Source organism: Leucoraja erinacea, chromosome 6, assembly GCF_028641065.1.
Source record: "Leucoraja erinacea ecotype New England chromosome 6, Leri_hhj_1, whole genome shotgun sequence".
In the NCBI taxonomy this organism is placed as follows: Eukaryota; Metazoa; Chordata; class Chondrichthyes; order Rajiformes; family Rajidae; genus Leucoraja; species Leucoraja erinaceus.
The window spans coordinates 67,873,451-68,015,285 of record NC_073382.1 but is presented as its reverse complement, the minus strand read 5'-3'; the positions used below and the strand labels follow the sequence as shown (position 1 = coordinate 68,015,285).

Here is a 141,835-nt window from a genome sequence, read left to right as displayed (position 1 = left end):
CATTTAATGAGAACTTTTAAAGGTGATAGAAATGTGTTGATCTGTTGTGTAAACGTGTTTCCTTCAACTGTCTAATTACATTAGTCATGCCTTTTGAAATCTTGAGACTATGATGAAGTCCTCCAAGTTAATTTTGATTCCTCTGACCTTTTTTTCCATATACAGTTATGCCAGAATAATTAAATATCGCACAACTGTGTGTCTGCAGTTTTCACTCTTAATTTGCAAGACTTCTAGAGGATAAGATAAAGTGAATTCTATGCTTTGATAATCCCTGTGGATGTTATTTTTTTGAAGAAATGTATTACAGGTGCACAACCTTTTATCCGAAAGCCTTGGGACCAGACACCTTTCGTAATTCAGAATTTGTCGGTCTTCGGAATGGAAATTTTTTTGCGTAGATTTTAATGGCTGGCTCAGTGGTAGAGTGCTCGGCTCATATCCGCAACGTCGCGAGTTTGCGCCTTGATCCCGGCAGAAGAAGTTGAAGCGGGGCTGGGCTGGGCTGCTGCTGGCTGTGGGTCTCTGGGATCTCTGTGCTTGCGGTGGGCCTGGTGGTCGACGTCCAATTGGTCCTGACGTCTCCGGTGACTGCACTGAACCTGCAGCCATCGCCGTCGTGAAGACAGTACAAAGCCCCCACGCCGGTGCAATGAGCAGGGAGCTGGAGAGGGGAGGGAAGGGGTCACACACATGGCCGGGAAGCAGAGGGGTGTAGGTGGGGTGAAATTGAAGGGAGCGACAATCTGCTGCTGCCTGCACGCTGAGTTTAAAAGTTCCCACGCAAGACTCACGATACACTGTGTATCGTGTCTACCGTGGGAACTTTTTAACTCAGCAGGCAGGTAGCAGCAGATTGTCAATTATTAACCCCCCGCGCAATATACTCTCACCTTCTCTTTTATGAATGGGGATTTAGTTCCCCTTTTTTCGAGGACCGACCCGAGGTTCCGCTGTCACCTCTGCGGGCCGCCCTCGGTGAACGTCCTGTCTCCCTGTCCCTGGGATAGTAGGGGGCGATCAAACAGCACAATACCCCCCTCCCCCTCCAACTCCAGAGGAATCCGCTCCCCGATGGGCCGCTACGGCCACAAGTGGCAGTTCGCCCACAGCCCGAGCTGCGCGACCCCAAGAACAAGAAGTACCTTCCACACTATCAGCTTCTGCCCATACACTGCGTGTTCCTCTGAAGTTGGAACGGGGCTGGGCTGGAGTTGCTGATCTGGGATCTCCGTGCTTGCAGTGGGCCTGGGGGTCGGTGTCCCGATGAGAGGGCGCAGCTCGGGCTGTGGGCGAACTGCCACTTGTCGCCGTAGCGGCCCATCGGGGAGCGGCTTCTGGTGGTCCTGACGTCTCCGGCCAGTTTGCAGTTTTCCTCTGGAGTTGGAACGGGGCTGGGCTGCTGCTGGCTGTGGGTCTCTGGGATCTCCGTGCTTGCGGTGGGCCTGGGGGTCGGTGTTCCGTTGGTCCTGACGTCTCCGGTGACTGCACTGCGCTGCTAGAATCACCGACGTGAAGACAGTGCAAAGCCCCCGCGCCGGTGCAATGAGCGGGGAGCTGGAGGGGGGATGGAAGGGGTCACACACATGGCCGGGAAGCAGAGGGGTGTAGGTGGGGTGAAACTGAAGGGAGCGCCAATTTGCTGCTGCCTGCCCGCTGAGTTAAAAAGTTCCCACGCAAGACCCACGATACACTGTGTATCGTGCCTACCGTGGGAACTTTTGAACTCAGCGGGCAGGTAGCAGCATATTGTCAATTATTAACCCTCCCGCGCAATATACCTTCACCTCTTTTATGAATGGGGATTTAGTTCCCCTTTCTTCGAGGACCGACCGGAGGTTCCGCTGTCACCTCTGCGGGCCGCCCTCAGTGAACGTTTTCAAGGACCTTTCTTCAAGGACCGAAAAAATGGCCGCTATTCGGAGGTTTTCGTTATTTGGATCGTCGGATAAAAGGTTGTGCACCTGTATAATATAGGAGTCTATTCAAGACCCTTCTGCGAGTTATTTTCTCTCGCATATGTCTTATCAACTGTCTCTTGATCCTTTTTGACATTACTTAACACTAACCACTATTGTACCTAACTAATCTCCCTTTGAAAAGTGGGAGCAAACTGGTGCACTGAGTGGCAAACCTTGGTTGCAGAGCACTCCAAACAGGCTCAAAACCAGGACCTTACAGCTGTAACAAGGATACTGAAATGTATTCTTGTATTGGTTTCCTTGCAAGGCGCAACGGTTAATTTCTACACTTCCAACGGAATATATACATAGTTGTGAGGAACTGCAGATGCTAGGTGATGAAAAAGACACAAAATACTGGAGTAACTCAGCAGGTCAGACTGCATTTCTGGAAAACATGTCCAGGTGACGTTTTGGGCCGGGACCACCTTCAGATTGACAAGTAAGGGAGAGAGCTGGAAGAGAGGTGTGGGTGGAACAAAGCCTTTGTGATAGATAAGTACAGGGGAAAGGTTTTTTTGATTGGTAGGTGTTTGGACAAAGACCAGAGGTAAAAGGGCAAAGTGAGAGATGAGCATAGAAGAGACATGAAATATGAAGTCAGAGGAAGGAATATAGGTGGAAGAGGAAGGATAGAATGGGTACATATCCAGGTTGGGCACAGGGAAAGGAGGGGTGGGGGTGTTACCTAAAATTGGAGACCTTCACCACATCCCCGGCCACTCACAGGCAGGGCCTACCAACGCAGACCCTTACTGCATCATAGGCCAGGCCCGCTGAAGCCACTGACAACTCTCACAGCTTCCTTTGCCGCTCGCAGGCTGAGCCCACCGATGCTACCGCCAACCTGTCTATGCACCCTGGCCGTGAATGAATAAATGAATACGTTTGTAAATAAGTTTATTGGACGAATATTCACATACAAGGAATTTGCCTTGGTGCTCCGCGCGCAAGTGACAGCATGACATATAGTGACAGTTAGGAATGATACATAAACATTAATAATAAAACATTATTGGTTAAACATGTGAATTAAATAATATACCCGAGCAAAAGGAGGCTACAAATATTTGGTTATTGAGTAGAGCTACTACTCGTGGGGAAAAAAAGCTATTTTTGTGTCTGGCTGTGGCAGCTTTGACAGTCCGAGTCGCCTTCCAGAGGGAAGTGATTTAAAGAGTTTGTGGCCATGGTGAGAGGGGTCAGAGATGATCTTACCCGCTCGCTTCCTGGCCCTTGCAGTGTACAGTTCGTCAATGAAAGGAAGGTTGCAGCCAATAACCTTCTCAGCTGATCGGATGATTCGCTGCAGCCTCCGGATGTCGTGCTTGGTGGCTGAGCCAAACCAGACAATGGTGGAGAAGGTGAGGACAGACTCTACGATGACCGTATAGAATTAGATCATCATTGCCTGTGGCAGGTTACACAAAAAAGCTGGAGAAACTCAGCGGGTGCAGCAGCATCTATGGAGCGAAGGAAATAGGCAACGTTTCGGGCCATAAACCCTTCTTCAGACAATTGCCTGTGGCAGATTGTGTTTCCTCAGCTGCCGCAGGAAGTGCATTCTCTGTTGTGCCTTTTTGACTGTGGAGTCGATGGTAGCTCTCCACTTAAGGTCCTTGGAGATGATGGTTCCCAGGAACTTAAAAGACCGCAGATGTGGTGTTGTTGGTGGTGAGTGGGGTGAGGGGAGGGGGAGCTCTCCTAAAGTCTACTATCAATTCCACTGTCTTAAGAGCATTCAGATCCAGGTTGTTGCGATGGCACCAAAACGTCAGCTGTGCCACTTCCTGTCTGTAGGCAGATTCTTCCCCATCCTGGATCAGTCCAATCGGGGTTGTGTCGTCCACAAACTTGAAGCTTGACAGAGGTGTCAGTGGAGGTGCAGTAATTTGTGTAGAGTGGAGGAGAGGGGAGAGTACGCAGCCTTGAGGTGCTCCTATGCTGAGGATTTGTGGGTCCGAGATGTGCTTTCTCAGCCTCACATGCTGCGTCCTGTCTGTCAGGAAGTTGCTGATCCACCGACAGAGGCATTCCGGCACAGTCAACTCGGAAAGTTTGGAGTGCAGTAGTTCTGGCACAATGGTGTTGAATGCAGAGCTAAAATCAACAAACAAAATCCTCGCATTGTCCTACCCCCTCCCCTGACATCAGTCTGAAGTAAGGTCCCGACCCGAAACATCGCCAATTCCTTCTTTCCATAGATACTGCCTCACCTGCTGAGTTTCTCCAGCGTTTTGTGTTTACCTTTGATTTTACCAGCATCTGCAGTTCTTTCTTAAACATGCTGCCTGACCTGCTGAGTAACTTCACCATTTTTGTGTCTATCATCAGTGTAAACCAGCATCTGTAGTTCCTTCTTACACACTGTGGTTCTATGTTCTATATTTAAAATATAATTTGTATTTTATGATTCATCTTGGAGGAGGGATAAGAGAGCAGGCATAACATAATCTTGATTGGTTTTCTTCAATTTGTATCGGAATGTGCATTGTTTGACTTCATAATTCAGATTTGTTTAATTGTTTATATTCCCAGCTTCTATGGTGGATTTAAACTTGTGCCAAAATCAATAGTTTTCACCTCTGGATACCAGTACATTACCTTAACTACTTTGCCTCCATACACAAGATATATAGTAACCATTATGAACGGTTACCAGTATTCAGTTTATCTTTGATACGTTGCGCAACAGCGGTAATTTTCCGGATTCAGAAAAATAAATTCCCATTTAACAACATTATTGTCAAATTAAAAAGTGCATCTTTAAAATGTGTAATCATTTGTTTTGTAGGACATAAGGAAGCACATTCAAGAAGGACGTTACAAGAGAAGAACCAAGACAATCAACACAGTTGCGAGTTATTTGCACTGTACTTTGCAATTCTTGATTATCACTTTACAACATTAAAAAATGAGGCAGCTGAAAGGAAAACCAAAAAAGGAGACTTCGAAAGACAAAAAAGAACGACGGCAAGCCATGCAAGAAGCTCGAAGTCAAATCACCACCATCGTGTTTCCCACATTAGCTGTGGTTGTGCTGTTGATTGTTCTGTTTGTTTACGTGGCCACACGACCAACCACTGCATGAGAGAAAAATTACAGAGCATTTTATGAAGAATTTTCATCTTGGCTACAATGGATTTAAAATGGATTTAAAACTCCAGCTAGAAACATTTATGTCCAATTGCAGTTCCATTCTTCTTGGTCTTGACACGTGTTTAAAGAGTATTGTTGCCCAATCGTACAGTATATATAATATATATGCTAATTTCTCTCGTGTGCCTTTGAAATTTTCACTAAAGAGTATTTTTGCCCCTTTAAATTATCTGGAAACAATTCCAGCATCTTGTGCAGAAGTTGAGAGCAAACCTTAATTCAAAAGATATGTCAGAGGCCAATTTGTTGCATTGTCTATACTGTAATAGTGTTTTAAACAAAATTCTACTATGAATTTCACCACTCTTGCCAAAGGACAATCCATTCTTGTATTGGAAACGTATCACTTAAAATGCAATGAATATAAATTGTAAATGTTTATTTTTAGAATAAAATCAATGTTCAGAATTTTTTCAAATATATATTTTGCAGTGTCAAGGAACATGGAGAAGTCTCTTTTACCAGTAGTTTTAATGTATGCCAAGAACATTTTAGACTTGCTGTGGGCAGCCAGCTGATACCAATTGCTGAAGGCAACCGCTTGGCCGACCCTCTCCCTGAATGAATCTACCTCCGTCAGTGCTCAGATGCAATAGTGTATGGTGATTTTGCCCTGATAGTGTTTTTTGCAGGGAGAATGAGATTATTGGATCCTGGGAGTTGGAAGGGAATAATTTCACCAACTTGACCACTTGAAGTTGGACCTGTATTACACACATTTATGGTCAAAGAAAAGTTCTGCCTTTACAGGATTCTGTGAATGTCTTGGAATTGGATAGCAAGGACAGTGTTAATTGTGGCAGCATATTTATATTCTACTGCACGAGTCCATACAATGCTCCAAATCTGTTCTTGATATATTGGTTTATGTAGATTTACTATGTTAAAAAAGACTTATTCTATACCATTTGCAATAAAACAAAAACATCTCAGCAATCTGAGATGAATCTACAGAGAGGCAGAATGTTGGTTGAATTTGTTTTATATCTAAGGCCTTACCATCCATATGAAACCTATATTACGTGCAGATCCTTTTGGTCCTGGAACCATTGATTGTGACACCTATTTTGGAATGTTTGCAAATTTATGCTTTACTACCTCTAATCCTAATTTAGCTGGCGGTAAATTGCAAAAGTATAATGTAGGGTGACTCTCTTTTTCAAATAGGATAAGAGAATGTTCGGAGGTTACAATGTTTGCCGTGAGTTTATTCACTGAGGGAAATGATCCACATTGTAAAAATATATAGAAAGTGCTTGGGCTCTAGTTTGATGCATTTTGCTTGAAATAAGCTAAAATAATGTAAATAATTGAAGAAATAAGTGCATTCTGCATTCAGCACATGGCGAGTTTCTGCAATCCAACAATCCTGTTTCAGGTATTGACCCAAAACATTGACTATCCCTTTGCTTTCCCAAATGCTGCCTGACTGGCTGAGTTCCTCCAGCAGTTTGTTTTATTCCAGATTATAGCAACTGCAATCTCTTGTGTCTTTATTTTCTTACAATTTTCAGTAGTTTAATGAATAGGCTAACTGACCCTGCTTATAAAGGTGGCCATATTGAGGGATTGAATTACCATTGCAAGCTAGTGCCAAATTCCTCCCATTTAAGAGCCCATTTGCAATTCTTTGAACTATAAAGACAAATGGGTGTATTTTAAAATATTTTAATTATTTTATTTTAACACTAAGAAATTGACTAAGTATTGTACACCAGTTTAGTTTGTAAATTGTTTTATCTTCTCTTCTTGTTATAGTGGAGGGCTAAACGCTGATTGCAAAATCTTATTTTCAACCACAATAAACTGTACTACGTTGCTGCACTTAAATATATCAAGGAATATTACTTAATGCAAATTTCTCAATTGCCTTTGCCAAAAATACTGCCAGTTTGCATTGGTTCAAAGTATATTTTATGTCTGGGTTTAGCTAGTGAAAAATCTTTGTTGGGGAGGGGGTGAGGTGGTGCTGGAAAGTCTCACCTGAAATCTCTCTCAACTTGAACCTGGATCACTGATGACACAAACGGAGGATAGTTTAGCCCTTGTAGTTGATGACAGTGGGATGAGCTGGCTCTCAAAATGTTTTTTTCAATCAACCCAATCTCATTTAAAGTTCGAATGAAAATGATCCCATGTTTCAGTTGGCAGATTTTCAATGGGAGATATTTTCTTTTTCTGTTTGTATCTCAGTCTGTCAAAGAGCTGATTGCCTCAGCAGCTATGTTGAATTGAAAGTATGAGAGCTGCTTCTAAAGAATCTAAAGGTTCAAGCTTCCTTGGATTGTAAACGTTCAACAGGGGGGCTATCCTGTTACGTTATGTACAAAACAACCAGCTCTGTTTCACTGAGATCTGGGAAGGTAGAAAATTAAGTTCTAGATCAAGGAGATGATGTAATATTACTTTCAATCTTGTATCTAGTGCCTACATGGTATTTATTGAAGATGTTCGAAAGTGTTTTGGTTGTGCATTTTTGGTCACCATATGAGTGCATTTTTCTTAAAAGTGGAGACTTGTGGAAAAGGAAAACCACTCAAAATTGGAGTAATTTTTACTTGGATTGCCGGTTGTGCCTGAAGTGGAAACTCTTGGCCTATAATTTGCTTAACTGGACATGATCATACACTTTTAGCCAGCTATTAACTGGTTATTGCCTATATTCACTGCATTCCTAACTGGATTCACTGTGCAGGCTACTTCTGCAAGCTTCTTAGCAAAGCTTCATTTTGTGTTGATGCTGCTTGCTTGCTGCACGACATTTCGAGCTCTTTGCTAGCCTCCTTCATCACCTCAGAACCAAGCTGTTTTTATTAATTCTGAACTTTGTCAAACAAGTTTGGGAAGCTACCCAGCTGAGAATTGCACATGCATATGCATGCAGTGTTCATCTTTGTTTCAAGTGGGAAAAAAACAGCTTAGTTTTCTGATGGTCTATAGAAAAAAAGAGTTAGGAGAGTATACATTATGAATTCTCAGGAGTATAATTATGTCATGAATGAAGTATACCTGATAATTTACAGTGGAGCACTTAGATGCCATATCACTTGAGCTTTTCGTTGGTCTCATCCCTAATTAGGAATGAAATTGCAAAGTAAAAATGTATTCTATGATGATCTATATTCCTCTGATTTAACCCTGATGCAGCAAAGTACTAATTAATATGGGATGCTGCAAGGTCTGTTTGAAATATTTAAAGCTTGCAGATTTTGTGGATGTTGATGTATTGGATTGGATTTTTGCAGGATAATGACTGAAGCTGTCGGGTTTGCCTGTGTCAAACAGGACCACCAGTATTTAGCCAATTAAAGAGCGGAAAGTTCAAGACTTGAACACGTAATGTCAAGAGCAAATGTCCTGGACCCTCAATAGATTTGGAGTGTTAGATCTGTCGGTTTGCTGTGCCTGTGAATTCCACATAGAATCCAGCGGTGGAGCCCGATCTTGAGATTCTCTGACAACATGTTAAGCGATGCTGTGCCAGGTCAGACGTGATCCAGGATCTGAGACCCTTTTGATTTTACTGAAGATTTGGAGGCGAAAGACTGTGGAAAAGTTGCTGAAAGTGTTTCACTTGTGCATCTTAGTTTGATGTTTCTATTTACATGATTCCTAGTAACAATGTTTTATATTTTAATTATTAGTTATTTAATGGGATTTTCAAGGTATTTGAATGCCAGTGACATTTAGAAATTATGACAGATCATTATCACTTTTTATGGCTGGCAAGAGTCAGGTCATCTTTCCTACACGGGGGTTATCTTTGCTGATTTTCAGAGCTTCCAGGCAGTGCATCAGGCATTCCAGCGTCTGATGCAGTGCCAGATGCATTGCCGCTGTCTCAGACATGTCACGTGACTCGGATGTGGGTGGCTGCCAAGATTAACCACCTTCATCCAAACCTGCAAAATTGGGAGACAACAAGCAACATTTCTGGGCTGGGCTACTGGAACAGAAATATCAGGTTTATTCTTAGCTTGATGCATTGTTTAGGCCGCTTCTGGGGACATTTCAACCATGAATCAATTTTGATGGCAGCGCCTGCTCAGTGATGCCTCAATCATTGCTTCCTTTACTTGTTCGGCTTGTGTCCTATTAGTCCATCATTTACCTTCCAGCAACTTCTCACTCGGGGATGTGAACAAGGTACCGTATTTCCCGGCAATTAAGACGCACCCCCATTTTTAGTTGCTACATTTTGAAAAAAAAATGCTGGCGAGACAGGATCGCGGGTTTGGTTTAGTCAGTAGAAAGGAGTTTCACAAGGAGACAATGAGGACTGGGGAGCCTCCATCTTCGCCTGTCCCACAATGCGCTGTGCGGTTCAGGTCTGAGGGACGGGGACTTCCTGGCTCAGGGAGATTACATTATGGGGAGAAAGAGGAGAGAGCCCGGGACAGAGCAGCCAGCCTTCCGCCCAGTAGTGACCCGCTAACCACTACCCCCACCTCCACTGGTTGCGCCTGTGCCGAAGGACTCCGTGGCTGGCGGCCTGGCAGAAGGCGTTGAGGTGGCGGCCGGTTCCACTGTCCGGTCCCGGTGGCCGCTCACAGCCAGCCGAGCTACTTCCCTCCCCAGCCACAATGCGGTGGGTCCGCACCCGGAGCGCCACGGCAGCGGTGAGCGAGTGAGTTGCGGGCATGACCCCCTCCTTCTCAACGCTACTGCCCTCCCCGCAACCTTACCCCTGGCGGCCCAGCCAAGTTGACTACTTTGTGCAGCCCAGGCCATGCTGACCCAAGCCAGACTCCCCGCATGCTGTGAAAGGAAACTTACACCCACCCCCCCCCCCCCCCCCCCCCCCCCCCCCAACGGCGCTGTACTTTTACAGCCGCTTCCCACTTTACAACCCATCAGCTGCCAGCAATGAGGGAAAGTATAGTATAGCTATACTATGTCGTTCTTGATGTTGCTGTACTGAGGGATAGCCAAGTCTATCTTCCTTGGTCAAAGGCATGTTCTCTGATTGGAGATGGAAGAGACTGCAGATACTGGAATCTTGAGTAAAAACTAAACTGATGCAGGAACTCAACAGGTCAGGCAGTATAAGTGGAAGGAAATGGACAGATGATCTTTTGGATTGGGACCCTCCTTTAGACATTCTACACTTGAATTGAATAAAGGCTATGGCCTCAAAAGCCTGAGGTTTATGTTTAGTCCTTTTTCCCTTCAAATCTTTGGCAGACTGTTTTCTGCCATTTCACATGCTCTGTGCTAAGTCTGTATTTTTGAACTGAGATTGAACCATAAACTGCAGTTCACCCCAATGTACCTGACCAATTTAATAGAATGTGGATTGCGTTGATTTACGCAATTAACTATGAAGAAATTGTTGAGAAGACCAATTAACCCATTGAAATATATTCATCCTGTTTAAATTCTGAGAAGACATCAGGAGCTATTTCCTTAATCAGTAGTTTGCATACAAACCCACCAAAAGATCTTGGTTCTGGATAATTGGAGAAGTAAGCAACATGAAAATAGAAGAGTATCAGGGGAATCACATAGAAAATAGATGCAGAGAAGTTGAAAGAAAATACTAGAAAGAAAAATTGGGTGATTTCATCTGGAAAAAGGAACCTTTTCTAAGTTAAACTGAAAATGGAAGATTAGACTTGAAGATATGAAAATATGTGGTGAATAAAATATGAATGACATGTTACGCAATAAAGTTTAAGAGGTATTTTAATTTGTTTTTCAGTGGATGAATTTGACCAAACGTTATTTTAAAGTATAATAGATAAAGTAAACCTAAAGACAAAATAAATAAAAATGTATTTCATGAGAATTTTAAGGTATTATACAATATTCAAAATACTAAAAATAAATATAAAATGACCATAGGTTATTTTAAACGCATCAATATAGGTGAAAAGGTAGCTCTAATTAATGATGATGTGACAATCTTATAATGGAGGATTAAAGAATGACAATAATGTGTAATAGGTTGTTTCAGTTAGATGAAGGAGGTAGGAATATGCTATAAGGTAAATATTTTAAACAAAACAGCTGTGATTGCCATATCTCATTTGGATCTGATTAAGAGCCTTTCAAATCTTCTGTGAAATGTAAAAATCAGGTCAGGTTGAAAATTATACATTTTGGATGATTTCATCCAATTTACAGCACTTGGCGAAGTCCCAGGATATCCCAAGGCACTCCATAACAATGAAGCACTGGAGTCAACTAAGACACAGATCAACCACGTGGTGCACAGTATCTAACAAAAAGCATTGATATAAATAGCTACATGTATTTAAGAACAAAACAGAAATGCATAATTACCCAGCAGATCAGGGAGCATCTATGCAAGTGGAGAGAGAGAGAAACAGCTAAGGTTTCTCGTTAATGACCCTTCATGTATGAGTGTTTAGTCAAGGAAAATAAACAGGTTGGACTGATGGAACAATTTCACTTAATCATCTTTGAATGGTATTGAGGGATATTTTATTTTCATTATAGAGGGAAAACTAGGCTGTAGTTTAATATTAATTAGAAAGATGGATCATACAGCGATGCAGCACTACTTTGATACTGCACTGAAATTTCAGCACAGATTTTGTGTAAATCTATGTAACTATTATCGTGACTGCGGCAAAAGTGGTGTCACTAAACAAAGGCTGACTCCATTAATGGGTGTTGAAAGGGGAAGATTAAAGTGAAGAATATATGGAAAAATGCAGGCAGTTTTCAGGGATGAGATCTGCTCAAATCCCCCTCTGTTCTGTCAGTTCGTTTTACCATTATTTTCAGTCTTATAACATTGCTTGGATCCACAGGGAGATGCACATTTCATTTTATCTTAATTCTATTGATATCCTGGGAAACTGCAGATGTCATAATGCCTAACTGTGAAGGATCATTTTCATTTCCCAAGAGTTACCTAGCTTTTCAGTTTCAAATAATGATGGCACCATGGACTACAGTGAAATTAAGGTGTGTTACAACTGACAAAGAGGAGAATATTTACTTACACTATGCAACGCTATTCATTGCTTGGCTGAGCAGTGAGTAGAATTTATCGACTATGTACTGGAGCATACATGCACACACGGCTGTAATCAACATGATTTTTTTGTTGTTGTATATTTACAAAATACAATTGGACCAGTGGAAATTAGTCAACTTTGGATGAGATCTGAGAATTAATTCCACACTTATTTTCCAATGAAGCATTCCAATTGAAACTCAAAACTACAAATGGCACATTGTAGAATTCCAGATTTCATTGGCAGAGTTATTATTAACAATACTCTTTACTAATGGAAGCATGAATACTTAACCCTGGCTTGTTAGTGAAGAAGTGGAATTAAGTGATGGGAAAAGTGTTCCGACAAGTTGTGAGTTGGCTTCTCCAATGTACCACGTCATGAGCATAGAATTGGTACATTAAATTGGAGGGACTGATGAATCAGTGCCCCACTTGAATGTTGGGCTCCATACAAAATGCTGAGAGGGTGGGGTGTGTGGGGGCAGAGTTGTGCCTTGTGTATTGAAGATGTCAGAATCATAGAGATTCCATCAAACATAAATCATCCAGGAATCCAAAAGCTTTCAAGTAAAGCAATATTTGTACTTCTAATTCATTGCCCCAATATTAAGTGCCCACAATCTGGTTTCCTCCACATTGGAGAAATCGATTGTTGTTTTGTGATAATGTGGTAGAAATCCCTTCAATGAACAAGGGTGACACAGAACTTCCTATAGTTTTCCATTTGAATTCTGTCTTTGGACTCTGAGAGAGAGGAGTGGCAAAGGATTCAGCAAGAGTAGAGACAGAGGAGTGGGAATTTGGGAGACTGAGAGACATCCCCATGAGTACTGAGGGGGGGGGGGGGGGGGGGGGGTTGGGAGGCACAGGGCCCTAACACAACCAATTTCAGATCCAATTTGCCCTGTATCCCACATTCATACCAAACTCCCACTCTTCACTCTTTGGGACTGTCATCATGTGTGACTTGTCAAAGGCCTTGGGTTAGGCAGAGGTTCACCTGCACCTCCTCCAACCTCATATATTGCATCCGCTGCTCTAGGTGTCAACTGCTCGACCTCGGTGAGACCAAGCGCAGGCTTGGTGATCGCTTCGCCCAACACCTTCTCTCAGTTTGCATTAACCAACCGGATCACCCGGTGGCTCAGCACTTCAACTCCCCCTCCCATTCCAAATCCGACCTTTCTGTCCTGGGCCTCCTCCATGGCCAGAGTGAGTCCCACCGCAAATTGGAGGAGCAGCACCTAATATTTTGCTTGGGTAGTTTACACCCCAGCGGTATGAACATTGACTTCTCCAATTTCAGGTAATCCTTGCTTTCTCCCTCCTTCCCCTCCCCTTCCCAGCTCTCCCACAGCCTACTGTCTCTGCCTCTTCCTTTCTTCTTACTGCCCCCACCACATCAGTCTGAAGAAGGGTCTTGACCCGAAATGTCACCTATTGCATCGCTCCATAGATGCTGCCTCACCCGCTGAGTTTCTCCAGCATTTTTGTCTACCTTTGTGGAAGTCCATGTTAACTCCACCTTGCCCTCATAAAGATGTTTGGGAACCCCTATTAGGGCCTCCTTGAAAATTTCAATCAAATTCATTAGACAGGGCATCACCTTAAAGCCATACTGTGTTCGGTTAATCCCTGCCTTTTCAAACTCAGATTAAACCTGGCCCTCAGAATTCATAGACTAGTGAATCCAACAATTGATTCACTGGTCTGTAATTACCTGACATCCTTGCTGTCTTCTTGAAGGTATAACATTTGCAAGCCTCCAATCAACTGGCACCTCTACTGTCAGATCCAAAACAATTTCCCCCCTTATCCCCTATAGTAGCCTGGGTACATCCTATTAAATTCTGAGGATGTATCCACATTTAAGCCTGCTATAACACCTAATTAGTTTAATGGTAGGAAACTGAGGGCAAAAGACTGACTCGTGATGTGCCATAAGTACTGGGCCCATTGCTGTTGGTGACAAATATAAATGATTTGAAGAGAATACAAGGCACGATTAGTAACTTTACAGATGACATTGAAATAAATGGTATTATGGACAATGAAAATGGGTTTCAAGAATTATAGCGGGATTTAATCGTCTGGGCCAAGGAACAGCAAATAGAGTTTGATTCGGATAAAAGTGAGGTGATGCTTTTTAGGAAGTCGAACCAGAGCACAATCTTCAAAATGAACATTAATGTTCTGTGGAATGTTATAGAGCAGAGGAGTACAAGTTTACAGTTCCCTGAAAGTGACATTACCTGTGGATAGGGTGGTGAAGAAGACATTTGGCGTACTGGCACTTTAATTAGAATTGAGTATAGAAGGGATGTTATGTTACAGTCTTCGGTGAAGTTGCATTTGGAGTATTGTATTAAAACTTGGTCACCCTGGTGTAGAAAAGCTGCCATATGCTGGAAATGGTGCAGAGAAGATTTACAGGCATATTTCTGGCACTCGAGGGCCTGAGCTATAGGGAGAGGTTGAGTGGGCTTTATTCTGTGGAATGCAGGAGGATTCATTAGAGATATACTGTACAACATCGTGAGGGGGAATAGATTGTGATGCACAGTCTTTATCCCAGGGTCGGAGTATCAAGAACCAGGGGGCATATGTTTAAGGTGAGAAGAGAAAGGTTTAATAGGAACCTGAGCCACACAGAAGGTGGTGGCTATATGGAATGAGCTGTCGGAGGAAGTAGTTGAGGCAGGTACTTTAACCACATTCAAGACATTTGGAGAGGGGCATGGATAAGAAATATTTAAAGGGATAGTCAGAATGTAGGGAAATGGGGCATCTTGGTGGGTGAGTTGGGCTAGTTTTGTGTTGTGTAACTGACTCCTGAGACCACAGATGCATAGAATGCTTGTTTGGATCCTAATACGACTCACTCTTCTTGATTACCCATTTCTCTACAATAATATATACAGCAGGACCTTGATCAGTTGGGCAAGTAGACCGAGGAATGGTTAATAGAGTTTAATGCAAACAAGTGTGAGGTGTTGCATTTTGGCAAATCAAACCTGGGCAGGGCCTTCACAGTGAATGGCAGGGTTCAGGGGAGTGTCGTGCATCAGCGGGATCTTGGAGTGCAGGTATATTTCTTTGAAAGTGGTGTCACATGTAGATAGAGTGGTCAAGAAGATTTTCAATACATTGACCTTCATTGGAGTATTGAGTAGAGAGGCTGGATGTTATGTTAGAATTGTACAAGATGCTGCTGAAGCTACATTCGGAATATTGTGTTCAGTTTTGGTCACCCTGCTATAGCAACAATGTTAGGCTGGAATGACTACGGAAAAAATTTAAGAGGATATTACCAGGACTGGAGGGCCTGAGCTACAGTGAAAGGCTGGCAGGCGAGGACTTTATTCCTTGGACTGTGGGAGGCTGATAGGTAATCATATAGATGTATATATGGTCAAGAGGGGAATAAATAGGGTAGATGCACAGAATCTTTTACCCAGAGCAGAGGAATTGTGTTCTGCATGGGCAAGTTGGGCCGAAGGGCCGCTGGCCTGTGCTGTATGACTCCATATACTCACATTATGCTTCAATATCTTTCTCAATTTTTGCCTGTCAATGCTACTTACCCCTCTTTGCTTTCCTACATAATGTTTTAATACCAGCTCTGCTCCCTTTCTAAATTCCTCCAAGGATTCTTCTCATTTCAGTTCCAAGTATCTATCAACTACCTTTATTTCTTTGTCTATCCTGCTAAATTCTTTGAAATCCAAAGACTTATTTGTGAAGTCAGTAGCATTATCTTTTATCCTTATGGGAGATATGTAACAAAGTTGATGAGCTTATAACGCAGTTAGGAAGTGGTAAGTACGATGTTGTGAGTATCAAGGAGACATGGCCGAAGGGGTATCGGAGTGGGGAGCTCAATATCCAAGGTTACACATCCTATTGAAAAGATAGACATGTGGACAGAGGGGATGGGATAACTCTGCTGGTAAGGAATGAAATTTAGTCCTTAGCAAGGGATGACATTGGAGCAGATGTAGAATCCTTGTGGGTAGAACTAAGAAACTGCAAGGATTAAAAAAAACCCTGATGGGGAGTTATATACAGGCCTCTGAACAGGAACCAGGATTTAATAAATAAATTACATTAGGAGATACAATTGCCATGTAATAAAGGCAAGTGGTCATGGGAGATTTCAATATACAGTGTTCTGGGGTTGTCCCCGTGAGTTTTAAGCATGCGGTAGTGCAACCACTGCTTAAGAAACCTGGCCTGGATCAATCTGTTCTGGCCAATTTTAGACCCATCTCGAAATTGCCTTTTATTTCTAAATTACTGGAGAGAGTTGTTTATGCTCAGCTAAAACTATTCCTGGAGGAGCATGATATTCGGGAGATCTTCCAGTCTGGATTTAAAACCATGCACAGCACGGAGTCAGCATTGCTAAGGGTTTTTAACGATATCCTCCTGGCTAATGATTCTGGGGATTGTGTGGTTCTTGTCCTGCTGGACTTGTCTGCGGCCTTTGATACGGTGGACCATAATATCTTATTATCTCGGCTACAGCAGTTAGTGGGCATCTGCGACAGTGCCCTGGGATGGTTCAGGTCCTATCTGGCAGACAGAACCATGTGTGTTAGCCTTGCTGGGTTTGAATCCTCTTCCGCTCCCCTGTCATATGGGGTTCCACAGGGTTCGATTCTGGGGCCCCTGCTTTTCTCGCTGTACATACTTCCTCTGGGTTCCATCCTTAGAAAGCATGGCATCTCCTTCCACTGTTATGCAGATGATACCCAGCTTTATTTGCCGCTGAGGGGGGAAGATGCCTTTTCTGTAAAATCGCTTCTGTCTTGTTTTGATGACATTAAGTCCTGGTTGGCCCTAAACTTTCTTGGATTTAATGAAAAGAAGACAGAGGTGATTTTATTTGATCCCAATGGCTGCCGTGAACCTCCATTTGTTGATTTAGGTCCATTGTCAAGGTACGTGAAGCCAACAGTTGTGAACCTGGGTTTTAGGATGGACAGTGACTTTAAATTAGATCGCCAAATATGCGCGGTGGTTAAGTCCAGCTTCTTTCACCTAAGGAAGCTGGCGAAGGTGAAGCCCATTCTCGAGCGGCAGCATTTTGAGACAGTAATCCATGCCTTTATTACATCTAGGCTGGATTACTGTAACGCGCTCTATTTTGGTGTTGCTCGTTCTTCACTGGCTCGTCTCCAGTTGGTTCAGAATGCTGCTGCTCGCCTTTTAACAGGGACTCGAAAGAGGGAGCACATATCGCCAATTCTGGCCTCCCTACACTGGCTCCCGGTGCACTTTCGGGTTCATTTTAAGTTACTGTTATTTGTTTTTAAATCTCTGAATGGGCTCGCCCCGCCTTACCTCTCTGAGCTGCTCCACCCATACACTCCTGCCCGGTCCCTCAGGTCAGCTGGTCAGCTGCTCCTGGAGGTACCGAGGTCTAGTCGGAGGCTCAGAGGGGATAGAGCCTTCTCTGTTGCTGCTCCGGCACTCTGGAACACCCTGCCGCTGCACATCAGACAGGCCCCCTCACTGTCCATCTTCAAATCCAGTGTTAAAACGCATTTGTACTCCCTGGCTTTTGACCATGCCTGAGGCTTTGCTTCTGTTTGTGGTGTTTTTGATGTTTCTTTATTTTAAATGTCTTTTCCTACTATTTCTTTTGATTGTTATTTTTGGTGTGTATTAATTTTTTGTCAATGATTAGTGATGTACAGCACTTTGTTGCAGCTATGTTTGTTTTTAAAGTGCTCTATAAATAAAATTATTATTATTATTATTATTATTATACAGGTAGACTTGGAAAGTCAAAGAAGCCATTATGAGACTGAGAAACAAGAATAAAACTGTTAGAGACATCAGCCAAACCTTAGGCTTACCAAAATCAACTGTTTGGAACATCATTAAGAAGAAAGAGAGCACTGGTGAGCCTACTAATCGCAAAGGAACTGGCAGGCCAAGGAAGACCTCCAAGCTGATGACAGAAGAATTCTCTCTGTAATAAAGAAAAATTCCCAAGCACCTGTTCGACAGATCAGAAACACTCTTCAGGAGTCAGGTGTGGATTTGTCAATGACCACTGTCCGCTGAAGACTTCATGAACAGAAATACAGAGGCTACACTGCAAGATGTAAACCACCGGTTAGCTGCAAAAATAGGATGGCCAGGTTACAGTTTCAAGAGTTTTGTCATGTGTCCCAGATAGGACAATGAAATTCTTACTTGCCAAGTACTTAAAAGAGCAACCACAGTTCAGGAAAAAGGTCTTGTGGACAGATGAGATGAAGATTAACTTATATCAGAGTGATGGCAAGAGCAAAGTATGGAGAGAAGGAACTGCCAAAGATCCAAAGCATACCACCGTGAAACACAGTGGCGGGTGTGTTATGGCCTGGGCATGTATGGCTGCTGAAGGTACTGGCTCACTTACCTTCATTGATGATACAACTGCTGATGGTAGTAGCGTAATGAATTCTGAGGTGTATAGACACATCCTATCAGCTCAAATTCAAACAAATGCCTCAAAACTCATTGGGCGGCAGTTCATTCTACAGCAAGACAATGATCACAAACATACTGCTAAAGCAACAAAGGAGTTTTTCCAAAGCTAAAAAATTGTCAATTCTTGAGTGGCCAAGTCATTCACCCAATCTGAACCCAATTGAGCATGCCTTTTATATGCTGAAGGGAAAACTGAAGGGGACTAGCCCCCAAAACAAGCATAAGCTAAAGATGCCTGGCAGAGCATCACCAGAAAAGACACCTAGCGACTGGTGATGTCCATGAATCACAGACTTCATGCAGTCATTGCATGCAAAGGATATGCAACAAAATTCTAAACAAGACTACTTTCATTTACATGGCATTGCTGTCCCAAACATTATGGTGCCCTGAAATGGGGGGGGGGGGGGGGGGGGGGGGGGGGGGACACTATGTAGAAACACTGCTGTAATTTCTACATGGTGAAACCAAAATGTATACAAATGGCCTTTATTAAAATCTGACAATATGCACTTTAACCACATGTGATTTTTTAAAATTATAAATCTCAAATTGTGGGATGCAGAGGCAAATAAATAAATATTGGGTCCCAAACATTGCTGTGTCCCAAACATTATGGAGGACACTGTATATGTTGGCTTACTAAACAGCAAGCTAAACAGACAAATAGATTTGACTCATCTGCATTAGGCAGCAGCAGCTCTGATGGAGGTCTCTGGTGTTCAGCCATTTGTACCCAAGTTGCTGATTTAAAATATAAGATAGGAATTAGCTATCAACTAAAAGACATGTGCATCTATAAGATTCCAAGTGGAATTGATTACCCATGTTTACATTGGTGAATTGCTTCTTTCAGTCAAAGATCAGATCAAAAACATCCAGAGGCAGAATTTTAACACTGCTCCACTTGCACAAGAATAGAAGAAATGGAAGCAGGACAATGGTCTGTCATCCCCCCCCATATCAGTTTGGTCTTTGAATAACATCATGGTTGATCTTCCATTTCAGTACTTTGATGGACTAACCCCATGTCCTGTGATTCCCTTAATAACTAAAAATCACCAGACGCCTGGCTGCGTGGGCCAGTGAGGCTGGCACCTGTACGTCAGCCCTAAATAAGGGAGTGACCATGGGTGGGAGGCAGGGTCTATGAAAATTCAGTCTTTATCGTATTGAAGAATCTCCTTGATAAAAAGAATAAATGTTGCAAAGAATGTTATTAGAAGAAAATGAAAATGAGTAAATGAAAAAATGTAGATGAATTAAATTTAGCTAATTTATATGTAAGAGCTACTACAATTGAATACTATATTTAATTTAACACTTATAATAGTGATTATACGGGAAGATTTTATGTACCTATAAATGTTTCTGAAAAGGAAATGTTATGTTAAAGATAATAGGTTGCAATGCATTGTTAATGAAACTGTGCATCATGTTCCTTACTATGCTATACTTTTTTATAACCATATAACATATAACAATTACAGCACGGAAACAGGCCATCTCGACCCTTCTAGTCCGTGCCGAGCACGTATTCTCCCCTAGTCCCATATACCTGCGCTCAGACCATTCCTTTCTCTCCATATAACTATCCAATTTAGTTTTAAATGATAAAAACGAACCTGCCTCCACCACCTTCACTGGAAGCTCATTCCACACAGCCACCACTCTCTGAGTGAAATTTTTGTGAAATTATTTTGTGAAATTATTTCCCAATATTCTTTTGTAAGCCATTTTGGAAACTACTAAACAAAAATCTGAGATTCTCACAATCACTGAAATTGCGTTCAGAAATTGATGGCACTGCTTATTTCTTATCAAATTAAAAATATTTATTTTCAAATGAGATCTTAAAAGTTACCTATTTCAGATGAACTCCCTTTTATCTTTCTATGTCCATTAACATTTGTACTTTACAGATATTCCCAGAGGACCAGAGATAGGCTTGACATTTCTTTATTCTATACACTATGTGATCTGAATTTGGACTATGTTGTATATACAATTTTCCAAATACTTTGGCATTATTAAGCCAGTAGCACAGACCGTGTTTTTTCTACTTTGTGCAATTTGTTCAGACATACAGTATGAGTTTTTTTGAATGGATGTCCTATCATTTTATTCTTCCTCTGGTCCATCAGTTGCAGGAATTTCTGGCCACTGTATCTTATTCGTTTTAAAAAGCTGAATTTGGTAAAACAATTCTTATGAGGGAAAATAATTGCAAAGTGGGAGCGATGATAGGACGAAGAAAGGAAGAAGATAGGCTTTCTCTCATGGGATGTGTAGAGTGGATGATGGATTAATAAAGGATGATTGGAATGGGGAGGTTCAGTGATTGAGCAGAGTGTTCAGTGAGGGACAGATAGTGGACTTAATAATGAAAAGTGACTGGTGCTAAGATTGAACGAGAGCAGTGGGAAACAACATTAGGAGTGAAGACCGTGGCATTAGAAAGATGAAACATGAGGAACAGAATCAGTAAATGTAGGACTTAAAGGATAAGAAAATACAACAGAAAAACAATTGTAAGCTCTTGGGCTAAATCATGCTGGCTAATGGTGATATTGAATAATTGAGTTGCTGGTGACAAGCCATTTAAACAGTGGTAAGTCAGGGATTTTGTGTATATGCTATCAAATGGAGAAGTCTTATGACAAATTTGGGATGCTTAATATTAAGGTATCATAACTCGGGGCCCTATTCCGGGTTAGGCCCAACACAAATTTATGAAACCCTCAAACTACATTGGTTTCAGTTGGGTTTGAAGGGCAAAGGGTCAGGAAGCAAAAAAGATATTTTGTTACTACTTAAATTGTTTTGCTTTAATTTAATATTTAAAATGTGCTTTTAGGCATTGGTCGTTAATTATTTTTAGTTTAGAATTTTAAATGCATCTCAATTTTAATTGTTTTAAAAATGTATCAGCATGTTAACCTGGTGATGGGGTTTTGCTAGCTGTCAAAACTATCAGAAGCAATTTGGAGGTAGAAGCTCACCTAACTTTGTCAGCACCTTAGATGGCCGCTATTTGTATACATTGCGTACGCAATCAAAGAATGTCACTCTGCCTTGTCACACGTGACAAAGTATTCCATTCCATCCTACTGCAAACTCCAAATTATACCTGGGTGAAGATATAGGTGTAGGAAAGAACTGCAGATGCTGGTTTAAATCGAAGGTAGATATAAAATGCTGGAATAATCGGTCTGAAGGGTCTCGACCCAAAACGTCACACATTCCTTCTCTCCAGAGATGCTGCCTGTCCCACTGTGTTACTCCAGCATTTTGTGTCTATCTTGGAAGATATAGGATGTTTGAGGTTTTAACGATATACTGAATTTCAGGGAGCCCAAAAGTTTCATTATTGTCCTGTGAACCCTTGTGATTTAGCCAAATGGATTGATTTTTCAATTCAAGAATGACAATGAAATATAAAGAACATTAATAGTTAAATGTAAAATTAATTTCAAATTAGCTGGGAATGCTTTCATGACATACCCAAATATTATTACCATAAGAAAATTTACTTTTGGAAACTCAGAACTAATGAAATAATGGATTATGTAAAACAAAATGTGCATTGTTTTCAGTATTTGCATACAGGCACAAACCACAACAAATGTTGCACTTCAATTAATTTACTTTGTACTGCATATATAAATCCAGGAGAAAAACACAATTTCAGATATCTTGGCATGTGCACTGACACCATGAAGCTCTGGAATCTGGTATATCCATTTTGGTTCCTGCATATATCTGAAGTGTATGCTTTGAATCCGCCTGTAGTTCATTAATGTGGGAATTAAGCAATTTCTCCAGGACTCGGGCCCGTTCTTCTTCCTCTTCAAGGAAATGTTCTGTTACTGAAGAGGTGTCTGATATCTCTGTGGGCGTCTAAATGGCATAAACATAGTAAATAGTTTCAATGGCATAAACAATAGTTCACTTGGAAATGTAATAACATTCACATTTCAGCAGATACATTTAACCTTGTTGAAAATCGCACTGAATAATTGTTCTGCCTTCATTATTTTGAAATTTATTTCATTATAGATACAGAAATAATCATTTGTAACCTATTTACATAATTTATATTCTTAAAGGAGATGTAATATCTATTCAATGCTATTTTAGATAATAGATTTAGAGAATGTAGTAAAATTAGTAGGCTAAATTGTCATTATCACAAACCATTATCACAAACCATTATCACAAACCGGTAGGCGGCGCGGCTCTGGCCAGCAGTGGCCTCTGCAGCCTGTCCGCGTTTTTGTTATTTTTTGTCTGTGTTTCTGTGTAGTTTTTGTTATTTTATGTTGGGGTGTGTGTGTGTGGGGGGATGGGGGTGGGGTGGGAAACTTTTGAATCTCTCCCCGCACTGGAGACCCGACCTTTTCTCGTCGGGTCTCAGGTGTCGTTGAGGCCGCAACGAGGAGCGGCCTCCAACAGGAAGAAGCCGGGGACTCAGGTGCCGACTCACCGTTGCCGTCGCGGAGCTGGCCGAGTCCGGAGCGGGTGGAGCGGTGGAGGAGTGCTGCTGCTGCTGCTGCCGATGCTGCTGCTGCTGCTGAGTCGGAGGCTGCTGCCGCGGGTCTGCGGACGCCGGCACCGGGAGCCCGCGGATCCCTGGAGGGAGACCGCTTTTCGGGGCTCCTGCAACGGCGAATTCTCCCGCCCGTGTTGCGGGGTCGAAGAGCTCCTGGAGCGGGGCCTAACACCATTTACCCCGTGCGGCTGGAACGGCCACGGGACTTTGCGAGCACACACCGGGGGCTCCAACACCAAGACCCGGTGTGCGACCTCGCACCACCCGGCGTGGCTTCAATGGCCGCGGGACAATCGCCATCGCCAGCCGGGGGCTTTGACTTTGACTCTGACATCGGGGGGGGGGGGGGAGAGTGCAGTGGAGAGATAAGTTTTTTTGGCCTTCCATCACAGTTATGTGATGGATGTTTATGTTAAATGTAATTATGTTGTGTCTGGGGTCTATTTGTGTGTAATGTATGGCTGCAGAAACGGCATTTCGTTTGGACCTCCAGGGGTCCAAATGACAATTAAATTGACTCTCTTGACTTGAAATATGGTCGTGCAGATCTCCAGAGGAGATGCATGATGGCTTTTCGATGAAATAAAATGGGTTTTACTCAGATTTCTCAGATTATTGGACAAACAGGAGAATCTAAATCTACCCCTGGAAATCCTCCTGCTCTTCAGCACATGACCTGTTCTATGTCCCAATATGCACTCAGCATATTGATCATGCAATTTCTATTTCTTGGCTTACCTATGAAATGGACGTTCGGCAGCTGTAGCATGGCCTGCATGCCATCATTTCCTACAAGTTGCAGCTCAAGTGACACTGAGGCATCACTCCTGGAGGAGCTCATTGCCTTCTACACATGCTTCAATAGGGAGAACACTGATGTGCCTTCTTGGGGCCCCCAGAGCCTGTGATGATATTGCATTCTTAGTCACTGAGGCCAATGTCAGAAGATCCTTCAGGAGGGTAAACCATGAGAAAGCGTCTGAACCTGATGTTCAACCTGCTTGCATTTTAAAAACTGCATGAACCAACTGGATGGAGTTTTTGTGGACATCTTTACTTCTCAATATTGAAGTCTGAGTTTCCCAGTTGCTTTAAAAGGGCAATAAATAATACCAGTGCCCCCCCAAAAAAAGGTGACATGCCTCAATAACTACCAACCGGCGGCATTAACATACTTGGTGATGAAATACTTTAAGAGGTTGGTATGGTGCATATCAACTCTAGTTCCTACCTTAACAAGAACCTGGACCCACCACAATTTGCCTATCGCCACAATAGAACAATGAGGGATGTGATCTTGCCAGCTCTCCCCACTGCACTATCTCACGTAGACAATAATAAACTTACGTATGACTTTTGTTCATAGGCTACAGCTTGGCATTCAACACCATCATCCCCTCAAACCAGTTACCAAGCTCAGGGATACACAGAAAAGCTGGAGAAACTCAGCGGGTGCAGCAGCATCTATGGAGCGAAGGAAATAGGCAACGTTTCGGGCCGAAACCCTTCTTCAGGGATCCCTTCCCTGAAGAAGGGTTTCGGCCCGAAACGTTGCCTATTTCCTTCGCTCCATAGATGCTGCTGCACCCGCTGAGTTTCTCCAGCTTTTCTGTGTAACCTTCGATTCTCCAGCATCTGCAGTTCCCTCTTAAACACCAAGCTCAGGGAGTTGAGTCTCTGCGTATCCCTTTACAACTGAATCCTGGACTTCCTCATCCATAGACCACAATATGTACGAATTGGCAAAAACACTTCCCCCTTGATAACAGAAGGTAGACAAAAATGCTGGCGCGAAGAAGAAAGGAAGAAGCGGAGACAGTGGGCTGAGGGAGAGCTGAGAAGAGGAGGAAAAAACAGGGACTACCTAAAATTAGCGAAGTCAATGTTCATACCGCTGGGGTACAAACTGCCCAAGTGAAATATGAGGTGCTGCTGCTCCAATTTACAGTGATTTTTCCAGTCAGTATATACTGTAGATTGAAATCCCCAATGTTTTTTCCTATATCTTTCTGACAAGCTCCCATTATTTATTCCTTTATGCTCTGTTACCATGTAGTTAGTTAAGAGGCCTAGATACCCCTCCAACAAATTATTTCTTGCCTTTATTATTTTTTATTCCTGACCAACTGGCTGTTTTTATTCCTGACCAAATCCTGTTCCCTGAACGTTGGTTATATGGTGCCAGCACAATAACCTGGCCCTCAACACTAGCAAAACTAAGGAACTAATTGTGGACTTTGGAAGGAGTAGGATGGGGTAACACAGTCCTGTTTATATCAAGGGTCGATGGTTGAAAGGGTCAAGAGCTTCAAATTCCTGGGCGTGCACATCTCTGAAGATCTTTCCTGGTCCGAGAACACTGATGCTATTATTAAGAAAGCACATCAGCACCTCTACTTCCTGAGAAGATTACGGAGAGTCGGTTTGTCAAGGAGGACTCTCTCTAACTTCTACAGGTGCACAGTAGAGAGCATGCTGACCGGTTGCATCGTGGCTTGGTTCGGCAACTTGAGCACCCTGGAGAGGAAAATACTACAAAAAGCAGTAAACACTGCCCAGTCCATCATCGGCTCTGACCTTCCTTCCATCGAGGGGATCTACCGCAGTCGCTGCCTCAAAAAGGCTGGCAGCATCATTAAGGACCCACACCATCCTGGCCACACACTCATCACCCCGCTACCTTCAGGTAGAAGGTACAGGAGCCTGAAGACTGCAACAACCAGGTTCAGGAATAGCTACTTCCCCACAGCCGTCAGGTTATTAAACTTGGCTCGGACAAAACTCTGAACATTAATAGCCCATTATCTGTTATTTGCACTTTATCAGTTTATTTATTCATGTGTGTATATATTTATACAATGGTATATGGACACACTTATCTGTTCTGTAGTCAATGCCTACTATATTCTGTTGTACTGAAGCAAAGCAAGAATTTCATTGTCCTATCAGGGACACATGACAATAAACTCTCTTGAATCTCTTGATTCATCGCTCTCTATTTGTCCACCACTTTAACCAAGCATTTGGCCATCCCTCCTATTAATCCCATTTTAGCCTCTGAAAAGCATAGAGACATTTTGCCACATGCACATATAACCCGGTTTTAGTAATAATCAATATATTTATTTATTGGTGTGTAAATTGTTCAGTTTAAGGAGCTTCCCCCCCATCCGCCCTCATGATGTTATGGAAATAATGTATAAGAGAATAATTTTTCTGATTGATAAATAGTGTAGGCATCACAAAGAAATAAAATTCTGTAAGCTTAAACTAGAGCAGCGGTCGGTAACCTACAGCCCACGGGCCAGATCCGGCCTGCAACCCAAAATCATCCAGCCGGCAGGAGTGTATTTTTTCACTTCGTTTTCGCAACCTGGGAACTGCAGCTAGTGCCGGAGACGTGAGGGATCTGGGAACTGCAGCTAGTCCCCCGGAGACGCGCCAGTCCCGGGGCAAGCGAGGGATCTGGGATCTGCAGAAAACTAATTGAAAAACACGTGAAAACTAATGCGAAAAACAACATCAAGTGTCACACTAGTCAGTATGTATTAATATGTATTATTACTAATTTATGTATTATTAGTATGTATGATTACTAATTGAGTTAGTATGCATTATTATTATTACCTCTATTTATTAACTATGGTGATAGATGTGGCCCGCCATCCGCTCACAGACATGGGTCCTGGCCCCAAAAAGAACAAGATTACGGACCCCTGATCCAGAGGGTTATTGGAGATGAAGCACAAAATAAACAAATGAGGACTTGGCACAGTCAGAAACTGAGATTGTGGTGGTGATTTCCACTACTGATGAGCAGAAACATTAGGTATCAATTCCTTGATCTAGATCCAGCAGACATGGATTTTAAGAGCTGGCTATAAAAGATCTTTTTTTGGAATTGAGTGAAGTCCAACATCAGCAGTGTGGCATCAAAGGAGGATTCTCTTTTTTGACATCGTCCTGCTCGATTTGTATTGTATTGACAAAGTATTTGTTTTTCTCCTTAAAACGACATTAAATCAATTAAGGTTAAGTGAACAGTCACCAGCTTCATAATTCAACTTTGATACCAATATTTTCCATTTGCCATATTTTTTTAGAAACTAAAATTCAAATTCTCAAGATGTAGCAGTGATATTTCAACTGAGATTATTTTCTAGGCTCTAGAAACATTGTTTAATGCCATAGCCATTAAACTATAAATTTTCATGACTGTTATAAATTACATTGGAAACATCACTGGAAATATGTTACTTAATGCATACTTTAGAATGCCAATTGTGACCCTGGAGTTTCCCCATCTTTAAGGCAAATTCTATACAAATTCTGGCCCTTATGATGCCTCCTTTGTAATAATAATGGTTCTATGAAATGGTGGAATGAAACATAGATAAACAGGTGGTCCTGGCTTGTGGGACATTAACTTTGAAATGTTGTAGATGTGAAAGATGACCAAAACCTGATTGTATACTGTTTCAAGTCCCTTGAGTACCTTATCCATCCATCCATCCATCTTTCCATCTTTACTTCCTTCCTTCCCTAAAACTCTTTTTGTCTTCTTCCGGTTTGCGTTGTTTTTAAATTTGCGCAAAAACAGTACCCGATAACGCTAAGATTTTTCATCAACTTCCTCTCCATTCTCCTGTGCTGCAAGTGCGCCAACTTTTGTTCCAATCGGTGAAATATTGCAAAAGGTATTGGTCTTCTCTCCTGTCAAGGCCCTGGATGGTGACACCCCTTCTGGCACCTGCTGCCAATCATCAGCGGCGAGGAGAATAAAGCTGTAGGAGCGGAGTGAGCAGAGTGCGGGGGGGGGGCCATGTTTCTCAGGCGGGGGGGGGGGTCGTTTCGCAGGCGGGGGGCCGTGTCCGCAGGCAGGGGGCCGTGTTCTGCGACCACCACTACGACGAGCCGGGAAACACTGAGTGCGAGAGGAGCCGGGGCCTGAATATGCTGACTGAGGTCTGGGCCGGGAGCCGCAGAGCGAGGCTGGAGCCGGTTAGTGTGGTCGGAGCTGGAGCCAGTGAGTGCGGTCGGAGCTGGTGAGTGTTGTCAGAACCGGGGCCGGGAGCCGCTGAGAGCCCCCCCCCCCCCCCCACACACCCCTCCCCCCCATCACACCCCTCACCCCCACACACCCCCCCCACCCCACACACACCCCCCTCACCCAGTCCGACCCCCCCACCCCCCCCCACACACACACCCCATCCCCTCCCCTATCCCCACAACTCCCCTCCCAATCACCTCCCCCTACTCATCCCCCGCCCATAAATCCCCCTCCCCCCACATGCTTCCCGCCCCACACACCCATCCCCTCCCCACCACAACCCCCTCCCCCCAACACATCCTTCCCCTCCACCCCACCTCGCACCCCCATTCCCGCCCACCTTACACACACCCCTCCCTACATACACCCCCCTCCCCCTACCCCCTCCCTTACCCCAACAACCCCTTCTCCCCCACCCCCCCCCCCATACACACACACTCCCCTACCCTTCACCCCCCCCCCCCCCCCCCGCCACACAGCGGTAGGCCTTGGCAGCGGAAGGCCACGCCTGAAGTCTAGTTTTATATTGAAATTATGATCCCCGTGTCCCAGGCTCCTCAATAAGGGGAAACATCCTCCCTTCAATTAGGCCGCCGAGCCCTTTAAGAATTTTGTGAGTTTTGTTGTGATTTTCCCCATTCTCCCTATCTACTCCCCTGGAACCAGTCAAGTGATTTATTGGCTGCATTCTCTCAATGAGAAAATCTTTTCATGGAATCATACTGCATGGAAACAGGCCCTTGAGCTATCTTGACCATGACAATCAAGTTTTATAACCGTTAGTCCTCTTTGTCTGCATTTGGCCCATAACCCTCCGAAGTATCTTTCAAGCGTCACAATTGTAATTGCCACAACAACTAGCTGCTCATTCCATAAATGCACTACCCTCTGCTTGAAGAAATTGCCCTTCAAATCTCTAAAAACTTTCCCGCTCACCTTGAATCCATACCCTCTGGCACTGGACTGGTCCACCCTGGGAAAAAATACGGTGACCATTTATTTTATCTATGCCTCTGATGATTTTGTATAATTTACATCTATAAGTTCACCCCTCAGCCTTCTGCATACCAGGGGTAAAAATCTTAGCCTTGCCTTATAACTCAAGGCTCCGAGTCCTGGTAACATCGTGGTGAACCTTTTCTGCGCCCTATCCAGCTTGATGATATCATTCTTATAGCAGGCCAACCAGAACTGCACATAATATTTCTCACCAAAAACTTGTACAACTGTAGTGTGATGTCCCCAATCCTGTACTCAATACCCTTCTGCAGGGCGAGTTGCTGCCTTACAGCGCCAGATACCCTTACACTAGTTCTATGTTATCCCACTTTCGCATTCTACACACCAAAGGCAATTTACAGAAGCTAATTAAGCCACAAACCTGCACGTCTTTGAAATGTAGGAGAAAACCAGAGCAATTGGAGAAGACCCACGTGGTCACAGGGAGACCAGTATCAAACCTCTGCATAGAGAGCACCTGTAGTCAGGATCAAACCTGGGTCTTTGGCATTGAGAGACAGCAGGTCTACTACTGCACGACTGTGCTGTCTTTTTTAATTTTAATAACCCAAGACAACTCTGGAAAGTGGGTTTAGGGTGGCATCTGAAGGGATGCATCCTGCTGTTTGGGTAATTTTGCAAAATAGAGCAGGCATACCATACATTCTTCTCCTGCTACATTTCCTATATGCAAATGACATAGAGTAAAGTTTGGAGGCTACATTGATGTATTGCTTAGTTTTCCAAAGAAGAATGTCTCAGTGGATGCAGAAATTGTAAACGAGGAGAGTAGATGTATATAATGCAATTAAAAAAATCATTGAAATCAAATGATAGATCGAAAGCTCTGTTAGCTCAACCAAAATTCAGCATTTTGTCTTTAAAAAGTTCCCAATGATCACCTGGCCTTGGGAAGAACTTGTGCAAATGGGGAAAATGGAAAAGAAAACCCAAGATAGCATCTTTTCACAGCAGAATTGCCCAAGCAACATGTTACATCACTTTCCTTTCTTTGGTTGAGGAATAAATGTTAAATAGGATACTATGAATTCTTTAAACTTTTCTAAATATATTATGGCATCCACTTTAACGAACTGATAGGACACTGATAACATTTTTTCCAAATTAGTAGTTCTGATGATGTGGCATTTCTCCAATACACTACCAAAATGTCAACCTGGATTTGTGAATCTTTTCACTTTAGGACTAACAGTCCTGCTATCAACCCATATTAGAAACATTGGGGGAAGAATTTTGAGAATTAATCATAAATTCTTATAGACGAACACTTACCAGTGGCAGGGAGCTCTCTTGGGTAAGGACGGTGCATAGAGAACAATCAGATTCATTTTTATCTGCACACGGTTCATTCTTAACATTATTGCAATGGAAAAAAGAGTTATCTGCTATATTTGTGGGTGCAAGGTTTCTTTCCAATGAATATTCTCTACTTTCTGTACTCCTGAAGCATGGTGCAGAAATATTAAAGCTGTTCTTCTGAAGGTTTTTAATTTTTTCTTCATAATGTTGTATCGTTTCTTCAAGTTTGCTTTCCACGGTGCTCATTTGCTTCTCATTTTCCTGTTGCAATTTCTTAACTCTCCTACAACTCACAAAACAAAAATAGTCAATTCAACAACTTAACAGAATGTCTAATTGAGCTAACCTAGCTGGACACACTATGCAGTAGAACTTGGTTATCTTTTCATGTCATTAGAGCATCAGGTAACAAATAAAAGCATCTTAATAATTTGGCTTTGATAGATGATTCTAAACGCTTTCTTTAAATTTACAAGGCTTTTCCTTGTGGATATTCAATCATATAAGAAGGGATCAACTCATCCAAGCCCTAAACCTCCGTTATGAGGTCCAGACAGGTTCATCACAGGACAATGAAGAAGTAACTTGCATTTAAATACCACTCCCAAGTTTGTAAAACGTTGCAAGTTCATCGAAAACTGAAATCACATGCTGGCCCACTCTAATCACTAACGAAACACAGTGGGCTTAAATTCTGTTAACTTGTTTTCATACATGTTTAACATTAAATTACCAAATGATAGTTAATAATAGACAGGAATACTTTTTATGATATCATACATTATTGGAATAATTTTTAAGTAGCCTCTACCTCTTGAAGAACAGGTACAATGTGAAGGCAATCAAGTTCATATTATGCTCAACTTTTCAAAATGCCCCTTTGAAAATGATGGTAGAGGGGGAGGGGTGTATTTGACCTTCGCAACATATATAGTTATCTTTTCCATATCGATACAGAACGTGTTAGCAACAGAAATATTGTTTCTGCGAACTGCAGGTAATGAATACATTACTCAATGTCCTAAACAGAATTTCTGAGATAAAACTCTAAACTTACATTGATCATTGATTTCAACTTAGTTGTGCAGTAGTTATTGATTCACAATCCCCCTGCCCATCACTCCATTCACTGCAACATCGCGTTTAAGAAGGAACTGCAAATGCTGGAAAATCAAAGGTAGACAAAAATGCTGGAGAAACTCAGCGGGTGAGGCAGCATCTATGGAGCGAAAGAAATAGGCAACGTTTCGGGTCGAAGAAGGGTTTTGACACGAAACTTAACCTATTTCCTTTGCTCCATTGATGCTGCCTCACCCACTGAGTTTCTCCAGCATTTGTCTACCACTGTAACATCTCACCTGCTTCAGTGGCTCTGAAGAATTTCTGCATCTTTCACTTTATTCACGTCCATGCCAATACAATACCATCCTACACTATCCAAAACTAGCAAGAATATCACCAGAACACCTCACAAGAGTAACACTAAAATACTATCTTAGTTTGTACATTTGAAGTTGGTTCCAAGATACACATGCTTGGCAACAACACATGCTCTTTAGAAGGCACTATCATGGATAATATGGGCAAGGGACAGATCAAGATTGTGTCCTCTGGAAAGACTGTGGAATCTGTCTCAGGGAGAACCACATCTTCCTCTTATTCATTTAATCTTAAGCACCAATATGATGATTGAGACAATATCAACGTGAAAATGAAGTACCAAAAAGATGATTAGTCAAAATATAGTACATGAGAAGTTAGTGAGCAAAGAAGCTGACACATTCCATAGACTCAATGATCAGAGTTTTGAGAGAAGTGGTTACAAAGATAGTATGTGTTTTGATTATCATCTCCTTTTACATAATGGTTATCCTTAGGGCATCATTTACATAATCTATTTTCATAGGATACAGTGCATTTAACGATGACTTTCTTCAAAACATTTCAATCTAATTTGTTACAGCGGAACATTATATTTCTGATGGTGAAAAGATCGGACATTGAAAATGAAGAGGCCTGAATATTTGGGAAAGGTTGGAGTGGGTGGGCATGAAACAGGTAAGCTACCAATGCTCCATAATTCAGTCTGAAATAATGCATTGGCCTTGATAGACTTTATCAGAAGTTGACTTACATACTTAAAGAGCACCCTGCAAGCTTGGAGTGAGTGATCTTGGAACTTGCAATTCAAAACTGTGGTTAGCCTGGTCAGACTAGGCAAGTTCCCAACTCCAATTTATCTACCTTTTCTCACCACATCCATCTAACCAAAAATCATGGCAAGATTAAAAGTAAAGATATAAAATTAAGGATTCTGTCACTACAGTGTGTGGAACATTAATCTTTACGAGAGTTACGAGACTTCATGGATCCCCACAGTGCATGAACGATAACTAATTTGCACCTTTGAGTGTATTTGGGTGATGAATGATCAAATGAGTGGTGGCACAGAATATTTCGTAATGATTAAATTGAATTTTCAAGCGTGGTTGTCAACAAGATCATCAATAAAATACTGTCAATAATTAACTGTGTAAAACATCTCTATTGGCTAATGCTGCAAAGATGAATATTGATACTTTAAGAAATCAAGTCATTATTAAAATTGAACACCATTAAAAATAATATTGTGATTATATTGTTAGTGACCCTTGATATCACTGTAAAAAAAACCTCACAACAAGTAAGATCAGTGTCAGGATTCGACAAAATAGGTCAGATTTGAAAGCCAAAAATCAAACAGGATTCAAATAAATTTAAAGTTTGGCATGATAAAGAAACATGAAAGGCAGTAAGGAAGGCAAATTAACGAATAAAGTGAATTAAAAATTATTCAACACCATGAAATATATACCGTTTTTTTTAATGCCGAGGGAAGTGTTATTATTTTCCACACAAGACCCAAGGCAGCTTGCACATCTGGATTTTACACCATTGGTTTTCAAGATCTCACCTATTTTGTGAATGGAAGAGTTAACAAGGCAATGGAGGGAGGGTAGGTGTGTGTGAATTAGAGAATATTATGATGGAAAGGAAGAGAGGATGGATTGAGATAATTTTTGAGGGCGAGATAAATTTAGTTGAAATCACCATTGAAAATATTTAAAAGTAGAGCTTCACGAGAACAAGATGGATGCTCAGACACCTGATGCTAAGAAAACAAAGCTGCCTTTAACATCACAGATGTCTCCAATGTTTTGGTTAAAGCGTACCTCGGCGTTCTAGCATTTTATGCACAGTTTATAGACATGATATCAACACACGAGCTTCTCACTTTTTATATCAATACATAAATCCAGCAGCCATTGCAAGATTAAGAACAAAAAATCCCAAGTTGTGGTTATGGATACACTTAAAACCCAATTGTAGCAATGTTACAAAATTTTGAGATTTTAAAAATCAAGTCTGCAATTTATCCCATCAGATAAACCATAACAATAAGTTTAATTTGACACCAAATTCACTTTCATATCTCAAGTATTAAAAAAGTTATGGCCATTTTCATACTCGGAAATTAGCATCTTGTTCCCTATTGATTTTCAATGGACATTACAAAAAAGCTGTGATCTTGGATAGTCAAAAGCCCATTTCTTAAGGAAAGATTAACATTTTTAAATAGCCTAAGTGTCCAAAGATTATTCACAAATAATTCACAATATAACATGATTTTTATATCTAATTTACATTAATTTATAGGGCAAATGGAAGGAATTTAGTGTTCAATTGCTGTAAATAAATGCCCATTTAAATCGGCTTTCTAGTGGGTTTCTGTGAACGCGCTGGTTTAGAACGTTGACATCGCGCTGGATTAGTGCCCTCAAATGCCGAGAAAAATACTGCGGGATATAAAAAGCCCAAAATAAACTACTCGCTATAGATAACTTGATATATAGGGTTATATATATGCCCCATTTAATGTAAAAATAAGGTACATACCTTTAATTGTTTGCTTTATAAAACCCTGGGGCTGTGAGAGGTTGCGGAATGAGACAGTAATTTTAAAACTATTATAACTATATTATCGAGGCCTATAAAACTAATAATACCTTTTGCGAACGGGTCTTGCAGCGATTTTTCGTTAATGATTTACTAGGCTGAACATCTGCGATTAGTACAGCCTAGTAAAAATCGCGTTTTAAACCCGCCCCCTCCAAACAGCGCCAAAATCGCGGACCTGGCTGTGGGCAGATTCCCAATGGCGATTCAGGTAGGTTTTGTAACATACCTACCAATTGCAAATGAAATTCTACAGCCTAGTGCACTATAATCATTGCCCTGTGAGATAGACATTATAGGCCGATATCTTTCACCATTTCTGAATGCCCATTGAAAATAAATTACTTTTGAAATGTGGACAATGTTGCAACATGAAAAACAAAATTTGTGAAATACAAGCACATATAGCAATGTGACTGGATAACCTGTCTAAAACTATCTAATATTGCTGGGCAGTGATATTGTTGCAGCTTCTGTAAATATCGAGGCAGTTTATTGAAAACCAAACAATTAAAATATATTATTTCAAAGTTAACAATTCTGAAATTCAGTCATACCAGAGAAAGGAGATGAGGAAAAAGACGAAAAGATGACTGCTCTGAGAAAAATCTTTAGAGCAAATGCAAATATGGAAACAAGCAAAGAAAAATTAAGTTAAATAGGTACATTTTTGCCTGGGCACATCTCAAAAAAATAATTTAGCAGAAAGCATCAACTTCAATGAAAGAAAAATTAGGTAGACTATTATACCCAGATTTGTTATGTCCTTACAAACAACATCTTTATAAACTTCATTAATATCAAAGCATTAGATGATTGTCACTTATTACAAACAAATTAAATATTACCATTAGCCATCCTATTGCTTCCTCAGATAATACTTGGGTTTATAAAGGTCGCTGTCATTTTCTACTGACACTTGGATCTGTTTTCTCATTGATCAGTAACATAGTTTGTCTAATGACAGGGATTAGATTGTAACAGCTATGGCTAATAATGGTCTGTGCACTGAAAGTTGGTGCATTGGATTCTGCTTCATCGATTCGTGGCTGCGGTCTATCCGTCTGAAGTGGAGGTGCTGTTCCAAAGAGATTAGCATGCACGCAATGGATCCTTACAAGATAAAGGATTCCTTATTAATGCAATGAATAATCATAAAATGGAATATGGGAGTTTAAAATTCTGCATCTAACTGCCATTAATACACTTGACAGCATATATTTGGAAGTGCCACCTCAATGAGCAGGAAACAAACTGCCTGAGGAACTCAGTGAGTCAGACAAAATCTGTGGGGATAATGGTTAAGTCAGCGTTTTGGACGAGACTCTGCATCAGGATTCTGGCGCAGAAAGTTGGTGATCAGTTTAATTTTTGCTCTAGATGAGTGCATCTGCAGTCTGGTTGTCTTCCATGCCATTGAGACAGCATTGGGAGAGGTTAATAGTGTGTCAGCTGATCTCCATTAAAAAAAAAATAGGGACACTGACTTGTCTGATAGCTTGTTGTGGGATGACAGATGGCGCAATGGGCTAAGTGTTCGGCTGGCGACCTGAAGGTAGCCGGTTCGAATCCCGCTTGGAGTGCATGCTGTCGTTGTGTCCTTGGGGCAAGACACTTCACCCACCTTTGCCTGTGTGTAAATGTAATGTAATTATGTGAAGCACTTTGGGGTCAATGCAAGTTGACTAAAAATGTGCTATATAAATAAGATTTATTATTATATTATTATTGTTTGCAAGGGGAATTGAACATTTTCAGGCACTTGTCTGCATGTTAGTGGCAATGCTGATGGCAACGAGAAGTCAATGCCACGACTTTCCTTCGATACAGAGTTCTCAACAGATTTTGTTGAGTCATCCTCAAATGTGCAAGCTTCGGTTATTTTATCCATTTGATGTGAAAATATCTCAGCATTTCTCAAATAATATCACCAATACAGACTGTATTGAGCTCCATTCCACATAGCTACAAGCAGATTTGACATATGGTTAAAATAGGTAAACCTTGATGTAAAAAGGATATTGGGTTTCCAAAATTAAACATTCTGGCCTAGAAAATGGATCAATCTGCACAATTTTTTTTCATATGCAAATTGGTTTAACCAGGTAGTTTGCACCAGTGCTAATTTTCAGATAATATCATAATAATTGATAAACTAGTATGTGCTCTTCCATATGCAATTCATCTTAACTCAGCCCACAATTTTCTGACATCAGTTATGCACCAAATGAATGTTGTTCAAGCATGTGGCAACGCACATTGCAAAATCTGAATGCAGTGTGGAAGATTAATTATGCAGCCTTAACATTAAAGGGTTTGTGTTGGTTGGTTCCTCTGAACAGTAATTAGTCTGTTTTTTTTTTCTAAATGTTGCTCCCAAAACTCCAATTTATTTCTGAAATAGATTGCTCTTTCTTATTGATGTAAATTGGAGGTCTTGATGCAACAAGCAATCATCATTGAATATTCACACAAAAAAACATATGCAGGTTTACACTATTATATAATACTGTTCCTTTGCTTACAGCATCTGCCAGCCTAACATTTCAATACTCAAGGAAGTGATAGAATTGGCCAATTCCTTCACTATTGCACACTTTTTATTCAATGGATAGCTATGCTGAATGCTGTAATCTTTAGATGTGAGCTTAGCTTGCACCTCACAGTGGAGTGATCCCATTCACAGCACAGAAGTCAATTAGGCCAGACAATCACGAGGAATTGTCCAGTCACCTAGGAGGGTGTGTTGCATCCTCTCCCTCCCGTTAATTCCCTTATCGCCTTTGTAATCTTTTATATAGTTGTACTGTGGATGTCACAGGGACAGTGCTTGAAGCAATCAGCATGACTGTGACACGGCAGCCATAACATCTTACGTTCAGCTTCTGATGGGAACAACTTTGTGAAAAATATCACAGCACTGCTTCTAATGCACTGTTGCCCCGATTCATTAGTTTTTTGCAGGATATTCAATTGGGCATTAGTGTTGATGCAATATATATTTAAGATGCCAAAAGAGGGGGAAATCCAGTTTCTAGGCATGTGCTTAATAATAGTTGAAACAAAATCATGCAAACATCCACATTACCTGCTTTCATGTTCTTTCATCTCTGTAACAGCATGTTGTGTATGGCGGAGAGCTGCTTCATACTTTTCCTGGCTAGTCCTGGTAGACATTTCTAGTTCTGCCTTTAATTTCACCAAGTCCTTCTGTAACAGTTTATTGTCATAACCCAGTTTATGGATAGAGGCTGCATAAGTATTCTGAAGTTCCTTCAATTGATTATTTTCTATCTGCAATGGGATAATAAATACACTGAAACAGTATCAATCTTTTGTTGGATGATTGGTTAATCAATATAGGGCAAACAGTGCTTTATTGATCTTTTCTCTGTAAACTTCTAAATTACTTTTTTCATAAAATGGGAAGGTAAGAAAAAACATAGTTATGTCAAGCATATTACTAAAACAATCCACAAATTGGTGTATTCATAAATCAATGGCTTGAATTTAGACAATAGATGTTATGAACCAAAAGAGCTATAAGTCAACAGGTACTATGCCACTGAAAAATGAGTCAAACCAGGACAAAACCAACACAGTGAATGACAGGGCTCTGGGGGGGAGGTTGTAGAGCAGAGGGATCTAGGACTGCAGGTACATCGTTTCTTGAAAGTAGTATCACAAGTAAATAGAGTGGTCAAGAAGGCTTTCATTGGCCTTCATCAGTCAGTGTATTCAGTTTAGAAATTAGGAGGACATGTTATAGTTGTACAAGACGCAAGGCCACTTTTAGAGTATTGTGTTCAGTTTTGGTCACTATGTTGCAGAAAAGATCGTGTTAAGTGGAAAGGGCGCTGAAAAGATTTACGAGGGCTTGAGCTATAGGGAGAAGTTGAGCAGGCTAGGACTTTATTCATTGGAACACAGGAGGAACAGGCATATAAGATCATGACAGAAATTGATAGGGTAAATGCACAGAGTCTTTTACCCAGAGATGGTGAATTGAGAATCAGAGAGCATATGCTTAAGGTGATAGGGAGAAAGTTTTAATATGAACGCAAGGAGCAACTTTTTTTAAACAAAGGATGTTAGGTATAGGAAACGAGCTGCTGAAGGACGTAGTTAAGGCAGGTATTATCACAACGTTTAAGAAACATTTAGACAGGTACATAGATAGGATAGGTTGAGGGATATGGGCCAAACTCAGGCATGTTGGCTGGCTGGGAAAGTTGGGCCGAAGGGTCCGTTTCCAAGCTGATTCCATGACTCTGCAAATGGGGGTGCCATTCGCACATCAGTTCTCCATGGTACAAAGCCAAGGGCTGTATGTTAAGTGTATTCAGGTGATCTATTTTTGAGTCATAGCTCTCACAGATTCAATGGTGAGTCCAGAAATGGAGTGGACAGCCAGCTATGCCAGCTCCTGACATTTAGGATATCTTAAACAGCCAGGTATGACCATGCCAAGTATGATACCCTGCCATTCCCTTTGGAATCAGTGCATAGCAATATTGTAAACAGTCTGATGTGGTGATATGTGAAAAGCTATATGCCAAATCAAATATAACCTCCTAATGCATTTTTGTAGTCATACACATTTATAATAATGACATTTATATCCACTTATTCTTCCTTTTAGCTGAATAGCATTGCAGAGTGCTCATCAGAAAGCAAAATGCATAATAAAATCACAGAGAATTTTGATTCATGCTCATTGGCAAGCAATGTCTACTTGTTATTAAAAAGTGTTTTTAAAAATGTACAATCTTCCACAACAAAACAATCTCATTTTTGATGTTTCCTCTCCATTTACCATAGCTCTTTGACCTTCCAAAGTTTGCAACATTTCCTTTAAGTGTTTATTCTCTGCTTTAAGAGATTCAAGCTGGTCCATGGCCACCTAGAATTCAGATACAACTATGAGTTGCACAGTTCACAACAAAGACTTCATTTAATTTGATTTTAAAATTGTGTTCATACACATGACGAATGGTTAATTTGCATATTCTTACAAACATTGGGAGAGCATTAAAAAGAATGATGGCTACCACAAATGCAGGCTGCCATGCATATTTATCAAGCCAAATATTATTATGCATTTAAGTTAAAGACACCTTCACATCATAATCCAAGATTAAAATGGATCTTGCTAATTCATGTATCTGTTTTAGCATATGTTGTCTGTTTCTAGCATGTAACAGATAGCATGTAAACTGCTCTTTTCCAAGTTTAAAAACAAACAATCTCATTGTTCTCAACTCCAAGCTTCTCATAGATAGGAGCAATTTTAAAGAATACTTTTAAGCAACCATTGAAGAGACTTTAAATTGAAATGTATAATTTCTTCTGCAGTTGTATAGGGCTCTGGTGAGACCACATCTGGAGAACTCTCATATGAGGAAAGATTTAAAAGACTAGGTTTGTATTCTCTGGAGTTTAGAAGGATGAGGGGGGATCTTATAGAAACATATAAAATTATAAAAGGACTGGACAAGCTAGATGCAGGAAAAATGTTCCCAATGTTGAGTGAGTCCAGAACCAGGGGCCACAGTCTTAGAATAAAGGTGATGCCATTTAAGACTGAAGTGAGAAATAAACTTTTTAACCCAGAGAGCTGTGAATTTGTGGAATTCCCTGCCACAGAAGGCAGTGGAGGCCAAGTCACTGGATGGATTTAAGAGAGAGTTAGAGCTCTAGGGGCTAGTGGAATCAAGGGATATGGGGAGAATGCAGGTACGGGTTATTGATTGGGGACGATCAGCCATGATCACAATAATAATAATAATACATTTTATTTATGGGCGCCTTTCAAGAGTCTCAAGGACACCTTACAAAAATTTAGCAAGTAGAGGAAAAACATGTTAGCGGAATGAAATAAATAGTAGAGACATGACTAGTACACAAATTAAAGACAGAATTCAATTGAAAACACAATACGAGGCAATTCAAGCAGATGAAAAGGGAGGGGGACGTGGGGCTAAGGATAGGCAGAGGTGAAGAGATGGGTCTTGAGGCGGGACTGGAAGATGATGAGGGACATGGAATTGCGGATCAGTTGGGGGAGGGAGTTCCAGAGCCTGGGAGCTGCCTTGGAGAAGGCTCTGTCCCCAAAACTGTGGAGGTTGGATTTGTGGATGGAGAGGAGACCGGCTGATGTGGATCTGAGGGACCGTGAGGTGTTGGTAGGGGGAGAGGAGGTCAGTGAGATATGGGGGGGGCCAGATGGTGGAGGGCTTTGTAGGTGAGGATCAGGATTTTGTAGGTGATCCGGTGGGAGATGGGAAGCCAGTGAAGTTGTTTGAGGACTGGAGTGATGTGATGCCTGGATTTGGAGTGGGTGATGAGTCGGGCGGCTGCGTTCTGGACCAGTTGGAGTCGGTTGATGTACGTGGAGCTGATGCCAAGGAGAAGTGAGTTGCAGTAGTCCAGTCGGGAGGAGATGAAGGCATTGATGAGTCTTTCAGCAGCGGGAGGTGTGAGAGAGGGTCTGATTTTGGCGATGTTGCGGAGGTGAAAGAAGGAGGTTTTAATGACATTGCGGATGTGAGGCTCAAGGGAGAGGGTGGAATACGAGAGAATTTATTTCTGATACGAGAGAATTTATTTTTCAAACTGTATGTATACATAATTTAACAGAAAACACGGACTACACCATCATTTTTTTGGCACAACATTTTTGAAAAGTTAATTAACTACAGAAAAGTTTACCATGATCATCAAAAGCTGCAAGAGCCCACTTATGTCAAGAATTAATTCTGATTCACCATTAATCTATCCATTAAAGTATTACATGAATATACAGTTTTACTGACCCAATATTCAGCTGATATATGATCTCTGTTTTCCTGTTCAGTTTTGAGTTGCTTTTCCAGATGAGCGGTTTTCTCTGTTACAGTTGCTATGGTTATTTCTTTTTGATCAAGCACTGTAGAGAGGTTAGAGACCTCCGTTCTAATTCCCACCATCTCAGAGCTATGTGACTGCTCCTTCTCACCAAGACAATTCCTCAACTACAATAGAATATTAAAAAACTGTTCAGAATATTTTTCAGATCACATGTTTAAATCTATAATGTACTGCTAAACACTTAAAGCACCTACATTTTGAAGGAATATAACAGCACAGAAGATGCTACATTCATACAACACAATTTAATAATTAGAAGGTGGAAGAGAACATTATCTTTTACTTCTGATATTCTTGTTTAAATCTACAAGGTAATAAAGATGGTTTATAATACAGTTAAAAGATTCTTATATCTGAAATGGTGGTCGCTATCACCACACAATTATCTGAAATTCTGAACAAAAACAAAGTAGCAATTGCAAAATAGAGGGTATATGGAAAGTCATGCAATTTTACAGAGTTTTCTTCGAAATGAAATTGTTTGAATGGAATTCTAAATATTATTAATGGATCAACTTATGGAAGAAAATTATTAAACAGTAAAATTACATCTGCTCTTTCTTCTTTAATATGTACTTCATGTTGGCAGGTGCCAAAACTGCTGCTTGTTTAACTTTACTTTGTCCTGGAGTGGTGACCATGTCATAAGGTCATAAGGAATAGTAGAATTGCGCCATTCGGCCCATCAAGTCTACTCCGCCATTCAATCATGGCTGATCTTTCTCTCCCTCCTAACCCCATTCTCCTGCCTTCTCTCCATAACCTCTGACACCTGTACTAATCAAGAATCTATCTACCTCTGCCTTAAAAATATCCTCTGATGGCCTCCGCAGCCTTCTGTGGCAAAGAATTCCACAGATTCACTACCCTCTGACTAAAGAACATTTTCTTCATCACTCTAAAAGAACGTTCTTTAATTCTGAGGCTATTCTGGGACCTCTAGTCCCATACTCTCCCATTAGTGGAAACATCCTCTCCACCATCCAAGCCTTTCACTATTCTGTACGTTTCAATGAGGTCCCACCTCATTCTTCTAAACTGCAACGCGTACGTGTCCTGTGCCGCAAACACTCATCACAGGTTAACCTACTACACTTTGTTTAATGACGTTTGTATGTCTTTTACTTCACAAAAGTTCTATTTTGTATAATTTGTGTTTTAATACTATATTTTAAAATAATGCAGTTAAATATCACAAACAGCAATGCTGTAAATTAAGTTTACAAATACTGCAACTATTAAAACTATCAATTCTTTTCAATCTCTGAATTTTGAGTCATTGTATAATTTGTGTTTGCTGAAAACTTCTTGTCATTAATGTATGTCAGCAAAGGAAAACAAATCTCAAGAGGTTACTTTGTTGTTTGTGTTTCTTATGCAGATCAGCTTTCAAGAAAGTGATATAGATCAAATACCATTAAATTGTAATTTTTCAAGGCCATGTGATATCGCAAACTGAATAACATATGTAAAATGTCTAACTTACCTTATTGATTTCCTTGTTCCCTTCCATGTACTCATTCTGCAATATTTGCAACTCTTCGTCTTTTCTGCTGAGCTCATTCTTCTGCTGATCGCAATACGTATGTGTTAAATCAAGCCTATGACAAAACAATGCATACTTTCATTTTCATGTGATCTTAAATCAAAACTATTTACTTTTCATGCAACTTGGCGAGAATTTGATGCTAACAAATATTTAGGAATGTGAACCTAGCAATATTTGAATTAAAAAATAATCCCTCAGTCCAAATCAATGTTGTGAATGAACAAATTTGATAAAGAGAAAACAAAGAACTGCAGGTGCTGGAATCTTGAGAAAAATACAAGGTACTGGAGTAACTCAGTGTATCAGTGTGGATCTGTGGCGGGAATGGATGGGTGACGTTTCAGGTCAGAACCCTTCGTCAGACTCAATGTATATTATAACTTTTGGTAATTTTTCTCAATGCTTAAATTCTGATTGCAAATTTTAAAGGAAATAATGTTATTAATTACAATTAATTTTTGTGCTGGTTACAAAATTTGTATTAAAATTGTGGAAGTTTGCCAAAAAATTATAGACCATCCATGGGATCAGTCAGTACTCGTTTACCAAGGTCTGGAAGAAGCATCATGTTGTGTAATACATTGGTTGTACAAAGACCAGCAGAATGCCTGCATTGTAAAAAATACCATCACATTGCCAGTGTGGGGTGTGGCATGCATGAGATTAATATAAAGGGTTCACAGATTAATACATTTTATTGTGTCAAGGAACTAGCCCATTGTAAAATCCATAATAATTTCAGTAAATGTATCAACATAAACTTTAGGAGAGAAAACTGTAGCAAATAAATACCAAACAGTGAAAAAGTAATAATGGGAAAATAATATAATGAAATATGATGATAAATGTATTTTGAAGAACAAAGTCAAAATTAATCATTACATTTTGCGGATTGAGAGGATTTTAAGTTCAGATACAAGTGTTACGGGGGAGAGGGGGGCGGTGGCCCCATCCTAGAGAACAGTTTGTGTTGTGATTTACTTTAATCCAAAGCTGCGTTATTGAGTCAAGAAATGAGAATTGATAAATAATACATTTTGTGTCTATTTATTTGCTTTTTTCCACACAAGTTCTGTGTGAGCAAATTTTATTGTGTATCTCAATTATTCAGATAGTAATGTGTGAATTCTGTGAGGGCATATTTACATTACTTGAAACGATGTTACATGGCGGTTGCAAGTACATGCACATCCATACAGTAGGATATAAATAAGTTACTTTATGTCACAATTAACAATTCCCGGGAAGTCAAATTATTTAGGTATTTCTGAGCTTGATTCAGTTGTTGAGCTATATTCAGATAATGATACATCAATCTGACTAGTCATCAATGAGGCTTTCTCGAACAAATCTCCAGTCATTCAAGGCTGGACAGGATAACCGAAAGACAAGATCACAGATTGTTCACCTTTTTATAAGAATATTGTTCCTTGTGTTTCATATTTATCTTAGTTCCATTTCCTTGGAACTATACTGTATCACATCGCTATTCGACTTTCCTCTGGATTCTGAATATCCAGAAACTTTGTGCCTATCTTTATCCAAGCACTCTGCGGTCTTTCAGCACATCGATTTCCTCCGTTCCTGGAGAACATGGATAGGTGATGCTTTGGATCGGGATACTTCTTCACACTGATTGGGGAGAATGTTGAAATAGAGGCAGGTGCGGGTCAATCCTGCTGAATCTATTGGTTGCTAACCATTGTAACTCTCCTTTCCATTCCTATACTGACTTTTCAATTCCTGGGCATCCTCCATTGCTAGGGTGAGGCCACACACAAACTGAGGGAACAGTACCCCATGTTCTAATTGGGTAGCAATGGTATGAAGATTGAATTCTCCAATTTTAGGTAACTAACCTGCAAACACACGACCTTCTCTTCCCGCCCCCTCCCCCATCTTCGCTGTGGCCCACCTGGATGTGCACCCATTTCTCCTATTCCCCCTACCCTCCCTCCCCCTCCATTTCTAACTCTGTCTAACCTTATCTTCTTTCTTCATCTCATACGTTTTATCTTTTCATCTCTTTTGAGCAATCATGTGCCAATCAACCACCCATCATCCGTATCCACTTATCACTTGCCAAACTTTATCATGCTCCCACCTCTCCCAGCTTTCTCCCACCACCATCTGATGAATGATACCGACCCAAAAAGTCCTCCATAAATGTTCTCCAGAGATGCTGCCTTTTCTTGGTAAACCAGCATTTCCATTTCCTTGTATCTATATTTCCTCCATTCATCTCCCACCCACTATTTTACTCTTAATTTTGTTGGAAACCTGTATTAAATCCTAGCACCAATATATTATAATTTGTCAGCTCATAAGTTGCGACCACCCCGTATATTCCTGCATCAAGAGTCAACCAACACTAAAACAACCAATTTATTGTTACCCTTTGTTTTTTGCCCCTCAATCAATCCTCTATCGACTCCAGTGTTACCTTTAACTTTGTGAGCCCATACGTTGTATAAAATACTTTTCTATGGTACCTTTTGAAAAAAAATCCGTTACCCAAGAAGTTTAATAGGATTTAATAGGAAAATATTTACCTCAAAAACAATGTCCATGTTATCATTTTTGCCTAATCATGTTATGGTTTTATTTTTTAAATGTGATATTACCAATTCTGCAAGACAATTCCAATATTTTCTCTCCGTTTTTATACATGTCATTGCTCTAGTTATTATCTTGCAGTCTGCTCTGACTGCTTCGGAATCAGGGGAAGTTTGGAAGATTATCTCTAATGCATCTTCAAAGTGAAAAATTACCTCCTATAGAGCCTTGAAACACAGTGTATCTAGTTCTGGGAACATATCCAGCAATTTCTCTTTTCTGTTATTTTATTACTAGAGGTTTCATTCTGTAAATTAGAAAACTCAGTTTCCCAGCTACATTTGCTGAGTTTTTGTAGTGAAGACGTAAAATTATTAAGGCCTCAACATTTCTTTGTTCCCCATTATATGTTTCCTATCATTGTTTCTGCGGAATCCAATTTCATTTTTGCTGATCTCTCTTTGCAGAGTTGAAAAGGGTCTTTTTTTTTAAAAAATACAGCAAACCCTCATGATTACGGAGCTCTTTATAATGGATTTCAGTTATAGTGGACAGACCATTACTACTAGGCCAAGTTGCCAACACCACCCATGGCTCGCGCAACCTCCCCAGCCACTTCCAGGCTGGGCTGCCAATGCCACACCCCGGCCCACAACGCCACCCCCGGCTGCTTCCAGGCCGCACCTACCAACGTTCACTACCAGGCTGGGCTGCCAATGCCGGTCCGCATCACCACCCTGCCTGCTTCCAGGCCAGGCCGGTCACCACCGCCAGCCCGCATCTTCCTCGGCCGCTTCCAGGCCACGCCTGCCACTGTCAACCCTTACCTGCACTCCAGCCGCCGCAGGACACGACCGATGGCTACACCGCACCTCGCCTCTCCCCCAGCCGGCAGCAGGCCAGAGCCGTCAATGCACCTGAATTTCAGGCCCAGTTCCAGACCAAGAGTCTGAAGAAGGGTTTCGATCCGAAACATCACCTATCCATGTTCTATCGAGACGCTGGCAGATCCACTGTGTTAATCCAGCACTTAGTTTCCTTTTCGTGATTAACTAACGTCTGCAGTTCTTTGTTTCTACTAATACAACAAAACTATATTACTGGGTAATCATTAATTTGGTTTTAATGGACACCATTCCCGCCCCATGGTCAGTTATAACAAGGACTTACTGTATTTTCCCTTCTAATTTATCATCTTCTCTCAAATTTTTGATCATTAAATGCTACTTCTTAAAAATCACCCAATCGTCAGACTTTGTGGCATCATTAAAACATTCCTTTTATTTGCTATTATTCTTAACATGAGTTAGCAAGGTTTAATTACTTTTTCCATGGAGTTTTTTTACTTATCAATAAAATATATATTTTGATAATTTTAGGATGCTTGTCGTCATTTATCAAGAGCTAAACATTTTAGCCTAATTAAGACACAAAGTACAGGAGAAACTCAGCGGGTCAGGCAGTATTTCTGGAGGACATGGATAGGTGATCATTTTATGTCAGGACCCTTCAGACTGATTGTAGTGGAGGTAAGGGTGGGGGAGGGTAAGAAAGCTGGAAGAGAGGTGGAGAATGGGACAAAGTCTGGCAAGTGATATAGGTGGATACAGGTGAGAGGGGTTAACAATTGGCAGATGGTTGGACAAAAACAAGAGCTAAATAGACAATGTGTGAGATAAGGATAGAAGAGGCAAGAAATGTGAAAATAGGAAGGAAGATAGGAGGGAAATAAGAGGGAATGGGGGGGGGGGAGAAGTGGGTGTATCCAGGTGGGGAACTGGGAAGAGGGGAGAAAAAAGGGGGGGGGGGGGGGGGGGGGGGATTCAGGACCAATTTCTTCCCAACTGTTATCAGGCAACTGAACCATCCTCTCACCAGCAAGATGATCTCCCATCTACCGCATTGGAGACATGTGAACAATATTTTATTGGACTTTATCTTGTACTAAATGTATTTTATCAGACTTTATCTTGCATTAAATGTTGTATCCTTTATCTGTACACTGTGGATGACTTGATTTTAATCATGTATGGTCATTTCATTGACTGGATAGAGTGCAACAAAAGCTATTCACTGTACCTCAGTACACATGACAATAAACTAAACTAAATTATTTTTTACACACTGTTCAATTCACCACACCTCCATTGCTTCCCAGCTCAAGAATCATGATTCAAACTCCAAGAATCATAAGCTTCAATTTGCCTGCAAACTCCTAAGAATTGTTACAGAACAGACCCATTTCTCAAACCTGACACACAATGCCAACTATTCGAGTATTCCTGCCATATCAAACAGACAAATTGCACAATACTCGAAAGACACACATCTCTTAGGTTACGCGATGGAAGCAAATTATCTTCAATCTGGAGGGACAGTCTAAAAAAAAATAAAAATACATTTTTTGTTGGCAGGAACAAATGTTGTGAGAAATAATGTTCTCTGCTCATTGAAGTAAAGTGCCAGCCAATATGGAAAAGGCCACTTGCAGAGGCTAGGCCCCTGGTAGAACTAAAGTCATCGACAATGAGAATATCCACATACCTAATTCATCTCCTTTTAACCCATTTTACTCATTCCACAATCTGCTCTAACAGAGAAGCTATTCATGATGTTTAATTTCTTCTCTACTCTCAACATCAGCCTTGCATTGTTTATTTTCTCTTCCACGTAATAACGAGGTGCAATCTGCCCAGTATGTGGAGTTTAAAACACTACGTTTATGAAAGTGAAAACATACCACAACTTGATTTGCAGAAATTGGCTCTGATACCAACAGTGTGTAATTTAGCAATGGAGGTGGGTTCTACACTTGTTGAGACACCTGGTACAAGTGGCCTGCATGCAAGAAAGGAGAAAGCATTACACAGATGCTTCTTTGCCAGATTGGGAGTTTGTATGCAACTTCAGTTGCATAGGATCCAGATATTGATTGCAATATGCTAGGCAAGAAGGCAGTTGATGGAGTGCTCACCAAAATCTGCCTACAACAGGAACCAGGACAGAAAGCCAATGGTTCAATATTGTCACATGTACCCAAGCCCAGTGAAATTCGCTTTTTTTTTGCGTACAGTTCAGTATCAATCCTGCTATACATTAGGCACAATCTTACTAAGCATAAGACTGTAAGATAGTAGATCTCATCGAGTCTGTACTACACAAAGGCTTTACTCAGTGTCAAAGAAATTGGAGGAATCCAGCATCAATTTGACTCTACTCCTAATCAGTTTCTGCAATCCATCCTTTCCAATATAATTTTGTGACAGCAGGACATTAGCGACTGGTGGCTGATGCTTCAGCTTCTGCTGCACCACATGCAGGCTTCATTCAGAGTGTGAATGTTGTGTTTGGAAACTCGGACTGTTGCCATTGTGAGTATGGGTTAGTGTGTGCAAACTAGCGTTCAGGATGACACAGCACTCCAGTAGTGTTCTCCACAGATCTGCTTGATGTTTAAGAAGGAACTGCAGATGCTGGAAAATCGAAGGTACACAAAAATGCTGGAGAAACTTAGCGGGTGCAGCAGCATCTATGGAGCAAAGGAAATAGGCAACGTTTCGGGTCGAAACCCTTCTTCAGACTGAAGAAGGCTTGATGCCTCCTGCTCGGAACCCTCCTCACCATCTTCTCATTTCAACAGCTGTGCGGCCTCTGCTCATTCTCCTCAATGCCAAGGGCAAGGTTTTCTGGTTCACCTATTTCTGAAAGCAACTGGCCTGTACAAAAACTTCCAAGCCAGCAAGTAATCTTTATGTAGCTCATAATCCCTTTAAGCAGCTCTGATGTGAAATTCATGATGCTATTTTACACATATTGTGCTGTATGAGGTTAAGCACGTGTACAAGCTGGACAATGGAGCTCCAAAATGACACAATTTTCCAGCTAATGTAATAATCAATCTCTTCTGCATGCCACTAACTGAAATGTTATAATGGCACTAATAATGCTGCCATTATCATTTGGCAACTTCCAAGAAACAATGAAACCTTATCTACCTCCACCCCTTTCCCCTTCCCCGAAACAACCAGTATCCTCTTGGCCAATGTACAGTCCCGAAACAATAGGACTCAATGGCAAAATTGCTTTACTCAAGGGACATGCGAGTTTGTGCACATTCACAGTCACACCAGTACACCTGTCAGAGCACTGTGGAGTTTTAAAGAAGCTTTGCATTGTTCAAAAATGAGCATCACTTAGCCCAATTTCATCAATAGTGTTTTGACTCTAAAGACCATGTCAAATGTCATTGCTACTATTTTCTAATTCTTTTATCCTATACAAAACATATATTGTACTATATTTATGAAGGGCTCTTGGCATTTTCGTTCGAATGAGATGATTCGGTTCTGAGATAATGTTCATACATTTTATAAACTAGTCCCCAAGTTATTCTAAAAGCTCTGCTCATTTCCTTTCAGGCACCTCCATTCTTCCTGTGATCAGGACTGCATATAATAAGCTGCAGCCATACTGGCACACCTTACAATGAAGGATAATTTTCTTTATTTAATTCCACTTTCTCATGAAAGTACAAAAGGTAGAACAGAAGCATCTGAAATAACTTCAGGCAGAATGACTAGTGGGTGTCAATTTTTTGGTTTGGCAAATGGCAAATGCTCTGGGCTTCAATAACATTCCATGCAGAGGATTTATGCTCTTTCTACAATGCCCTTAGTTAAGTATTCTAGTACAGATACAATTCAGGTTAAATACCCATCAATGTCATGCCCTCAATAAATAATGGAAGGAGTAAAAAAATCTTGGCCTAAAGATACAGCATGGAAACAGGCCCTTTGGCCTACCGATTCACACTGACTATCAACTACAGTATGCTGACTATTTACCACCCAGTTTCATTGATAATATATTAATGCCATTCTCCCTATATTCTATCAATTCCCTAGATTCTAGCATTTAACTACATACTAGGTACAAATTGCCATGGTCAATACATCTATTTACTTGCACATCGTTTGTATCTCCAGATGCCCAGAATGCCATCCCAGGCATTCAGGTCTCAAGATACAGAGGTCTACAAGAAGTCATGATAACACCTTGGAAAGGCCATCAAAAAGGCCAAAAGGGATTTCTGCTCCAAGCTGGAGGATGAGACGGATGTTAGGCAACTGTGGCAGGGCTTGAATGCCATCACCTCCTACAAAGCAAAATCAGGAGGCAGCTCAAATGTCAGCGAAGCATCACTCCCAGACGAGCTCCATGCGTTTTACGCACGCTTTGATAGGGAGAACACTGATGTGCCTTCTCGAGCCCCCATTCGCCATGATGGTATTTCAGTCCGTCACAGTCAGTCACAGAGGACGACGGCAGAAGATCCTTCAGGGGGGTGAACCCTCGGAAAGAGCCTGGACCTGATGGTATACCCAGCCGTGTTCTAAAAACCTGTGCGGCCCAACTGGCTGGAGTTTTGACGGCCATTTTCAACCTCTCACTTCTGAGGTCTGAGGTTACCACCGGCATCAATAATACCGGTGCCCAAGAAGAGCAAGGTGACGTGCTACAATGACTATCGACCGATGGCACTAACGACTGTGGTGATGAAATGCTTTGAGAGGTTGATCATGGTGCATATCAACTCCTACGTCGACAAGAACCTCGACCTACTGCAGTTCGCTTACCGCCACAACAGATCAATGGTGGATGCGATCTCACTGGTACTCCACTCCGCTCGGGAGCACTTGGACAACAAAAGCTCATATGTCAGGCTGTTATTCATTGATTACAGCTCGGCATTTAATACAATCATCCCTTCCAAGCTGGTTACCAAACTCTCAGATCTGGGTCTCTGCGCATCCCTCTGCAATTGGATCCTCAACTTCCTCATCCACAGACCACACTCTGTCCGTATTGGTGGAAATCCTTGATAACAATCAGCACGGGAGCACCTCAATGCTGCGTGCTCAGTCCTTGGCTTTACTCACTCTATACTCATGACTGTGTAGCCGGACATAGTGCGAACTCCATCATCAAGTTCGCTGACGACACCACCGTTGTGGGACGAATCATTGATGGTGACAAGTCAGAGTATAGAAGTGAGATCGACCGATTGACCAAATGGTGCCAGCACAATAACCTGGCTCTCAACACCAGCAAAATGAAGGAACTGATTGTGGACTTTGGAAGGGGTAGGATAGGGACCCACAATCCCTTTTATATCAACGGGATGATGGTGGAAAGAGTCAAGAACTTCAAATTCCTGGGCGTGCACATTTCCGAAGATCTTTCGTGGTTCCAGCACACTGATGCAATTATGAAGAAAACACATCAGCGCTTCTACTTCATGAGAAGATTACGTTGAGTCGATATGTCAAAGAGGACTCTCTCAAACTTCTACAGGTGCACAGTAGAGAGCATGCTGACTGGATGCATCGTGGCTTGGTTCGGTAACTTGAGCGTCCAGGTGCGGAAAAGAATGCAGAAAGTTGTGACCACTGCCCAGTCCATCATCGGCTCTGACCTCACCACCATCGAAGAGATCTATCGCAATCGCTGCCTCAAAAAGGCTGCCAACATCATCAAGGACCAACATCAGCCCGGCCACACGCTCATCTCCCCGCTACCATCGGGTAGAAGTTACAGGAGCCTGAAAACTGGTACATCCAGGTTCAGTAACAGCTTCTTCCCTACAGCCATCAGGCTATTAAACTCGCCAACTAACAGACTCTGAACTGTAACAGCCTATTGCACTTAATCTGTTTATTTATGTGTATATTGAATTGAACTGAACTGTTCTGTATTTATGCTTACAATATTCTGTTGTGCTGCAACAAGCATGGATTTCATTGTCCTATCTGGGACAAATGACAATAAACTCTCTTGACTTGACTTGGAAGGAAACGAGTACCTGAAGGAAACTCATACATTGACAGAAGAACGTGCAAAGTCCACACAGAGAGCACCAGAGCTCAGATTGAACCACTATCTCTGGCACTGTTAGGCAGTTTGTTTGCTTGCTGCACCACTGTGCAACTGAGGTTGGTTAACAGACAGAAAACAAAGGATAAGCAAAATGGCTCATTTTCAGGTGGCGATGCTGTGAATAGAGGGGTGCCACAGGGAATGGTGATGGAGCTTAAATATACCCATTCTATATCAATGATTTGGATAATATAATAAAATGTAATATATTCACGTTTTCTAATGACATAAAGTTGGGTGTGTCAGGTGGATGCAGAAGAAATAGATCAAATGATTGAGAAAACAGTGGATTGAATGTGGAAAAACGTGAGGGAAAAAACATTAAAAAAAATGTTTTAACTGTTGGAGAGTGAATGGCAATGTTGAGAGGGACCAGGTACTCTTGCACATAAACCATTTAAAGATAACTGCAGACACAGCTAGAAAATGTTAAAGAAAATGGTATGTGTTAGAAGGAACTGCAGATGCTGGTTTAAACCAAAGAAAGACAAAAAAAGCTGGAGTAATTTAATGGGTCAGACAACATCTCAGGAGAAAAGAAATAGGTGGCGTTTCAGGTCGAGACCCTTCTTCAGATGTTGGTCTTTACTGCAAGTAAATATCAGTACACGAACAGAGAGGATTTACTGTAATTATTAGGGTTTGATTATAGTCATAGTCATATGGCACAGAAACAGGCCCTTCGGCCCAGCTTGCCCATACCGACCAAGGTGCTCCATCTACACTAGCCCCACTTGCTCGCATATGGGCCTTATTCCTCTAAACCTTTCCTATCAATGTATCTGTCCAAATTCCTTTTAAATGTTGCTATAGTTCTGCCTCAACTACCTCCTCTGGTAGCTCATTACATATATCCACCACCGAAAAGTGCGACCAAAACTGAACACAATACCTCAACTGTTGCGTCACCAGCGCTTTGTGGAGCTGTAACTTAACAACCCAACTTCTACACTCAGAACCCTGACTGATGAACAGCAATGTGCCAAAAACCTTCTTGATCATCTTATCGACCCAAGATGCTACTTTCAAGGAACTATGTACCTGCACTCCTGGATCCCTTTGCTCTACAACACTCCCCTGGTTAGACTTCCCAAAATGCAACACCTCATATTTATTTATCTGCATTAACCATTTCTCTGCTCACTTAACCAACTGATCAAGATCCTACTGTAATCTTTGATAACCATCTTCACTCTCTACAATGCCACCCACATTAGTATCATCTGCAACATTACTAATCGTGACGTACATTCATATTCAAATCTTTGATATTGATCACAAACACCAGTGAAATGACTACAGCTGGGATATTTTGTAATGCAAGTGCAAAAAATCACCTTATTGATTCTGGAATTGGGAAAGACAATAGACAATAGGTGCAGGAGTAGGCCATTCGGCCCTTCGAGCCAACACCGCCATTCAATGTGATTATGGCTGATCATCCCCAATCAGTACCACGTTCCTGCCTTCTCCCCATATCCCCTGATTATTTTTAAGAGCCCTATCTAGCTCTCTCTTGAAAGCATCCAGAGAACCTGCCTCCACCATCCTCCGAGGCAGAGAATTCCACAGACTCACCACTCTCTGTAAGAAAAGGCGTTTCCTCGTCTCCATTCTAAATGGCTTACTCCTTATTCTTAAACTGTGGCCCCCTGGTTCTGGACTCCCCCAACATCGGGAACATGTTTCCTGCCTCTAGTGTGTCCAAGCCCTTAACAATCTTATATTTCAATGAAATGCCCTCTCATCCTTCTAAACTCCAGAGTGTACAAGCCCCGCTGCTCCATTCTCTCAGCATATGACAGTTCTGCCACCCCGGGAATTAACCTTGTAAACCTACGCTGCACTACCTCAATATCAAGAATGTCCTTCCTCAAATTAGGGGACCAAAACTGCACACAATACTCCAGGTGTAGTCTCACTAGGGCCCTGTACAACTGCAGAAGGACCTATTTTCTCCCATATTCGATTCCTCTTGTTTTAAAGGCCAACATAGAGATGTTAAAAGAACGAGAGACAAACTAATTGAAACATAAAATTCCTAAGGGGTTAGACAGGATAGACCCACTTCGGAGGTTACAAGAACCAGAGATAGTGAATCTTTAGAATTGTTAACTAGGAATCTTCTGTCCTCCTAAAAGGAAATACGCTTTGACAAATTTACCACCAACATACAAAATAATTCCTGGTATGACAACACTAAGTTATTGCACTCTGAAAAGCATGAACATCGCAGAATGATTCCCAAAAGCTCCTGTCTAACCTTTCTTTTTTTCCCTATAATTTATAAGCCTCATCCCCAAATGGATAAAAACCAAGTGTAAAATGCTTTACCAAATGAACAGGTGGGCTTTAAAATGTATAAAAATTGTTGAAACCAGTTTATCACATTCACTGTTGACACCAACATGGGGTTTCAGAGACAGATAAAAACTGGAGTTCCCTTAATAGATTTATTATCACATATAGTTCTGCATGGCATACTTTTAGTGCTACAAAACTTTTGGTATTATTAATATTGTTTTGAAAAACAGCAAGTTCAGCAACTCTGTTTGTGACAAAACTATCCAAACATTAATACATAGATTCATAGAAAATAGGTGCAGGAGTAGGCCATTCGGCCCAACAAGCCAGCATCGCCATTCAATGTGATCATGGCCGATCATCCACTCGTTCCTGCCTTCTCCCCATATCCCTTGATTCAGCTAGCCCAAACAGCTCTATCCAACTCTCTTTTGAATGCATCCAGTAAATCGGCCTCCCCTGCCTTCTGAGGCAGAGAATTCCACAAATTCACAACTCTCTGGGTGAATAGTCAACAGTGGCCTGCATGCATGCCTTTCATTAAATCTCCAAAGTCCAACAATGCCATCAACACTGTACTGCCGGCAAGCACCAAGACAATGTATGAAGTACAATGTCCACAAGAAACTATGCAATGCTTTTTCCGGACCTTGTGCCTCCAGCCCTATCCAGACAGATGGCAATATCAATGTTCTACCTGAACAACAAGAATGCTGGTGAATAAATTAAATTTACCTCCTGCAGAAAGCAGCTGGCACCTGAAGCTCATCTTAAATACCTTGAGGTCATTTTCTTATGGCCTCATTTAACCAAAATTGTTCAAAAAGATACAGATAAGAATGAACTTGGTCTGGAAAATCTCAAGAGCATTGTGGGCTACCACACAAATATCATGTATGTGCAGCTAAATCACAGTCTGCTGATAATGGCAGAGATCCTTAACATCATTCAGCTGAGTGGCTACCAATTCTGGATCACTTCACTTTCGTCTCAACGGCAGACATTCCAACATCCTCCATGAAATGGAAACAATCACAAGCAATATCAGTCTCTTAAATCGCAAACACTTGGCAAACCACCAAGTGCTTAAAATCACGTAGACTTTCCAGGAAACAGCTGCCAATAATTGTGCCACCTCCACATACCATTATCTCGATGAAAGAGATTATGGGAAGCATTCAATACTCAGCCCACAGTTGAGTGAGCTGAATTTGACCTGCTTTGAGGATAGTGAATGGACATCAACAGAATCCACAAAGGCCATGATGATGTGTCCACCTGCTCCACAAATGGAAGATACTAAATAAACCACAGTGCAGTTGATACCTTGAGCAGCCAAACGGTGGAAGGAGTCATTTCATCCTTCTCATAAAGATCAGTTAAAGTTGGCAACCTCATTGTCCACTTGGCATTTCAGGAGACCACTAATTGGATTGGCAGATTGGACGTCCATGTGTAATTTTCTTTCGTGTAATACAAGTATAACAGAGTTCCTTGAATAAAAACCAAATCAAACCTCTTGCTGGCAGTGCTCAGAAGAAATAATACATTTTAAAAATGATTTATTTTTCCTCTGATTTCATTTAGATTAGCTATAAACACATTTCACCTACTCTGCTTTTAATCTCATGATCTCCTCCTGCAGCACTATTTCAGTCTGACTGCTTGCCTCGAGTTGTTTCAAAGTGCTCTTCAGTTCCATTTCAAGATTAGTTAGTTCCATTGATCTGCAGAAATAAGTAATATGCATTTAATTAAATAAATAAACTACGATTTATGTACATATACAAAATCTTTCACACCATCAGGATTCCCCAAGTGTTTTACAGCCAACTCAATATTTTAGAAGTGAAATTACCGTCCTCATGTGAATACAGCAACCAATGTGGTCAGGTCATGATGCCACAAACTGCAACTTGATGGATCTGCCTTTGTAGTACTGGTCAATGGAAATATTGATTGATAAACCATATACTCTCCTATTTTTACCAGAATAGTCTTACCTAATCTATTATATACAACTCTGCCAGCAGATGCATCTTGATTTAATGTCACATCTAATTGTAACAATGGAAGCCAATCATATTAAATGCTATATTCTATGGAGTTCAGAAACACCTAGCATATCATTGAGTGTCTAATGTGTTTCATCACTACACCTTTAACAAACTCATAACTTATCCAACAAGCCCAAATATTTCAAAAGAAAAAATAAACAGAAATAGTATGACAATTCAGCCCATTGTAAAGTCCAGGTAAACAGTGATTATTTATTTGCAACCAATTGGACAACAGTTTGAGAGAGAGTGATGTACAAAGGAGAGGAAGATGCAGAAAAGGCCCTAGCTCCACTGAGCACAGAATCTATATTAGACTCCTAGGACTCAACTCTTTAAACTGAAACTAGAAATTCAATTTGATATGCTGCCAATCTCTGGCCAATATTTGAGGCAGCATTAGATTTGGAACAAATGCCCCAGAAATACTGGTAATCCTTCGCTGCCACCCACTTCTCTTCCTCAACTGTCTTTCCTTCCTCTTCCCCCCCCTTATTTTCCCCTATCTTTCCCTACTGGTGTGTCTATTGATCTTGTGGACCCAGATTTAAAAAATATATATATATGCTTTGAGCGGGAAAAAGTTGGAACTGATCTAGATTATATCAAAAATTAAAATATCCAAATCTTTCTGGATATTCCGAAAAGCCTCATTGCCCCCCTCAAAGCATCATTTGTTTATTTTTCTTCATAAACTTTATCTGCAGTCACATTTTCTGGAATTATGCCATGTTAAATTTAATTAGTGGTTGTTCGAACTTGTCAAAAATGTTCATAAGCTACATCATAGAGTTGCACTATCTCTTTTATCTGTAACTATGGTGAAAGGTGTTTGGAGTTATCTTTGTCTAGAGGAATCTTATCCTGAATCAATACGATAAACACCAGAGATCAAAATACTACTGCTGTTTTTGCAAAATTATCCAATTTATTTGTGACTGTAAAGTGGTTACCATTTGGGCTCTGCAGAACTCAGTGGCTTGACTTACATCATATAAATTAACAATATAGGTCTAAATGTAGCAGGCATGGTGATGATATTTTGTAGAGGATACCAAAACTGGTCATGTGTTAGGCATGCAAGAAGATGTGAGGACATGGGTCAGTTGGGCAGAAAAATGATAAAAATAATTTAAACAAAGCAATGTGCAGTAATGCATCTGGGGAGGTGCATCGGGCAAGGAAGCATATTGAGCGATGAACAGCAAGACGGAGTGAAAATTCATACATCAAAAGTAGAATATATTGGAAACACTAAGCAGAACCTGCAACGTCCATGGAAAAAGAAACAGTTAACGTATCATTAGAACTGGAAAAGGGAGAAAACTTGTTTGTTTTGAGTAGCAAGGAAGACTGGTGAAATGGGTTGAGGAAAAGAGAGGAAGGAAATACTTGCACTCAAAGACCAACCATTAGCTTGACATTATTTTGGCATATTGTGGGCTGAAGGGTCTGTTCCTGTGCTGTACTGTTCTACGTTCCATTTCCTTTTAGCACTGTTCAGGGATATTGGTATAACATTTTTTGTAAAACTGCAATTGCCACAATTTTTATAATTGTATGATTAACTGCAATTAATCTTTAAGTCGCTTTAAATTTATTAAGGGTTTGAGAGCTCGAATACACATTGGACTCAAAAGAGTTGAACCATATACATTCCAACTCATCCACATCCCAATTTAATGGAATAGATGTTATAAGAGAAATAGACTTTTAATTTGGACAGTTAATTTACATTTTTTAACTTTTAGTTCTCCTATCTAAGTAAAATCTCACAATTCAGTTAGTTGATGTCAAGGAAATTTAAATAGGTCTGACTGATGCCCGACTGTTAATGGGATTTTGGAAAAGCTTTATTTCAATATTAGTCTGGTATCCACGCTCACCATATATTCTGGTAACTGTATTGATAACTGCAGGAGTATTGTTTTCTGCTCTCTTGCCACGATTTGTACAATTTCACTATTTTTTGTAGCCGGTTTTCATTCTTTCTTCACCATGTCAATCTCAACTCCTTCTTTCATTTCTGGTGAGAGGCAATCAACTAGTATCCAGCAGAAGTGCAATAACTTCAGCTGCATTTCACCTTGACAACACTTCTCACCATCTGCTAAGCAGACTTCCATTCTATCAGATTTTTGCCATTGTTCTGCCAATGTCACCTTCCATATCAGTGTTTCCTTTACACCTTCCTCCTCCAGCAAAGATTCTACCCGTTTAGTTATTCATAGTCATATTTCTTTTCTTGGTGCATCTTATGTACTATTCCTTCAATTACAACAACCTTAATATGATAGACGAATTATATCACCAAAATAAACATTTTGTACAAAAGTGCAAGTCCACAAATTGCATCCTTGCTAGTATAATATTGACACTAATAAGTAGCTGAAACCTAATTAAAAGTTCTTGGGCCGGATTCTAAAGTAGGCTTACATATCACCATTGTATACAAGGAAAACAAGCAACAGCTCCCAGCAACTATGGTTGTGGAAGCTAGAAAGTTTGCATCTGACTTTTAGGAATGTTGTCAATGCTAGTGCAAAAATAGCACTTTGCCAAATTATTCTGTATATAAATAATTAATAACGTGAAACTGTGATATGGTATTATTTATCTATTCCAGTGAAATAGACTTTTTACTGGTGTGTTATTTTTGATTGTCCCACCCGCATACATTTTTTTTTCTCCCTTGCATTTCATCTTCTCTTCTTTTTTTTTTGACCACAACAACTAGGTTGAGACTTCAGACTCTGTGCTCAAAGATTCTTCAAAATGAAAGGTTAAGCAGATGCAAAATTCACAGATACTCTAAAGAGTGTGTTGTTTTTTTTTTGCCTGACACTAAATTCCAGTGCAGAAACCCACAGTTGCTACACTGGATAGTGTAAATGTGCAATGCATTGACCTGCAAAATTCACCACACTGTTTATATTGTATTGTATTTCACTGTCTGTTCCTGCTTCAAAATCCAATTCCCAGCTCCCTTGCCAGCTTCTCATTTCCTTGCCTTTTTCACCTGGTTGTGTTCCAAATCATAAAGCAGCAAAGCATTCACCAGTCACTGTAATTACAAATCAGCATTTGCATGATCCTTTCCTTCAGTATCTTGATGAGCAAAAAAGGTTGTGAATATACATATCCAAATTTTATTTTTTATTTCTGCCTGTTTTGAGTGCTGATAATTTTATCTGAATTGTTCTTTGGACATTTTAGCTTCCAATTCATGAAAAAATTGAATCTAATAAACCGTGTGCATGCCACTTTGTGTTATTTGAACTGTATAACTGTACAGCTATTGAGTTGCAGACCAAAATGTATGTATGAAAATAGAACCCATTGAATTTTGTCCTTTTGTTTGGATGAAAAGTTCCCAATCCCAAAGGTTAATTGACAGACTCCTCAAATGTTGCTTGTCCTGCTGAATGCTTCCAAATTTATTTCCGTTTTCATTATCTGGATAAAATTATATGGTCTACACCGTAAACATTTTTTTGCTTAAATATTGATTTTGATCTTTAATTGATCAATCAAAACATCTGAATTAGGCAGGTTGTCCTAAATGCATGGCACTTTTCCTGATAATTTGCAGGAAATCTGTGAAAAAGAGAAATAACGGATAAGCACACATGCATAAAATTATTGCTCTCCCATGAACTCTATTGTGGCTTAGTGGGAATGATAGTATGTGTGGAACTGTGAACTGAACATCAAAAGGGTGGGATACATTCTAATGCATCAAACACTTTTCCAACATCAATAACACACCAAATGATGTCAGCTATCATTCAACACTGTTTTCCATCATAATTTGATCTCGTAGCTCTACAAAGTGGGAGGCACAAACAAAACATGATATACAAACTCCCACAGTTTCTACTCTGAGACTTTAAACAGCCACTCAGCTCAAAACAAGCTAGTTTAGATGGCAGCTAAACCTTACAGAACACACCTTCCCCACCTTACAAAGTTTCAGTTATTGGCAGTATAGACCTTAATGGTGGTGTACGGCTCATGTTTACATATCTAGTGAGATCAACTTGATTTCTTTCATTGCTCGTGGGGTGTTATTTCTGGAGGACAGACATCAGCAACCTGAGGGGAGAAAGATGAATCAGAACCTTTTTACACAAAGGGTAGTAGGTATATGGAATGAGCTGCCAGAGGAGGTACAATCATAAGGCTTAACAAGCATTTAGACAGGTACTTGGATAGGATAGGTTTAGAGGAATATGGGCCAAATGCAGGCAGATGGGACTCGTGTAAATGGGGCATGTTGGTCGGTGTAGGCAAGTTGGGTGGAAGGGCCCGTTTCCATGCTGTATGACTCTGACTCTTTGAATGGCTGTTGAGCGTGTCTCCTGGACGAGAGGCATCGCTCATGATATGAATCACACTAACCAATGTGGCCACATCACACTCTGTAAATTTGAAAACTTATCTTCTCTCTCCCACAGCCTACCCTTTCCCAAGGCAGCCATCATGTGCGTTGCTACTGTTTAGCTGTCATGGTGAATTTGTCACTGAATCCCTGCTGCTTTTTTTCTCTTCTTCTTCGGCAATTCCTCATGAGGAGTAATCACTTCCAGTGGTTTTGTGGTGTCTGAAGTGACGGGTGAGAATATTGTGCGAACTGCAGATTTTTTCCACAGGTGGAGCTGATAGTGGCTGACAGGGAGGACAGTTAGATAATTTGTGAAGTGATCCACTCTTTCCATTGCTGATGAAGGACTTCCTCTTGCTTCTGAACTGCAGATGTTCTTTACATCATCACACTCCGTCTCCACTCTGAGCAGTCAGAGATTCGCTGGAATCACATCCCTTAATCTGCTTCCAAGTCCATCTAATAATCTCTTCCTGTAAGAGGATTTTGGAATAATGTGCCTGATTTTGGAATCTGATGTCTGGTATGTTAACAATGTGGTCTGATAAATGTGTCAGACCATCTTCAATGTTGGCCTTTCTCAATATATGAATAATGGTGCTCCATTAATTGTAGTATTGATGTGCAATGTCTCATATGCTTCAGTGAATACATCTTTGAGGGTTTGGAGCTCACCCTCCGAGTGTACGTTAATGCAGGCATATTACACTGAATAATCATGAAAATTGTTAGGACAACAGTCATGTTTGACATCAGATAATTTTTTCTGTTGTGGACCATTAGCTAATATAATGCTGCATGTTGTCATGGGGAAAGTGTAAGATGGAAAATTAATTTCATGGGGCTGTGGAATTTGAGGACAGTGTTCCACAGTCCCCTTTTGTTGATAGAGTCAGAGGGTATGGCAAGGTCAGAAAAGGCCATCCATGTATTGCTATCTGCATTTGATCTGATGTTATTATTTGGTGAAGACCATGCCCACTGTGCCACTTGATGGCTGTGCAGCAAAGAGCTGGCAGATAAACACAGGTGAATTTACATCTGCCAGAAACTGCACGAATGATCATATAAGGAATTTTCTGGAGTTTAAAACTTGATTGCAGTTTTTGGGATCTAAAAATGTGATTTGGTATGTGTGTATTGCTCGTCAATGATTTACTGTCAAAAAGAATGGAGGAAACCTTCTGTGTAAATATAACCCGTATTTAACACCTAATCAATATTGAGTTAGTTAATTTAATCCGGCATGTAAATCAATATTGAGTTAGATAATTTAATCTGGCATGCAAGTAATGGCATTACATTGCCGGAGAACGAGTTTGCACCTGATCAACATCTACTGACGCAAATTGGGCAGTGCGTGGATATCGAGTGACACCATGGTCAAAATTGAGTCTGATCCTGTTATCACCAAGGCAGTTGTATAATCTGTGCACATGAAGGACCTTTTCTGCTGTAAAAGCTTATGTAGCAGGAGGTAACTGTTTATTCATAATATGGATGAAAGTAGGTATTAAAAATTATTCCAAAATATGGAAACTTTGAAATGTGTTCTGATAAAAACAGAGGATTCCATGGCCCTATTTAACTCGACAGAAATTGTTTCCACATCTAGAAAAACCTGCATTTATAATAACCAATTAATCTACCAATCTGCACAATTAATATACCAACTATTGAAATGTAAGATGAAATCAGAGAATGCGGAGAAAACCCGTGAGAATTTGCAAACACCACACACACAGCATCAGAGGATGAGATTGAATCCTGAATCTGTGAGGCAACAGCTCCTCTAACTGTGCCACTATACCACCCTTAAACTGCTTCCTCCTTCAATAAAATGACATTTAATTTAAATTCCTTTATTCGAATCAATTGATCAATAATAACCAAATTAATCCTGTGAATGTTCCTCCCATATCTTTGTTCTGCCTTGATGGAAAACCAATCTCAAATTAACAAAAATCAATTAATGTCTCCAATCATTTTTTCCACAGAGACTGCTCCATCCGTAACTCCCTGGTCAATTTGTCCCTTCCCACCCAAACCACCCCCCCTCGTGGCACTTTCCCTTGCAACCGCAGGAAATGCTACACTTGTTGTTTTACCTCCCCCCTTGACTCCATCCAAGGACCCAAACAGTCTTTCCAGGTGCGGCAGAGGTTCACCTGCACTTCCTCCAACCTCATCTATTGCATCCGCTGCTCTAGGTGTCCGCTGCTCTACATCAGTGAGACCAAGCGTAGGCTTGGCAATCGCTTCGCCAAACACCTCCGCTCGGTTTGCAAAAACCAACCTGATCTCCCGGCGGCTCAGCGTTTCAACTCCCCCTCCAATTCCGAATCCGACCTTTCTGTCCTGGGCTTCCTCCAAGGCCAGTGTGCGGCCCACCGTAAATTGGAGGAGCAACATCTCATATTTTGCTTGGGTAGTTTACACACCAGCGGTATGAACATTGACTTCTCCAATTTCAGGTAGCCCCTGCTTACTCCTTCTTTCCCCTTCCCTTCCCAGCTCTCCCAGTCCACTGTCTCCACCTCTTCCTTTGAATCCCGACACCCGTACCTCTATGACTTTTGATTCTGTACCCTCTCTTGACCTTTTCATTTTTATTGTCAACGTGGCATCAACCACCTTGTCTGCTCTGTTCCTCTCATCCATTCCAACCTCATCCCCCCCCCCCCCCCCCCCCCCCCCCCTTGAACGCACAGCTCCACATTGTATCCCACAAAAAACTTGCAACTCACTAACACTAACTTCCAACTCCCACAGCTATCCTGGGCCACGTCACCTCCCACCCAGTCTCTTGTAAGGATGCCATCGCTTTTGCGCAAAGTCTCTGTCAATCCTGTTCTCAAGATGAGGCCTTCCACTCCAGGACATATTTTTTTCAGGAAACATAGCTTCCCCCCTACTGTGGGTGACCAAGTCCTCAACCGTATCTCCTCTATACACCACACTTCTGCTCTCACACTACCTACCCCCAGAGAGAACTGGGTAGTCTTCCTTTATTTCTTACCTTTTACCCCACCAGCCTCCATTTCCAGTACATCATTCTTTAACATTTCTGCCAGCAACAACTTGATCCCACCACCAATCACCCTCCCCAACCCTTTCTGCAGGGATGGCTTTCTCCTTGACCCTCTGGTCATTCATATCTCCCCACCCATTCCTCACCCTCCCCATGTACTTTTCCCAGCAACCATAGGTGTAACAACTGTCACTACACATTCTTCATCCCCTCTAGCTAGGGACCGAAACAGTCCATCCAGGAGAGAAAGAGATTCACCTGCACCTCCTTCAATCTCATCTATTACATTTAACTCTTTCTATGTGACCTCCTCTAAATCAGTGCGGCCAAACACAGACCAGGAATCGCTTTGCCGAGTACCTGTGCTCGGTTTACAATGGCCATCGTGATTTCCCGGTTGCTTGCTATTTTATTTCCCCTTCCAATAACGACCTGTCTGTCCTCGGCCTCCTCCACTGCCAAGTCAAGGCCAAACACAAACTAGAGGAACAGCACCTCGTATTCTGCTCGACAATAAAGTGACACAAACACAGAATTCTCCAATTGAGTGTAACTTACATCCCCACCTGTCCCTACTTTCTCCTCCTATCTACCACAGTCCTCTCACTTAACCCCTATCTTCCCACAATATCAGCAGGTCTTTATCACCCTGCTTCTTCACACCCCCCCTCCCCCTCACATATTCCTACCACTGGATCCACTTAAACCCTCTACTGTTCACCCCTCCCCTTTCACGGTCGTTTCCATTAACAACCACCCCTTCATGAACCACCCCTTCATATACATATCATATTCTTCACCTTCCTTTCTAATCAGATTCCAGAATCGGACGCTTTTTTTCTGCACATCATCACCCAGCCTCTGTTGCCGTCTCCACCCTTCCCTCCCTACTTTGCTCCATCTGCAAGTCAATACCTCCTCACCAATCCCTCAGCCTCTAACTTCTTTGCTTGTGCCCCATCTCTCCCCCCTACCTTATGCTGGTTAATTTACCTCTACTCTTTCAGCTTGGATGTAGAGTTTATACCCAAAATGTCAATTCAATTTTAATTGTCTCCATTTCCCTCTGCAGATGCAGGTGACCTGCTGGTTTCTTCAACTACTCTCCATTCTTTATCACAAATTCTAGTATCTGCAGTCACTTGTCCTTACTTGGTTTTGGAGTCCCCACTGTTTTCTTTTTAAGAAGCACAGCAAACTAAATTACAATTTGCTAATCATACTACTATTCTACTTCAATAATTTAGTAGTCTTTAGGTTTAAAGTTATCAAATGATCAAATACCTTGCTGATACTGCTGTTAATAAGGCCCCATGAGAGTTACAGCACGAGTTTGATGCCAGAAAGTAGACAGGATTATTACTTAAAGTTATAGCCATAACACAGCACCACGAGATGCAGAGCATTTTTGGAATCCCAAGAGCTCTCATCATTTTTAATATATAGATGGGGCTGTTCAATGAGAAACAATGCTTACAGTTTTGTTACACAAAGAGTGAACATATCAAAAACATGAGGAATGGCAACTGATAGTTTGACATTCATGAGATTTCATTCTTACTACTTTCCTAAACACTCAGCAATACCAATTGGTAACTCAATCCTAAACCCACTAGCATTGCATCCATTTCCAGTTTTAACTGGGGTGAACTGAAAGGAGGCAGTTAACGTGCCACCAAGGAGGCTTAAAGTTTTACCAGCATTTTAAGTTAGGCATTATATGCCAGATTTCCTGAAACTCTGATACCATACAGCTGGAATGAGATAAGTATGGTGCAGTCGAACAGACTAGCGCCTTTTCAGCACAGTGATGTAACTCACCACCCAGCTCAAAATGTGCACCCTATTTTTCTGCTGCTCAAGCTGACCCCCTTTACCCAATTCCTCCCCCCCCCTCCCCCTTGACCCCATGGAACTAATTTCCCCAGTTTTTACAATTTTATTCCCCTTCTCAAAGTTTAACGATCCTGCTTTCACTTTACCCCTCCCACCTCGCTTGCTGGCTACAGCGTAATGCTGCAAACATTCCTTAGATGCCTGAGGGCATTCTGATCTCCAGAACAACCTTGGTTACACAGGTGTCGATCTACAAATGGTTTGTCTTTGAATATATTTGGAAACTGAACATTAAAGCGTTTCCATAACCCTGATATTGGGTTATGTAGTTAAAGACCAACAAGAAATTATTTGACAAATATGATTTTCCATGGATGGAACCAATGCTTTATCTGACAAGAATCATAGAAAAACATACAGAATGAATTTTGTTCATGGCATTGGTCAGGCACTTAACTGTTTGAAAACTTGAAACATTTATGGACGTTGGGGTGCGTCAAGGCTTCCAATGGGGACCTCAGTTATTTACAATATATATATTAACGATTTAGACAAAGGAATGTGACATCTCTAAGTTTGCGGATGACACAAAGCTGGCAGCAGTGTGAGCTGCAATAAGGATGCTATGAGGCTGGTCAGGCAGGTTGACTTGGATAGTTTGGGCGACAGGCAGCATCTTTGGAGAGAAGGAATGGGTGACATTTCAGGTCGAGACCCATTTCAGACTGAATTGTGTCAGATTAGGAAAAGGGAAAGTGCAGCGAGACCTGGGTGTGCTTGTACATCAGTCATGCAGGTACAGTAGGCAGTGAAGAAAGCTGATGGCATGTTGGCCTTCATTGTGAGAGGATTTGAGTTTAGGAGCAATGAGGTCCTATTGCAGTTCTACAGGGCCTTGCTGAGTATTGTGTGCACTTTTGGTTTCCTAATTTGAGGAAATACATTATTGTTATTGAGGGAGTGCAGTGTAGGTTCACCAGGTTAATTCCCGGCATGGCAGAACTGACATATGATGAGAGAATGAGTTGACTGGGCTTGTATTTACTGGAATTTAGAAGGATGAGAGGGAATCTTATCGAAACATAAAATTCTTATAGGATTGGACAGGCAAGATGCAGGAAAAATGTTCCTGATGTTTGGGGAGTCCAGAACCAGGGGTCACAGTTTAAGGATAAGGGGTAGGCCATTTAGGACTGAGATAAGGAAAAACTTTTTCACCCAGAAAGTTGTGAATCCATGGAATTTGTGAAGTTGTGAATCTGTGTAATTCTTTGCCACAGAAGGCAGTGGAGGCCAACTCACTGGATGTTTTCAAGAGAGTGTTAGTTCAATTTAGCTCTTAGGGCTAAATGAATCTAGGGATATAGGGAAAAAGCAGGAACGCGGTTCTGATTTTAGATAATCAGCCATGAACTTTTTGAATGGCGGTGTTGGCTAGAAGGGCCGAATAGCTTACCCCTACACCTATTTTTCTATGTTCTATGTTTCTATATATTTCAGTATCTAGCAGAATATAAATGTATTTTAGTTAGCATGCCAATCATCTGCCTTTGATTGCCAGCCTTAATGTGGCACATGATAAAGCTTCAGTGGAGCTCAAATGTATTCAAAAATCATGGAGGAGCAATTGTGACCCAAGTTAGGATTTACTGCCTCTTCCCCCGTTTCATTTTTAAACCTATATTTAAAAATAGGTGGAAAAAATACCTACAGAAATCAGTGAAAACCTTTTGTAAACATACAGATAAAGTTGTGATAAAATTACTACCATTGGTCCAATTTTCTGTTCAATTGAAAATGTTCATTTTTTTCCTGATTCAGATCTAAAAAAAATCCTGCATCCAAGTGTAATTTTAAAATCGTCCTATAGAATTGTAGATTGTAATTATTTGTCAGCCTCTGCACACTCACCTTGAGAAATCATCTTTTTGCATTATGGATTGTCTGACCCTGGCGAGCTCCTTCCGTAGTTGTTTCTGCTCCAAGTGGTTCACTTGTAATAGATCATCTCGTGATTCCAATTCCGTTTGCAGGTCCGAAAGTTTTAATTCCATTTTCTAGATATACAAGATCGATATTTGAATTAGATTACCACTCTGTGATACATGATTAAGAGTCTTCACATTTTATCACTATGGGGACTAAAGGTTGCACATAGTGACAAGCTATTTACACTCACTGCAGACCACATTGTAACATGCTTTTGTTCTTTTTTTTTTCCTTACCATCTCTAGCTATCCTGATTTAACTGGCAACAGTGGTAGGACCCAGTGTGACATTATCACAACAATATGATAGGCAGGACAGTGGGGTGATGGCCAGAACAACATCCCAAGAAAAGACCCAAAAAAAGAACTGACAGTTGGCAAAGTATGGCCCGCAAATTCGACTGACAAATCTGTCAAGAAGTGTGGACTTCGAATACTTCCGAATCCCTTGCCATGAAGGAACATTCAAAAGCACCTCAACCATATAACCATATAACCATATAACAATTACAGCACGGAAACAGGCCATCTCGACCCTTCTAGTCCGTGCCGAAACATAATCTCCCCTAGTCCCATATACCTGCGCTCAGACCATAACCCTCCATTCCCTTCCCATCCATATAACTATCCAATTTATTTTTAAATGATAAAAACGAACCTGCCTCCACCACCTTCACTGGAAGCTCATTCCACACAGCCACCACTCTCTGAGTAAAGAAGTTCCCCCTCATGTTACCCCTAAACTTCAGTCCCTTAATTCTCAAGTCATGTCCCCTTGTTTGAATCTTCCCTACTCTCAGTGGGAAAAGCTTTTCCACGTCAACTCTGTTATTTGACATTGACATTTAAATTAATTTTAAGGACCTAAAGTAACAACTAATGTAATTAAACAATTAAAATAGTAAAGCAAATTTGTTTAGTTTAGAAAGTTAAATATTCTATGTTCACACTTATCCCTCTTAACATTCACTCCATTCAAATGAGTGGACTCTGCAGTTCAGCAGCCAACTACTCCGGTATAACTGCGGGTCAATTGTAGCAATTAGGCTCCAGTAGGGCAGCACAGGAGAGCAGTTGGGATATTCCCTGTAACTTTGAAATTGTTCTAGGAATTTGGACTTGTTATAGTCCCTCAACTTATGGGCAAACACAGAAATGTTGTCTCTTTGACAGTCAGAAATGTTGTCTGACTGACCACTGGGTGGCGCCGAGATGGCAGCCTCGTCAGAACCCTATGTGTTGTTTCGACTTTTTTTTTGTTACCTTTAGTGTGCCTAAAATTTATATTTTAATGTTTCTCGGTTATGTTTTTGTGGGGGATGGGGGTGAAAAAAAATAGGGGGAAACCTTTTTCTGTCACTTACTTCGGCGGAGATGAAATCTTTCTCCGTCCCCCCCTTTGCGGCCTAACAAATGGATTGGTGCAGCCTTTCCTGGAGACCGGCCCGGAGCTTCAAACCGCTAGTGCGGCGCGGACTTACCATCGCGGAGCGGGCGATCCTTTGCCGAGGATCACTGTGGAAGTGCTCCGACCGCGGGGCCTGTGGACTTTAACACCGTGAAGCCGTGGTCTCCAGTAAGAAAAGGCCGACTTGGGAGCTCCATGCTGCGGAGTGTTCCGATCCGTCCTGACGTGGAGTTTCTATCATCCCGACAAGAGGGCTTGAACAGCGGACTGTCAGCAACGGCCCCGTTCAATGGCTCCAACCACCACGGGTGAACAAACGAGGAAGATGACTGAACTTTATTGCCTTCCATCACAGTGAGGAATGTTGATTCCATTGTGGTGAATGTTTATGTATTTATTGTGTATTGCGTTCTTTTTACTGGCATGACTGTGTGACAACTCAAATATCACTGTACCTTAATTGATGCATGTGACAATAAATGTGAACAAACTATTTTCAGTGGTTCTAGCCCAAATACTATCTACATCCAATGGAAATCTTGCTTTGACAGGCAATAGGTTAAAGAAAACAAACAACAGATTTTTGTTGCTCTAGGAAAATATATTGTAAAGATCTAGTATCTGTCAGTGGGAACAAGGCTGAGCCTGGTATTTTAACCGAAACTGAAGACAGACCTGCAGCTTGGTTGGAAAGTACACAGACCCATAATAGGTATTCAATTGCTTTGCAATAAATGCACATGTAGAAGTTTAAAATCTAGACATTCATGTACAGTTAACTGTAGGGTCGATTATCTCTTGAATATACAATTTTTGTCAATGCCGAATTCACTCTGGAGTATAACTGACAAATTGAATATAATCGAAGTGTGCTACTGTGCATCTAGTAAATGTTGCATTTGGATTTAAAATTGTAAATCGCTATGTAGCCAGTTTAGCTATGAAAAGCAAACACTTTTCAGAATATATAATCAAAATCCAACAACTTAAGGGAGAAATGGACAGAATATTTTTATAAAATGTTCTTTATTGCCATTTTCAAGCTATTCTTTCTAAAATATCCAATTGTACATAGTTAGAAAAATAAACTCCTTCTGACCCAAAAAAGGAAGTAGAAACAAAATATCATGCATTGCTTTTGATTAAGAAATTAACACCTTGAGTTTGTTATACTTCCCCCCCCCCCATTAACATTGGATTAATTATTTTTTAGACTGTGAACTCCAAGCATGTTATACTTAGATGTGACTTGTAAACGACAGAATTGTATCGTCGTTACTGCTGGTGGTGCTCATTATACGTCACAGGAGACACACAAGTGCGTTTGAGCCATCAATGGCAAATCAAATAATTTGAAGATTTTGAAGGAATTATACAGATTAAACTATCTTGACTGTATGGGCTTAAATATTTAACTATCGTCTCTGCTTCATCGATCATCTAATGTTAATGAAAACAGAACTTAAATAATGTAACAAATTCTGGGAAACCTCTTGGCTCAATCTTGTTTAAAGGCTACTAAGATATTTATACACCTTTGTTGCGATTGTTCAAGAATTAAAACTACTTAACTTTACCATCACATTTCAACTCACGCTTATTTCTAACTTCACATACCTGACATCTCTTCTGGTAACATTTAATCTTTTCCAAGAGATTTTGCTGCTCCTCCTGGTGCAATTCTTCTTGTGTAGTCTTTTGCTCAATAGTACTCTTCATTTGTTCAATGCTGGCCTCATCACTCCTGATAGTCTCCTGAGCACAAGCCACACAAGTCCTCAGATATTTTATTTCTGATTCACATATTTCTATCTGCTTCCAATTATTCAATTTGGCATCAGAACTTTGGGGCTGTTGCTTTGGAAAAAATGTCAAATGTAAATTCTCAGCAGGATAAAAATAAACTTGTTTTGATCTTAAAAACTTGGTAATAAAGAGTGAATACTGTTTCTCCCTATCTATAATAGAATTAGTTCATAAACAAATTACACAATGTCACCAACACATATTCTTGCTCTACTATTTGGTTTGTAACCATGTTTATTTCACCATTATTTTTCCAATTGAAAATTGGTAACTTTTAGTGGTTCGTTGGCAAGAGCTGTAATCTAAAGATATGAATGTTGGCACAGTCAAAAATTGCTTTAGAATTAAGCGGTCCAAAACACCTGAACTTTTCCACTTCAAATTAATAAGGTGTTGAAATTCGGGCTGTTCCTTTTTTCTTCAAACGCGTAAATCAATTAGCAATCGTGTTTAAATTTAATTTTAAAAATCACCCCGGATTTAAATATATATTTAAAAAAGATAAATTTTGTTTTGACTGTTCACTTAAGTGTGCATTTAGACAATTGCCAGAATATATTTTACTGAAGCTAATCCTGTTGCTTGTGCCCAAAATACTCAAGAGAGAACACTCATGGCACTTTTTGTGCTCTGCAGAGAATATAGCTCAGGAACAAGTTGAAAACAAAAATCATAAAGAATTTCAATATATTTTTTTAAAAGATAAACATTGATTCGACTGGTATACATACAGCATGTACTGCTAGTGACATTGCATCAATATGTTTTAAGAAGATTTACTAAACTGTAAAAAATGCCCTAAATTATCACAAAGAGAGGAAGGTTTCTTACCAAATTTAACAGAAATGACTGTGCATTGCCAAGGCTTCAGTAAAAAAGATTCAAGCTGTAGAAGAGCTAATTCCCAACTTGCTGACAGAAGAGGTATGATGGCAGCAGGAGGCTAACTTGCTGATAGAAGAGGTATGATGGCAGCAAGAGGCTCAAAGCGAAGAAGGTAGAGCAAACTTATTGATTGTAGAAGGAAAGTTGCAGCGAGAAATTGCATTTGGCAACCTGGAAAATGTTGAATATGCTTCTATGCCAATAGTTTTGATTCGATAAATCTCCATTTATTGTATTTACTGTTATACTTCAAACACTTCATGTTTCCAGAAAATATTAAAAAGTACAATTTATATTTCCAAATACTATAATTTGATGTGTTCAAAGAACTAAGAGAGGCAAATATAATCCCATTTTTCAAAATAAAAGGTTAGTTTTTCCAGCGCATACATAGTCTTCAGGCACTGACAGACACAAACCTAAAATATGTATAAAACGATTTCATTGGTGATAGCACAGACAAGGCTCAATACAAGCATAACAATGCAAGTGGTACTAATATGGAGGTATTTTGGTTTAGATATACAACATGGTAACATGCCCTTCAGCCCACGCTGACCACTGATCACCCATATATTTGGATTCAGTGCAAAATGGTGACCATGTACCATGTGTTTTCTTTCAATGAAGCAATAAGTATTGGATCCTCATTGGGGTCAGGAAGCTCTGCAATGATGATGCTATTCACAGTGTCTACATGAAGCTTATTTTAGAGCCAGAGAGAGAACCCCGAAGATCTTGCCTTTGTAAATTAACATCAGTGAATTTAAAATTTATATGAAACCCCAAAATATGAAATACCCAAATAAATACTTTTCCATTTGCAAGAGATGCTGCCACGATACCAACAATTAAGAACGGAGCCATTAAATGCAACTGAAAACATGACTGACAAATGTCACAATATTAATCATACATTGGAGAACATGAAAGAACATCCAATGCATCCATGGCCAGAAGTTGTTCTCATCGTGGCTGGTTATGATGACATAGTACTACATTTGTGGGATAATGCAAAGAATTGCTGGACCACATCTTTCATATGACACTCTGCAATATTCTATTATTTTATGACAAGGTGATGAATATAACTTTGAATATATTTGATACAAATTTGGAACTAAGACAAAATTCTGGAATAATCTACTCAAATGAAAATCTTAATAGATTTTTTATGCAGAGAATGACGCAAGAACTGAAGATTTCAATCTTTTCCCAATGTAACAACTTTTTCTTGCAGCTTGTGATTGATATTTGCACAGAAGATTGAGTGAGATTTGTTCTTATGATAAAACCAAAGCTTCAAGTTGAAAATAATATGCTTCAAAGGGGTGCTATACTTCTAATGTTGATAAATTAGTTATGTTTCCATCCACTTTCACTGCTGGGCCTTGCTACATCTATCAGCACACAAAGATGCGACCATTTATGCAAGGCATTTATGGCCTTTTTGATCATTTCATCATATTTACCTGCAACATCTTTAGCCGTGGAATTCTCTGCCACAGAAGGCAGTGGAGGCCAATTCACTGGATGTTTTCAAGAGAGAATTAAATTTAGCTCTTAGGGCTGACTGAATCAAGAGATATGGGGGAAAAAAGCAGGAACTGGGTTCCGATTTTGGATGATGAGCTATGATCATATTGAATGGCGGTGCTGGCTCAAAGGGCTGAATGGCCTACTCCTGCACTTATTTTCTATGTTTAACCATGTATGGGAAGAAGTAATTATGGACAATTACTTGATTAATTACAAAATTAAATTCACTGAAGATGTCATTTTACAAAGATAAGATCTTTGGAGTTCTTGCTCTAGCTTTAAAATAAGCTTTGTGTTGACACTGTGAATAACATCATCAGTGCAGAGCTTCCTGGCCCCAGTGAGGATATAATATTCATTGCCACAATAAATAAAAAAATGCATCAAACATGGTCCCTGTGATGCATTGAACTCAAAATAAACTATAAGAAGTATAACAAGTGAATCAAAGAGGATGAGCACTAGCTTTTTAAAAGGTGTCCAAATTGAACAAGACAGATATCCATTACCAGAGGTCTGCAAGATGACCTTGATCCAAATACTTTTGTTCTGCCTGAACCATAAAGAAAAACTGAAAATTTGTGCATCACATGTCTGCAGGAAATCAGCTAGGCGTTAAACTAGTTGGACAAACATATCCAAAAAAAAAGAACCATTTTGTGGCATGTCAAAGAAATTGCATAGATACGTTTAAAGAGAGGTTATGACCAAGGATGCATTTTATGGAGGGGGATAAACTTTCCTTATTCATCTACTTTGTGCTAAGGTTAGTAAACAAAAGATTTTCCTGGCTGTAGCATCATCACTTTTGATAAGGAGGAAAACTGCACATTCAGCTTTAAAACTCCCTCAACAAATGTGGAGACCGCAACATGCAACATTGGTCAGGGAACTGCAAAGGCAAAACATTGAAAACATTGCTCACAAAGCAGCATTGAATGCTGCAACATTTTAAATGCAACAATAAATTAATGGGAGGTGTTAGTTTACTGTTAGGTGGATATTTTCATCAACTGCGATTGACAGGTGAGCCGAGCCATCTGCAAGAGATTTTGCTACAAGTTTACTCCAGTTAAGAAGTGGGAAATTAACATGAAGACTCAGCAAGAATGATTTTGATGACTCAATCCAAATCATTACATAACTTCATGATAAGAAGCAAAGTACTTTAGAAAATAGAACAGTATAGCACAAAACAGGCCCTTCAGCCGACAATGTCTGTGCCAAACATGAAGATCGAACTGTATGGAATTTGTACATTCTCCCCATGAATTTTCTCTGAGATCTTCGATTTCCTCCTACACTCCAAAGACACGCAGGTTTGTAGGTTAATTAGATCTGTATAAGTGTAAATTGTCCCTAGTGGGTGTGGGATAGTGTTAATGTGCTGGGATTGCTGGTCGGCACGGACTCGGTGGGCCAAAGGGCCTGTTTCCACTAAACTGTATCTCTAAACGAAACAAAACATCCACCTCTGATTACCTCCTCAAAAAATGTGATCAAGTTAGTTAGACATGACCTGTCATGTTGATGTATTCAAGAGAGAGTTAGATACAGTTCTTTGGGCTACCTGAACCAATTTCTCCTTATGGGGAGAAAGCTGGAGCGGGATATGATTTTGGATGATCCGCCATGATCATGTTGAATGGCGGTGCCGACTCAAAGGGCCGAATGGCCTACTCCTGCTATTGATGCATTTTCTATGTCATTACAAAGCCATGCTGACTGTCCCTAATTAATCCATTCTCTTGCAAATGGGAGTAAATTCTAACCCAAAGAATCCTCTCCAATAGTTTCCCTACCACTGACCTCTTTGGGGTAATCCAAGCTTCGCTTATTTCGTCATCCGATCCCACCACCTTATTGGAACATACAAATCTGAACATCGATCGACCAGCCTTTAAACAACTCCCAATGTTGGATGTGGACTTTTACCCAATAACAATTGCTCCCAGTGTACCACCACCCCCAGCTTCTGCCGAAGAACAATGTATTTTGCCTTACTCCAGTATAGCGTCTTATCGTAAAGTCCAGCCTTCTCCCTATTCAAAACAATCTTAAACTTGTGATCACTATCTCAAAATGCTTTTCCATTGAAACACTGATCACCTGACAAGGCTCATTTCACAACACAAGATTCAATCTGTTCCCACATACTATTTCAAAAAACCCTCTTGGATCCACCTCACAAATTCTGCCCTTTCTAAAGCTTTTGGCATTGAGCAAGTTCTAGTCAATATTGAGAAAAAAACCCCCTCCACTTAGCCAACCCATATTGCTTTGTCATTGTTCGGTAATCTGTTCCCTGCTTGCTATGGGGGCCTATAGTACAATCCTATTAGAGTGTTTACACATTTTTTATTTCGAAGCTCCACCCATAATATAGTCTCAGCAGATGAACCTTCCAGTATGTTCTCTGGGTTCCGTGGTGACCTCTTTTGCCTACCTCATGATCATGTCTGAAACAATCGAAATGCTGGGACATTGAGCTGCCAGTCATGTCCCTCCTGCAACCACGTTTAAACACCACAACATTGTAGTCCCAAGCATCAATCTAAATTCTAAGTCCATCCGCTTTTTCCACCAATACTCCTTGCATAGAAATAAAAAAGTCCAACTTTTTGGAGAGCTTAACGTGCTCCAAACACACAACCCATCTGCAGATTTACCTTGAATGTCTCCTTGGCTTGCTTTAGTTGATGTTTTTGCAGCTTTCCGTAGGTGCTATGCAACTGATAGAGCTAAAGAATACAATAACAAATCATTGTATCTGATATCCGTGCAACAAGGACTATACACCATTGAGTTTTATTCCATTATTCACGTATGTATCTTCATGGAGTAGCACAATTAAACCCAATTCACATCACACTCTACAGAAACGTCAATCGGTATTCTTCCCATTTCCACCAGAGCAAAACAACAGATCATCAGTGCATCAATGAGAAATCAAGCATGGAAATCAAAGATCACTTACTTTACCCAGAACATTATAAAAATATTGAGCTTGCTATCATAAAAGGTGGTGAGGCAAACAATATTGATGCATTTAAAGAGTCAAATAAGGATAGATTGAGTTATGATGATAGAAACATAGAAACATAGAAAATAGGTGCAGGAGTAGGCCATTCGGCCCTTCGAGCCTGCACCGCCATTCAATATGATCATGGCTGATCATCCAACTCAGTATCCTGTTCCTGCCTTCTCTCCATACCCCCTGATCCCTTTAGCCACAAGGACATGATAATGTTGCATAACTGGAAAACACTCAAATGGTGCATAAATATTGGCATATATTGGTTGTTCTGAATGTAATTCTATGCCGTGTTCTTTGGACGTGGAGTGCTAGGATGTGCACGTCATTAGTGAGATAATTTGATGTGATAATCCATTTAGTTCAGCGATAATCCCTCAATTTTAAGTACAAACATATTCACCATTAAATATTATGTATGTTTATGTTCCAAGTGTGGGGATACACCTAGATATCCTAAATTTCTCCCATAAATATCTGCATGAAACATCAGAATTAACATATTTTTTCCAATTATAAACTAAAGAAGGGCTGTGCATACAAAACATAATATTTTCACACGCAAAGCAATTTTAGATTTCAGCTTGACTATTGGCAGTTTTTTTATTTTGTAAGTTGGCACAAATATCCATGCGAACTGATGACTTTCAATGCACTGTTGGCTCTTTATTGAGGTTATTTTTGAAGTTGATCTTCTGCAGTTCATGATAATAAATCCAGGCCATTAAGCAAAATCAGGGTAGGTGCATAGAGAAAGTGCAACAGGATTTCAGATAAACTGGGCTAGAAATTTAATTTTTGCTCTGGACTCAATTTAAAATAGCATTATGGATCACTCTAAAGCTGTTTGTGAAATAACAAAGGGCAAGATATTCAATAGAAAGCTTTGCATTGTCAGGATAAAGTTCTCTGGTGTTCAGTTTAGAGATACAGCGCGGAAACACCAAGTCCGCACTGACCAGTGGTCCCTGCACATTAACACTATCCTATACACCCATTAGGGACAATTTACACTTATACCAAGCCAATTTACCTACAAACCTGTACGTCATGAATGTGGGAGGAAACCGAAGGTCTCGGACGAAACCCACGCGATCTCGGGAAGAGCGTATAAACTTTGCACAGACAGCTCCCATAGTCGGATTCAAACCTGCATCTCCGGCGTTGCAAGCGCTGTAAGGCAGCAACTCTCCAGCTGCACCACCATGCCGCCCATGTATGGATATCTCTGAATAAATTTATATGGAAACTAACCTTGTTCATTTCAGTGAAGCATTCTCTATTGGGCTATTGCATATTCATACAGTTGGTGGCATTTTAGCTCGCTAGGTGTATTCTCTGCACCCAGCTCCCAAAGTGATAATCAATAATAAATTAAATCAATTCCAATTGTAAGAACGTTTTACTAATGAATAAATGGATGCTCCAGTAATGAGAGCATGGTACTGGTTAAAGGGCCCTGGACAGTTTGGTGAAGAGCAATGCCCACAGGAGACATATATTTTGTTGAATAGGCCCACAGAGATTCTTCAGTAATATGGTCAGATGCTCCTATGCAGAGGTTTCTGTAAAAACTGTTGTGCAATTTATGACGCTTGCACTTTGGGCTATGTAAGGAGTTGTTAAATGGTTAATAAAAAAGTTGTAACTACAGCCATCAATATTCAAAACTGTGAATGAACTTTGCTAATAAAGAACATATTCAACTTACATCGGACTTCAATGAATTAAACTGCTCTTCATACTTCTGTATCATTAATCCATGAGAGTTTTCAAAGTCTTGTAACTGCTGATGAAGCTTATCCACCTACAAAACAATGACACACATAGACAGAAAAAAAAAGTCAAATCAAAAAATCAAACAGCCCTCTTTTTTAAGCTTATCAAGAGCTTTCAATGCCTTAAGGAATGCTTCCAACCTTTAAGAAGCAACTCAATGTGGATTTCAAAATGTAATAATAATAATGTAAAAGCATGGTATAAAGATAGAAAAAATACAACACTAATATATCAATGAAAATCTACAAAAAAAACTTTTGTCAGTTATGTTCATTATTCATATCATCAACAGTATAATGTTATAATTGGGGACATTGTGTTTAAAACAATGACCTTAATTGTTGGTAGACAAAAATGCTGGAGAAACTCAGCGGGTGAGGCAGCATTTATGGAGCCAAGGAATAGGTGATGTTTCGGGTCGAGACCCTTCTTCAAACTGATGTGGGTATGGGTGGGAAGAAGAAAGGAAGAGGCAGAGACAGTGGGCTATGAGAGAGCTGGGAAGGGGAGGGGAAATAGAGAGAAAGCAAGTCACTTGAAATTGTAGAAGCCAATGTTCATACCACTGGGGTATAAACTATCCAAAGGAAATATGAGGTGCTGCTCCTCCAATTTACAGTGGAACTCACTCTGGTCATGGAGGAGGCCCAGGACAGAAAGGTCGGATTCAGAATGGGAGGGGGAGTTGAAGTGCTGAGCCACCGGGAGATCATGTTGGTTATTGCGAATTGAGCGGAGGTGTTGGAGGAAGCAATCGCCAAGCCTATCAGTCTGAAGGAGGGTCTCGGCCCGAAACGTCACCTATTCCTTTGCTCCATAGATGCTGCCTCACCCACTGAGTTTCTCCAGCATTTTTGTCTACCTTCAATTTTTTCCAGCATCTGCAGTTCTTTCTTAAACCTTAATTTTTGGGGTAATTTAACAAAAAATCATGTTAATAGCAGTTTTAATCCGAATCTAAAAGAAAAAATAGAATAGCAATAGTTTTGAATATTGGCAAAGGAAAAAGTTTGATCTTTCAGTAGAAGGGGAACAATGCATGGGGGAAATGATGTGGAGAGATCATAGTCAGAGTCCTACAGAACGGAAACAGGCTCTTCAACTCAACCTGCCCCATCTATGCTGGCCCACCTTCCTACATTTGGCCTTTCCTATCCATTTATCTGTCCAAATATCCATTTCCTATCCATTTCCAAAACCTTTCCTATCCATTTATCTGTCCAAATATCTTTTAAATGCTACGATATCTGCCTCAACTAATGCCTCGGGCAACTCATTACATATACCTACAGCCCACGTGTGAAAAAAATTGCCTCTCGGGTTCCTATATAAGTTTTCCCCTCTCACCTTAAACCCGTGTCCTATGGTTTTTAATTCCCCTACTCCGAGTAAAAGATTATGCATTCACAAATGGTGCAGAGAAAGGAATTGGAAGTGGGAGTGCGGAGTGAGCTGAGGGAAGGGCATGGGATGGGGTCAGATAAGGTAAAACGGGAGGGAGAGAAAGATGTACAGAGGGAGGAAGAGATGTATTGAAGGCCTGTTCTAAACAAAATCAGCTCCTTTGAGTGAAAACCAAGGCTTGATTAAATTCACTGTGCTCTTCAACCACCAGCTTAGGGAAACACTCTCTATTTATCTAACAAGCGTATAGGTATATAATAAGTTGACAAATCCGTTGGAGACGATGATCTCTAAAGTGGATTTGAAGACATTGATCTGGAGATAATAGGTGCAATTATTTTAATGTTCCCAATTCTCCAATGTGGTGTTTAGTCATTAAGAACAGAGTGTTAAAATGTGGTAACATTTCCAATGCACTGTTATAGCAACCACGGCTGTTGAGAGTTTACGGTCTCAATTATAAAATGTTTTTGTCATAGGAGGCATTAAGGTCATTTAATTTCCCAGACACTGTATCTAAATTCTAAAAGGAGACAGAGAGAAAGAGAGAGTGCCATTGACCACTTAGACTGCAGAAAGGAATATTCTAAAATCTATCAAGGTCAGGTGAAGGAGCACTTGGATAAAATGACTTTGAAATGCTTAGCCAGGATTTTTCACAAAACATGAAAGAAATGATGAAAACAATCATTTGTGTTTTTGAAGCTTTAATAAGCAAAATAAAAGGAAAATAAAATATTTGTTTAAGAAGTTATTCAGTAAGCTGCAGCTCAGATTGCTTAACAATCGTTATGATCAGGTTCAGATTCATACGAGTTTATTGTCAATCGCACCAGGGTGCAATGTAAATTCCTTGTTTGCATGAAGCTCAGAATACAGTTTACATAATGATGATAGATACATACAATAAATACAATGACAAATACAAAACAGCAGAATGATGCAGATTGTAGTGCATTCTGAAGTAGTGCAACAAAAACAAATTTACAAAAATGCAATAACAATAACCAAATGTTCGGATTAAGTCTAAGAGTATACAATAGCCCCTCCAGAAAGTGGATGTGAGAAAGGTGATTGGTTCAGGAGTCTGATAGCAAACGGGAAGAAGCTGTTCTTAAATCCGGATTCGGAGGTTTCAAGTTCCTGCATCTTCTTCCAGAGGTAGAAGAGAGAAAAAGGAATGGCCAGGATGACAATATTTCCACCTGGTGCAGCACATCGTGAAGATGGACTGGACGGAAGTGACGTGCCTGTGATGTACTGGACTGTGTTCATCACTCCCTGCAAATTCAGACAGTCAAGAGCAGAGCAGATGGCATATTGTTCTGTCAGAATACCTTCTATAGTGCATCCCTAAACATTAAAGAGAATCCTCGAGGGTGTGCCGATTCTTCTCAGACACCAGAAAAACGTAAATACGCTGAAGAGCTTTCTTGATCACTGCTTCAATATGAAGGAACTAGATTAGGTTGCTCAGTGTGCCCAAACCTATCTGATCTCCCGGTTGCTAAACACTTTACCTCCCCCACTGACCTTTTTGTCCTGGGCGTCCTCCATTATCAGAGTGAGGCCCAGCGCAAATTGGAGGAACAGCACCTCATATTTTGCTTGGGCAGCTTACACCCCAGCAGTATGAACATTGACTTTTCTAACTTCAAGTAACCATGCTTTCCCTCTCTCTCCATCCCTTCCCCCTTCCCAGTCTTACTGTCTCCGACTACATTTAATCTGTTTACTTTGTTGTTACCTTCTCCCAACTAACAATGATCTATTCTACATTTTCCTTGACCTCCATTTCCTTGGTCCCATTTCCATACCTTACACTTCGTTATCTATACACCTCCTTTTCTATGTACCGCCCACTCCCCTGACGAAGGGCCTCAACCCATTCCTTCTCTCCACAGATGGTGCCTGTCCCGCTGAGTTACTCCAGCATTTTGTGTCTATCTAAGGTTGCATGTGATATGGATGCCTAGGAACATTAAGATGTCATCCATCTCTACAGCAGCTCCGTTGATGAGGACAATGTTGTGCTCTCCACCACCCAGGCTTCCTTAAGCCAACAAGGAATATCTTGCTGATGTGGAGGACTAGGATGTGGTTCTGGCACCATAACACAATGTTCCTGATCTCTTTCTTTTAATCCATCTTATCATTGTTGTCGAATGGACTGACATAAGTGGCATCATTGGTGAGCATAAAGATCAACTTTGTGGTATAGTTTGCCACAGTCAGGAATGTACAGAAAGCAGAGCAGGGTGCTGAGCACACGACCTTGAGGAGCACCAGTGTTGAGAGTGGAGGAATTGTTACGAGCAATTCAAACCAACTGAGGTCTGGCAGTCAGGATGTACAGAGGCCAGTTTCAGATGGAAGCCCCAAGACCAAGGTCCAGGAGTTTAGACATGAGCTTATTCAGTATTATGACGTTGAAGGCTGGTCTGCAGTCAATTAATATCATCCTGTAGAGGGGTTCTTATTATCAATGCGATTCTGAATTCAAGGCATCCTCTGTAGACCCATTTCTCCTGTACATAAATTACAAGGGGTCTAGATCAACTGACTGACTCATGCAGAGGTGGGCCATTACCTACCAGTCTTTCTAAGCACTTCATTGTGTTCATTGTTACAGTTACTAGGTGGTAATCATTCGATCAGGTCACTTTACTTTTCTTGGGAACAGGAATGATGCCAGTTTCTTTGAAGCAGATAAAGACAGCAGACTGTTGAAGTGAAAGATTGAAGAAGTTGGCAAAGACTATGGCCAATTGTTTGGCGCATAATTTCAGAACCCATCCAACGACTCCATCTGAGAGTCTACCCTCATGAGAGCTAGTGGAGGATGGGAGGGGGGGGGGGGGTGGGGGGGGGGGGGGGGTGGGGGGGGGGGGGGGGGGGGGGGGGGGGGGGGGGGGGGCAGGGGGGGGGGGGGGGGGGGGGGGGGATGATGAGTGGGTGAGAAAGAAATGCATCCCAGTGGAACTTTGTCTGCATGTTTAAAATGGGAGTGCAGTGCATTGAGCTCAACTGATTGAGATGCATCATTGCCAGATTTCCGATTTCGTCTGTGATGGTATTCAGGCCATGCCACAGTCACCTGGCATCTGCTTGATTGAACTGAGCCCCGTACCGTGTTTTGGAATTCTCTCTTGGCATCTGAGAGCCTTACTGAGATCATGCATTTTTTAAATTACAATGCTACGTAGGATCGGTCCATAATATCCATGCTGAACATGATGCCATCTGAACCTAATCTCCTCTACCTGCACTTGATCCTTCCATTCCCAGCATATCCATGTGCCTATCTAAAAGCCTCTAAAATGCCACCACATTCCTGGCAGCATGTTCCAAGCACCCACCACTCTCTGTATAAAATTTTGCCCCACATTTCCTTTGAACTTTGACCTCTTTACCTTCAAGTTATGCTTTCCACTCTATTTCTACCATGGGACCTTGGTACTTGACCTGGTACAGTGGAGGGTCACCCTTCTTTAAAGCCTCAGAAATTGAACCTGAAGCAGAGAATGAATCGGTTTAATCCTTTTTTTTTTGCAAGATAGACCCTAATTGGCTTCAATACAGTCGTCAACGCATTTATTGATAAAACCAGTGACAACTGAGGTTTACTCATTCAGGCTGGATAAAATGATCTTGAACATGTTCCACTCCACTGACTCAAACAGTCCTGATATAAACCCTCAATCTCCACAGACCACTGATGCATTACTCTCTTTGTTGGTGCCTCAAGCTTCAATCTGTTTGCGTCAGCAGAAGAAGCATTGACTGATGATCAAACTAGTCAAAATGAGGACAAGGGATGGAGCAATAATCACACTTGATGGTGTAGCAGTGGTCAAGAGTGCATGGGCCAGTCTGATGGTATTTATGCAGTACATGCCTCAAGTTAGCTTGATTAAAGGTATCAGCGTTGATGAATAGGGCATCAGGGTTTGATATTTCAAGCGAGCTTATGAAAATGGTGGCGAACACACAGAAATTGAATAGAATGTGACAATATTTTCTGAGCTTCAGAAGAATGAGGCATAACCTTACTGAAACATATACATTTATTAAAGGGCTTGCAGGGTAGTTGAAGTATCTAGAACCAGGCATAGTCTCAAATTAGGGCAACGTGTACTTTGAACAGAAATGGGTTTAATTTTCTTCACTCAAAAGAAAGTGAACCCAGATTGTTTGCCAAGGGCTATGGATGTTCAGATCATCCACGTAGTCATGAAAGAAAATAGACTGATTTTGGAGCATTGAAAGAAACCAGAGACAAAGGAAAAGATTAAGAAATGTATCTTTGTAAAAGTTGAGGCATATTCTTATTGGATATCTCTTGAAATGGGGCCATACAATCTTCTGCAAAATCAAGTCATCAAGTTTATTCGTCACATACACATACGAGATGTGCAGTGAAATGAAAAGTGGCAATGCTCGCGGACTTTGTGCAAAAAGACAAACAAGCAACCAAACAAACTATAAACACAATCATAAACACACACATATTCTTTTACATATTAAATATTGGAAGGAAAAACGTTCAGTAAAGTTAGTCCCTGGTGAGATAGGAGTTTACAGTCCGAATGGCCTCTGGGAAGAAACTCCTTCTCAACCTCTCCGTTCTCACAGCATGGCAACTGAGGCGTTTGCCTGACCGTAGCAGCTGGAACAGTCCGTTGCATGGGTGGAAGGGGTCTCCCATGATTTTATTGGCTCTGGAGTTGCACCTCCTGCTGTATAGTTCCTGCAGGGGGGCGAGTGAAGTTCCCATAGTGCGTTCGGCCGAACGCACTACTCTCTGCAGAGCCTTCTTGTCCTGGGCAGAGCAATTCCCAAACCAGATGGTAATATTTCTGGACAAGATGCTTTCCACAGCCGCTGCGTAGATGCACTGGAGGATCCTCGGAGACACGCTGAATTTCCTCAATTGCCTGAGGTGGTAAAGGCGCTGCCTTGCCTTACTCACCAGTGCTGAGGCGTGTGATGTCCATGTCATATCCTCAGAGATGTGGACTCCCAGATATTTAAAACAGTTCACCCTATCTACAGGATCCTCATTTATCCTCAATGGAGTGTACGTCCTCGGATGATGTGCCCTCCTAAAGTCAACGATCAGCTCCTTCGTTTTTTTGATGTTCAAGAGGAGGCTGTTGTCCTGGCACCAGAGTGCTAGATCAGACACCTCCTCCCAGTAGGCCTTCTCATCGTTGTCCGAGATCAGGCCCACCACCACAGTGTCATCAGCAAACTTAATTATTGAGTTGGAGCTGAACCTGGCCACACAGTCATGTGTGTACAGGGAGTACAATAGGGGGCTGAGGATGCAACCCTGGGGCGATCCTGTGCTCAGGGCGAGGGACTTCGATGTATTCCCTCCCATCTTGACTAACTGGGGCCTGGCGGTGAGAAAGTCCAGGACCCAGGCACACAGGACAGGTGTTGCGCCCTAATTCCAGTAGTTTCCCGGCCAGTCTGGTTGGGACTATCGTGTTGAAGGCTGAACTGAAGTCTATGAACAGCATCCTCACGTAGCCCCCATTTCTGGCTGTCAAGATGAGAGAGAGCGGTGTGCAAAACCTGGGAGACCGCATCGTCCGTGGATCTGTTCGGACGGTATGTGAACTGCAAAATTGCAGGTTGGCTATACAGGTCCTCCCCAGGATACAAATGGCTGATTTATGTACAGCCATACTTACAATCCAGCTTGTGGGTGACCGACAAAATGGGCTTGCCAGATGCTACAGGCATCTTTTGCCGTGTACGAATTTGGCGCGTGGCAATATCCAAATAGCTGAATTAAATAATTAAACGTCCAAGGTTGCCCTTGGTTGTCCTCTGTTTTTTATTGTAATATATTTCCGAGCGGCCACATTTCTCACTTGTGACCTGTGCGAGTTACAAACACATCTCAGGAACAGAACCCTGTTGTAACCTGGGGAGGAACGGTACACTTGTTTGTGGCATGCTACCTCTTTTCCATCTTTATGCAATTTGTTGTATCCATGTAGTTTTTAGCTTTATAGCTGATAAATGACCTTTACAACCCACCATGCCATCCTACTTTCAAAGCAACTGTGCATTCTATATCAAGACCATCTCTTGAAGCAATGGTTATTGAATTCTGTGCATTTTCTAAAGCCAACTGTTTAAATCTAATTTCAAACTAGTATTAGAGTCAATGCTGAATACAATATTGGAATTATATAGGCTCAATCAGGTACTTAGATCACTTTGAAGTTTATCTGTAAGATATTCTGTTTAAGGTCTGAAGAATATGGATGTTGTGAGAATCAGTAACTTTGACGGGGGAATACAAGAAAAATGACTAAGATCAGAAAAAGGACTAGACTAAAAATCATATGTACCAGAAACATGAAGATGCACTGTAGTGAATAACAAATGCTGCTCAAAATAAACATTCATCCCAATCTCATAATAATTATCTATACTGCCACATCTGCTCATTACTTGAACAATCTTATTAACATTTTCTACTTTTGTACAGATACATGTATATTGCTGGACACTGGTTAATGATCTGTAATTGAAAATACAAAACTGCACACAATGAACAATTGAAATAAACACAGAAAGTGCAGCAAAATTGTAGAAGATCCTATAGTATTATGGTGAGAGAATCAGAATGAACATTTCAGATCAATGACCCATCAACAGAACAGAAGTGTGAAAACAATTACTTTCTAAATTCTGTAGAGATGACAATGGAGAGATAAAGGGGATGTCCGTAATACAGTGGAGACCAAGGTGCTCTTTAGTTAATAGATAAATGAATGTAGCAGGAGACAATTGGGGAATGTGGAAAGAAACAGAATAAAATACAATAGACAGTGATAGAATGCAGCTATTGCTGGAAATCTGGAACAAAAACAAAGAAAACTGCAAATACCCAACAGATTAGGCAGCAGCTATGGAGAAATAAAAAAACTGTTAAAGTCAAGGACAGCTTTACCTTCCACCTGGGCCCACAGGATGCAATACTAAATTCAACTTTAGAGAGATAGAATTGAAACAGGCCCTTCGGCCCACCAGGTCTGCGCTAACCAATGATCACCCCGTACAGTAACACCATCCTACATGCTAGGGATAATTTACAATTCTACCCAAGCTAATTAACCCGTATGTCTTTGGAGTGTGGGGTGGAAACCGGAGCACCCGAACAAAACCCATGTGGTCACAGGGAGAACGTACAAACTCTGTACAGATGAGAAAAATGTGACTAAAAACACATAAAGGACTTGACTAGCAATCAATGATCAGGTTTGATCCTGTGGTCAGGATCAAACCCGGGTCTCTGGTGCAGTAGGCAGCAGCTCTACCATAATACACTCTGCTGCCCCCGTTTTAAATAATCTTTTTTTTTTGCTTGTATCAGAACAGGCTAATTCTCATCCACGATTATTCACTTTTAATGTTCCGCACTATAATTGCCCAACCTTGGATTTCCACCTTCATTTTTCGCTCTTGGAATGAACAAACTGAAATACTTTACTGCTTGTGCATGCCTGAGCATTCATGTGTGGTGCAGTAACATCCCACTCTATGCTAAAGGTACATTATCATTGTTGCAAAATATTGCCTTCTTCCACTAACTTTCCTTTATTTATACAAATGTTGTTAGTCACATTCTCAATCAATGTTAGTTTGAAAGAAGCTTCATATCTTAGTAACATTATTGGCTCTTATTTCTTAAGCGATTTAACGGACAATTTTCCCTGGCAGTTCTTTGGTCAACAAATGTATTTAAATACCTGCAGCCTTTGCTACTTTACCTCATGTTGTTTTGAATCAAGGCAAGTGTGCGCATTGGCCAGTTCCTGTTCACACATTTGCAGCTGGGTCTCAAGACTATGTGACCGTTGTTCCCATTCAACTTTTTTGCGATTCACCATGACATCAATTTGATGCAATAGTTCCTGGAGCTCTGCTTCACAAGAGGTGTCCCTAATTTCGCAATGAAAGCAAAAACATAAACCTTCCTTCACAAATACTTTCAACTTTTTTCATTTAAGTAAAAATAAAAATGTACTTAGTGTTTATGTATTCACTTTAATTAAATATTTTCAACCACAATGGAATCGTTTAAAAAAAGATATCTGGAATCTTCCTCAGCATTTCTAGTGATTCATGGTGACATATACTACAGAGATAGATTTACAATGTCATACGATGACTCCACTACGATTGATTTAGGTTTGGTGCAAAGCAGTCCAAGAGAGAAAATAGTCCTGCAAGTTAGGTATATAATTCACAGTAGTCCTTTTGAATTTGCACAAGTTGACAAACTAAACAGCAAATCACAATGTTCTGACAGTGCTCAGACTTCAGTTAGTAGTACTTTTATCTGATCCAAAGTTTGCAAGTTCCCATTCTATATACGTTGATAATAACACCAAAGTTGATAATCCAGTTCAAACGGGTTCATAGGGTATAGTGTGTTAACAGAAGTGGCAACTTTTGAACAAGTAATAAAATAGATGCCCTGTTCTTTCAGGTGAATTAAAAAGATACCAGGGAAGTATATTAAATAACACACAAATGATCCGGAAGTGGCAGCGCTGCCCTAGCAGCAGCGGCTCGCCTGCAGTCCGTTTGTTTTTTCTCTTTCTCATCCTGTTGTCAGTTTGTTTCAGTTTTATTTTAGTTGGGTATGTGTGGGGGGGGGGGGGGGGGTTTTAGGGGGGGGGGGATGCAACCTTTTCTTGTCGTATCCCCCGTCTCCGTCTGCTCTGAGGCCTAATCGTGGGGCTGGCCGACTTCAGGGCTGTGGCGGCGGCAACCCGACTTCGGGGCTGTGGAGGCGGCGGCGACCTGACTTAGGAGCCTCGGAGGCTCGGCCACGGGTCCAGTGGACGATAACGTCGCGAGCTCGCAGGAACACAGGTTGGTGACCTGTTCTTCGGAGCTCCCGCAACAGCTGCGTCCGCTGGACTGGAGGGCGGCAGCTACGGCAGCTTCGACCGCCCTGGGCCACGGAGTTGGAACTTGCCCGTTTGCGGAGCTCGGATTCAGCCGTGGGACTTACCATCACCCGGTGGGGTCACAACATCGGATGCTTGGATCGCCTCAACGCAGAAGGAGAACAAGGAAGGAAGAGACAAGGACTTAAGACTTTTGCCTTCCATCACAGTGAGGAGGGCCTGGTGGACTCACTGTGGTGGATGTTAAATCTGTGTTTATTGTGTGTTTTGTTATTTTTATTCTATGTTATGACTGCAAGGCACGAACATTTGTTCAGGCTGAAAAGTCTGAATGACAATAAAGGACACTTGACCTGATAAGAAAATGATTTAAATTCTAATTATCAAATCATTATCACATTGGTGCTTAGAAAATATCTGTCTCCGCCGATGCTGCCTAACCTTCTTAAATATTTGTATAATAATATATCCAAAGTACTTTATTGACTCAAAATTGTTTTAAGATATGTTTTATTTCTGTCTCAGGCCAGTCGGTCACCATATTCCCAAACTTTATACACAGCTCATGTATTATTATTGAAATCCGACAAATAAAATGCAGCTTTAAGCATGCTTGGATAGAGGTTCAAAACATATATATTTTTTAAAAAACAGTTTATGATTGCCTGTTTGTAGGCAGAGCTTCAATGACAATAGAACAACAAATCAAAAACACTATAGATGCTGAAAATCTAAATGAAGCAAGAAATGCTGGGAAATAGTAAGCAGGTTAGGCAGCACCAGATGACTCATACATCTAATCTCCACAATACTGCTGCCTTCACAGATATTCCCTTTGTTCTCTCGAATTATGCGGGCATAGGATCATCTGGTCAATTGGCTAGTGGGGCAGTTTTCTAACTTTCCATTAACCCAATTGATTGGAGGACCCAAACAACTCACCCCTCAGGCAAGTCAGTCCTTTCCACCACGTTCTCTGCAACTTTAAAATATGATATTTATCTCCTATGGAGAACTCCAACCTGAAGCATTGACTCTTTGCTTTTCCACAAATGCTGCCTGAATTGAGGTTGAGGAGGCCTAACACTACCCAAGGCCTCACTTTTGAGCCAATGGATTGATTCTCATCAAAAGACCAAGCTCTGGACCATGCTGGAGGAAAAAGCAGGATTGTAAATGCAGACAACTGGCAATCTCAAGACAGTGCAATATCTGCCACATTGTATTTTTTTGGTCAAAAAGTATTTTGCAAATCAAAAGCATTTTGAAGGAAATTATTGCTTAATACAGATACAGGACATAAAAGAAACAACATAAACCAAAGAAGCTTACCGTAATCGACCATTCTTTTCTAGCCCTTTTATTATTTCTTCCATTTCAATAGTTTATCTACAAAATAAAAGATTGTAGTGAGAGCAATAAACAAGGCGGAGATATTAATCCAGTAATTGCAGATAAATTTAGCACTTTCTTGTCCTTTATTATTCGTAAATACATTGAAGGTGTAATAGCTTCCGAGATGATTCTGTCAATATTGCGGTTCGGCGTCATCTAGACCAGGATTGTTCAAAATCAAATATTTTGTTCATTTAAAGACCAGGCAGATCTCAGGAAAGTTTGATTTCTATAACTGGTTTCAATGTATCTGAGGGACTAAAGTAAAATCTGCCGATGCCACTGTAATCGGCCAGTGTGGAGATGATTGGGTAATTCTCCTCTCAATCCATACTGTTTAAATAATTGAGCCAATCTTCTCCCCATGTATATTTGCAGATAGGTTGGGTTTTTTTTAATTTTTATACACGACTGATAACTCAATCTTACCTCGATTTCCTTGGAGGATAATTATTTTAAATTCTGAAAATTTGGAAATATCAGCCTATTCCTGATGAATATTCAGTGACAAGTGCTAGAAAGAATAAATAGTCTAAAATCTAATTGATTAATGAACGTCTAATATTTTTGACAGTTCCACCCTGGCTGGTGTGTTCCAGATTCTAGTTTCCAAAATTAAATGATATTTTTAAATCATTTCTGAAATTACTTTGCACTGATTAAAAATAGTTCCTTGCATAACTGATGTTGCTTATCTTGTAGTAATAATATTGATGATAAATTACTAAGTGGTGATCTTCCTTCCTGTAGAACAATCATTGTCAGTGTAGCCACTCTGACTGGTTGTTTCTGCTGCACTTGCTGCACACAAGGACAGTAGACCAAGATGCAACATTTTCTCTCTTCTAAATCAGCTGAGCTTCCCATTTGTCTTTACCTCTTCCAGAGGCTCTAACCCATTGCCATATCTCAGTTCTCTCTCGGTCGATTCCTCTCAATTTCTCACACAACGTTGTCCTTGTAGTGGAGATTTGGTCATACAACAAGTCTTGATCTCTTGAGCAGTTTCCAAAACAGAGTTTCCTTAGGAATGCCATTAATATCCATCCACAAAAGAATGAAACAAGGAATTGCAGGTGCCAGTTTACAAAAAAAAACAAAAACAAAAAAAAACTGCTGGAGTATCTCAAAGTGCCATACAGCTTCTCTGGAGAACATGGATAGATTATCTTTCGGGTCAGAACCCCCATCTTCAGGCTGAGTCTACGCTTGGTCTCACTGATGTACATCGGGCAACCAGACACTCCGCTTCCCCCAAACAGAACAAGGATCAAATTTACCCGGTTTTCACCTTTCACCCCACCACATCATTCTTCAACATTTCCACCACCCTGATCATAATCCCACCACCAGACACATTGTCTCATCCCAACGCCTTTCCGCCTTCTGCAGAGGCTGCTCCCTTTGAACTCCTTGGTTCACTTATCCCTTCCTAAACCAAACCACCCCCTCCCCAGATACTTTACCCTGCAAGCCCAGGAGATGTAACCAGTCATAGAAACATAGAAAAATAGGTGCAGGAGTAGGCCATTCAGGTCCTTGAGCCAGCACCGCCATTCAATAAGATCATGGCAATCAGTACCCTGTTCCTGCTTTTCTACACATATCCCTCGATTCCTTAGTCCTAAGAGCTAAATCTAACTCTCTTGAAAAGATCTAGTGAATTGACCTCCACTGCCTTCTGTGGCAGAGAATTCCATTAAAAAAAAAATCGAAACTTTTCCTTTTTCCATACTGTAAAAGTCAGTTTTAGACTCACTTTAGTCAAGTCCAGTCAAGTTTTATTCGTCACATGCACATAAACTGCAGTTAAATGAATTTGCCAGCGGTGGTACAACAAAAAAAAGAACACACAGTACACAATAAAAATGTGACACAAACATCCCCCACAGCATTCATCACTGTGGTGGAAGGCACAAAATTTGGTCAGTCCTCCTCCATTTTCCCCCGTGGTCAGGACCACAACCCTCCGCAGTCGATGAATATTCTGTTTCCATGGTATTTTTATTCAAATATATAGTGCAAAATTATGTGGACTCCAATGTGAAGGTTGGAAGAGAACTCTACAAACTGGCTGAGCGGTATAATTGATTGATTGATTCACGGGTAAAATACTAAGTTCCAAAGTTTTACCAATTAAACCAGAAATGTCTGACAAAAATACTGCCTTTTATATTTAAGGACATTATGCATCTTTGTCATATATTGGATTACTCATTTAAAAATTTGAGGAATAACATTTGAATAACTAACTCCAGTTAGGCAGCTCCTCCATTATCCAGCTCAATTATGCCATTTTCAGTTGGTTTACACTTAACCATATAACAAACCATATAACCATATAACAATTACAGCACGGAAACAGGCCATCTCGGCCCCACAAGTCCGTGCCGACCAACTTTTTTTTCCCCTTAGTCCCACCTGCCTGTACTCATACCATAACCCTCCATTCCCTTCTCGTCCATATGCCTATCCAATTTATTTTTAAATGATACCAATGAACCTGCCTCCACCACTTCCACTGGAAGCTCATTCCACTCCGCTACCACTCTCTGAGTAAAGAAGTTCCCTCTCATATTACCCCTAAACTTCTGTCCCTTAATTCTGAAGTCATGTCCTCTTGTTTGAATCTTACCTATTCTCAAAGGGAAAAGCTTGTCCACATCAACTCTGTCTATCCCTCTCATCATTTTAAAGACCTCTATCAAGTCCCCCCTTAACCTTCTGCGCTCCAGAGAACAAAGACCTAACTTATTCAACCTATCTCTGTAACTTAGTTGTTGAAACCCAGGCAACATTCTAGTAAATCTCCTCTGTACGCTCTCTATTTTGTTGACATCCTTCCTATAATTGGGCGACCAAAATTGTACACCATACTCCAGATTTGGTCTCACCAATGCCTTGTACAATTTTAACATTACATCCCAGCTTCTATACTCAATGCTCTGATTTTTAAAGGCTAGCATACCAAAAGCTTTCTTTACCACCCTATCTATATGAGATTCCACCTTCAAGGAACTATGCACGGTTATACCCAGATCCCTCTGTTCAACTGTATTCTTCAATTCCCTACCATTTACCATGTACGTCCTATTTTGATTTGTCCTGCCAAGGTGCAGCACCTCACATTTATCAGCATTAAACTCCATCTGCCATCTTTCAGCCCATTTTTCCAAATGGCCTAAATCACTCTGTAGACTTTGGAAATCCTCTTCATTATCCACAACACCCCCACTTATTACACTAATCGCTAAATAATGATTCTCAGCAAACTTCACTACTATGTCTATACAAAACAGTGTTGCCTCTAGATTTTCCAAAGAATGTGAAAATTAAAACTACAGATTTAACAATCAGAATTTTGGATTAATTCAGGTTTCCACTTAACCAATTACTGTGTACTGGTCAATTTAAATTGATGACTGATATTCTTAATGTATTTGAAATAAAAGTATCACCCTACATCAATACAAGTGTTGGCATGTTATTGTCATGTGTCCACTGAAAAATCACCTAAGTAGGACAAGCCCAGAAGGGTGTAATCTGATCTCCCAAGCTACCTCACTGTGACCCTTGCATACTGATTTTTATTGTGTGCAGTTTTGGTCCCCTAATTTAAGGAAGGACACACCTTAAGGAAGGACGGTGGTGGGGAAGATGCTGGAGTCAATTATAAAAGACGAGATAGCCGAACATTTGGTTAGCAGTAACAGGATCGGTCCGAGTCAGCATGGATTTACAAAGGGGAAATCATGCTTGACTAATGTTCTGGAATTTTTTGAAGATGTAACTTGGAAAATGGACAAGGGAGAACCAGTGGATGTAGTGCACCTGGCCGTTCAGAAAGCATTTGATAAGGTCCCACATAGGAGACTAGTGGGAAAAATTAGGGCACATGGTATTGGGGGTAGACTGCTGACATGGATAGAGAAGTGGTTGGCAGACAGGAAACAAAGAGAGGGATCAACGGGTCCCTTTCAGAATGGCAGGCAGTGACTAGTGCAGTACCGCAAGGCTCGGTGCTGGGACCGCAGCTATTTACAATAAACATCAATGATTTGGATGAAGGGATTCAAAGTAACATTAGCAAAGTTGCAGATGACACAAAGGTGTGTGGCAGTGAACTGTGAGGAGGATGCTATGACAGTGCAGGGTGACTCGGACAGGTTGGGGGAGTGGGAAGATGCATGGCAGATGAAGTTTAATGCGGATAAATGTGAGGTTATCCACTTTGGTAGTAAAAACAGGAAGGCAGATTACTATCTAAATGGCATCAAGTTGGGAAAAGGGGAAGTACAATGGGATCTGAGGGTCCTTGTACATCAGTCTATGAAAGTAAGCATGCAGGTACAGCAGACAGTGAAGAAAGCGAATGGCATGTTGGCCTTTATAACAAGAGGAATCGAATAAAGGAGCAAAGAGGTCCTTCCGCAGTTGTACAGAGCCCTAGTGAGACTACACCTGAAGTATTGTATACAGTTTTGGTCACCTAATTTGAGGAAGGACATTCTTGCTATTGAGGGAGAGCAGCATAGGTTTACAAGGTTAATTCCCGGGATGGCAGGACTGTCATATGCTGAGAGAATGGAGCAGCTGGGCTTGTACACTCTGAAGTTTAGAAGGATGAGAGTGGATCTCATTGAAACACTTAAGATTGTTAAGGGTTTAGACACGCTAGAGACAGGAAACATGTTCCCGATGTTGTGGGAGTCCAGAACCAGGGTTCACAGATTAAGAATATGGAGTAAGCCATTTAGAACGGAGACGAGAAAACACTTTTTCCTCACAGAGAGTGGTGAGTCTGTGGAATTCTCTGCCTCTGAAGGCGGGTTCTCTGGATGCTTTCAAGAGAGAGCTAGATAGGGCTCTTAAAAATAGCAGAGTCAGGGGATATGGGAAGATGGCAGGAACGGGGTACTGATTGGGGATGATCAGCCATGATCACATTGAATGGCGGTGCTGGCTCCAAGGGCCGAATGGCCTACTCCTGCACCTATTGTCTAATGACATTCTTGCTATCGAGGGAGTGCAGCGTAGGTTTACAAGGTTAATTCCAGGGATGGCGGGACTGACATATGCTGAGAGAATGGAGCAGCTGGGCTTGTACACTCTGGAGTTTAGACGGATGAAAGGAAATCTCATTGAAACATTTAAGATTGAAAAGGGTTTGGACATGCTAGAAGCTGGAAACATGTTCCCGATATTGGGGGAGTCCAGAACCAGGGTCCACAGTTTAAGAATAAGGAGTAAGCCATTTAGAACGGAGACGAAGAAACACTTTTTCTCACAGAGAGTGGCGAGTCTGTGGAATTCTCTTCCTCAGAGGGCGGTGGGGGAAGGTTCTCTGGATGCTTTCAAGAGAGAGCTAGATAGGGCTCTTAAAAATAGCAGTCAGGGGATATGGGGAGAAGGCAGGTACAGGGTACTGATTGGGGATGATCAGCCATGATCACATTGAATAGCGGTGCTGGCTCGAAGGCCCTAATGACCTACTCTTGCACATATTGTCTTTTGTACGGTAAGTCCTTTAAAAGAGGGGGGGGAGAGAAGGAGTGGAGACAACTTTTAGGAAGCCAGAGATACATGGCTGTGAAGCTTGGCAGGCATTTAACATTACCGGTCGGTTATCCTTGGTTCTGAAAACTACTACTTACCTTTTTATTTCTCCCAATGAGCCAATGAAATTCATTGGTCAACACCGGCTACAACCTACGAGAACCTCCGAACCTTCGATGTGTTGAACATGTTGAAAAATTCACGGCGGCCATAATGAGGCCGCGACTTGTTCCCAGAATGCTGGAACTCCTCACGACCATGAAGGAGACTCCACAACAACCACCCACAAACATGTGGCGACCGCATAGTCTCCTGCAGTCGCCTAAAAAGTCACCTAAGTGGCCCATTAGGCTTTTGAGGGATCTGTTCAGAATGCAAATAACAGAAGGGACGAAGCTGTTAGCCAGGGGATAAAGCCTCAACCATTTCATAACAAAGTTGTACTTGATGTCCAAAGTAGGCCAAACAGCAGCTCATTGGAAAATAAATGTTTGTCCATTGGAAATACTTCATCAACTAACCTGCGTTACCATCTCACTCATGTACACATTCCTCGAACTAAGATGTGCAGCATTTGAACCTTCTGCTTTGATCATTACAAAAGCGCCATCTAGTGAAAGATAGAGGTAGGACAACATTTCACAGTGATTTTGTGGAAAGATTTCAGATTAAAAGATAAAAGTTCTATTAGAAATCAAATATGGCCAGCCAATTTGATTGAATATAAAGAAAGAAATATGGAGAAAAATGTTTCAAATGGCTTTAATTATGCAGCACAATATACTATATATAGCCCATTTGTTCATTACTGTTTATGGGACCTCTATGTGTGTGAAAGTTGGAGGCTGTAAATATGAATGAATGTACGACTGACTGAATAAGTTTAATGGCCAAGTATTCACATACAAGGAATTTGCCTTGGTGCTCCGCACGCAAGTGACAACGACATACAGTGACAGCATGGCCGTCCGAAGGGGGGGGCCCAAGCCATCTTCCCCCACACCACCCCCGCTGACCCCTGCTGGGCCCACGCCACCCCCTGCCACCCCCGCTGGTCCCAGGCCACCCCCGCTGGCCTGTCGCACTGACCTCTGTAGTCATGAAGACCGTTGAAAGGCTTGGGCTGGCCAAGCTGAAAAATATCACAATCCCTCTGCTGCACCCTCTTCATTTTTGTATATCGGATCAATAGATCTGTGGATGATGCAGTCAATCTGGGCTACACTTCATCCTCCAGCACCTAGACCGCCAGGGAACCTATGCAAGGATTTTGTTTTATTGATTTTAGCTCTGCATTCAACACCATTGTGTCAGAGCTACTACACTCCAAACTTTCTGCGTTGACTGTGCCTGAACCCCTCTGTCGGTGGATCACCAGTTTCCTGACAGACAGGAAGCAGCATGTGAGATGGGAAAGCATATCTCGGACCCGCAAATGCTCAGCATAGGAGCACCGCAAGATGCGTACTCTCCCCTCTCCTCTACTCTCGCCACACCAATGATTGCACCTCCACAGACACCTCTGTCAAGCTTCTCAAGTTTGCGGATGACACAACCGTGATTGGACTGATCCAGGATGGGGATCTCTGTACTCTTTTCAGTTTAACATCTTTCCTAGAACATGGTGCCCAGAACTGAACACAATATTCTAATGCGGTCTCACCAAAGTCTTATACAACTGCAACATGACCTCCCAACTTCTATACTCAATACTCTGCTGATGAAGGCCAAAGTGCCAAAATACTTTTTGACCACCTGATATACCTGCGACACGACCTTCAAGGGACCATGCAACCATCAACCATTCCTCTGCCCACCTGGCTAATTGATCCAGATCCTGCTGCAATCTTTCACAACCATCTTCACTATCTGCAAAACCACTCGCTTCTGTATCATCAGCAAACTTGCTAATCTTGCCCTGTTCTGTGATGTTTCACAGAGTGCTGGAGTAACTCAGCAGGCCAGGCTGAGTATAGAAGTTGGGAGGTCATGTTGCAGTTGCATAAGAAGTTGGTGAGGCTGCATTCAGAGTATTGTGTTCAGTTCTGGGCACCATGTTATAGGAAATATGTCATCAAACTGGAAAGGGTACAGTGAAGATTTATGAGGATGTTGCCAGGACTAGAGAGCCAGAGCTATAGGGAGAGGTTGAGTAGGCTGGGACTATTTCATGGAGCACAGGAGGATGAGGGATGATCAAATAGAGGTGTATAAAATCATGATTTGAATAGATATGGTTGAGTCTTTTGCCCAGAGTAAGTGAATCGAGGAGCAGAGGACATAAGTTTAAGGTGAAGGGCAAAAGATTTAATAGGAATCTGTGGGATATGTTTTTCACACAAAGGGTGGTAGGTGTATGGAACAAGCTGCCAGAGGAGGTAGTTGAGGCAGGGACTATCGCAACATTTAAGAAACAGTTAGACAGGTACATGGATAGGACAGGTTCGGAGGGATATGGATCAAACGTGGGCAGGTGGGACTAGTGCAGATGGGGCATGCTGGGCCGAAGGGCCTGTTTCCACACTGTATCACTCTATGACTATCTATCTTTCCCTCTCAAACCCATTCTCCTGCCTTCTCCCCATTACCTCTGACACCCGTATCAATCAAGAATCTATCAATCTCCTCCTGAAAAATGTCCATTGACGACCGCCCCAGCTGTCTGTGGCAAAGAATTCCACAGTTCACCACCATCTGACTTAAAAAATTCCTGCTCATCTCCTTCCTAAAGGAATGTCTTTTAATTCTGAGGCTGTGGCCACTGGTCCTAGACTCTCTCACTAGTGGAAACAGACTCTCCAAATCCACTCCATCCAGGTTTTACCAGGCGTGGACAGACGGCAACAGCTTCACACCGTGTCCCAAAGCTTGTGTCCTGTCCTGCATCACCCAAGGCAGCAGAGATGTTATAGGAGAGTGCAAACACCGTAACAAAGTAGCTCACGATGGTTTGGGTAACATTCAGGAATGTCTATGCATGTCACATAATGAATATTACTGAAGAACGGTCTTGACCCGAAATATAATCTATACCATTTCTCCAGAGATGCTGCCTGACCCACTGAGTTACTCCAGCACTTTGCGACTATTTTTCCTTCACCCATCTGCCCAAGCCCACTCGCCCCCCTACTTTCCTATGTTTCTTTCCACCCATTAACCTCTCTCTGCCTTTACATTTCACTCCTCTTTCAAATCTGCTCTACTTATCTACATGCATTTTTCGTCTTCACTTTTCAGTCATAGAATGATGCAGTGTGGGAACAGGCCCTTCAGCCCAACTTGCCCACACCGACCAACATGTCCCATCTAAACTAGTCCCACTCACACGCGTCTGGCCCATATAGATCTAAATCTGTCCTATCCATGTAGGTGTCCAAATGTCTTTTAAACAGTAGGATAGTCCCAGCCTTAACTACCTCATCTGGCAGCTCGTTACATATACCCAGCACCCTTTGTGTGGAAAAAGTTACCTCTCAGGTTCCTGTTAATTTCTGAAATATTGGTCATAAATTTGGTGCAAAAATGCTCCAAAATAAGGCTCAGAATGCATCAGAAAGCATCTAAAAACCCTGGCATTGAGGGACTTCACTCTTGTGATGTGCGCAGCGCGCACATTATTTCACATTAAGTTTTATGTAATCCTGTCATGCCACCCCCCTTTTTGAAAAGCTTCCTACGGGCCTGGGCAGTTAGGAATGACACATCAAACATTAAAAATAAAACATTATTGATTAAACATGTGAATTAAATAAAATGCCATAGCAAAAGGAGGCTACAGATGTTTGGTTATTGAGTAGAGCTACTACTCATGGAAAAAGGCTGTTTTTATGTCTGGCTGTGGCAGCTCCAGAGCGAAGTAATTTAAAGTGTTTATGGCCAGGGACACTCGCTTCCTGGCCCTTGCAGTGTACAGTTCATCAATGGAGGGAAGGGTGCAGTCAACAACCTTCTCAGCTGATCGGACGGTTCGCTGCAGCCTTCAGGTGTAGCAAATAATAGTAAAAATAGCAAATAGGGTGATTTCACCAAATGTCAAATGAGCGTAGATCCCCCCTCACGTGACCGAAAAATTTAACTGGAGGACATATGTCATACGAGGGGGGATCTACGCTCATTTGACATTTGGTGAAATCACCCTATAGTTGTGGCAAAACAGCAAAAAAAATAATAGCTGCAAACGATTGTTCTTTACACTAGCGGGAATTTTGCAAATCAGTAGTAAATAGCAAATAATAGTAAAAAAAAAAAATCACAAAATAATTAATTATCTAAAACATTTTGAAGTTCTAAAATTCTGAAATCTATTATAAAATACATTGTTTACCATTGTTTACAATTTTTTTTCAATAAGGTTATTCTGGAACGATTTATCTCACAGTACGGACCGTGCCTTTCAGGTTTAAGAATTTAAAGGTCACTGCAGATTATTTTGTAAAATACACATCAAGCCGATTTGGAAATAAACGGCTGACCCGTCGACCCGAAACGTCACCCATTCCTTCACTCCGGCGATGTTACCTGTCCCGCTGAGTTACACCAGGTCTTTATATCTATCTTCGGTTTAAACCAGCATCTGCACTTCCATCTTACACCCTTCATATACCCGCATGTGGCTATGTATCCCGAAACTCCGTACGCAATAGATTTGTTGAAGTACCTTCAGGAGGGCTTCCCGGAGTGGGTAGTACCAAATAGCTTCCCAGCGAACCCCGAATGCCGAAAGTGAATTAAAAATAGCAAAACTATAAATTACATCACTCGCCACAACGTCGTCTTTGAAAACTCATACTTCAACTTACCTTCCAATAATCTTTCTGATCCAGGAGAAACGTTTTCCGTTTTACTGGGATTAAAATGTCAACAGCCCATACTAATTGACCTCAATTTACGTAGATGTATCAATCAAAACAAATCCTTGTTTCCTTTATAATATTTTGCTCCTGCTTATACCCTTAGACACTTCATTGAAAACGTGCCACCAGCCAGTGTTGCTATTTGCTGCCGCTGTTGGGATGTAATTTCGCGCTGTTGCGCTCGATTGGCGCTTTAATTCTGCGGGTTAATTTGCGTGCTGCTCTGTAACCTCAAGCGGCGCTAAAATCAATCCCGGGATTTTGGTGCGATATCCCGCGTTCAGCATACATAACTGCAGTATCCAAACACTGTTGCATACACATGCTCCGCCCTCCATTTACGCTTTAAGAACTTGTAAGACTGAATTAAATTTCTCCAACGGAGTAATTACTTTATTACGGGTTAAATATGTGGTTTCATAATAAACGGACAATTTAAAGATACCTTCACTATTTCAGAATAATACAGAACCGTATATAACTGCAATCGATTGTTGAAATGCTTATCTTATCTAAAAAGAGACAGGCGTCTACGAGTAGAAACAAAGAACTGCAGATGCACGTTAATACACAAGTGGACACAACATGCTGGAGTAACTCAACGGGCCAGGCAACATCTCTGGAGAACATGGATAGGTGATGTTCCATGCCATTGTTGATAATCACTGTCCGGAATTTTCAGGTCAGAATGGAATAAAACACCCTCCACACCATCATCTGATGTACGTTGTAAGCATAGGCTATGGTTAAATGGTCACTTAAAAATAATTGTATCTTTATCCTAAAATATTTACACATATATATCTTAGGTCAACATTTATATATTTTTTCTCTCTTGTTCAGATCATGCTGCAATTACCCCTTTCAGCCAGCAGATGTCCACCTATATCACAAGACGAAAACGGAACAAAATCAAGACAAACAGGAACAAATTACGAATTGCACCACCTGAGAGAGAATCTGAGAAGAAACCTAGTCAAATGGCCAAAAATATGTTTGTTATTGTTTGAAATACATAAAAAACAAATGGGATATCTATAGTACACTTCAAGGTAGCAGGGTGTTCGTCACTGCTGTAGATAGAAAGCTCGGCAGATGATTTCTCACAAGCAACAATAAGTGTGACCTGTTGAGGCATAGAATAGAACACCAGGAAGAATCCCCCTCCTCTCCTTCAATATTATGCAATGGGTTTTTTTAAACATGTACTTTAAAGCAGGCAGGCCATTGAGTGTAGGAGTTTGAGGTGGGACCTTATAGAGGTATTTAAAATAATGAGGGGTATGGATGAGGTAGATGGTCACAGTCGTTTTCCCATCGTATTGGAGTCTAAAACTAGGGGACATGGATTTATGATGAGAGGGGAAATGTATAAATGGGACCCGAGGAGCAACATTTTCACACAGAGATAGGTGAATAAATGGAACGAGCTACCAGAGGAAGCTGTGCAGGTGGGTATAATTACAATGTATAAAAGACATTTGGACAGGTATATAGATTGAAAAGCTTTAGAGGGATATAAGCCAAACACCAGCAAATAGCACTAGTTTAGATCGACAGCTTGGTCAGCATGGATTAGTCAGGCCAAAGGGTCTTTTTCTGTGCTGTACTAATCTTTAATACCATGCTTCCTTGCTAAGAAAATAATTAAGCACAATCTGTAAATATCAAATAATTACATAAAATCCAGTGTGAACCACACTGTGTCTTCAGTATTCTGATTAGCATATCAATAAATCTCGCAGAGAAAGTTCTTCAATGCTTCTACTTCCTTACAAGGTTGAGGAGATTCAGCATGTCGCCGAATACTTGTATAGGGGAACAGCAGAGAGCATATTGACTAGTTGAATCATGCATGGTTGATCACCCAGGAAAGACGAAGGTTGCAAAAAGTGGTAGTCACTACCGGGTCCATCAAGATTATTGACCTCCATACCATTGAAAAGGATCTACAGTACAGGAAGCGCAGCCTCTAAAAGGCAGTTAATATCATCAAAGACCCATGCTCTCATCTCACTGCTACCAGTGGGGAGAAGGTACAGCAGCCTGTAAAAGTGACCTCCAGGTTCAAGAACAGGTTCCCAGCAACCACTAGGTTCTTAGTTTTAGATACACAGTGTGGAAACAGGCTCTTCGGCCCACTGAGTCCACACCGACCAGCGATGCCCGCACATTAACACTACCCTGCACACACTAGGGACAATTTTGCACTGATACCAAGCCAATTAATCTACAAACCTGTATGTTTTTGGAATGTTGGAGGAAACTGAAGATCTTGGAAAAAACCCACGCAGGTCACAGGAAGAGACTGTACAGACAGCACCCTTGGTCGGGATAGAACCCGGGTCTCTGGTGCTGCAAGTGCTGTAAGGCAGCAACTCTACCACTGCCCACCATGCCGCCACTTAAAGCACTGCACAATCCTACTTGAGCAACAAGGATCAACTATGTACTGTTCAAGAAGGAACTGCAGATGCTGGAAAATCGAAGGTACACAAAAATGCTGGAGAAACTCAGCAGGTGCAGCAGCATCTATGGAGCGAAGGAAATAGGTAACGTTTCGGGCCGAAACCCTTCTTCAGACTGATAGGGGGGTGGCGGGGAGAAGGAAGGAAAAAGGAGGAGGAGGAGCCCGAGGGCTGCGAGGAGATAGCCCGAGGGCTGAGGAAGGGGAGGAGACAGCAAGGGCCAACAAAATTGGGAGAATGTACTGCTGTACTGTTCAACTATGTACTGCTGTTTTGGTTGCTCTAAGTACTTTGGTATTGCACTTTTATTTATTCCCACTAGTTGATCCACGCATTTCTTAAGGACATGCTCAGGAAGTCCGTCCCCCAGGCCAGTTGCTTTCCGTGGGTCTATCATCAGGAAGGCTGATCTAACCTGCAACCATGACCCTGGCAAAAGGCATACATTCCATTGCCCCATTGGCCTTCTGCTCAAAGTTCATCAGTGAGGACCACACTATCACCAGCGACATTGCCTGACTTTGGTTTGCAGTCATTTATAGTATGCAGGCCTTGCTGTCCGAATGATTATACTGGGGCTCAAGTTGGTCCCGGTATTATTTCTTGCCACTCTACGTGACTTTGCGAAGATCATAGCAAGTCTCTGGTAAGACGAGGCCGATTCGAGAGGTCCATGGCGTGGAGAGAGTTTCAACCGCTCTGTCGCGGGAGTTTCGATCACTCTGACTGGGACTTCGATCATCGGCTGCGGGGGCTTTGATCGCCCAGACTGCTGATGGTTTGATGGTTTGAGTGCCATCAGCAGTCACAAGATTGAACTGTATTTAGGTATGTTACAAAGCCTACCTGAATCGTGGCTGAGAATCTGTCCCAGCCCCATGTGCGAGATTTTGGCGCTGTTTAGAGGGGGCGGTTTTAAAACGCGATTTTTACTAGGCTGTTGCAATCGAAAATGTTCAGCCTAGTAAATCATTAACGGAAAATCGCTGAAAGACCCCGTCGCAAATGGTATTATTAGTTTTTATGGCCTTGTATAATAGTTATAGTAGTTTAAAAATCACTCTCTCAATCCGCGACCTCTCGCAGCCCCAGGGTTTTATAAAGCAAACAATTAAAGGTATGTACCTTATTTTTACATTAAAAGGGGCTTCTTAAGAACCCTGTATATAAAGTTTTCTATAGCGAATAGTTCATTTTGGGCTCTTTATATCCCGCAGTATTTTTCGGGGCATTTGGGGGCACAAATCCACTGCAATGTGAACGTTCTAAACCAGCGCGTTCACAGGAACCCACTAGAAAGCTGATTTAAATGGACTTTAATTTACAGCAATTGAACACTAAATTCCTTCCATTAGGCCTATAAATTGATGTAAATGAGATTTAAAAATCATGTTTTATTGTGAATTATTTGTGAATATTATTTGGACACTTAGGCTATTTAAAAATGTTAATCATTTATTAAGAAATGGATAGATGTTTAGATCTAGTAATTGAAGTTTGAAATTAGCTACAATTGAGTAACTAACTAATTATATGCTTCAGGTCCTCCAAGTAAGATTATTTTATATTTGTTTCAGAATGGTTCAATCTATGATAACTGAAAATTTCATTCAGTTCTCTTAATTTTTAAGAAGGTTATGGGCTTTTGACTGTCCTCGATCACAGCTTTTTTGTTATGTCCATAGAAGATCAATAGGGAACAAGATGCTAATTTCCGAGTATGAAAATGGCCATAACTGTTTTATTACTTGAGATATGAAAGTGAATTAGGTGTCACATTAAACTTATTGTTATGCTTTATCTGATGGGATAAATTGCAGACTTGATTTTTTAAATCTCAACATTTTGTAACATTGCTACTGTATTGCCTTCCATCACAGTGAGGAATGTGGAATCCACAGCGTTGAATGTTTATGTTAACTTGTATGGGGTTGTGTGTCTTGTTGCTTTTCACTTAACTCAAAGTTCACGGTATGTTAATTGGTACATGAAACTGAACTTGAACATGGAAGCAAAGATACTAGAGGAACTCCTCTAGTATCTTTGCATGGAAGGTCCTTGAAGCCCCGCCCACGTGTCTGTATATAAGCCCCGCCCCCAGGCATGTCCAAGCCCCGCCCCCAGGCCGGTCCAAGCCCCGCCCCCAGGCCGGTCCAAGCCCCGCCCCCAGACCGGTCCAAGCCCCGCCCCCAGGCCGGTCAAGCCCCGCCCCCAGGCCGTCCAAGCCCCGCCCCCAGGCCGGTCCAAGCCCCGCCCCAGGCCGGTCAAAGCCCCGCCCCCAGACCGGTCCAAGCCCCGCCCCCAGGCCGGTCAAAGCCCCGCCCCCAGGCCGGTCCAAGCCCCGCCCCCAGGCCGGTCCAAGCCCCGCCCCCAGGCCGGTCCAAGCCCCGCCCCCAGGCCGGTCCAAGCCCCGCCCCCGGCCGGTCCAGCCCCGCCCCCAGGCCGGTCCAAGCCCCCCCCAGGCCGGTCAAAGCCCCGCCCCCAGGCCGGTCCAAGCCACGCCCCCAGGCCGGTACAAGCCACGCCCCCAGGCCGGTCCAAGCCACGCCCCCAGGACAGTTGTAAACCCACACCCGGCCGATTCAAGTTCCGCCCCAGGCGGTTCCCTTCGCTCAGCCGAATAAACTTCTCCATCACATCTTGCAAGCTTTTATAATTTGAATAGCGGGTCGTACTCACAATCTGCCTCTCACACTCCCGGGACGTGTGGCCGCGGACACATGGTTGCGGGCGCTTCAGACCGCGGGACATTTTAAACCGGTCCGCGCGGACCCACGTGACCGGCCGACGGTTGGCCTGCGGCGGCGCGCGGCGCTGAGCCGGCACTGACACTGACACTGACAGTGACACTGACACTGACACTGGGGCTGGGACTGACATTGGGTCTGGGTCGGGGCTGGGCTGGGCTGGGAGGGAGTGTTGCTGTCCTTAGTGTAAACTTCATACAAACGGCACACAGACGGAGCGTGACCCGGGGGAGGGAAGGTGGCCCGCGGTGAGAAAGGAGGGTGCCCCATGGAGGAGGGTAACCTGGGGAGGGAGGGAGGGTGTCCGCCCTGAGAAAGGGGGGTGTCCTGGGGAGAGGAGTGAGGTTGGCCTGTGAAGGAATGGTGCCCGTGGATTGAGGATGCCCTGAGGAGGAGGGAGGATGCCCATCCTGCAAAAGGAATGTACCCCGGGGAGTGGGTGCCCTGGGGAGGGAAGGTGCCCCGAGGAAGGAGTGTCCTGGGACAGATTGTGCCGTGAGGAAAAGGATGCTCGGGTGGGTACTTTGAGGAGTGTGCCTGGGAACAGAGGGTGCTCAGGGAGGGAGGGGGTTTGCCTTGAGTAGGGAGGGTGTCCTGAAGACAAAGTGGTTGCCCGGGGTCGGCGTGCCCTGAGGTGTTGCCTGGTGGTGTTCCCGGGGGCAGATGATGCCCTGATCAGGTCATCAATGTTATCAGGTCGAAGATAGACAAAAATGCTGGAGAAACTCAGCGGGTGAGGCAGCATCTATGGAGCGAAGGAAATAGGCGACTTTTCGGGTCGAGACCCTTCTTCAGACTCAAGTCAAGTTTTATTCGTCACTTGCACATAGAGGGCAGTGAAATGACTGATGTGGGGGTGGGAAGAAAGGAAGAGGCGGAGACAGTGGGCTGTGGGAGACCTGGGAAGGGGAGGGGAAAGAAGGATAAAGCAAGGACTACCTGAAATTGGAGGTCAATGTTCATACCGCTGGGGTGTAAACTACCCAAGCGAAATATGAGGTGCTGCTCCGCCAATTTAAGGTGGGCCTTATTCTGGCCATGGAGGAGGCCCAGGACAGAAAGTTCGGAATGGAAGGGGGAGTTGAAGTGCTGAGCCACCGGGAGATCAGTTTGGTTAATGCGGACTGAGCGGAGGTGTTGGGCGAAGCGCAGACTACTGACCGACATCTACTATAAACCCACTGACTCCAATGGCTATCTGGACTACACTTCTTCCCACCCTACTTCCTGTAAGGACTCCATCCCCTACTCCCAACTCCTCCGTCTACGCTGCATCTGCACCCAGGATGAGGTGTTCCAAACCAGGGCATTGGAGATGGCCTGATTCTTTAGGGGTTCCCCTCTTCGACTGTAGATGAGCCTCTCACCAGGGTCTCTTCTATACCCCGTAACTCTGCTCTCACTCCCCATCCCCCCACTCGTAACAAGGACAAAGTCCCCCTTGTCCTCACCTTCCACCCTACCAGCCAACACATACAACAAATAATCCTCCGACATTTTCGCCACCTCCAAAGGGATCCCACCACGGGCCACATCTTCCCATCTCCTCCACTTTCGGCTTTCCACAGAGACCGCTTCCTCAGTAACTCCCTGGTCAATTCCTCCCAAACCACCCCCTCTTCTGGCACTTTCCCTTGCAACTGCAGGGAATGCTTGGAGCAAGGACCCAAGCAGCCTTTCCAGGTGCGGCAGAGGTTCACCTGCACCTCCTCCAACCTCATCTCTTACATCCGCTGCTCTAGGTGTCAGCTGCTCTACATCAGTGAGATCAAGCGTAGGCTTGGCGATCGCTTCGCCCAACTCCTCCACTCAGTTCGCAATAACCAATCAGATCTCCCAGTGGCTCAGCACCAACTACCCCTCCCATTCCGAATCTGACCTTTCTGTCTTGGGCCTCCTCCATGGCCAGAGTGACGACCACCATACATTGGAGGAGCAACACCTCATATTTATCATATTTCGCTTGGGTAGTTTACACCCCAGCGGTATGAACATTGATTTCTCCGATTTCAGGTAATCCTTGCTTTCTCCTTTCCCCTTCCGGGCTCTCCCACAGCCCACTGTCCCCGCCTCTTCCTTTCTACTTCCCACCCCACATCAGTCTGAAGAAGGGTCTTGACCCGAAACATCGCCTATTTCCTTCGCTCCATAGATGCTGCCTCACCCACTGAGTTTCTGCAGCAGTTTTGTCTACCTTCAATTTTCCAGCATCTGCAGTTCCTTCTTAAACAATGTTATCAGGTCCCTATGGATGCTGCTTGTCTCTCTGCAGCATTTCTGTTTTTATTTTTATTTTTCAACTTTTTCGCTGCTTCCTCTTTTGAATGCAGGTTTTGAGATAGATATTAGACAGATATTAAGCATTTGAATTTTAACCCTTTACATCTTGGACTTCTCAAAGCACAACTGAATTGCTCTCAGGAAGGGAGAACGATCAAATGGGTTTAAGATCTTGAGAGACACAAAAGGCTGTAGATGTTGAAATCCCAAACAATTGTTGAGCAGCAAATGATAGTTCGGCATAAGATAATGCCACAAGGATCTCCTGCCATGATGTTCTAGATGATAGATTTCCAACAATCACAACCATCTTCATGCAAGCAATGATTCCAACCATTGAATGCAATGTCCAGACCTAGAAGTTAATTGCTTCTCTTTCCACAGATATGTCTGATCTAAGTTTTTCTAGCAATTTCTGTTTTGTATTTTTAATTATTGAGTATGTACCACTTGATGGTGCTGTCAATGACCAAGATTACATTGCTTTGTTAAGGTCGTGATTAGAGATAGTGTAATGCAGTGTGAAGAATTTATTGCAGAAAGAAAATCGGAACAAAAACATCTACCAACCTTTCAAATTATAGTTCAAGGCCACTTGATATTGGACAAGTCAGCACATTAGTTCTGAGTGCAAATGGAAAATAAATTACAACATTTTTGAGTAATTTGAAATTTATTTGATTTAGTTTTAAATTGCTGAATAAATAAGTATGCTGGAAATATTTCTCCGTTGTTTTATGTAAGAAGGAACTGCAGATGGTGGTTTAAACTGTAGATGGACACAAAAAGCTGGAGTAACTCAGCGGGAAACGCAGCATTTCTGGAGAGAAGGAATGGGCGACATTTCGGGTCGAGACCCTTCTTCCTTTATTTTAGTCTAGAATGAATATCATAAAATTTGTTTTTCCATTTATCCACAAGGAGACAGTATAGTCCATCGTATAAAAATGGAATTGCGCAACTTTTTTCATTTTAAATGATCGATGCAATGTATATATCTATTATATCATTCATATCTATTACTAGACTAAGTGGGACCCGTTGGGTCCCATGTTCACAGGGGAGGGCAGGCCCCCAACACAATATTCCACCTCTCCACCAATTCCAATATTGGTGGACAGTGATGGGGTGGGGGCTGGCTTTCCGTAGCGCTTGTTTCCAGAGGGCTAGTATGGACATTGTGGGCCGAATGGATTCTTGGGCTGGCAGCTCAGTCACTCAGGCATGGTGGGCTGGCAGCTCAGGACTGGTGGGCTGGCAGTTCAGTCACTCAGGCCTGGCGGGCTGGCAGCTCAGTCACTCAGGCCTGGTGGGCTGGCAGCTCAGAAACTGCCAGAAATTCTGCCCAAAACACGGGAGACACTGTGAGAGAGAAGGGGGAGAGGGTGGATAATCAATTTAAGCCATTTTTCATCTTTTTCTGCAGATCACAGCAATGAAGGAGGAAAGTCTATCCTGGCCTGGATCTCACAGAGAACCGATGAAGGGAGGGAGAAAAATACTGGGGTGAGGTTTAATACTTGCAGGGGGATATTTACTGATGGGCTGAAGGGACTCCTCCTGGGCTAGTACAGGCCTGATGGGCCAAAGGGGCTCTTTAAAAAAAATCTCAGTGAAAGGCACTTTTTCTGGGCTTTTCCTGGCCTGGCAAGGGCCTTTTGGGCCAAAATGCTTCTCCTGGGCTAATACGGGCATGTTGGGCAAAAGGGACTTTTTTTGGCTAAATTGTGCCTTGTGGGCCGAAATTAATGGTTTCAGGCAGGCCAAACAACTAATTTCCATTTCAATTTCAAGCACAGGGCAGGCCAAACAACTCATTGCATTTTCATTTCAATTTCCATTGCCGCTGCAGTTTCAAGCACAGGGCAGGCCAAACAGCTCATTGCATTTTCATTTCATTTCCATTGCCATTGCAGTTTCAAGCACAGGGCAGGCCCAACAGCTCATTTCATTTTCATTGCCATTGTTGTTTCAAGCACAGGGCAGGCCAAATAGCTCATTTTATTTTCATTGCATTGCCATTGCGGTTTCAAGCACAGGGCAGGCCAAACAGCTCATTTCATTTTCATTTTCATTGTCATTGCAGTTTCAAGCACAGGGCAGGCCAAACAGCTCATTGCATTTTCATTTCCATTGCCATTGCAGTTTCAAGCACAGGGCAGGCCAAACAGCTCATTGCATTTTCATTTCATTTCCATTGCCATTGCAGTTTCAAGCACAGGGCAGGCCAAACAGCTCATTGCATTTTCATTTCCATTTCCATTTCCATTGCAGTTTCAAGCACAGGGCAGACCAAACAGATCATTACATGTTAATTTTATTTCCATTGCCATTGCAGTTTCAAGCACAGGGCAGGCCAAACAGCTCATTGCATTTTCGTTTTATTTCCATTGCAGTTTCAATCCTCGGGTCTGCCTCGGTGGAGGAGGACTGAGTAAGATGGCCATAAATCATAACGATATAGTGTAGTGTTTTTTCTAAAATCAATATACAGCGCAGCCAGGAAGTGGTCAAGATGAGACTTTTAGTTATATAGATATTATAAAACCGTGATCTTGGATGTTTACTTGTGGGGATGTTTGCTTGAACTGTTTCTTTGATTCACATCTCCTTGAAAACCTGACGCGGTAACGGTGAATTTTTTTTACATATTCTGGTGGAGATTTGCCTCATAATGTCAAATATCCCCTCATCTGTAAATTTGATTAATTATCTCCCGAGTTTTTTACTGAAGTTATTCACCAATCTGGCCTTTTTAAAATCGAACGAGCTGGATGACGTCACGATGGCTCCTCTTGCTCACAGGAGCCATTCCAGCTACCCTTCCCCCCCCCCCCCCCCCCCCCCCCCCCCCCCCCCCCCCCCCCCGGTCTCTGGATTAAAGCAGCTGAGGAGTTACGTTAACCCCGACTTCACAATCTGACATCTTTTTAAAACCTAATGAGCTGGATGGCGTCACAATGGCTCCACCCCCCGGGCTCTGGATTAAAACAGCTGAAGAGTTACATTAACACCCCCGCCACCCGACTCACAGACGATAAAATATTTATCTCTAACCCTATCTTATTTGCAATCTTCGTGCTGTCCCTCCGTGGAAATTTCTGTAAATATTATGTTACTTTCCATATGTGCACTAATGGTGCTTAGTTCAACTCTAACATTTATCTTCCCGATCCTACATTGTCTAAAATTCCCATCGAAACCTTTCACATTCTTGCCCTTGTTTTTGCAGCATCAGGCTTAGACTATTGTGAAATTTTCTCCAATTTAGTTTTCTTATTTTTTCGTGTCCTTATGCTACATAGTGGCTCGTCACTGCGGTACACATCGTTGCGCTATTGAAGTGTTAAGTGCAAGGTCTGCAGTAGTACATGGATTATCCAACAATGGGCATTGCAGTATGTGTTGCATTGTCTGGGTCTGTGTGCCACAATCGCAGATTGTTGTACCTTTGATGTAGCCCCATTTGTGCATTGTCACCCTTGACCGCCCGACCCCGGTTCACAGTCGGTTGAGACATCTCCAGTTCAGCCAATTCATCAGCACCTGGTGTTAAGCGCTCTGCTGCAGGTATGCCCATCTTTGTGGAAATAGGGACAGTGTTCCTCCACATCTGGAGGCGAGCTTCTTCTGTAACTTTCATTTGAGGGCACAGTCATTGATATAGGCCTAAAGCCTCAGCATTATGTCCGTTAATCCTTACAACGATTTTGCTGGGACTTGTAGGCCAAAGCTATAAGGATAGTTTAAGCAGGCTAGGATTTTATTCCTTGGAGAACAAGAGGACGAGGGATGATCTTATACAGGTGTATAAAATCATGAGAGGAATAGTTTGAGTAAATACACAGAATCTTTTACCCAGAGTTGGGGAATTAATAACCAGAAGACAGGTTTAACGTGAGGGGGGAAAAAGATTACATGGGAACCTGAGGGGCAATCTTTTTACACATAGAATGGTAGATATATGGAACATGCTGCCAGAGGAGATAGTTGAAGCAGGTACTATCACAATGTTTAAAAATAAACTTTAAGCAGGTAAATTGATAGGATAGATTTAGAGTGATATGGACCAAACATAGGCAGGTGTGACTAGTGTAGATAGGTCATGTTGGTTGGCATAGGCAGGTTGTGCCTTAGGGCCTATTTCTAGACTCAAATACTCTTTACATTTCTCTGATCCTTAAACATACTTTAAAGAAATTACTGACCTAATTTGACAATGTTACTGAAATTATTTGTCGCAATTTCTTGTTCTTTCTTTCACCATTGGAGTACCATGTTATTTTCCAGGAAGGTTTTCAATTCATTTGCAAGATGTGCATATTTCTGCAGGGTGCATGTTTATTGCCAATTACAAATTGGATTTGAGAAAAATGTAAAAAACTATCTTTTTTTAATTAGTATAGTGCATATTGAAGATACTTCCTAAGTGTTATTAAGTAGGAAATTCCAGGATTTTTACAGCAATGAGGGATAATAAATTTCTGAGTCAAGTTGGTGTATAGCTTGGAGACAAACTTGCATTATTCTTTCCATTGTCAAGCATGTGAGGTCAGCAGCTGATGTTATCTGCCATGTTAAACTTCATTCTGGCAGTGGTAACAACAAATCGGCACTTCATGCTCATTAATAAATACACAATCTGTTATACTTAACATAATTCCAGTGGATGTGAGTATTGTAGATGCTAAACCCTACAATATGAGAACCATCATGATTTGCATTACAAATGCGCACTCGTGTATAGATACCATATTCAAATAAATCAGCACACAAAAACTGAAGTAGTAGCCGCCGTTGCCCAAGTGTGTTTTTCAGCTTTGAAATGAAGAAGGCCATTGGTAACAAAATATTTCTACATTGGTCACAAAATGTTTATCCATGATGCGTAGAGGGCCAGCACGGTGGCGCAATGGTAGAGTTCCTGCTTTAGAGCACCAAAAACCCAGGTTTGATCCTGACTACAGATGCTGTCTGTACAGAGTTTGTACGTCCTCCCTGTGACCGCATGTGTGTTTTCTCCAGGTGCTCCGATTTCCACCAACACTCCAAAGACGCACATGTTTGTACGTTAATTGGCTTGGTATAAATGTAAATTGTCACTCGTTTCCTTGCATTTGTTTTGAGTTGTATTCATCTGCACTGGAGACAAACTGTATGCATGGAAATGCTTACCCTGGAAGTAGGCAGTATCCATGAAAATGAACTAACCGGCAGTCTGTGGCAATTTTTCTAACAAACCTTTCTCTGTAAGGCGAATGTAAACAACACTCATGGAATTAATGGAAACATTATATTAAAACTCAAATTAATAATAAAAGACAAAAGGAGTATAAAACACCCCCATAATTTTGTATTTAAAAAAACCCATAATTTTTACAGATGGCAGAGCTGTGATTTTAATGTTGTAAGTAATCAAGAATTTTCAGAGGAGTTACATGGGTTGAGCTCATTCTGGTCTATCCATGTGACAAAGCTTGAGACTGCACCACACAGATGCCCATCCTTATATCAGGATGGTCTTGCGACAAAGATTGTTCTTCTCGATTACGTCTGTAATAAATTTATGATTTGACTTCAGAGTCACGTGCGTCATCTCATCAGACGCATTGTGCTGCGACCGCAGTAGGAGGTGCGGAACCTCCAAGCGGTGAGTGAAAGAAAACCTGAACGTAAGTATTTTACTTTCACTTTCAGGCTGCTTTTCTCCGTGGAGACTGCGTGCAGAGAACACAGGCAAGTCTTAATATATGGAGAAAGGTGGGAGGAATAAGGGAAAGCGCACCGCAGTAAGCACTCAAGAAGACAAAATGTCTGAGAGTAGCGGGCGCCCGACTAAAAAGTCGACGGTAGAGAAACCAACTACTTCTAAAATGGGAGAAAAAAGTCCTGTTGAAACTCCCACAGGGAGCAAGGCCAAAAAGAAAACTAATAGGCCTGTAGACTTGGACGAGTCTGAACCAGAAATCATGTCAAACAGAGTTTCTCAACTGGAATTCCTCATGGGCAAAATGATTTATAAAGGCAAACTCCAGAAGGAGTATAAAAACCGTGGGCCTAGAGGAGAGCCAGCGCATGGAACACCCAGGAGATGTCCTGGGAAACGTTGGCCTAGATTTGAGCCAGCGACCGAAATGCCTGATGATGAAGATGAATATGTATGTTGGCCTAGCACTGAGCCAGCAACAGAAATGTCTGAAAGACAATACAGACGTTGGTCTACAGGAGACCCAGAATATGGAGCAGCACCCAAAAGTGGGCTGTCAGTATACGGCTTTATGGAAGAGCTTGAGATACCCCAAAGAGGGTCAAAGAAGCGTAGGCCTATCAGAGAGCCAGCGCATGAAATACCTGATGAAGAAATGCCAGGTGAAACCCATTATGAGGAGGAATATCCAGAATATTCTGACAATGAATCGTATGAAGACCAGAGCCCCACACAAAAACGAAATTTACCAGGGCTGGCCCAAAAGTTCTCTAGTCCCAGACAAAAGGGACAACCTCTACCAGAGGATATAGCAGAAAGTATAAATTACCTGCTTTCCCATCATTTGGAAGAACCAACGATGGATGAGATTGTGAACAAATATGAAATCCCGCAGAATTGCGCTCTGCTAGTAGTCCCATCTGTTAACAGTGAAGTGTGGAGTTATATGGGCACTGCAGTACGCACTCAAGAAATGAGGTTACAGCGGGTACTAAGATTAATGGAGTCAAGCATTACGGCATTTGCCAGAGACCTGGAAGAAGGAAATGTGACAACGTCACAACAGGATGTTATGGGAATGATGTGTAATGCACATTTTGAAATAAACTGTATTCGTAAAACTGCGATAAGACCTAACATACATCCTAAGTTTGCAGGACTCTGTTAACCATCTAATATACAATTGCCATACTTACTCTTTGGAGAAGAGCTTGCCAAAAAACTGAAAGTTCTAAACGAAGAATCAAAAACGATCGGTATGATGAAACCACCGATGTTTGGCAGCACAGTACGAAGGCAATATCCATACCAAGGGTGGCTGGAACTGGTGAAGGAACAAGTCGCTCGTACCCGCATACACGATATTGGCGTATGACCCCAGGACGTGGAGGACATGGTATTCCCACAAGGGGCAATGTACAAAAAGTGACACCAGCAAACCCTGAGGTAGGTGGTTCTGGTTCTGAGAGAAACATATCAGATGTGTCCTATTCACAAATTGGGGGAAGGTTACAATTATTCCTAAAAGAATGGCAACAAATAACATCTGATGCTTATATACTGTGCAGTATAATGGGGTTTAAAATTGAATTCTACCAAAATGAAAATCCCCCTACTCAATATATTCCAAGACTAATACATTCTTTAAAGAAGAGATTAGAATCATTCAAGTAAAACTTGACATATTGAGTAAAAAAGGGGTAATTGAGAAAACAACTTATCAAAACCACCAGTTCATATCTAGTATTTTCTCTAGACCTAAAAAGGATGGTGGCTGTAGAATCATTTTAGACCTTACAAGTCTCAACCCTTTTGTACAGTATAAACATTTCAAAATGGAGACATTTACTAATGCTTTGCATTTAATTTCAACAGAATGCTATATGGCAAGCATAAATCTCCAAGATACATATTACTCTGTGGCCGTGCATGTTAAAGATCGTAGATATTTGAAATTTGTCTGGATGAATCAATTGTGGGAATTCAAAGCATTGCCTAATGGCTTAACCTCAGCCCCTAGATTGTTTACAAAACTGCTAAAACTAATCTTAGCATTGTTAAGAGCCCAAGGCCATTTGATAATGGCTTATTTGGATGACATTTTAATTGTGGGAGACACTGAAGCCATAAAGACAGCATCAGTTTTAAAAGTCAAACTAACATTTCAAAATCTGGGCTTCTTTATCCATCCAGATAAATCTAGACTGACACCCAACAAAATAATTGATTACTTGGGGTTCACTATTAATTCAGAGCACATGACAGTAACCTTACCCAAGGACAAAAAGCTGCAGCTAATTGAGGGTTGTAAGGAACTAATTGCAGGCAAACTACCATCAATCAGGCAAGTGGCAAGCCTACTTGGCAAACTAATTGCTTCTTTTCCAGCTGTTCAGCTTGGCCCACTGCATTACCAACAACTGCAGCGAGCAAAGGTATTAGCATTGAAAAGACATTCCGGGCATTTTGATAGACCCATGCAACTACCAAACACAGCAATTGATGATATAAAAGGGTGGATTACAAACGTTGATTGTTCTTACAGAAAAATTCTGGTTGAATCACCAGCTATCATCCTACAAACCGATGCAAGTGCACTAGGTTGGGGAGCTGCTGATACCATCTCAAGCTGTGGAGGTAGATGGAATGCAGAGGAAGAACCTTTGCTCAAGACACATGGCGTTAATTATCTTGAATTACTAAGTGTATTTCATGGGCTTAAAGCCCTTTGCCGCAAGGTACAAAATTTGCATGTACAGGTTCAGATTGACAACACTACGGCAGTAGCATATGTCAATCATATGGGTGGAATCAAGTCAGAAGCATGTGACAGATTAGCAAACATGATTTGGCACTGGTGCATTAAGAGAGACATTTGGCTTTCTGCAATTTACCTACCAGGTAAATTCAATATAATTGCAGACACTAGGTCATGCAAATTTAATGACAATACAGAATGGATGTTAAATCGTGACATTTTCCATAAGATTGTGAAAAAATTTGGGAAACCAGAAATTGACTTGTTTGCATCCAGATTGAACCACCAGTTCCCTCAATATGTTTCGTGGGAACCAGACTCGGGTGCAACAGGGGTAGATGCGTTTACGTTAAATTGGGGTGGAATGTTTTTATATGCATTTCCTCCCTTTTGTCTTATCAGTAAATGTTTACAGAAGATCAAACAAGATAATGCGTCAGGATTGTTGGTGGTTCCAGACTGGCCCACACAACCATGGTATCTACTAATGTTAAAAATGATGACAGAACCTATAATGCATGTCTCAAGACAAGAAAACCTACTCATGCACCCTGTAACTGGTGATTTTCATTCTTTACATGATTGTATTGATTTGCAGATTCTAAAAAGGCCATATGTCGGAAGAAGACTATCAGATCGCACTATGGATGTAATTGCAGGATTCTGGAGGGATAGTACCCAGAAGCAGTACATTCCTTACATTAAGAAATGGGAGCAGTTTTGTGCAACACAAAATATTTCTTACCACACTGCAGACACTTCAGATCTTGTAGAATTCTTGTCAACATTACATTTTGATGCTAATTTAAGTTATAGTGCGATCAACACTGGAAGGAATGCCCTCTCTGCATATTTATCGAGAGCATCTGAACACCAGGTTCTAGGATCACACCCCTTGATTTGTAGATACATGAAGGGCATCTTTAATGCTAAACCTCCCAGACTGAGATATATGGAAATCTGGAATGTGAGGGATGTACTCACACTACTTAGGGATTGGAGTCCCATCTCAAATTTGTCTTTAGACAAAATCACTATGAAAGTAGTCATGTTAATGGCTTTAGTCTCAGCCCAAAGAGTACAAACATTACACAAGTTGCGGGTAGACAGAATGGGAATGACAGGAGAGGAAATTACATTCTATGTCTATGACCTGCTAAAACAGAGCAGACCAGAGTCTTGGGGTGTAAATTGTTTTTTTTCAGCATATCCTACAGATCAAAGACTATGTGTAGTTACATATTTGAAACACTACATTGAGACCACCAAGCACCTTAGAGGTGTAGAATCTGCATTATTTATCAGCCATAAAAAAAACACACAAAAAAGTGACAACACAAACAATTTCAAGATGGCTAATGAAGGTGCTATTAGATTCAGGAATTGGTACTGACAAATTTAAATCTCATTCCACCAGCGGCGGAACATCGCCGGCCAAGGATTTGGACATTCCAATAGACCATATCTTCGCGGCCGCAGGATGGGCAAATGAAAAGATGTTTTCCAAGTATTACCACAAAGAGATTGCAGACCCTGGTGTATTTGGTGGTACTGTTTTGGATTCAGTATTAAATGTTCCCAGTGATTAAAATGGGCCACATAATGTTTATCATAAAATAAACATTAACTGATGTTATGGTTGCATGTTATTGACTGTTTTTCACTCATAGAGTCAATCAAAATGCAGTGATACGCCGGAATTGAATCTACGGCCTGAAATCACAGAAGCTTTAAAATCTTCAAGTAGTCACTCACGTGATTCCGAAGTAAAATAGTAAGATTAAATGAGAATTTACCAGTTTGAAGTTTGATCTTTATTTTATGAGGAGTTACGTCGAGGGACCTACGTGCCCTCCACTCCCACCCTAATAAAGATCAACGGTAAGTTAAGTTTTGTATCACGCGGCTTACTATTATGCTTTGGTATATATCATCTGTGATTTCACACCGCTGCTTTGAAGATTGACGCGCATTCGCCTGGACGGCCTTCTTCACGTAGTCCCTCGACGTAACTCCTCATAAAATAAAGATCAAACTTCAAACTGGTAAGTTCTAGTTTAATTTTACTATTATTGATGCAACTTCAAGTTATGAGCTGCATTTTCCAAAATACAGGCCTTAAAGTCTTGTGAAAAGAATGTTAAGAAACATAGTACAGTGGCAGCTAATTGGAGTTATGAGTCCAATTAGGCACAAATTGGCTGAAAGGTGAAAAGAGTTCAAGGATGACACAATATCTTATGCTTTGTACCTTTTACAACCATCACATTGCTGAAGTAATTACCTAAAGTTTCTTTAAATTTTACAATATTATTCAAACAGCAATGTTTATTTTCATTTGAAATTCCACAGAATATGCTTGAAAATTGTTTGGATTTTGTCCGATCTTTACCACATCATGTAACTTTTCAGAATGATAAATTGTTAACAATATTTAATAACTGATGTTTTATCCATAACCTATTTCATAATTAATGACCTCTATTGATTATCCAAATTTTTTCTAAAGAAAATTAATCTTCCACTTGTTTCTCATGATAGCATTTTTCATTCTTATTTTTCCAGACTATTTTGACTGTCACGTCTAATGACCCATTTCAAGAAAATTGAACATGGTGGGAGGGCTTGTGGGAGGGATGTTGGTGGAAAAGTATAAATATTGTAGAATGCTAAAAATTTGTTTCTGGTTAATTGGTTTCTGAATTTTTCACGTGTTTATGCACTTTTATGCCTAAAGCAATAAGGTGGTGAGGTGATTACATTAGTACCCTTCAGCAAAGTTATTAGTGCTACATTAATCAAGCTTTTAACTATATATTTGTGTTTTCTTTTGGTTTGGAGACAATATTGCAATGATTACAGCACTTAGTATTGCATAGAACTTTTGTTTGTACACAAAAAACATTTACTCTCATGTCTTTAAAAGGAAAATTGTATTTGTCTCCTGAAAATTTCATTAACCCAATTCTATGTGACATTTCTGCTGGTGAAATTTCATAAACCCAATTCCGTGTTACCTTTCTGCTGGTGATAGTGTTTTCATGTTCAAAATGTGCATTTTCAAATAGTAGGTGCTCCCTCTATGTTTTTAACTACTTGATTGTTTCTTCATAGAACCATGCAAATTATGTATTCAAATTATTGACGTATGCTCCTGGCATATATCACTGCCAATGAGATACTGATTTGAAAGTTTGATTCCTATGTATGAATCTGGATAATGAATGCTGAATCAGTTTGTGACCTACTTCAATACCATTCTACTTTGGGTTAAATAGCTTCAGAATTGTCATTGCGGCCCTTCTGTCAATGAGTGCGATCACAGCATTCTAACAGACATTTCTTTCTCTTGCCTGACCTTATCAAACAACTTCTATTTGCATCTAATCTAGAAAGATAAAATGTGATTAACAGGCTTCCACCACCCTCAGTTGGAACCAATATAATTTTGTGTCATTGAATCTCTCAGTCTCTAGCTATCACATTGTTTCCTTTAGGTTTACTGTCAGGTGTAACAAAGTGCAGCAAAAAGCTTTGTTTTGCATGCTGTCCAAACAGATCAGATATACAATACATAAATACAATTAAGTTAAACTCAAGTATGATGGATAGAACAAAAGGGAAGATACAGAGTGCAGTTCTCAACATTGTCGCAAATCAGGTCCAAAGACACAGTGTCCACAATGGGGCAGAATTGAATTGGAGAGTTTCCTAATGTATGGAAGGATCATTCAGAGACAGAGGAGAGGAGGCTGTTCCTGAGTCTGGTGCTGTGTGCTTTCCAGCTTCTGTACCTTCTGTTGGACGGGAGCAGGGAGAATAAGGAATGACTGGGGTGGGATGCCTTTAATTATATAGGAATGAACTACAGACACTGGTTTACACCGAAGATAGACATAAAATGCTGGAGTAACTAAGCGGGACAAGGAGCATCTCTGGTTAAAAGGAATTGGTGATGTTTCGGGTCGAGACCCTTCTTCAGACCTTACATCTTTAATTATGTTAGCTGTTTTTCCGAGGCAGCATGAAGTGTAGATGAAGCCAATGCTGGGAAGTTTGGTTTGTGTGATAGTCTGGGCTATATCTACTCTCTGCAATTTATTGCAGTCTTGGGCAGAGCTGTTCCCAAACCGAGCTGTGATGTAACCGTACAGTATGCTTTATGTACAGTATGATGGATCTGTAAGAGCCGCTGGATATAGGTATGTTACAAAACCTACCTGAATCGCCATTGGGAATCTGCCCACAGCCATGTGCGCGATTTTGGCGCTGTTTGGAGGGGGCGGGTTTAAAACGCGATTTTTACTAGGCTGTACTAATCGCAGATGTTCAGCCTAGTAAATCATTAACGAAAAATCGCTGCAAGACCCGGTCGCAAAAGGTATTATTAGTTTTATAGGCCTCGATAATATAGTTATAATAGTTTAAAATTACTGTCTCATTCCGCAACCTCTCGCAGCCCCAGGGTTTTATAAAGCAAACAATTAAAGGTATGTACCTTATTTTTACATTAAATGGGGCATATATATAACCCTGAATATCAAGTTATCTATAGCGAGTAGTTCATTTTGGGCTTTTTATATCCCGCAGTATTTTTCTCGGCATTTGAGGGCACTAATCCAGCGCGATGCAACGTTCTAAACCAGCGCGTTCCACATGAACCCACTAGAAAGCCGATTTAAATGGGCATTTATTTACAGCAATTGAACACTAAATTCCTTCCATTTGGCCTATAAATTAATGTAAATTAGATATAAAAATCATGTTATATTGTGAATTATTTGTGAATAATCTTTGGACACTTAGGCTATTTAAAAATGTTAATCTTTCCTTAAAAAATGGGCCTTTGACTATCCAAGATCACAGCTTTTTTGTAATGTCCATTGAAAATCAATAGGGAACAAGATGCTAATTTCCGAGTATGAAAATGGCCATAACTTTTTTAATACTTGAGATATGAAAGTGAATTTGGTGTCAAATTAAACTTATTGTTATGCTTTATCTGATGCGATAAATTGCAGACTTGATTTTTAAAATCTCAAAATTTTGTAATATTGCTACTGGATACATGCTGAATTTCCTCAGTCTCCTTAGGAAGTTGAGGCATTGGTGTACCTTCTTTGCTGTCAATCATTGATAATATTAAAGGCAAGGAACTTGAAGCTCTCAACCATTTCCACTTCAGCACCATTGATGCTGATTGGGCATGTTCTCCATCATGCTTCCTGAAATTAGTAATTAGCTCCTTCATCTTGCTGATGTTGTGGGAGAGGTTATTGTCCTGACACCATCACATTAACTTCTCGATCTCCCTCATCATTGTTCGTGATTTGACCCACCACCGTGATGTAATCTACAAATTTATAGATGGAGTTAGAGCTGCATTTGGCTGTCCAGTCTTGATTACATAGGAGATATAGTTGGGGGCTGAGAACACATCCTTGTGGGACACGAGTGTTGAAAATTATTGTGGAGGCAGTGTTGTCATCTATCCTCACTCAATGGGTCAGAAATTCGACAATCTAGTGGCAGAGACGGGTGCTGATTCCTACATCCAGGAGTTTGGAGATGAGTTTGGATGGGATTATAATATTGAAGGTGGAGCTATAGTCAATAAATAGGAGTCTAACGTAGGAGTCCTTGTTGCCTGGGTGTTCCAGAGATGTGTTTAGGGCCAAGGAAATGGTGTCTGCTGTGGACCTGTTGCGATGGTAAGCAAAATAGTGGATCAAGGCTGGCTGGGAGGCAAGAGTTAATGTGCGCCATCACCAGTTTCTCAAAGCACTTCATGAAGGTGGATATCAGAGCCGCTGGATGTTAGTCATGCTAACTTACTTTTCTTTGGTACCGGGATGACAGTGATCTTTTTAAAGCAGTTGGGGACCTCAGACTGGAGTAGTAAGAGATTAAAGATGTTTGTGAATACCTTCGCCAGCTGATCATCATAGGTCCTGAAAACGCGGCCAGAGACTCCATCTTTATTTCTCCACCTCTTTTCCTTTGTAATTAAAAACATCTTTAATATTTACATTATCCTCATTCGTAACGAATGATCTTTCACTTGTTTGCTCTGTTTATTTCTCTACCAATGCTGTCTAACCCAAGTACAGCAATCCCAGCATTTTATGTTTATAGTTCAGCATTTCCAGATTTTTTATGTTTCAGACTCTGGTAGCACCTGGACAAATTGTGTAAACAGAGCAGTTAACCTAGAAACATAAACCATTCAGCCCTTCAGACTTATTCAAAATTAACATGGCTCATCAGCAATTCAGTACCTTCCTCATGACTTATAACAACTCTTGAATCCTTTGGCTTTAAGAAAAATATATGTAATTCAAATTTGTTTAATGATTTACAAGGCGGCATGGTGGCACAGCGGTAGAGTTGCTGCCACAGCGCCAGATACCAGGTTCGATCCTCATTACGGGTGCTGTCTGTACGGAATTTGTACGGTCTCTCCATGACCTGTGTGGATTTTGTTCGAAATCTTTGGTTTCCTCCCACACTACAAAGACGTACAGGTTTGTGCGATAATTGGCTTGGCATAAGTGTAAATTGTCCCTAGTGTGTGTCAGATAGTATTAATATGCAGAGGTCGCTGGTCGGTTCAGACTTGGTGGGCCGAAGAGCCTGTTTCCGCGCTGTATCTATATAAATCATTTTTTACTTACTCTCTGACAGAGAATTTTTGTCTCCAACTTCAGCATGCAGAAGTTTCTCCTCATCTATGCACTAAATAGAATATTGTGCATCCTGAGGCTAAGACCCCTTGTTTTGATATATTCAGGCATTGGAAACATTCGCCCTTCATTTAGTCCGATTACAATTTTAAATATTTCCATGAGTTCCCTTCATATTTTTAGGAAGTCCAGTGAATATAGTAGCAATGTTACAAAATTTTGAGATTTAAAAAATCAAGCCTGTAATTTATCCCATCAGATAAAGCATAAAAAGAAGTTTAATTTGACACCTAATTCACTTTCATATCTCAAGTATTTAAAAAGTTATGGCCATTTTCATACTCGGAAATTAGCTTCTTGTTCCCTATTGATTTTCTATGGACATAACAAAAAAGCTGTGATCGCGTGCTGTCAAAAGGCCATAACCTTCTTAATAATTAAGAGAACTGAATGAAATTTTCAGTTATCGTAGATTGAACCATTCTGAAACAAACATAAAATAATCTAACTTGGATGACCTGAAATTAAAGCATATAATTAGTTAGTTACCCAAGTGTAGCAAATTTCAAACTTTAATTACTAGATCTAAACATCTATCCATTTCTTAATAAATGATTAACGTTTTTAAATAGCCCAAGTGTCCAAATAATATTCATAAATAATTCACAATAAAACATGATTTTAAAATCTCATTTACATTAATTTATAGGCCAAATGGAAGGAATTTAGTGTTCAATTGCTGTAAATTAAACTCCATTTTAAATCGGCTTTCTAGTGGGTTCCTGTGAACGCACTGGTTTAGAACGTTCACATTGCGCTGGATTTGTGCCCTCAAATGCCCAGAAAAATACTGCGGGATATAAAGAGCCCAAAATGAACTACTCGCTATAGAAAACTTTGTATAAAGGGGTCTTAAGAAGCCACTTTAAATGTAAAAATAAGGTACATACCTTTAATTGTTTGCTTTATAAAACCCTGGGGCTGCGAGAGGTCGCTGGTTGAGAGAGTGATTTTTAAACTATTATAACTATTATACAAGGCCATAAAAACTAATAATACCTTTTGCGACGGGGTCTTTCAGCGATTTTTCGTTAATGATTTACTAGGCTGAACATTTTCGATTGCAACAGCCTAGTAAAAATCGCGTTTTAAACCCGCCCCCTCTAAACAGCGCCAAAATCACGCACACGGGCATGGGACAGATTCTCAACGACGATTCAGGTAGGTTTTGTAACATACCTAAATATAGGTCTAACTGACACAATATCTCCTCATATGTTAGCTTTGTCATTTCAGGAATTGGCTTCGTAAACCTTCATTGCACTCCCCCCACAGCAAGAACATCCTTAGATAAGGTGAGCAAAAAAACAAATAAAACTCTATCTGGGGTTTCACTAAGGCCCTATTCAATTGCAGCAGGACATCTTGCTCCTGTACTCAAATCCTCAATGTAATAAAAGTTAACATACTATTTGCCTTCCTCATTGCTCGCTGCACTATTGCTTGCCTTTAGCTACTGGTGTACAGGCCTTTCACTTTTTCCTTTTCAGAAACCGAACACCCTCGCACAATAACTTTTCTTCCAATTTTTAATGGATACCTTACATTTTATCCATATTAAACTGCATTTCCCAATCACATTGTTTAAATGACAATGGTGCCTCTGCAATCTTCTCACTTCCTCTCCCCTGCCGCCTTGTGTCATCTGCAAATGTGTTACATTTAGTTTCTTCCTTTAAGTTATTGCATATTAGGAATATCTGGAACACAGGCTCTGATCCCTGTGGCATCCCACTAATCTGCCTGTAATTTGGAAAAATACACATCTATGCCTTTTTTTGTCAAAAAAAGTCAAATTATGCCAGTATATTACCCCCCAATCCTATGTGCTTTAATTTTGCACACTAATCTGTTATGTGGTACTTTATCAAAAATCATCTGAGTGCAGATATGCCACATCAAGGACTGAGATGAGGAAAAATGTCATTAAACTGTTTTGCAAGTTTTGGGATCTCTAAATTGAAGAGCTATGGAAGCTTGATTGTTGGACCTGGCTGAGATGGGATTTGTTATTTATTTAACTGAGTCAAGGGACACTGGGAATCAGGGAAGAGAGAGTGGACTATAGCAATATCTGCACAAATTGTGGCTAACTGTGTATATATTAATGGGGCTGGATGGCTGTATCAGTACTGTACAATAAGAGTTAAGTGTGAATAATCCTGAAGTTGACTGAAAATTTCCTTTCGCATCATGCTATAAAGCATGTATAAAATGTAGGCTGCTGTGGGAAACGGGAACAGCTGTGTAGAGAAAGGAAGAGGGCTGATCAATAAACCTGGCCACTTGGGGTTTTTCTTGTGTATCCAAAAAGCTTCCCATCATAATATTGAGTGTGGAGGAGCAGAACAACTAGATATTCTCTGGCTTGCGCAGGAAATGACCTATTGAATTCCTTGATTAATGCATAACATTGTGAAATTGGTTGTTATCATATTTCATGTCATAAAAAGTACTGATATTAATAGCAGCACGTGATCTAAGTTGAAGGTCACCATGCTTTTCATGCTAATTTCACCTATGAAAAGTATTTCACTGGTGCTTGACATCTCTGTAAAACGTGCTAAGATTGTGTATGTATTATATGGGGAGGTGCAATTTTTAATTAACCCTATTTTAACACAAACCGTATTTTATCAATAAAATAATATACTTTGTGTTATTTTGGTGACAAAATGAACGATAAACATGTAATAGAAACTTCATTTTCTCATTTTCTAATTGAATTTTGTTAATAACACATGATTTCATTTTGTAATAATTGGAGTTTTATCTTGGTGTTTAGAAAAGATTTCAATATACCAACAATAAAGTGAAACTAAAAATAGGAACTTCGGGGAAACTTTTTCACACAAAGGGTGGTTACGTAAAGTGCCCTCCATAATGTTTGGGACAAAGACCCATCATTTATTTATTTGCCTCTGTACTCCACAATTTGAGATTTATAATAGGAAAAATCACATGTGGTTAAAGTGCACATTGTCAGATTTTGATAAAGGCCATTTTTATAAATTTTGGTTTCACCATGTAGAAATTACAGCAGTGTTTATACATATTCCCCCCTCATATCAGGGCACCATAATGTTGGGGACACAGCAGTGTCATGTAAATGAAAGTAGTTATGTTTAGTATTTTGTTGCATATGCTTTGCATGCAATGACTGCTTGAAGTCTGTGATTCATGGACATCACCAGTTGCTGGGTGTCTTCTCTGGTGATGTTCTGCCAGGCCTGTATTGCAGCCATCTTTAGCTTATGCTTGTTTTGGGGGCTAGTTCGCTTCAGTTTTCTCCTCAACATATGAAAGGCATGCTCAATTGGGTTCAGATCAGGTGATTGACTTGGCCACTCAAGAATTGACCATTTTATAGCTTTGAAAAACTCATTTGTTGCTTTAGCAGTTTGTTAGGGATCATTGTCTTGCTGTAGAATGAACTGCCAGCCAATGAGTTTTGAGGCATTTGTTTGAACTTGAGCAGATAGGATGTGTCGAAACACTTCAGAATTCATTATGCCACTACCATCACCTGTTGTATCATAAATGAAGAGAAGTAAGCCAGTACGTTCAGCAGCCATACATGCCCAGGCCATAACACCCCCACCACCATGTTTCACAGATGAGGTGGTATGCTTTGAATCTTGGGCAGTTCCTTCTATCCTCCATACTTTGCTCTTGGTGTCACTCTGATATGTTATTCTTCGTCTCATCTGTCCACAAGACCTTTTTCCAGAACTGTGGTTGCTCTTTTAAGTACTACTTGGCAAACTGTAACCTGGCTATCCTATTTTTGCGGCTAACCAGTGGTTTGCATATTGCAGTATAGCCTGTTTATTTATGTTCATGAAGTCTTCTGCGGACAGTGGTCATTGACAAATTCACACATGACTCCTGAAGAGTGTTTCTGATCTGTCGGACAGGTGTTTGGGGTTTTTTCTTTATTATAGAGATAATTCTTCTGTCATCAGGTGTGGAGATCTTCCTTGGCCTGCCAGTCTCTTTGCGATTAGTAAGCTCACCAGTGCTGTCTTTCTTTTTAATTATGTTCCAAACAGTTGATTTTGGTAAGCCTAAGGTTTGGCAGATGTCTCTAACAGTTTTATTCTTGTTTCTCAGTCTCATAATGGCTTCTTTGACTTTCATTGGCACAACTTTGGTCCTCATGTTGAAAAATTGCATTAAAAGTTTCCAAAGGTGATGGAAAGACTGGAGGAAAGAATCGGTGCTGAAAGATTCAGATTCAGATTCAGATTCAATTTTAATTGTCATTGTCAGTGTACAGTACAGAGACAACGAAATACATTTAGCATCTCCCTGGAAGAGCGACATAGCAAATGATTTGAATAAATAATAATAAGTGTCCGGGGAAAGCTCTATTATACCTGCATTGAGGAGGCATTTAAACACACCTGAGCAATTACAAACACCTGTGATGCCATGTGTCCCAAACATTATGGTGCCCTGAAATGGGGGGACTGTGTATAAACACAGCTGTAATTTCTATTTGGTGAAACCAAAATGTATAAAAATGGCCTTTATTAAAATCTGACAATGTGCACTTTAACCACATGTGATTTGTTCTATTACAAATTTCAAATTGTGGAGTACAAAGGCAAATAAATAAATAATGGGTCTTTTTCCCAAACATTATGGATGGCACTGTATATGGCAAAACCTGACAGAGGAAGTGGATGAGACTGGTAAAATAACAATATTTGACAGTCATGAAGATGGGTACATGGATATGAAAGATTCAGAGGGATATGGATGAAACACAGGAAAATGTGCCTGGCTTACATGGGCATCTTGGTTGGCAGGGATGAGTTGGGCTGAGGGGCAGGTTTTTGTACTGTATGACCCTATGATTCTATAACTCTGTGGAATCATGGTACATTTAGAAACCCAGAGGAGCAACAGAAGATAGACACAAAATGCTGGAGTAACTCAGCGGGGCAGGCAGCATCTCTGGAGAGAAGGAAAGGGCGATTCAGGGGATTGGGCAGGACAAAGATTGAATGTAGTTGGAGACAGTAAGACTGGTGGGAGAACTGGGAAGGGGGAGGGGATGGAGAGAGGGAGGGAAAGCAAGGGCTATTTGAAGTTAGAGAAGTCAATGTTCATACCGCGAGGGTGTAAACTACCAAAGCGAAATATGAGGTGCAGTTCCTCTAATTTGCGCAAGGCAATGGAGGACGCCCAGGACAGAAAGGTCAGATTGGGAATGAGAGGGGGAGTTCAAGTGCAGTGCAACCGGGAGATCAGGTAGGTTAAGGCGGACTGAGCAGAGGTGTTCAGTGAAATGATCGCTGAGCCTGCACTTGGTCTCGCCAGTACAGTTGACACCTGGAACAGCGGATACAGTAGAGGAGGTTGGAGGAGGTACAAGTGCCTCACCTGGAAAGACTGTTGAAGTACTTGGATGGTCGAGGGGGGAGGTAAAGGGATAGGTGTTGCATCTCCTGCGGTTGCAGGGGAAAGTACCTGGGGAGGGGTGGTTTGGGTGGGAAGGGACGAGTTGACTAGGGAGTTGCGGAGGGAACGGTCTCTATGGAAAGCCTAAAGTGGTGTAGATGGGAAGATGTGGCCAGTAGTGGGATCCTGTTGGAGGTGGTGAAAGTGTTGGAGGATTATACGCTGTATGCAACGGCTGATGGGGTGGAAGGTGTGGACAAGGGGGACTCAATCCTTGTTGCGAATCTATAATGGAAGAGGGGAACCCCAGTTTCCTAAAACATGAGGACATCTCCGATGATCTAGTGTGGAAAACCTCATCCTGGGCGCGCAGATGCGACAGAGACGGAGGTATTGGGAGTAGGGATAGAGCTACGCATTGAAGTAATGATGTCTTCATTGGAATCACTTTCATTTGTTTGATTTTGCTTTCAGCAACATTAACAATACATTTATTTGAATATTTTTTAGCATCTACACAAAATAGAATGGAATTTGGTGTATTCCTTGGTTTGTTTGAAATTTCTCCGAAACCAATTTTTGTTTTGGGGCAGGAAGGTGCTAATGAAGTGAGGGATCTATCTTTAAAAAAAGACTCTTGAAACACACCGTGGGGAAGGATTAAGCTGTAGCTCATGGCTCACAAAAGTGTTTGGTCTTCACAGAGGGAGGTTTCTTAATGGCATTCAAGGAATACAGATTCTGGTATTCTCCTTCAGGGACAAATTGTTGTCAGGAGATGGAAGGAGTAGCAAGGACATTTAAACTGAAAGATTTTACTTCTCATGCAAACTTGAGATCCATGCCTCAAAATGTGTCCATGCTGTTCTTGTGATATTCAAATGGCATTAGCAATCTTCCTAAAGTTGTTTAAAAATTCTGCAAAAAAACTTGCGACACTAATTTATGCCAATTGCAAAACAGCACACAATAGAGCATTGATATTTAAAAATGTGATAACCTGCTCACAATGGCCCTCTTATTCAATGCGACTTCGGTTCAGCATGAGTCATGACTTTTCTTGCATCTCAGGTGTCAGGAAGTTGCCTTCAAAGGATCACAACAAAATATAACAAGCACTTTCCCAATTTGTTACGAATGTTGGTGTGGTACTCAACCTGCGGGTGGCACGGTGGCACAGCGGTATAGTTGCTGCCTTGCAGCGAATGCAACACCAGAGACCCGACTACACCGACTACAAGTACTGTCTGTAAGGAGTTTGTACGTTCTCCCCGTGACCGCGCGGGTTTTCTTCCGAGATCTTAGGTTTCCTTCCACACTCCAATATACAGGTTTGTAGGCTAATTGACTCGGTAAATGTAAAAACAATTGTCCCTAGTGTGTGTAGGATAGTGTTAACGTGTGGGGATCGCTGGTCGGCACTGACCCTGTGGACCAAAGGACCTGTTTCTGTGCTGTATCTCTAAACTAAACATGTTTGAAATGATGATGGAAGGGACGTAGTAGAGTTATTTTATGTTACAGGCAAACCTGTGTACATATTTAGGAAATAGTGCAAAGAGAAGGTAGCTTCCTTGTGAAAAGGATATTTGTATAAGAATATTACAGACACTTCTTTGACAGTAGTTGTGGAAACGATATTGCAGATGCATTTCAGGATAAGATGTGCCTGCCAAGTTGTGAAGTTACACCCATTTATATTGTGGAAGAAAATTATTCACATGATGGTCCATTGCCAACTTCGCTAAAGTTAAATTGGACATGAATTATTAGTGACTTTTCGCAAACAAGTTATCACCTTACTAAATATCAAAGCACTATTATATCAAATACATTTTTAAAATTGCTTCCACTTTTTTAAAATAATTAATTGCACTTTTGAATGATTGTGGAAAGACAAATATTGATGTGTCTTTGGAGGGTGTGTAACTTCAAATGCTACTTTTGAATCCAGTTCTACTTCCAAATCCATACCAAATTATTTTCACAACAGATTAAATAATGAAAGAAAATTGCATCTCATTAAAAATGACTGATTGTGTTCCATTTTTTGGTGAAGTTTTAAAGCAGAAAACATTCCTGCACCATTGAGTAATGAGTAAAAGAAAACAAATGAAATATAAGATTCAATATATTATACAGTAGAATCTGCGTATAAAATAAATACAATTCATTAATTCTCCATAATTTGTTTACATATTCAGCACACTTACACACCTATTGATTTGTAAATTACAATTGATTTTCAAAATAAAGGACATATTTGTTACCTTTTGTAATTTAGAAGATTGGTTATTTGGACTTTTTGAATCTTTGCTGTTTAGAAATCCCGATGAATTAATGACCTTATCCATATTATTAATGTTTAACTGAACCAGACAAAAATATCCTTATTATATGCAAAGAGGCTATTTTTGAATTGTATCCTTAGTTTAAAAAAAACCCCACAAAAATTGTAAATCAATTTATTTTGTAATTATTCTTATGGAAATGCATTCCTCTATCTCTAATAAGTAAGATAGTTTCAATCTGAATTATATTGAATTGCATCTCTCATTCAGGAGATAATCAATCCTTATTTTTTTTTATATGCTTCCTTTGCCTTCATGTGTCATTGCAGCAGTTGGCATTGGTCTGCAATTGTCTAGCTGTAGAATTTGCAGTAATTGTGAGTCTTTGGCACACAGGAAAACAAGAGATGTGAGTAATGTGAAAATTGGTGCAATTGAATCTCCTCTGGGGACATGCTTACCAATTTTCTACCACCTAGAAACATTGTTTGATGTTTCTGAAGCGCTGATTTTTGAGGTAGCCTGCATGAGACTAAACAATTTGTAATAATGTGTCCTGTTGCTTCCTACACCTTAGTCTAGCTTTAGAAAAAGACTCCTTCAATTCCTCTTTTACTCAGTTCATCTCAGTACAAGGAATCTTAAACATTTTAATTTGCTATCAGCAATGCAGAGGATAGTGGATGGTATAGGTTAGTTTTAATTATATCTATAAAATCAGGTGTGGTGGGGGGGGGGGGGGGGGGGGGGGGGGGGGGGGGGGGGGTGGTGGTGGTGGTGGAGGAGGAGGGTAAACAAGTTCAAAATTGATAATAGTTTTTTTTCCATTCTACCATTTGTATTTAGTTTTTTAATTGGTTTGATCTTTTTCAATATAGGTTTAGATTTAGGTTTATTACAGTCACGTATACCCAGGTACAATGATATTTTTTGTTTTGCTTGCGATCCAATCAAATCAGATAATACGATATATAGTTACAATCAAGCCAAACAAGTCGAACTAAGGAAAAGATAGTGCAAAATACAGTTCTCGGCATTGTAACGTAGCACAATGGCTCCAGAGACAAAATCCACTGTCTGCAATGGGGTAGAGGTGAGCCAGACAGTACCTAGCTTATGGTAGTACCATTCAGACACTTGATTACAGAAAGGAAGAGGCTGTTCCTGAGTAAGGTAGTGTGTGCTTTAAAGCTTTTGTATCGTCCACCTGATGGGAGCAGGGAGAAGAAAGAAATTCCAGAGCGGGGCGAGTCTTTGATTTTGTTGGCTTGTTTTTTGATTTTATTGCCTTTTCCAAGGCAGCATGATGATTGTCATTGATCATTGATAGTCAGTTGTGATCTTATTGAATGACAATACTAGTTCAAGGGACCAATTGGGGGGAGAGTTCATTTCACAGCATGTGGGGAGTCTGGCCAAGGGTGAAGTTGTGGGTAGGGCAGGAGCTTTGAGAAGGCGGGGGTCGGGGATCATCCCAGTAACTCACTCACCGCTGCCGCACTGTGGCCAGGGAGGGAAGTAGCTCGGGTGGCTGCGAGTGGCTGCTGGGACCTCAGTGCCTTCTGCCGGCCCGCTCATCTCTGGCAGTGCTCTCCATCTGAACACCTCTCTCCTGCCGCTCGCTGGCCTTGCTCATGTCAGCCGCTTCCCGCAAATCCTTAAATTCCAAATTCCAACATTCGAGGTGGTGGTGTTCCTCCACTGACTTTCTGTTTGGGCGTAAAGTGCATTGAGCTCTTGGGAAGGAACCCTTTGTCATCATCGATGTTGTTTTTGCTTTGTTACCCATAATAGAAGACAAGCCTTGCCGCATCTACAGCTACTCTGAAGAAGGGTTTCGGCCCGAAACTTTACCTATTTCCTTCGTTCCATAGATGCTGCTGCACCCGCTGAGCTTATCCAGCACTTTTGTCTACCTTCGCATCTACGGCTATCTGTGTCATTGCCTCGGGACTCCAGCCTGGTCCGCAATTCTCTCTTCACATTCTTTATGGATCTTGCAAACATGTAAATATATGAATGTGCCAACAACACATTTTTACTGTTATATATGAAAAAGCAGTTTGGCAGAGGTAATTTAAAAAACCTTAATAATAAGTGAACATTTCTTTTGGAAACAGTAATATAGAAAATATTTATTTGGTTCTGCGATAGCTGAAGTGGTAAAATATAATTGAAAGATGTGCAGATTCATGATGCTGAAATCGTGTTCTGTATGATAGAAATGGTAAAGTGGCATAAAAGGATACAAAGTGACGGAGTAACTCAATGGGCCAGGCAGCATCTCTGGAGAAAATGGATAGGTGATGCTTCAGGTTGAGACCTGCCAACTGATCATGATCATGCTGCAATATTTGACAGCCATCTTCACTATCTACAATACCACCCACTTGTGTGTCATCTGCAAACTTGCTGACCATGCAATGTGCGGTCTCATCCAAATCATTCCTCAGACTACTGTTCACCATTGCAGGGAACACACCGGCTTTATCCTGCATATTACAATGATTCCAGTATCCACACACACCATCAGTCTGAAGAAGGGTTTCGGCCCGAAACATTGCCTACTTCCTTCGCTCCATGGTTGCTGCTGCACCTGCTGAGTTTCTCCAGCATTTTTGTGTATTTCAAACCAATCTACTTCTTGTAAAGGGGAGGCACATTACACAGTAGAAGATTATGCCATTTGTTATCTCATGTTAATATGGCAAAGGAAACTGGACAAATACAAAATGTTGAGAAGAACATTTTTTTTTTTTTTAAATAATATTTTTATTAGAAGTAGACATATTATAAAGTATAGTTACATATTATAGTAAAAAAACTTTTCATATACATCAGTCATACATTATTAACATTTTCAATTGTCGATTACTTCTGCTTCTAGTGTTTTTTTAATATAGATAGAAAAAGAGAGAAAGAGAAAAGAAAGTTACAAATATAAAAAAAAACAGAATAGGTGGAATGGATTACTTATAATACGTCATTGGAGATAGGTTCGTAGATTATAAAGTATAACTTTTCATCTACTGAGTTCAAGTTTCAGTTGGGTTTTCGTGCTGGGCCAGTCTATCCCAAGTCAAGTTTATTCGTCACATACACATACGAGATGTGCAGTGAAATGAAAAGTGGTAATGCTCGCTGACTTTGTGCAAAAAGACAAACAACCAAACAACCAAACAAACTATAAACCCAATCATAAACGCACACATATACTTTTACATATTAAATATTGGAAGGAAAAACGTTCAGTAAAGTTAGTCCCTGGTGAGATAGGAGTTTACAGTCCGAATGGCCTCTGGGAAGAAACTCCTTCTCAACCTCTCCATTCTCACAGCATGGCAACGGAGGCGTTTGCCTGACTGTAGCAGCTGGAACAGTCCGTTGCAGGGGTGGAAGGGGTCTCCCATGATTTTATTGGCCCTGGAGTTGCACCTCCTGATGTATAGTTCCTGCAGGGGGCAAGTGAAGTTCCCATAGTGCATTCGGCTGCAGAGCCTTCTTGTCCTGGGCAGAGCAATTCCCAAACCAGGTGGTAATATTTCCGGACAAGATGCTTTCCACAGCTGCTGAGTAGAAGCACTGGAGGATCCTCGGAGACACTGAATTTCCTCAATTGCCTGAGGTGGTAAAGGCGCTGCCTTGCCTTACTCACGAGAGCTGAGGCGTGTACTGTCCATGTCATATCCTCAGAGATGTGGACTCCCAGGTATTTAAAGCAGCTCACCCTATCCACAGTATCCCCATTTATCCTCAATGGTGTGTACGTCCTCGGATGATGTGCCTTCCTAAAGTCCACGATCAGCTCCTTCGTTTTTTTGATGTTCAAGAGGAGGCTGTTGTCCTGACACCAGAGTGCCAGATCAGCCACCTCCTCCCGGTAGGCCTTCTCATCGTTGTCTGAGATCAGGCCCACCACCACAGTGTCATCAGATAATTAATGAATGGAGCCCATATTTTAACAAAAAGTTCTTGTTTGTCCATTAAGACAAGTCTAATTCTTTCTAGATATAGGGTCTCCGACATTTCCACAATCCACATTTTTATTGTGGGGGTTATAGGGCCTTTCCAACATTTTTATATTAATTTTGTCCCGGTTATTATAGTGTAGTCAAGGAAATGTCTTTGGCTTGTTGTGAGTGTTAAACTTTGTTCTGATATTCCAAGTATTATTAATTTTGAGTCCGGATCCAGTTTAGTATTAATAACTTCTGAAATTATTTCAAAAATATCAGTCCAGAAATGTTTAATTTTTGTACAATTTGCAAACGTGTGTGTTAAATTAGCCTCTAGATGTAGACATTTATCACAAATAGGAGCGATATGTGGGAAGATTCCATTTAGTTTTATTTTGAAGTATTGTAATCAATGTAAGACTTTAAATTGTATTAAAGCATGTCTGGCATTTAACGAGCATTGATGTACACTTTCGTCCCACATATCTTTCATTATAGGATGACCTAATTCATTTTCCCATGTGTGGTTCCATCGGTGGTACCTCGTTGTTTAGGAGGGTGTTATAAATATAAGCTATTAATTTTTCAGTGTTAGGATGCTTGTTCAAACATTCATCAAGGATTTCTGGTTCCCTAGTCCTGTAGACTTGTGTATTAGATTTAACATAATCTCTAATTTGTAGATATCTGAAGAAATTATTTGAGTGCAGTCCATGATTCTGTTGTAACTCTTGAAATGAAAGAAAAGTGCCTTTCCCATAAAGATGTCCAATCTTTTTAATTCCATAATTTTTCCATTGTGTGAAACCCCTATCCAATAAGGATGGCTTGAATAAAGGATTATTTACAATGGGAAGGCATAGTGGTATATTATTCAATTTTAAAACTTTTTAAAATTGTTTCCAAATTTGTATTCCACTATGTATTATGGGGTTTTCCTTATAGGTTTTTTTTGTGCAGTTTTGTGGAAGTAAATATAATCGGACCAATTTCAAAAGGTAAACAGTCTTCCTTTTCCATCCTTAACCAATCTGGTTGTTGATCCATTTCTTCCAGCCAGGCTCAGGAGATTTTGAATACACTATATTTGCAAATGATCTAGGAATGTACCTTCAAAATATCATATTCTTCGCTGTCTATATCCAGTCTGAAGAAGGGTCTCGACTCGAAACGTCACCCATTCCTTCACTCCAGAGATGCTGCCTGTCCTGCTGAGTTACTGCAGCATTTTGTGTCTACCATATTCTTCAAAATGCATTCATATGCTCTGATACTCACCTGCTCTCATTTCATAATTTCCATCGATCTCTGTCAATCATAACGTGCTAATACCCACACAATCTTCACCACTTTCAATCCTCACCTCCACATTTTGCAATTTGCGCATAATTTATGCTTTGAACCATGACTTTCGGATAAACTTAGCACTGATGTATTTCTTTCTGAAGAGAAAAGGGACAATAATAGCAACAAACAAACTGGAAGTGGATTGCCAAACTGCCAAGGAGACAATGCTGGAGATATTTGGGTAGATTGATGCTGAGGCTTTCATTGGCAGTAAGGTTGAAACTCAAAGAACGTCATATTTCATCCCTCTCACAACCCACTTTCCCATATAACCCATTTCTTCTGATTTTCCAGGTTATACATGGTGTAAACATGCACTTTGTGCCTTTTTACCAGGTTCAGTTTAGAGGTACAGCACGGAGACAGCCTATTGAGACTGCGCCAACTATCAATCCCCGTGCACTAACACTAAGGACAATTTACTATTTTTACTGAAACCAAATTAAGCTACATATCTACATTTTTGGAGTGTGGGAGGAAACCGAAGCATCTGGAGGATACCGATACGGTCAGGGAGAACGTACAAACTGCACAGACAGTACCCGTAGTCAGGCTTGAACCAGAATCTCTTACACTGACAAGTAACCACTCTACCACTGTGCCACCGTGCCGTCAGTGCAAAGAACCAATCAAGCAGCGGACATATAACAATATGCTGGAAAGGTTCAGCAGGTCAGGCAGCATTTGTGAAAAGAACAATTGGGGGACTTCGATTTCTTCAGGTTCAAGGTTCAAGGTCAGTTTATTGTCACATGTACAAATTAAGGTACAGTGAAATTTGAGTTACCATACAGCCATACTAAGTGAAAAGCACCAAGACATACAACCACATAATAGTTAACATAAACATCCATCACAGTGGATTCCACATTCCTCACTGTGATGGAAGGCAATAAAGTTCTATTCTCTTCCTTTTTGTTCTCCCACAGTCGGGGCAGTTAAACCATCAGCAGGCGATCAAAGCCACCTAGGCCGAAGATTGAAGCACCGTTGGGATAATCAAAACTCCCCCGTCAGTGCAGTTGAAACACTCCGCTGCATGGAGCTCCCGCGCCGGCCTCGTCTTACCAGAGACCGCGGGCTTCACGATGTTGAAACCGGGGCGGACCACGTGAAGGTTGCAATCTCCCACCCCAGTTTCTGAGCTGCCAGCCTGCCAGGCTTGAGTTACTAAGCTGCCAGGCCTGAGTGACTGAACTGCCAGCCCAAGAATCTATTCGGCCCACAATGTCCAGATTAGCCCTCTGGAAACCAGTCCCTTTGGCCCACAACACCCATGCTAGCACTGCTCTGAACCCCCCCCCCCCCCCCAACTGGGCACCAATACCGTAATTGGTGGAAAGTTGGAACATTGCGTTGGGGGACCAGCCCTCCCGTGTGAAGCTCGGACCCAACGGGTCCCACTTAGTCTAGTACATACTAAAAATAACAAAAAGAAGAAATGACAGACAGACTGTTGGCTAGGCAGCCACTGCTGGTGGCGCCATCTGTCCTTGGGATACAGTGATAGATAATATAATTGCCCTCAATAATTTTCTCAAACTGTTCTCAATTGCACATTTACCAGATTACTTAATCTGTATTTCAAGCACACAGCCACCCAGACTTCACCTTGCTAAAAATACTCCTTTTGTTCTATCTCCCGTCTTTACCTTCTCTCTAAGCTAAATAGATTTTTTGTTGGGAAGAGAAATTCTCTTTAACCTGGTGGTAACTCTTCACTTTCCACAGATGTTGCCCGACTTGATGAGTGTTTCCAGCATTTTCTGCTTCTGTATCCAAGCACGGTGTCTTTTTGTGATTTTGTGTACAATTTTAGTCAAAAATAGTCATCAGCCAGTTTGTAAGTTATTAACAATCATTACGCAATAACCGGAGTCCGGAGGAGGGACCCAACCCAAAACTTCAATTGTCTATTTCTTGCTCCAACTACTGCCTGATCCGCTAAGTTCTGAAGACTGTTTTTTTGTTCCAAATCCCAGCATCTTTTATGTCACCTGTGAACTAAAAAAAAAAATCATTTTGTTTATGGTCACTGCTACAATACCTGGCCTTAAGTTGTATAATTTTCTGCCTATGGTCAAGCACAGGGCATTCAGGAAGTCAAAATCCAATTGGTTCCAATATAGGGCAAGTGACTGACATGCAGTGCTGAATGGTTCTTTTGGCGAACCAAAGGAGAAATGGACTGGTAATCTGCGCAATCATTCAGCACCGAGACCGTGATGGACATGGCAGTACACCATTCACTCTAGACGATAAGTTAAACCATAGTCACGGGACGAAGAGGGGAATGTCCAAGGGAAAGTGGGAGGAAAACAGTGAGGCATAAAAATCTTTTAACCTGCTGTTCTGTCGGATTCAGAAACAGCCTGTCTAGCAAAACCCATTCTCTTCTTGGGCATTTGGAACGGGAAGATCAAGTGGCTGTTGGAGGCCCTACAGCAGCAGGATGAGCAAGTGCAGCCAGCAGCAGCTGCACAGAGTGGAGGCAGCCAGGAGAGGAACCTACAGCATTGTTCCAGTGCCGCCAGGTCACGTTGCCTTCAAGGGAGAAAATAAGAAATATTTAGGACAGAATTAGACTCAATATTTTCAATGACGCGAGACTTAAAAATTGCAGGTTGGTGCCGGAGTGTGGCAACTCCTGTGTGCTGTGCCAAACGGGGATCCAATATTATCTTATGATCATTCCCCTCCTTTACTTGTGTATGATTGTACTCATGGTATGATTTTACACAAACCTGAAATTCTAGTATAACTGCAAGCTGTGATTTCTGGCAAGGTATCAAATACCATTGGAGACACCAAAGATCGAATACACTGGAATCATGAGCAAAAAAGCAGTGCTGGAGGAACTCAGCGGGCCAGGCAGTATCTCTGGAGGGAAATGCACAGACAATGTTTTGGACGGGGACCCTTTTTCAAATGTCACCTGTCCATTTCCCACCGCAGATGCTGTCTGACCCTCTGAGTTGCTCCAGTTGCTATTGTGTTTTTTGCACAATATTAACACTCTCTAAATAGGGAGCCTCAGTTGCACAACAGTCGATAGAAATCAGGATTCACTTGTACCTGCAATAGAGGTATCATTTCACAGTGCAGTATCTATAAAACACAGCTGTTGTTTACTGAAATTCAGGTTGGAAAAACCATAGGATCTTTGGGAAAAACATCCTGAGCAGATATTACAACTCTTTTGCATTAGCTCCTCATTCTCTGCCAGTAACTAATTCTAGTATGTTAAACCTCTGCTTATCTCCCCAGTTATATTAGGTTACAAGGGCAATGCATGATAATGTCTGGAATTAATTGGCTGAGCTCAGCACAAGAGTATAAAGGACAAAACCAGTGGATTTTCAAGGACTGTTCCTTCAAAGATTACAGATTGTGATTCAACGCACCCTTTAAAACTCAATAAAAATGAATCTCTGCACCAACATGTCAACTCCCTATAGTGAATTCAAACTTATGGCAAGTAAAAGGAAGATTAAACAATATGTGATCAGAGTTTTGTGTGTGCACATATCTGCCAGATTTCCCTTTGGATGAAAACATTCATATCTTGGTCTTATTTGAAAATTAGGTAACCATTTGGTGTTTAAACAAAACTGTACTACTTAACGAAAGTGCTCCATCATGTGCATGACGCCTGTGATTTAGGTCTGAGTTTCATACCTGTTGCATTATAGTTTAAAATAAAGTTTAGTCAGCTATGTATTATGTTGAATCCTTAACATTTGCAATTTCATCTGGATTTTCTGTTCAATTATTGTATTCATCAATGAAGACCTGTTTGAATTGTGACATAAAGAGAGCATGTTAGAGCACTGAGCATCGGCAGATGTGAGATGAAGAAAGTATGTTGAACCATTCTTGCAGCAATTTCCCTACTTATTGCAAAACTGACAGAAATGTGATCTAGCAACCTGTATAATTAATAACATGCATTTTTTATTTTCATGCAATATAGCTGATTAAAAACATCATCGTGTATAACTGACATCCTAAACTCTTACCATGTTTTGTCACAGATCACTCATATCCTCTTAATATTTCTCTCCTGCTATCATGGAAGGAAAATTTCATTAACATAAATCGGGATGTGATAGTAAGTCCAAGAACCCAGGACGTCACAGGATATTGTTATTAATTCTGCAGGATATTGCTTGGGATAGGCCATTTCAGTTATGAGGAGATGTTTTATATTAATCTGTTATTTTCCTTGGAGCGAAAGAGGCCGAGAGTAGACCTGATGTAGATAGTAGACAACTCTTCAGCATAGCATAGGTCAAAGAATTGAAGGCATCGGTTTAGGATAAGGGTTTAGTGGGAATCTGAGGAGGATTTCTTTTCACCCAAAGGCTGGTTGGAACTTGGCACACACTATCTGTGTGGATAGCAAAGGCAGGTACTGTCACAACATTTAAGAAGTATTTAGAACGGCACTTGAATCAGAGGCATAAAAAGCTACAGACCAGTGCTCTATCATTGATGGATATGGATATGTGTGCTGAATGACCTGTGTCTTTGCAGTATGATTGTAAATAAATATCTAGAATCATAGAGTAGTTACAGCAGAAAAGGAGGCTATTGAGTTTATGCCATCTCCGATGAGAGCAAACCCACCATTCCCAACCCTTTGAGATCTTTTACCATTGGATACATTCAGAAAAGTACGGGGTCAAGGAAGTGTGACTCTATTAACAAAAATCTATGAACAAAAAAAGTCATCATTGTTATAATTGCAGAACCATTTTTATCCCTAATTTGTAATAGTGTTTTTTGAGGGGTATGTTGTGGAATTTTTCACTGTTTTAAAAAGTATGATTGTAATGAAACATAGAAAATAGGTGCAGGAGTATGCCATTCGGCCTTTCGAGCCTGCCCATAAGTATCATTTATAGTTATCTATATATTACTAAAAGTCTGTTCTTGACCGGTTTTGGCCATCTGTGCTGCGATTTCCGAGAGAACGCCGCCACCTACGGCCGTCATTTTTGGTCACCTTGCTCAGAGCCCCCCTCCGCCACATGTGTGCCGAGGATTTTTCCTGTTGATTAAAAATGACAGAGATATTAATGTTTTTACAAAATTCCCCATTCCCTGGAGGCAGGGGGGAGGGGCTATAAAACCAGGAAGTGGTGTGCCTCACTCACTCTTCAAGATGGAGGAAGGCAGAGGGTCACGTTTCTCTGAGCTGTGAATAACACTGAACACATGTCTACACAAATGTAAGTGCCCTTAGTGATTCTAAAATGCTTGCAGAATGTGTCTATTGGTTCTAAAGCTTGCAAAAAAATGTCTATTGGTTCTAAAGCTTGCAAAAAAAGTCTATTGGTTCTAAAGCTTGCAGAAAAATGTCTATTGGTTCTAAAGCTTGCAAAGAAATGTCTATTGATTCTAAAGCTTGCAAAAAAAATGTCTATTGGTTCTAAAGCTTGCAAAAAATGTCAATTGG

The 141,835-nt window shown here is 41.2% G+C and overlaps 1 protein-coding gene and 1 long non-coding RNA gene across 7 annotated transcripts in view; one reads left to right on the top strand and one right to left on the bottom strand.

Annotated features, from left to right (window-relative positions):
• The window catches only part of LOC129698259 (uncharacterized), a 16,566-nt gene extending 10,489 nt beyond the window's left edge, over positions 1–6,077 (top strand). The window contains exon 2 of the long non-coding RNA XR_008723657.1: positions 4,756–6,077. This is a non-coding gene — a long non-coding RNA (uncharacterized LOC129698259). The remainder of the gene's footprint in view (positions 1–4,755) is intronic.
• Positions 6,078–20,316: 14,239 nt separating this feature from the next.
• On the bottom strand, positions 20,317–105,974 carry LOC129698258 (centrosomal protein of 63 kDa-like). Of its 6 annotated transcripts, none has more exons than XM_055637286.1 (14): positions 105,816–105,974; positions 90,197–90,253; positions 87,716–87,887; positions 78,448–78,543; positions 76,372–76,443; positions 71,090–71,329; positions 67,988–68,133; positions 56,382–56,495; positions 42,910–43,024; positions 41,330–41,527; positions 39,331–39,417; positions 37,603–37,808; positions 30,492–30,801; positions 20,317–22,497 (listed from the first exon to the last, which is right to left on the bottom strand). In XM_055637286.1, the coding sequence occupies exons 2-14, from the start codon at positions 90,238–90,240 to the stop codon at positions 22,285–22,287; spliced, it is 2,013 nt and encodes a 670-aa protein (XP_055493261.1). In that variant the 5' UTR covers positions 90,241–90,253; positions 105,816–105,974; the 3' UTR covers positions 20,317–22,284. The 6 variants fall into 6 exon arrangements, with proteins under 6 accessions (XP_055493261.1, XP_055493263.1, XP_055493266.1 ...); XM_055637288.1 differs by having other exon boundaries at positions 71,090–71,323; XM_055637291.1 differs by having other exon boundaries at positions 71,090–71,227.
• Between the last annotated feature and the right edge of the window lie 35,861 nt (positions 105,975–141,835).

What these genes read in the sequence shown, in the direction of transcription:
- LOC129698258 (XM_055637286.1), bottom strand. Translation starts at nt 90,240, where the DNA reads ATGGAAGAAATAATAAAAGGGCTAGAAAAGAATGGTCGATTACG. An exon ending in TTGATTCAAAACAACATGAG is followed by an intron (nt 78,544 to 87,715) that starts GTAAAGTAGCAA and finishes ATTGTTTTGTAG; the next exon opens with GTGGATAAGCTTCATCAGCA. An exon ending in ATGAAAGAACATGAAAGCAG is followed by an intron (nt 30,802 to 37,602) that starts GTAATGTGGATG and finishes TGTGAGTTGTAG; the next exon opens with GAGAGTTAAGAAATTGCAAC.